At 38.1% G+C, this 144,179-nt stretch overlaps 1 protein-coding gene and 1 pseudogene across 4 annotated transcripts; both read left to right on the forward strand.

The window, feature by feature from the left end:
* The first annotated feature begins 30,979 nt into the window (after positions 1–30,979).
* LOC108718120 (1-phosphatidylinositol 4,5-bisphosphate phosphodiesterase eta-1) lies at positions 30,980–90,474 on the forward strand. 4 transcript variants are annotated; one of them, XM_041564921.1, is made up of 25 exons: positions 30,980–31,151; positions 35,213–35,359; positions 37,401–37,644; positions 43,658–43,787; positions 47,826–47,996; positions 50,401–50,494; positions 53,706–53,909; positions 54,868–54,988; positions 55,435–55,606; positions 57,166–57,273; positions 58,171–58,332; positions 64,060–64,125; positions 68,653–68,735; positions 72,078–72,158; positions 73,026–73,123; positions 77,973–78,152; positions 79,723–79,830; positions 81,759–81,883; positions 82,369–82,453; positions 84,069–84,215; positions 84,911–84,990; positions 86,436–86,495; positions 86,876–87,230; positions 88,875–88,902; positions 89,184–90,474. In XM_041564921.1, the coding sequence occupies exons 1-24, from the start codon at positions 31,070–31,072 to the stop codon at positions 88,883–88,885; spliced, it is 3,114 nt and encodes a 1,037-aa protein (XP_041420855.1). In that variant the 5' UTR covers positions 30,980–31,069; the 3' UTR covers positions 88,886–88,902; positions 89,184–90,474. The 4 variants fall into 4 exon arrangements, with proteins under 4 accessions (XP_041420855.1, XP_041420856.1, XP_041420854.1 ...); XM_041564922.1 differs by having other exon boundaries at positions 88,878–88,902; XM_041564920.1 differs by lacking the exon at positions 88,875–88,902.
* An 822-nt stretch (positions 90,475–91,296) lies between these two features.
* On the forward strand, positions 91,297–92,416 carry LOC108718122 (annotated as a pseudogene).
* Positions 92,417–144,179: the final 51,763 nt, after the last annotated feature.

Genomic DNA, 144,179 nt, shown 5'->3' on the forward strand with positions numbered 1-144,179 from the left:
TTACCCAGTTTTTATTTTTACACTGAATACCTTTAATGCACAAATGTTGTCTATGATTCAATGGGAAAATCATATCTCCCCAATAAGCATCTGGCCAATTTTCTGGCCAGGTATTGGTTGGGTAAACCCATTGAAGGGCCCCATACACAGGCAGAAAAGCTGCAGAATCAGGCTGAAGAGTCAGAATTGTTACCTTTAATCTACCCATGCATCCACATATTTTTGCGGTCTCCACATATGTTAATAAAACAGTTAAATCTGTTTGGTGGGGATGGAAGTAAAGTACATAGCAAATAATGCAGAAGCTCAATGCGGTTAAACAAGATAAATGCTCAGATGTGGATGGTAGAGGCATAAAATAGAACTTGTGTTTGGGTTCTTTCAACTTTCCCTGAATGAAGGAAAAATGAATAGTATAATTGTTTCCAGTTAAATGCATTGCTCTGCAAGAGACACTAAAGGGTATGAATATGGTGTAGTATTTAGATGTGCTGGCAAGTTTATACCCGTCTTTGTTTTAGCTACAAGCAGTCTCTGGATTAAAGGGGTTGTTCACCTTCCAAAACTTTTTTCATTTCAGTTGGTTTCAGATACTTTACCAGAATTTAAGACTTGTTTCATTACTTTCTATTTTCTATGTGTGATTGTTTTTATAATATTGAAGTGTAAAGTGTAATTTTTCACCGTCTAAAACATCTCTGGGGGGGGGGTCGCCGACCCTGTAAACTGTTTAGTTGATAGATTTCTTTCCTTTGTTCCTGCTGAGCAGAATCCCTGAGTTACATAAAGGGTAGCTGTTGGAATTGATACAATAGTTGCTAATACTCCAGAGAGTATCAAAAATGTATCAACTAAATGAAACAAAAATGTAACCGTTTAGAGTCTGCGACTGAATTTACTGAGCTGCCAGATTGAAACAGGGACATTAAACTTTTAACTAAGATTTTGGAAAAACGGTAAAGAAATAGTAAATGGAATGTAATTGAAAAAAGTATTTTTTCTGATGCACAATCTAAGAGCAATTGAACTGAAAAAAGTATTTGGAAGGTGAACAATCAAAGCAGGGGTCCCCAACATTTTTTAGACCGGTTGGGGTCGTGAGGGTCTGGGGAGGGGTCGGCGGGGGTAGGCAGGGGTCTGAGGGGGTCATGGCGGGGTCGGCAGCAAATTTGGGGTGTTCAATTCGGGGGTTCAATTCGGGGGTTCCGGCGTCCAATTTTTTTTGCGCACTGGGCTCGGCGGCCCAGTGCGGGAGTGTCTGTGGCTTTTGTGCTGCGGCCCGGCGGTTGGGGACCCCTGCTTTAAAGAACATGAGCAGTAACTCTAAATCAGTTAATTGTGACATTGTCTCCATGTATTTGCTAAATTGTGTCTAATTTAGGCTCACTCTTTTTGATTTCAAAACTTTACATTTTTAGGGCTATAAAAAATGCTGAGAGGCTACTATCATTTGCATGGTAGAGTGTTATTGTGGTGTGCTCTATTGATGGGATGGATTGAAGTCTCCCATTAAGAGTGAGACAAAGCACAACCAAGCGCACAGTGCAAGCTTATGTGATTCTGCAAAGATACTTTTCTTTAATTAATATGCTTCAATTCTCCTTATGGAGACACTGGGAGACAAGTAACTGAGGCCGACCCCTTATTTTCTTTACCTTTCACTGCTTGGTTTCATCAGAAACCATTTATCCCTGCTGTTTTCTCCTTCCTAATACAAATTAGTTTTCTTTTTTTGAGTTATGGCACTGACTCCTGCAGGTACATTGAGACAACAGCTGCTGCTGAATCCCAAATGAACAACATGTCTATCTTTTACAAGAGAGGAATTCAGAGTCTAACCACTAAAGATCATGGCTGAATCTCTTTTTTTTTGCATATGGGATTTCTCAGATCTCTCATTTGCAAGCTTAATTATTCCAATGAAATCCCTAATACGCTTATTGACGTCAGCACATGCTTTTAGAAAGTTATATATTTTGTAAAACAATCTTTTTTTTTTTAATTAACATCATTTGATTTTCTATATCTTTCTATATATTTCTTTGTGTCTCAACTTTTTATTGGCCTTGTTTTTATGCATGTGTGTGTATGTGTGTAGTTTCTGAATACTCTCTATCTATATACCAATATATAAATATATATACATATATATAACGTGGGACTCACCAAACAGAAACACAGCATGTCTGGGTGCAGGTAAAACATGTACAAAGCAACAAAAAATATTGCACTCAACAGGCTTAGTTAGATTAACTGATTTTATTACACAGAACAAAACATATGCATTTTATCTGTTTAATAAAAACAGTTACACTGACTCTCTCTCTCTCTGAAGATGTCTATGTGAAGCCAAGCTATCGGCAAGATGCCCCCACAAAGTCCCATTGTTGAAAAAAAGAAGTGCTGAAGAGCTTACAATTTGGGTCTAAGGGCCACAGACCATTTGTCACAATTTGGCGACCCCGAAAACACTGAATTCAAGTCATAGTACAGTCTGAAATCAGTCAAGTCGTGTCAAAAGCACAATATGGGGATGTTTCTCATACTATGGTGTTGGGCCTATTTATCACATACCAGGGATCATGGATCAGTTTCAATACATCAAAATACTTGAAGAGATCATGTTGCCTTATGCTGAAGAGGAAATGCTCTTGCGATGGATGTTTCAACAAGACAACAATTCCAAACACACCAGTAAAACATCTTGGTTCCAGACCAAAAAAGTTGACCTTATGGAGTGGCCAGCCCAAACTCCGGACCTTAATCCAATAGAAAACATCAAAAATGCTGTTTCTGAGGCAAAACCAAAAAATGTGGAATGTAATAGGTGTGCAGCAGTTCTCAGAAACTTGAATTGCCATTTCCCACCTTACCATGTCTGTTTTTAAATAAAAAAAGCAAGAAAGTGTACAACACATTAATGAATGAAACACCCCCTCAGTCACAGTACAGCCCCACACAAGGCTCAGCTATTCAGATAAAATTAACAAATGTGCCAGCTGCCATCATTCAGACACATAAAATTAGCTCCCCTTCTTGATTGCCCCATAAACCAGTGCCAGACGCCATTCTATTGCTCCCGTGTACTACTGACAGCAGCCATCGTATTGCCCCAATGTACCTGTACCAGCAGCCTTCATACTGCCCCCCTGTATGGTACCTGTGCCAGCAAGCCCCGCAGCCATCCATCATACAACCCCCCGTACCTGTGCCAGCAGCCATCCATCATACAACCCCCCGTACCTGTGCCAGCAGCCATCCATCATACAGCATCATACAGAAGCCCATGTGTACACAATAGAAGGAAAGAAATGCTGTGTTTCTTTTGACAGAGGACTCAGAGCAGCATTACTTTGAGGGTTTACTGGTATATTTAGGTGGACCTTTCTGATAAGACTAAAATAGTTTTAACCTTTCCTTCTCCTTTAAGAGTCAACTAAAGCATGTGTATTTGTGCCTGACCATAAGTGGCTTCCTTGTGGCTATCATGTTACCGGTTGCTACTTGGCCTCTAACCTACTTAGTTCCTGAGGGCAAAGATGCATTCAGAACCCTCTGCTTTCCACCTACTGAATGCAAATGTGAGGCACATTCCTTGAGTGCTACATTGTGGGGCAGATGTATCAAGGGTCGAATATCGATGGTTAATTAACCCTCGATATTCGACTGCCGAATTAAAATCCTTCGTCTTAGAATATCGAAGGATTTTGTGCAATTCGTTCGATCAAACGATCAAAGGAATAATCGAACGATTCGAAGGATTGTAATCCATCGATCGAAGGATTATCCTTCGATCAGAAAATTGTTGACAAGCCTATGGGGACCTTCCCCATAGGCTAACATTGGCCTCGGTAGGTTTTAGGTGGCGAACTAGGGGGTTGAAGAAATTTTTAAAGAGACAGTACTTCGATTATCGAATAGTCGAATATTCGAACGATTTTTAGTTGAAGTCGAAGGTCGTAGTCGAAGGTCGAATTAGCCAATTTGATGGTCGAAGTAGCCAAAAAACTATTTTTCCTCTATTCCTTCACTCAAACTTAGTGAATGGGCCCCTGTGTGTCTTGCTTCAGATGGGTTCCTCCACTTGCCAGCAGATGCTACCTGTAGTTGCATTTGATAAAAGGCACATTTAGTCACGTGACATCTGTTTGCTGTGTAAGTACACACAGTGCTGCCGAAGTTGGCAACCTTTCCTGCTGTGAACCTCTTTGAAACCAAAGAAAAATATCACTATTAGTAAAACACAGGCATTGACTGACAATCTGTGGGTTTTGCTGTAAGTTCCCATAGACAGTCACTATTTATTGGGCTGGTGGGGGGCTGCTTGGCATCTGTGTACTTGGAAATCCAGGGCCTATTTTGATTCCCAGTCCGGCCCTGGTAAAACATATTACTATGCAGCAAAATGATCTCAAAAGCTTTCACTGAAAAATTACTCATTTGTGCTCCTCCTGGCGTCTAGAATAGATTCACCGATATACAGTATGGATTTTTTACATTGTGGAACCTCTGGAAGGATCAGGATTTGTACTTGTAATTAATTGAATCTTTCTCTGTGTGTAATATTAAGCGTCATTCATCTTGGGATGACTTTCCTAGTGATGGAGAGTGTAGGGAGATAAACTGGTTGACAGGCCATCATCTTGTCTCAGCATCTCTATCCAATTTGCAACAAGAACAGGAAGGGCTTTACATTTTTTTATTATTAAATTTACCTGGGAAAACTGTACTCTCCACATGCAACATTTGAATTCAGCTAGAGGCTGCTAACAAATTAACATGAAGACATGAGAGCTGCTGTCAGTGAGCTGAAAGCCACCGTCAGTCACCGAACCAGGTCCCCCCCCACGTCTTGCTCCCCAGCTGTCAGCCTTCAGACAATAGTAATGTCATCCTACTGAACTGGCGTTCCCACATGGGGCTGGGAAGTGGGCAGTGGGCAGATTGTGAAGGAAGAGGTGGTCGTGTGCACTCATACACTTTATACATGTCCATGTCTCTTTAACTGGGGGAGAAGGGCAGATTGAAAACAATTTTCTAAATGAGTTATGCAATGTAGAAGTAAAAGCTGTGGACCAAATCCATAATGATAATGTGTGAGGCTCTCAAAGGCCTTTCGCTGTGTGAACCTGTCTGTAACGGTTCATGTTCTCATTTATGTGCAAATCTGGTGTCAGTTTGCACATTAATATGCAGAAAGCAGCTCTCAGGCCGTTTTGAATATGAAGAAAACAACATTGGTTCCTTCCATTCTGAATTCTTCTCTCTCTGTTAGGGATGTAGCGAACCGCCGATAATGTGTTCGCGAACGCCATTCGCGAACACCGGCAAAAAATGCGAACAGTTCGCGAACAGTTCGCGAACTTCGAACATCCGAAAATCGTTCGATTCGAACGATCGAAGGATTTTAATCGTTCGATCGAACGATTTTCGTTCGAATCGAACGATCGAAGCCATTCGATCGAATGATTTCATTCAATCCAATGGCTTCGATCGTTCGATTCGAACGAAAATCCTTCGATTTTAGCGATCGAATGGTCGAACGATTTTGACGCGAACGCCTATTGGCGAACGTCGCGCGACGTTCGCGAACTTGCGGCCGAAGCGAACAGCCGATGTTCGCGCGAACAAGTTCGCCGACATCCGCGACATCCCTACTCTCTGTTGACAACTTAATTTTGCCTTTATTTATTTAGTTTTGGTTATGAAGATCCAACAAATTGTGTAGTGCTGTACACAGTGCTGCTGAACTACAGGTGTCATTTAAATACACCGAGGCAGAAGGTAATGTAATTCTACCCTGCTCTCATTGCATAACTATAGTTTGTGGTTTTTGGCCAGTTTTATGCATTCCAGCTATCTTATATAGCTATCTGCAATGAAATAACCCTTGCAGAGTTAAGGACAATGTTTATTGAAGAATGAACAGGAAAGGTGTTGGCAGGCAAGCCTCAGTGACATCAATGTGGCTGATTGGACTGGGAACTATTGTAATGCTGCCCATCACCTATCTATTTAAAACTGAGAACAATAACAAGTATGTAAAACCCAACCTTGGGCCTGGGGGTCTGATGGGTATCTTTTTGTAGACTGGGAGAAACGGTTGCACATGCCCCATTCAGTCTTGCCCTTACTGTTGTAGCTCCCACCCTTCCCAACTATAGTCAGGTGATCCCACTGGTGTCTAATAAAAGGGCAGCCAAGTTTGTGAGTTTTACTTTGAAAGCAGCTAGTAAGTTGCAGGTAAAACCTAGTCCCTTTGTAAAATGTATACTGAAGTAATAAAATTCTTAATGAATCAGATGAAAAATAAGCGTAGGACTGGCCAGATATGGGATGACTTTGACGTAGTTGGCCAGCTTAAATATATTGCAATATATGGACAAACAATCCCTGTTTTGTTTAAAGGGTAAGGCATTTTTCAGTAGCAGTATGCACAAAATGTCTCTGTCTTAAATATATTGATAATGGGTTGAGTGCAGAGGACTCTTGTATTTGCTTACTGCCATATCCGGCATATGATAATCCAACAAAAATTGTATTCCATATTGAAGACAATTACAATAACAGCTGCAGGGTCTCAGGTTGAATATCTGTGTCATCTTACCTTTCAAACAAACACTTGCGTGAAAAGGTTTGTGGCATCATACCTTCTACCATTCGTAAAAGACTTATACTAAAGTTACATACAGTCAAATGGAGTTGGTATCGGTCCATAATTTCCTGGAACAGTCTTTGGTTTTTACTCTTTGTGCCTGATAATGTTTGTCCCTGCAGATGTCCTTTGTTATTACTGATCAGCTTTACACAAATAGTATCAATGATCTTATCATCCATTTCCTAATCATAGTTATCAAGGACTAGTTTAATGGAACTATAGTGAAGTAATAAGGATCATTAAGCAGATTCCAAATATGAAAGCTATTATGTCATTATGCCCCTTTTTGTGGTATCCTTGATTTCTTGTATAATTAAAGTGATACTGACAAAAGAAGTACTTTTAAAAATATAAATGTAGATTAAAATGTACCTATAGGTCATGCATATTGTTTTTTGCTGAAAGGTTTGTTTTTGTAAGTAATTGTTAGTTGAATTTCCTAAACCTGACTGTTTTGCCAACCTGACTTTCCCATCTCAGCCTGTCAGTTAAAGTTTCTAATGCTAATGGACTTCTGCTGCACAAATATGCCAGCCATTCATAGGCGATCACAGGGAGTCAGTCAGATAGGTTATGTAAAAGCATTGGGCAAATTCTTTACAGCAAAATTATAATAAGCATGCAAAGTAAATGTTTCAATATTATGGTAGATGTAAAAAAAAGGTAAAATTTCTGGTGTCAGTGTCTCTTCAAGCTGTGTTTTATTTCTGAGGCCTGAAGGAAATCAGATAATATTCTGACTGATAAGCTAGATATTGTAGAATAATATTGACTGATAAGCTAGATATTGTAGAAACTGTCAACCCCAGCAGTAAGATATAGCTTCTTAGGCACTCTAATTCAGAGAAATTAGACAGCAGAGAATTAAAATTAGAGTTCAATGTTGATAAATGCAAGATTGTACACTTCAGTATAAATTACATAAATTGTAGTGATACACTAAACATTAATTGTTGGGGATATCCTTTATTGATAAGGATTTGGGGATTTTTGTGGATAATAAGCTGTGTAACACTAGGCAGTGTCATTCAGTAACTATAAAAACAAAGTCCTCTCTTGCATTTGTAACCGTGTTTCAATATTAAAAAAATCAAAAACGTTATCTGAGATCCTCTACATACAATGCAAACAACAAATCTTGTATCTAAATAGTCCGATCAACTAATCTGGTTACTTTCCCTGCTTGTATGGTACTACATAAATTGACCTGAACTGAACCTTCTGCTTAATTTAGATACTGTCAGCACTTACTGCTCACTTTTATTTTTTTTACTAGTTCGGGGAATAGGACTTGTGCTGCACATACATTTTGAATATTGCTAAAAATCTAGGGTTTAATATGGTGTCATAAACACAATACAATTACTTAAAGGGGTTGTTCACCTTCCAAACACTTTTTTCAGTCTTTCAGTCCGGCAGCTCAGTGATCCAGGAGCATATTCTGAACTGTTAGAATTTGCTACATTTAGTTGATACATTTTTCAGCAGTATCTGTGGAATATTAGCAACTACTGTAACAATACAAAAATAACAAATGTATGAACTAAATGTTTCAATTTAGAACAGTTAGAAGAGTCGGCAACCCCTCCCAGACCTGCTATAACCTAATCCTATATAATAAAGTTGAAGTGTCTCTGCGTCCAGTCCCTGTGTCCGTGGGATTGCGCTACTGCGCATGTGCCCCACGGACCGTCTCTGGCTACATATGTTCTAACGCCCGTTAATTTAACGGGCTTAATGTCTAGTGTTATATATTACAATTAGGCAGGCTCAATACTAGCCTCCTCAACAGCGTAGTGGTCTCTCTCAATTGGTTCCTTTCCCGCCTCTGCCTTTATTTATTTTAAACTTCATTTGATAGACATACCTTATTTCATTTCATAAAAGTTACGTCTATACACAATAGAAAAAGAGGGATAACTAGGGTGGTATGGTGCAATCTGGATGCGTCATTCTTTTTCTTCTCCACTCATTTATGATTAACCACCTGACCCTGCGCACCACTCTGTGCTTCCCCTTCATGGAAGGTGCTCATAAACCCCATTTCTTCTGTATATCAATAACAGCTGTGGTGTGCTCATCCTTGATATTTCAGATTCCTGTGTTTGGGCAGGGAGCAGCTAGACTAGTAGTAGCTTATTAATGCTCATGTGTTATAAGTTCAAGGACTACAGAACTTTAGGCGTCCTACACAAAGTATGAAGCATGTCACGACTCTGGATTCATAATAAAACATATTTATTGCCTCTTTTGAATATGTAGGTCATGCAAGAACACTGCCCAGTTTCTTGCACACCAACTCAAACTAACTCATGTACTGCTACCCTGTGAAACCTGAGGGCTGGAACATTTATTTCTTCTACTTTTCATCTTCTCTGTCTACTCAATCTTCTACTGTCACTGTGATTGCTACAAAGTTCCTCACCCTCCTAGTACCTAAAGAAAATATATATAAGAGAGCAAGTACTGTGCCAAAGTCTTGCATCGCATACTAACATGAAAACAAAAATTTTATAGAAATATCATTGTACAGAAATATTAAACTTCCTGATAAACAAAAGAGAAAAAAATTTGATGCATTTCTAAAACAATCAAGTTACTCACTGGCCCTCTCTCAGGAATATGTCTCTCTATATACAGGTTTGTGTTGGAATCGGTTCTTTTATAAGATAGAGTGAAATACATCACCTATGCAAATGGAAGTTCAGAGCAGTGATGTGCTATTAAAATAAAGTGACTCTGATGCAAATCTGCATGTGGAGAGAGATTGCAGAGGGTGAAAAGTGGACCAGTTATTTCAAAATTGGTATTTTTTATTGATTTTGTTGAGAAAGTTTCTTTATATGAGAATATATACTTCAGTAAGTAGTAATAAGCAGCAACCATGACCAGTGTGACAATGTTCTGGTATAAAATTAAATTTGACAAATATGGGCAGTCTAGAAAATTATTTTTTATTTTCCTTGCACATGTTCAGTATAGTTTTTGCAAACCTGGAGACCCCACCACTAATGGAAGGAATATTAGTAATTTTATAGCTTGTACCCATGCACAGAAAATAGAATTCAAACTTCTGACTGAAAAAGTTCTAATTTTTCCATCAGAAAAATACTCCTCCTTAAAAATATCCTGTGCTTGATTACAATTAATTACAATTTATCATAATAACGGTCTAATGAAAAATGTTACGTTGTGACTTGTCAATTGTTCTTAGTTATGCAAACGTTTTTCCAGTTTACATCTTTTATTACATGTTCACCATAGACTTTAAGAGCAACTGGACTGCTGCTTCTTCAGTGAAAAAAAGGGCACAAAACTACAGAAAAAAAGGAGAAAGCATAAGAAAAAACTTCTTTATTAGCACAAGAGTTTTTCTCATAAATACAAACATTTGGTATAGCGTGACTTCAATTTGGTTGAAATGTTTGCATTGTTGTATTGCTTCGTAGTATCTTTCTGTGAAATAACCTTTGCAAAATATTTCAAACTGTTATGGAATAATGCTTAGAAAATAGATATCCTGTGCTATTGTTGCTTTTTTCTTTTTTTTTATAGACAAATGGCTTACAAATAGATGAAAAATGTGATTGCATTTCACCTTAGTAATAGGTACTGGTAATATAAGAAAGACTGCCCAGATAATCCCAATTTTATGCTTTATTTTTGCTTTTTAGCCTTATTGAGGGACAGTTAAGGGTTTTTTTTATTCTGATTTAGTATGGCAGGCCTTGGTTACCATGGTAACAACTCAAACCACTGCAATGACGAAAGAAGCAATTCAAACAACTTGGTGTCTTTGGTTTAAATTGGGCTGATCTGAATATGGCCTGACATGCATGTAAATTTCCCTCTCTGTCTGATCTGTAAGAAAATCCTCCTTTTCAGCTAAATAAAAAGAGAAACTGTATGCACAATAGAAGAGAAGGCTGTATGCACAATATCTATTAAATATGACCTTAGATAGCAACTGTCAGCACATAAAGCAACATTATGATAGATGCCGAACTGATCTATTATGGATTAGGTCACCAAAATATTTTATAATTAGGGGTGATTCTTTTAGGAGTGAATTTGTTTAATTGCAGAAAGGATCTATTAAACTGCAAAGAATGTTGTGCATCTCTCATACGTATACTGAGATCATCTTTGTGCTCTAGTGTATGGAGTAACATATACAGGCACTTGCTTTTATTGGTTGTAACTAATTGCTCAGTTACTACAGTGGCAGAGGTAAGTCAGTCCCAAGTATGGATCTGCCTCTTGTACCTGTCTCTAATGGGATAGTTGTGATACCAGTGCTAAGAGGGTGGGAAGTCTCACTGCAACAGGTTGTACCTCCAAGTATTACAGTGAATTATGTCCCCCATCTGATGGCACCAACACTGGCCATAGACTCACAACTGACATAAGTAGCTCTGCTCTTCTACAAAAGTAAGGGGCAAATTCATCAAGGGTCGAAATTCGAGGGGTGAAATCCCTCGAAATTCTACTGGGGAATAGAATCGAATAGGCATTCGGGCAAATTTACGCGCTGGCGAATAGTCGAATTGGCGAATATTCGCCAGGCGAATAGGTGCTCGATCGAATATTCGCTCGAAGGATTTTCATTCAATCGAATGCCTTTTTATTCGATCAAAAACTTGGAAAACAAGCCTATGGGACTTTCCTATAGGCTTTTAAAGCAATTCGGTAGGTTTTAGGTGGCGAAGTAGGCAGTCAAAGTATTTTTAAAAGAGACAGTACTTCGACTATCGAATGGGCGAATAGTCGCAGCGTTTTTGTGCTCGATCAAGTACTTCGACTATCGAATGGCGAATAGTCGCAGCGTTTTTGCGCTTGATCTATTCGAATCATTCTACTCAGGCGAATTTAAGCCAATTTGATAGTCGAGGAGCACAAAAATTCGAAGTTTTTTTACTTCGAATCCTTCACTCGAAGTTAGTGAATCGGCCCCTTAGTGTTACAGAGTAAAGCTTCAGTTATAATATTCAGGAGACCAAAGGAAAAGTTTGAGGCATTTAGGAGATTTTCTTGAAGTGTTTAATGACAAGAATTTGCCTTTCCTGCATGCCCCTACTGAAGTGTTAGATAGGGGAATAATTATTCATGAGCGAAGGATATATTCACCAGAAATCCATAAATGGTCAATATAATGTGCCTGTAGAGAAAGAGAAGTACATATTATTGTCTGTTTCTTCCCTCAGTACATAATGCATTTGAAAAGCAGCATTTGCTTTACTCCTGGTTGTTACTTTTTAGACAATGTGGCAAAAGTCTGATCTCCCCGGCAGTTTGTTAATAAGCTGCCTTGTCTTTCATTGTTTAACAGTCTGAGCTATAAAACAGGGACAGACAAGCACAACTTTCAATGCCAATACATATACAATTGACTGAAAAGCCATAAATAAATTGTAATAAATGTACTGTGCAACGTTGCTTAGAATTCTGTTTTCTTTTATTATGATTTTTGTTATTTTCAGGGTTGACATTCCCTTTAATTCATTTGAGGACTATTTATTTTGTGAAGGGGCATAGCTGTAGATTCAATACTGTAGTCTGTGGAAGGAGTATACAGTATTAACCCCTTTTTTGTCATCGCTGCACCCCAGTACATTCCAGGGGTTAATAAAATCTCCAATGAAGAAGGACCATTGTGTAGATAGGAAGTATGGCTAATCTCCCTCTGTAGAAGCACACTATTACCCTTTGCACTTGTACCCTACCACTTTTTTTTTGTTTTCTGACTGTTTCCTTTTTCCTAATAGAGTGCAAGCTCCTTGGGACAGGGACCACATTCCAATTGTGTATTGTTACTGTATAACTTTATATAACTATACCCCTGTCTGTAGGGCACCTTGTAAAGGACTACATACAATATTGGTGTTATATATATAAATAAATACATACATACAAATAAGAAAAGGGGGATACATACCCAATACCTGTACCAAAAACATCAGCTCCTCTTTTATAATAAGCTTGGGATTAACTGTTTTTATATAAATATTCAATGACGCATAGTGGCATTAATTATTTTAAATGGAACCTTATTTATCTGTACATCTATATATATGTATATATGTTGATTTTTACGTTTATTTTTATGACTGCTATCGGCATTATTAGGAGGTAATCCTAATAAATAACCATATGAAGCAGTGGCATGTGCTGTTGATGAAATAGTAAAATTTGTACTTTATAATGCATTTCTCAGATAAGTGGGTACTGTTGCATTTAAAAAGCAAATAAGTTCTGAAATACTATTTTCTAAAATAATAATTAGTCAGTTTACTGCCCCTTTAATCAGTGAGTTCAAAGCAAAGAAAAATGACAGAGTTTCCTCTTCTGCCATCTTTTCCTTTCCTTCTTCCATGAATTTTAATATAATTCAGAGTGCTCCGGCATTTTCCATGCATAATAATGCAATACACTTTATTCCGTAAAGAAATTATGGTACAAACATATGGATAAAGAAATAACCTTTGTGACACTACTTTTTCTTAAACGTGCTTATGCCATGTATTGCAGAATGTTCAGTGGGTCTTATTTCTACTGAATTGTACATAAAGCAAGGCTAAGCTGTGGACGGATAGATACATTGATCAGTAAATTGGCATGAACAGTTACACATTTGAAAACTAATCAGGTTATCTAAGAATTTTCATTTGAAAGAAATGATGTGTTGGTGTAATGTGTATGGTTTTGTAGTAGCCCAAGGGCGGTATTAAGTGTGATTTAAAACATATCTTATATGAGATATATACCAGGGAATGAAATAAAAGTCGCTAACGTAAAAACTATTCGCAATGTGAAACGTTATTCCTTTGCGCGAACAGATTTTGATTTGCGTGAATTTAATATAGCTTTTGTGAACATGGAAACTGTTTAGCAACTTCCATCAGCGGAAGACCGTTTGCGAATTTTATAGTTTGTGCCAATGCACAGTCAATGTAATAAAACTTCTTAATGAAAAAGTCGTTATGTTTGCTCCAAAAGATTACAACACCTTCAAGCACTTCTTAAGAGTGAGCAATTAAAATTCGCAATGCAATAACAGCTTAAGGAACAATATTACATTGCGAGATGTGGATTTTAGTCTTATTGGTGCAAATTGTTTTGCTCTTTGCGACTTTAATTACATTCCCCATATAATTTCTTATACTCATTTTCTTCTTTCATAGCAACCAATCGGCATTCACTAGTCACCCAATTAAAAGAAAATGTCTTGTAGGTTACTGCAACTGGGCAAACTTTGTGCACTGTACTACTTGGGGTAAAAACCCAAATCTGAGCTACTACTGAGAACAATTACACCTCAAGTCAGAAGTACAGAGCAAAGTTCATTAGTCGGGATAAAACTTGTCTGTGCTGTGGTGTATGCATGACTGTGTTGCATAACGTGCAGTTTCCCTCAAGTTTGCCTGGTTAATGGTAGGGGAAAGAGAAGGTTTAGCTGTAACTTGGTGATCTGAATGTCTGCAGACACCAGCAGAATTTGTTTAAATAAGGAAGGCAGCGTGCAACATGCAAAAAAATGGCCGGTTGAACCCAGATGACTGATTTGAACCCAAAATAATGAATTCTAGTATTCAAAATATTTGGTGTTTTTGCAAAGATAAAGTAATGAAACTACATCTCCCTCTGCTGGGCAGTTCTGCTGAGGGACTAATAGAAGGGATGAGAAGAGGAAAGTTCCTTTGAAGTTGACAAGGGGCCCAGCGGTAGTTTGTCAATGTTTCTGCAGGTTGGGGGTTTGTGTTTAGCACTTAATAACTTAAATCTAATTTATTTCATTATATTTAGAAAAAAAACAGAATGTAAATTTGCTCAGGTGCATTTCTAAGCAATTTGCAGTTTTTTTTTAGAAATTGCCATATAATGAATGGCCATTGAAACTGAATAGTGTACAGTTGTTCTGCTCAGGGGAGAGATCAGAAGTCTCCGATGCTCTTTTCCATCTCCTCCCTGGGTTATAAGAACTGACCAGCAGGTGGCGTTGTTGTTACATTCATTCATTATATTGACAGTTAATAAAAACGTAAATTGCTCTGAAACAGAAAAAATAAATAATGTATAAAAAATGTAATGCAATTTTATAAAGGTTTACATTTTTTTAAGGGTTACTTATGAGATTTGTGCATGCTGCATAGCTCCACATTTATAATATCCTTTTGGGAAATGTGCAGAATTTAGGGCTTACAAGTGCTAGGACAAGAGTAAAGAATAAATATCTCATGCATTCAATTTCCACACACTGATGCCAAAAAAACATGCACATTAATTGCTAACTTGCACCTGAATTAGTAAACAAAATGCCATTGTGGAGAAACTCTGACCTACCGCATATGGCACAACTAGCAGACTTTCACTGTTGGCCACTCCTGGGAATAAGGTATCTGGAGGACCTGCTCAGGGCCGCCATCAGGGGGGGACAGGGGGTACATGTGTCCCAGGCCTGGGCCTGAAGGGGGGCCCAGCAGTGCTGCACTTTCGAAAGAGCTGGGTCTCCCTTGACAGCGCCGAAGCCTGAGGCCATTTTCAAAGTCGTGAACAGCCGAAATGCGGAAGTTCAGAAAATCCCTGCCCACCAATGTATTATTTTAATATTCTATAGGCCCCTGCCACCAATGTTTTTTTGAAAAATATTCTTTGGGGTCCCAATTTTTTTTAACTTGTAAGAGGGGCCCTGGCGCCAATGTTTTTTTTTTTAATTTATAAGGGGTCACCAATTATTTTTTTTAACTTGTAGGTGGCCCTGACCACCAATTTTTTAAAAAAACTTTTAAGGGGGACCCTGGTACAGCGGCCATCAATAGCTTTTTATAACTTGTGTGTGTGGGGGGGTTACCTTTTTTAGCACTGATGTCTGTGTGGTCTTTTAACTGTTGTGTGGAGTGGGCGGGATCTGGGGTGGTGCTTGGGGGCTGAGGTGGGCGGGGCCACGGAAATTTTGTTGTACAGGGCCCCGTGATTTCTAATGGCAACCCTGGATCTGCTAGTTGAGGATTCGTTCCCCTCCCTGGAACAGCTAAAAATCAAACTTACCCGTGAAGACATACAATTTGAAACAGCTGACATGGGAGACCAGACTATGAAATCCAGACCCAGGGAAAATCCAATCACAACTATACAAGGAGGCGGCAGGGTTCCTCCATCGAATCTGGAAATGCCCTTGAGTAATAACATATTGGAAGGAGGTAACTCGATATAGTAATGAATATCTGTTTCTCCCTCGAGTCAGATCTCCCGAAATCTACTAGAGATTAATAGGAGTACTACTAGGAGTAATAGATGAATTAGTGCCCTACAAAAAACTAGAACACTACTTCTCTCTATAGTGTTCTATGCAAAAAAGCTGGTAATAATGAGATGGATGTGCCCCAATGCCCCTACACTACAACAATGGATGGACTTAATAAATGTTACCCTTCCCCTAATCAAGTTGACTTATAATGCTCGGGGAACCCCTGAAAAGTTTGAGAAAATATGGAATCCATGGCTGGATGTGGCCTTGCGTTTTTCCATGTGATATGACAGCCACTTAGGATATATAAACAACTGTCTTTACTCTAGGGGGCATATTTATCAAGGGTCGAATTTCGAATTTGAAAAACTTCGAAATTCGAATTCAAAAAGACCATCCAAAATTAAGTTGAAGCTTTTTTTGACCAAAAAGGTCAGTTTTTGATCGAATAGGTCCGTATTAGGCCGAATTCGAATAGTATGAATGGAAGTAATAGCGCATTCGATCGAATTCGATTCAAAGCTTTTCCCAAAAAAAACTTTGGAGTCCACCAAACGACTCCAAATAGGTTCTAGGAGGACCCTCATAGGCTAAAACTGCAATTTGGCACGTTTTAGATGGTGAATGGTCGACGTCGTATTTTTAAAGAGACAGTACATGATGAATTTCGATATTCAAATTTTCAGGGACTATTCCCTAGTCAAGTTACACTAGCTCGAAATTAGAATTTTTTTAATTCGAAAATTCACCTCAACCCATGATAAATCGGCCCCTAAGTGTCAAGTACAATTGTTATTTTATAATTTATTGGTCATTTTGTTTGTTTGTGTTTGAAAATGCAAAATAAAAACCTATTAAAATAAATTGCAAGCGAGTGCCAGCACATACTAGTTTGGGTCACCCACTATCATGTTGCATTTCTGGGGGGGGGGGGGGGCTATACTTTGTAGGGAGAAAGCAAGGCGTTTATCATTGTATTGCACTTACATTTGTAAGTTAGCCCTTTTAAATTTAATTTAAACTGCTCTTTGATTCCATAATACACACAGAGTAAAAAAACAATAACATCTGTAATGCTGGCTGCCCATTGTGTGTAACAGAGCACTGTAGTGGTCACTAATGATTAAAATCAGTTATTACAATAAAGAGAGCGTCAATGGCTCTGTTTGTGTTTCCTTGAACTGGAACAGTAATTAGAAATATAATCAAACTCTAGTGTGGAAATGGCTGATGATGGAAGCAATTGCATCTAGAGATTCATTTTGTGAAAGACAGAATTTTCTTCTCATTCTCAGCATTAATCATTAGATAGAAATATGGTCATTTCTCTATGTAAGAAGGATCGCCTTCCTGTTTTTGAGACTTGCCTTTAACTGGGATTATGCACATTTAATGCCTCAAGGATCTTAATCATGCCACTATGCATGCTTGTCTCATACCAAAAGTAGTCACAGCCAGTGCATTCCCGCAGCAGCAGCTGAAGCTAGCAGACGTTCCTGGATTCTGATGCATAGAATGCTTGCCACTTTGGGGAAAGTTCTGCTAGCTCCTGGGTTTTAAAACTGTACAACTCTGGAATGTGGATTCTTAGAGCATCTTCAAGAGAAGTTCCTGTCCCTGCTGGAGAATCATTTCATACAAATGTTTTGCTGAAAAATATGAGACAGGAAGGAGCTTGGATCCAGGGAGCAAGTGCTTTGTGTGTGCCAATAATGTATAACAGTGACACGTTTAATGGCAGACCTTGAAGTATACAAAAATTTAAGCCCAGAAAAAGGTAAGGGACCATCTTTTTAATTCTTTAATTAGAATAAAGTTTTATAGGAAGCCACTCTTGCCTACCTCTAAGGGATGAATCAATATATTTTGCATGTCCAACTGTTGTTGGTGCTGTTGAATCTTATGCTGTGCATTAGCGCACTAGGTTGGTTGGATACATAAAGTAAAACATTATTTTAGAACATACAGCGATGGGGTTAGCCTTGCATGCAATGGATATGTTTATCATAGTATGCTTTTTAAAAAAAAATCATTAATTCAAGGTTAACTATAAAATGATTCTCTAAATGTGGCTAGTGCAAGTATACTTATATAGCTTATAACCTATGCTTATAGGAACCTCCCAGTGAGAGGTTAATAATCAGTCTAGCGGCATACACAGAGCAGAACTAGGTGCAAAGAGCATTATTTATTTGTGAGGATTCCAGCAGAGGAATGGTGAGAGATATTATAAATAAGAGTGAAAAGCTGCCCATTGTGTTGAAACTAGCAGCTTTGTTGCTTCAGGATTGAGAGAGGCAGTGAAGCATTCAATTCCTAAATCCTCTGATTTCTCATGTGTTCTATTAGCAAATATACACCAGGATTATTACTTATGAAATATTAATGTGCTTTAGCAAATGATGGACACCTGATTACAATGTACTGCTATCCCTGTGGTGCCTGTTAATGGCTGGTGGTCTACCTCCCTACTTGCCCAGTAAGCAATAGTACCTGCTAATTGATCTGTTTCCTAGCATTCTTGCAATTGGTTCCTTTTATTTACATCCAGTCCCATTTGCATACAAAAGACTTCAGGAATTGTTTCGTAGTATCCAGTGCAAAAAGGCAAGGCTTTAGAAAAACATATATTTGTCTTAATTGCTAAGAATAATGAACCTGAAGAAACAAATTGATGGTTCCTCAGTTATTGCATTTATGATTAGGTTCCTCAGTAATTGCTGTAGTGACTGAATTTACTCTGCATTTGTTTTAGAGTAACTCATATTACATCAAGGCTAAGAGTAAGTTATGGAAAATGTAAAAATTATTGAAAATGTGAATAATTAAGAAAGAATAAAATACATTTAATATTGTTCCTTATGTAGTTACTTCAGTACAAATTTTAAGGGATCACTAACGAGGGTAAGGAACTATTGATGGGCGATTTTCTCCTGTTTCGCCGATAAATTCTCAAATTTCCCGGAAAAAAATGCAGAAAAATGCACGAAAAAATAGTGAAACCCGAAAATTGAAGCCCGTGTCAATTTGTATGCCATGTTTAAGTCAATGGGTGTCCGACTAGTGTTAACGCACAATGATTTTGACGAGTGACTTTTCGGACGCACGTTCAAAATTTTTTGACGCTGGCGAATTTTCGCTGGAGTTTCGCAAATTTATTTGCGGGTGGCAAAACACAGAAATTTGCGCCAGGCAAATTTATTCGCCCATCACTATAAGGGACTGTCTACCATAGACTCCATTTTATCCAAATAATCAAAATTTATAAAAATGATTTGCTTTTTCTCAGTGATAATAAAACAGTGTCATGTACATGATCCAAACTAAGATATAATTAATCGTTACTGGAAGCAGAACCAGCCTGTTGGGTTTAATGTTTACATGATTTTCTAGTAGACTTTTGGTATGAAAAATGACAGTTCAGTTATCTGGAAAGCCCCAGGTCCCGAGCATTCTGGATAACAGGTCCCATACCTGTATTTTTTAGTATCAGCATCAGAGATCTGAGCTAAACATTTTAACAAGGAGAAAAGCAAAACATGAGTGAAATATCATTCATGGTTCTCTACACATCTGTAAGATGAAAAACTTATGTCAGATGAGGGTTTAATTCCGCTGACATATTTCTGATTTCCATTCACTGTAATGAAAACTGCTTGTCACTTCTGGTGACCCAAAAGCACTCATGTATGTATTTTTGAGCTGACAGGGCCATTATACCCAATGGAGAGCAACATGGGGGGGGGGGGTTGCAGGCTGCTGGTGGAGAAAACATTATGTCTGAAAATAATGGGTTTGCAGATGCTGGACAAATAGTCATTTACGTATCCCTGAGGTGCGACAGCCCAGAGGATTACTGCACTCTACTCTACTGAGAGGGACATAATGGTGTACAGACCAGTCCCGTCATTATGACCTGCATGATGTGTCTGAACGATGCATAAGTTAGTGGACAGGTGGGGTGATACATAGGGGCAAATTTACTAATCGGCGAAAACACTTCACCAGGTGAAAATTCGCTTAGACAATGCTAATTTACTAAAATGTGAAGTTGCGTCCACTGCGCCGAACGCTTGCTAATTTTTGCTAGCGTTACTTCAGCAATACGAGCAAATCAAAGCAAAGATGCGATAGCGTTCAATTCTGCCTAGTGCAACTTCGCTCAGGCTAATTTGCATACGGTGGGAAATTATAAAGTTGAATATACATATATGTTGCAGCAAATACATTACATTACATAAGTCCAGGGAACCTTAATCAAGAAAATAGAGTTGTTATATTGCCCTACACATGAGCCCACTGTATAGTTTATGTTCCATATGTTAGAAAATGTATGGGGGAACCCGGTTACCCAAAAAAAATTTAATGACTTTTGCAGCCTATCACTCTGAAAAAAGGAAAAGATGCCAGTGTTTTTTGATTTTTTCCACTAAAAAATATGATGAACAGAAGATTGAGGAAGATCTATGCACTCCAGTGAACTTCGCCTGGTCTGAGCTGGCGAAGGCAAGTCTGGTGAAAGAGGTAACGTTCAGTAAAATCCAATTCTTAGTGCATTTGCGGAATAACGGCCATTCGCCAGAGCGAAAATTCACCTGTTGATAGAGTGCGAATCACTGCTAGCGTCTATCTCGTTCGCTAGCGAAGTGACGCCTTCGCCCGTTTGCGAAGTCCCTGTTAGTCACTTCACCCTTTAGTAAATCTGCCCCATACAGTGATGGCAACGGCAGTAATTGTTGCATTGTAGGGCGAGCGGCAGGTCTCTTTGCTCTCAAATTGATCACAGAGACCGCTTGTGTTGTTTTTTTTGGGGGGAGGCAGGGGTGCTTTTTTTTTTACTTATTCTATCAGGTAAATGACCTCTATAGCCTTTAAAATCATAATTAAATATTTGGACTTTATGGTGGTATTGGATGTTTAATACAAGAACATTATTTTATTACATTATATTATTATTATGTTGTAGTTATTACATAGGGCTACTTTGGCAGTGTATTGTAATAACCAATATAAATAGCTGCTGATGATGGAAAAAAAATTGATTGAATAGTCCCTCCGAAGAAAACAATTGAATGTCAGGAAGGCAATTAACATATTCAAATGGTTCAACGGACCTCTGCTATTGACTTGTAAATTAACTCACCAGGTTTTAGGTGGCGAATATTCAAATTACAACCGTTTCCATGATCGAGGTGTGATAAATCTCACATTCAAATTTACAAAATTCAAAAAGGGGGTTATTTATTAAGCTTCACATACCCGAAATCCAAAGTCTGATAGTATGAAAACTCAGAATCCGAAAACCTGGCATCTAAAAGCTCTCGAGGTCCTGTATAAGTCAACAGGGAAGGTCCCAGTGCCTGCGCTGATATCCATACCGATATCTGATGATTTTGGGGATTAGGAGCAAAAAACTCAGAAAACTACAAAAAAATCATAGTTTTTACGGAAAATTCCCAACAATTTTGAGTTTTCGGGGTAAGCTCCGAAGTTTTCGGAGTTTTGCCTGACCCTATTTTTTCGTGTATTTTTCTTCATAAATAAGGTCCATTTGGGAAACTGAAGTTGCTTGAAGTTTGATATTAGAAATACTGAGATAAATTCGGACTTGGATAAATTACCCCCTAAGTGTCTGCTGAGACAATGTCGCTGCTGCCCAAGGCTTGACCCCCTTGATGTTTATTTGCAAGATGTGCCATTTACCACCCATCTCTGCATGTGATCTAAGCGACCTATTTACTAACATTCAAAAAATAATAATTTTTGTCATGAATCTCTAAAAATGTTTTTTTATATTTCTTCCAAACTCTAAAAATCTTATTTTTAAAATCTTATTTTTAAAAACCACAAAAAACTCTAATACAAAAACTATGCAGGTAAAAGCTGTAAAGTTGAGCTGGTACTATTGGACATTTTTTTAATCAATTTGGGCATTTAGAGGTATTCTGATTTAATCTTTAGAGGTTTTTTGGGGTATTCATATATTTTTCGGATCTTTCAGCGTTTTTTTCGTTTGTGCTTTTTAAATTTGGATCTTTTCTTAAAGTCCGTGGTATTCATGGTTTTGGAGAAAGTGAGTTTATTTGTGGTTTCAAAAACCTTTAACACCACTAAAATGAGACTGTTGATAATAAGGCCTCCACAGGTCAATAGTTGGGATTCCATTCCATTATATAATTATCATAGATATCAGTATTTCTGTTCTGTTGCAGACTTAATGTCCTTTACTTTAGTGATGGCAGCAACAGCTTTAATGTGTTAAAAGAGCCTCTAACTAGATATTTGTGTCATGTTGATTAACTGATCTTCTCTGATCATTCCGAATAAATGGATTTGTTGCATTGCCCCGTTGTTGACTTGCAATAATAATGTTACTAGCAAGCAGCCATATGATTCTAAGCAACTTTCCAATATCATTTAAAAATGTTTGTGGCTTTAATGTTATTTGCAAATGTAGCTGTGAATTATAGCAGTATTCATTTATCCCTTTCTGGTTCTGACTTTCAAAACAATGTAGCAGAAATATTTTTCAGGTATGTCCAGTGGCTTCTGTTACATTGTTTCAGGAATACAGAATACAGTAAATACAGGGGGAACTTGAGAGGGGATGTACCACTCAAACACAGTGGGGGAAGAGATGACACTGTTTGACAGTGAGTGATGCATTGCCAAACTTTTCTAGGGGAGACAGTGGGAAAAACACCATATTTGACTGAGAAGCAGGAGACAATTGGAGAGGTGCTGAAAGTATATTTGACAGAGGGGAGCTGATATCATGAGAAGAGCTGACCCTCTAATTTCTTCAGCTGGGATGTTCATCATACCCAATATAAACACAAAATTTGTCTGGGCTTGCGTCTCTGTGGATTGGAAAACCATACATGGGTTGATAAATGCTGCTGTGTTTGGGGGTCAGCCAATGGAACTGCTCAGCTGATATATGGCCAAAAATTGTCTAACTATCCATTGGGCAAGTTTTATTTACCCTTCTGGATGAGGACAACATCAGTATTTTGATGCAGTCCTATCTCAGACAAACTGTAGTGGCGGAAATTAAGATGTGATATAATGCTCCTCAAGGTGGTGATATGGGGGAAAATTGGCTCTTTTGGCAGCCTTGACAATCAAGTGAATCTATACATGTATGGCCACCTTACGTGTATGTTGTCTCTGTTTGAGCATGGCAAGGAGGTTTTTTACCTTTCTAATGTTCTAAATATTTTTAAGCAGTAGAAATGTTTAATAAGTAACAGAAAACTCTCTTTCTGCTGTTTGTGAAAAGAAGTTCTATTTCTCAGGAAAATCAATACCTACAGAAAAGATCAGGTAGTGTTGTGTCAGTAATTCACATGCTAATTATAATGTCCTCTAAATCATTATGTTCAGCCATCGAATGTGAACATATAGTGGGAATTCCCATAAATTCCGCCACTCTCCATTCATTTCTATGGGATTTTAATAGGTGTATTTATCAAAGGGTGAACTTTCACTTCACCCATTGATAAATACGCCTTTCAAAATCCCATAGAAATGAATTGAGAGCTGCGGAATTTCACTCTAGTGGCGAAACTTCACTCTTTGATAAATTTACCCCTTTGTCTGAAGGGAAACCTTTGGGAAAAGTATGCAACATGGTGGCTTGGCATTCATTTTTTCCCAGCAGGGTCAGACTGGACTGGCGGGACACTGGGAAAAAACCTGGTGGGCCCTTGTGGGCCCCACCGGCTCAGATCCGCATTCAGACCCTTTGTCGCGCGATCACAGCATAAAACATTCTGTTTGTGCGCACACACACACCGCAATTGTGCACACACCTGTTGCCGCTGCAACAGAGGGGTTGGAGGGGGGCCCTGGGGCAGTAGCCCCAGTGGGTCTGAGCCCCCCCAGTCCGACCCTGTTTCCCAGCATTTTATTTCACTGGCACCCAGTGAATCAGGCTTTCTTGGCCTTTAACCGACCTCGAGGAGAAGGGATTTTTCTTAAAAAAGTGGGGTGGAGTAATCCATTTCTGTCTGGAAACTGTGCCTTTGATGGCAGGTCATTTCTTACTACAAAGCCAAAAGGGTTAGAAAAAGACTAATGCATTAATTCTGAGATGTGATAATAAATAATTGTGGTCAGCCATACTTTATACAATTGATGCTTAAGCTACACTGAAACCTCATGTTGGGCCATTAATAATTAAAACGATACATACGTCGGACAAACACCTTGTATTTGAATGAATTTTAGAGTTTTTCTATTATTTGTTTTATACCTGGAGTCCCGAGTACTGCTCAAGCAATCTGGCTCCTTTAATACACAGTTCATGTGAACTGTACAAATCAATTATTGCACTTCATTTTACTGGAATGTAGGTCAAGTATTTTAACAACTGCTTGAAATAATGTATATTTCAAAAAGGATGGCCTATAAATAACGCATTGCAGGACTGACTACTCTTTCATGTCTTATAAGCTTATATTGGATCAAATTTGTTTTTGTTATCCTCAATAGTTAAAATATTTTCCCATTGCTAAAAATGTCAGTCTGAGTCCATTTGCATTAAATTACCCAAAAGGATGTTCCTGCCAAATTTTAATCTGCAGAAAAGATGAATACTTGTGTGGAATGATTATTGTAGTGAATGATTATTCTGTACAGAAACACATGCCTTGCTATTTCAGCAGGGGGCATATTAGATCCATTAAATTCTAATAATTGGGGAAATTAGGCAGTGAAATTGCAATGTCTAATTAAATGGCACGATAAACAAATTATATCAATTATTAAGAATACGATATGTATCTCTCAACATATGATGATACTTTCATATTTTCTTCATCACGTTTGCTAAGAAAGGCCATGTAAGCTAGTTTAGCTTTTGTAAACATTTTGTGTAAAGACACTCTCCTGCACTGATGGGAATGAGAAAACACAAATAGCAGCAGGGAACAAAAATTAAGCTGCGCGAAAGTGTGAGGAATAAAGACTATAAAAATACAATACTGTATAAGGAGGATAAGGGAAGCCAGAAAGGAAACTCAAGAAATTGAAAGGGGTAAAGGGAAACTGTTGCTAATATAAAAAAAATTCTCTAAACTGTAGATAATGTGTAATAAAGCTGTTATAAGAAATATTTAAAAAACAAAAATTTCCTTCTGGTGTAACCCACAAACTCATATGATACTCTATATGCAGTACCCAGAAAGCCCTGCCACACTCTTTCTTTGTACATTGTATACTAACCAGACCCCTAAGATTAGTCTGGCAAAATGACCCCAAATCCTTTCAGTAGAACTTATACATCATGGGTTAGACCAGGCACTGGCGATTTCTTTCTGTGATCAGATCTCATTAGCAGTGCTATTCAGCTAGATGTCTGGGTGCCCTCCTGAAAAAAACTCTCAACCAGACCAAGGTCCATGAATATCCTGTAAATTATATTGTAAAATATAAGGCTATTATAAGTCACCAAGGAGTTCCATGACCATATAAAAGCACAAGGCCAAAGGCTGAGTGCTTTTGTATAGGTCATGGGACTCTGAGGTGACTTATAATATCCTTGAATTTTTCAAAAGGGGATACTTTATTTATTATAATAGACAAGTTTCTGTGAGTCATATTACAGAAATGACATCACTAAGCACAGATTATAACTGGTGACAACACTAAGCTTCATTTCTATGGATGTAATTTACAGGATATTAATTGCTCTTGTGTATTATGTCCTGATAGTATTAATATTTTTTTTAACTTGTGTAAAACTTTTATTCCTTAAATACATTAAATAAATTATATAGTAAATAAAGTACCCCCTATTGTAAAATATAAGGAGACTATAAGTCACCAGGAGTTAAATGACCATATAAAAGCACAAGGCCGAAGGCTGAATGCTTTTGCACAGGTCATGAGACTCCAAGGTGACTTCTGATGTCCTCATATTTTTTGACAGGAGGTACTTTATAATACACCAGTTTCTATGAGTCATAGGATAGAAATGACATCACTAACTGCAGTTTTTATCTAATGATATCACTAAGCACAGTTTATTAGGATATCATTTATGTATCATATCTTGATTATATTAATATATTAAGTTGTGTAAAACTTTTATGACTTAAATACCCTGAATTTTTCAAGAAATTTCTCCCTACTGTCATAGGTAAGTGCTATCGTTTGCATTGCCTATTCTCATCGTACGAATGGGTGAATTTATATGTGTCTGCGTTGTATTCTTCCATAGATCATGACAAAGGGATATCAGCTATTCGCTTTTGGTTGACACAGTGTGGTTTATATTCTGATTTACAAAATTAATTTTTGATTGAGGCCCTCTACTATCTTTTGAATACTAACTACTTTATGTTTAATGGGTCATATTACCTCCAGAAGATAGGGGCGGAAATGGGGGCACGTTTTGCACCCTCATATGCGAACCTTTTTATGGGACAGTGGGAGCGGAACTTTATTTACAGTGATTTGAATCCCCACCGTAAGAATATTATCAGCCATTATAGATATATCGATAACCTGATCCTTGTCTGGGAGGGTGATAACTCCTCAGTGGATAAGTTTGTGAGTTATTGCAATTCCACGGGTTGGGGTATCTCTTTTACCAGTGAAACGAACCCTTACGAAATCCCCTATTTGGATAACAAATTTACTTCCATAACAGGGGTTATTGACACTGATTTATATATTGCAAACCAATTACCCGTAATACACTACTGCATGCCAATAGTAGTCTTCCCAGACATGTCCTTCAGGGGATACCTTTTGTTCAGTTCTTAAGGCTTAAGAATTTGTACCACATGGGACTCTTTTAACTCCCAGGTCATGGTGTTGTGGGACCGTTTCTTGGAAAGGGGTTATGCCATGACTGACATCAAAAGAGCATATGACAGGGCTGTCGGTGCTAATCGATGTGATCTTTTGAAGGGTACACCCCATTCTGGCAGAAAGAATAAATATTGTAGTAGGTCAAACATGACGACCACACAGTGCTCAGGACCAGACTTAGAATTCCCCCGAATCATTACCACCTACTCCAGAGATACTACGTATCAACAGAAGGTGGTACGCAAGTACTGGAGCGTACTTAGACAGGTTCCTGTCTTGAAAACGATGTTGCCATCACAACCCGGTTTTGTCTATAAGAGGGGAAAGAGTATTGGTTCCTCTTTATCTCCGAGCTTGTTTGTGGAACAGAAGCCAGTAGGCTCTTCCAACTGGCTTAGTGTGAAGGGATGCTACAGATGTGGCAGGTCACAGTGTCATACCTGTGCACTAATGAGCCCTTCAAAAGTCTTCATATCTAGTACCAATTCCCACAGACATAAGATCAGGTTTTATGCCAATTGTGGTACCAAACATGTCATATATCGGATTGCTTGTGTTTGTGGTACCCAATATATTGGGAAAACCAACAGACCAGTCAGGAAACGGATATCAGAACATATAAGTGGTGCTTCTAGAGGGGACAAGAGTTCTGTAGTCACCAAACATTTAATTGAACAACATGCTGGCAAAACGTGTTTCTTTCCAAATTATAGACAGAGTAGTCCCAGGCATTAGGAAAGGTGATAAATCCCTTTTGAGAAAAGAAGCCTTTTGGATTTTTACTTTGGATACTGTGACACCTAGAGGCCTGGATAGAAAATGGGAACTTAATTGCTTTATTGATTAACTGTTTGATTAACTGTTTATATACATTTTTAATCAATTTTATCAATTTACCCTTCTCTCACTACAGCTTGCTTTGTTCCTTTACTTTATCCATTTATATTTTCATTTAATCCATATGACATTAGGTCTTAATATTCAGGTTTGGATTCTACTACGTGTTATAGTTTGAACTACTTAACCCTTGCAGGCAACTTATACATGTCTTAGGAATTGATGAATTATCCACATATTTACATTTGATACATTGTTAATTTACAATAATTCATAATAATTTATATATTGATTCTGCATCAATTTACTACATATTTACATATTTACATACATGTATTGTATTTATATATATTTATTACTTGATTGAGGTTATAGTGACTGATATTCTTTTAATTGATTGATGGATTTCACATGTTGCTTTAAAGTTTATATATGTATGTTGCCAGCAGGGGGCGCTTTGGCTTCTGATGAAGTGACCATTCCAGTCACGAAACGCGTCAAGCCATGCACTCCCCTGCTCCGTTATGTAATCAACTATTTTTGAAGAGATATATAAACTTTTTTTTTTAACCTACTAAATAAACGTTTTTTTTTTTAAACTGTACATCCTTGTGGAAATTACCCAGCAATCACATTGGCCATTCTTAGGGGCGCCCACAACTTCCTGCTATTGCCTATTCTCATGGCATTTACTGTTATCGATATTCTATAAACTTGCATATGTTTTACAATCCATAATCCTGTTATCTGTGTCTTTGCATCCCATTGTGTCACAGAAAATCATTATGAGATAACAACTAATTAAGCTTATGTCAACACACAACACCATCATGCAAACTGTTATATATGAAAATCACATAGCATTTAATGCCATCAAGTAGAAGGCTTCTGCATCGTTACTGATTTGATTTAAAATATATTTGGGCAGCAGATTAGCATGATTTTTTTTAATGTTTGCAGCTGTATTTGTGTCAGAATACTCTTTAGTGTTTAAGGCATCACTGGTTTTTTTATTCAGTTCCCAGAGTTTTTGACATACTTTTTTCGTAAGAAATAAAGTCATTTTATCTGACTGTGGGAGCTGGATTTTTGCGCACAATTTAAAAAAACGTCATACTGTGATAAAAGGGTTGGACTAGGAAATCTGAAACAAAAGCTCCTTTCCTAATTTTCTGCTTTAGTTTTCTCTGCCCTTTTCTTTATTTCTAGTCCTTTTTTATGTTATATTTTTAAAAACTTCTCTACTCTGTCTTTTTGTGGTCTTTCTGCATTTTTCTTACCTGCTTCTGCACTCTCCTCTTCACTCTACCTACCTGACGTTTCCAGCCTTGGGCTGGGATTCAGAATAAGCCCTGGCATTTGGACTAACTGAGACCCAAACAGCCCCACCAGCCCACTAAATAGTGACTGTCTATGGCATCTTATAGCAGACCCTCTGGCATTTGCCAGAATTTATGGTGCTGGCCTTTTTTTCCATTGCTCTCACTTCTCTTTGTTTCCCTTTCTGTTCCATTTACTAAACCAGTTTATTATGATTTGTTTGTTAGGGAACAAGCAATCAGATCATCTCTATTTGGCTCACCAGTCAACCTCACTAAAGAAGCAGATTTTATTTGCAAGTAGGAAATTACATGTAGTTTTTTACTGCATTTTGCTGTGCAGGTGATTAGTAGCTCCATGGACAGACAGCAAGATATTCAGAACCGATTGACACTGGTTTACTAATTTGAGGAGCAATCACTTAGCACCACTGGTTTTGTAACCAGTTAGTAGGTGGTTGCTGCTTGGAATACTAACTGGGCAGAGTTCAGTCTAATCACACGTGCCAAAAAACACCTGGAATTGCCCTAAAGTTGTTTAGATTGTCAGTAATTTCATTGTGTAATTCCAGCAAAGTTGATGAGTCCAAAAATCAAGTCCAAATTCATGACCCCATGTGGCATGTTTACAACAGGCCAACCTGAAACATCATGTGCAGCACTACATTCCATTTCTGGCAAGTGACAGGACATGTGCAAAGACTGGCTTTGGACACTGAGTGGTGTCAATTTGCTTAATGACTGCATACAGTTTGTGCAACCGCAAGATTCCTTCTGGTTTATGGTGCTGAATATTTGCATTATGGCTTTACTGTAACATAGGATGAATGGATAACATGGATTCCTATTCAGAGTTTCCTGTTAAATCATCATTGTTTAGTAGCTTGTTACTGAGTTTTAAATCTGATTTGTTTAATTATAATTAGAATAATTTATATGGAAAACGCCAACAAAATCAGCAGTGCTCACAGCAACAAAAAAAGAGCTCTGTATCCTCCTGAGTAATCCCAGTGATTTCAGCTATATAACAAAATGAAAACTGTGGTAGCAATATCACACAACACTTTTTTTTTCAATAAAAACATTGCACAAAAAGTCCTAACTAAAAGTACAGTGACTGAGTGACTTAGACCCTGTAATACAATGGAAAAAAAATATGGTTGCAGCTAGGGTTGCCACCTGGTCGGTATTTTACTGGCATGGCCGGTAAAAATGATGGTTGATCCCAATGTTATTAATAGGGATAAAATATAAATATATAGGAAGGCCGGTATTTTTTTCCGGAAAAGGTAGCAACCCTAGCTGCAGCTAATCATTATTGATAAGGTTAATAATCGAGGGACAGGTAAAATGCTGTAGAGACCAGTCTGCAAAAACCAAGTGCTTCCATCTGTAAACTCTTTTGTTTTTATTTGGTAAATTGTGCAAAGTTTGTGTCTGTCTTTGGGTGACTACTATCACCCCTATCCCTATCTTTGGTCTTCCTAGATTATATCCTGTTTAATTTGTATACAAGTTGCTTGTTACCGCAGTCTAGTTGTAGACTTTCCATTTATCAACCATATTGTCTACCACTTGTTATCCTTATTACCTCTTCTATTATTGTACAATTGCACCATTTTTTGCTAGATATAGAACTGTATGTTGTTTTGTATTTAGTGAGCTGCAAATGAATTTATTCATTTTACATGTGATATCATTTTGATCCATGAACACTGCCTGGATTAAATGTTATTTTAAATGAAAGTGAAAATGAATTTCCAGTTTTTCGTGGAATCAGTTGGCACCTTCACCCTCATGACAAGATATTAGCGATTGCCATGTTTTTCATGCCTGCAGAAGAGAGCCTGCTCCTTGGGCTGCAGGGAATATTTCCAAATGAATACTATGCTGGCTCTGTGCCTGCCCTGTAGGAAGGAGCCATCAGCGTTTTTTGTACTTGAGCTTTTGATTCCATGAGAAGTGGGTTACAATCATTACAGTCTCCTGATGGTTAGTGGATTAGAGTGCTTTTCCTATGTACGATGACCACACAGATTTTGTTCCAGCTTTTTTTCCTGCTTAATGTGTCCAGATGAGCTTTTTAGATTTATTCAGCAATTGGAAGCCGATCTTGTCAGGTGGAGTTACATCTCATCTGCCTTTAATATAGAAGCTCTCAAGCAACATCTGGACCTTTCCTAAGCTTCAATGGCTTTCCTCTTGGCCTCTGAGATGTACCATGTGGTAGGGAGTGTAGCTACTTCCCAAACATTCAGACTGGCACAAATGGGTTCGTATCTGATTTCAACTTTTATTCTTTGATTTCTTCATTAGAAGGCTGTAAACTTGGCATTTAGATTTAAACTCTTTGAAGTGACCATTTATACAGTGTTTTCTGTTTCTATCTGCATATTCCCTATAGATTGTGCCTCGTTTGTTTTTTAGATATTGCCCTTTAGAGCAGCAGGTAAAATAAAGTGTTTTATTTAGCAACTTGTCCCAAAAGTTTGCCTTTGCAGATGGTGGTCTAGCAAAGATTTTCATACATTAAGATTTGTTTTTAAGCATGCATGATAATTTTATTCTATCATGTTGTAACATTATGTTCATTAATTATCCATTTAAGTTATGAACTATATTATGCATTTATGATCTGCATAAAGGAATAGCACTGATCCAACTGACCATTCCAGCAGATAGAGTGTCAACGTAAGCAGTGGAGGTGAAATATTTGCTTACAACTGTAAAATTTATTGGGCATTTACATTGCATTACTTCATCAGTTCGTCATTTCATGTCTAAATCCTCAGTTGTTTAGTTTCTTGTCATTATTGTATTTATTTATATAGAAAAGTATACTCAATGCTTTTTAAGGTGTTAACACATATGAGGTACAGTTATAATAATTTAGATAGACAGTGAGAATAAACGCTTAATGGCTAGTGTTAATTGCTACACATTGGGAATGAGGACTCAAAGAGCTTACAATTTATGAAAATGCATTCTATATCATTATTAATTTTTAACCTTTATTCAAAACTCTTTCTTGATCTTTCAGCTCTTGGACCATATCTATGTCTTCCAATCTGCATGAGTCTATTTATATCTGTATAATTGCATCTATCTGGCTGTCTGACTATTTATCGGTTATTTTTCTGTTGGTAATGGCCTTTATAAAACCATATTTCTTAGTGCTTTCCAGGATAGCAGGTTAGAAAATTGGAGAAAACCAAGCAATCCACATTGTGAATACATTTATACACAGATTGCAGGAGTTATATGATGGTTCTCTACCAAATTTCTTCCAGCAATAGAAAATTTCTAGGAAATCTGGTGAATAACTGATTCCAAGGAAATTATTTGGTTGTAAAGCTTACATTATTTTCACTATTAAAAGTGAGACTTAAAGCATTTCACATTTAGTACTTGCTCAGTGGCATATAGTTAGTAACCAAAACTATACTTCTAAAAAGTCTGTGCATTACATTCCTCAGCACCTTTAGTGCTATAATTCATTAAGAGTTTCTGTTTTTTCCACTTTCAGTTCATTTGTATAATTGTCCGTTTGATTTCTAGTACCGCTAGTAGTTTATTTTTGTGAAATGCATCTACCATATTATAAAACACAAATGTCCAATTTGCAATCTGTTATTAAAGTGCAATACCCAACACTCATCTGAAGCCTTCTACAAACAGCCCAGGCACATATTGCCTGAAAAAGCTCTTTCAATCAATTCATAAATATAAATATATATCTAACTGTGATGCAGGTTTTGATGACGGCATACTCTAATAGCGGCATCAATCAAATGTATTTATGAAATTAGATAATCTGAGTTAATCTTGGTGCATCATGGCAAGTCAGTTAGCTCAAAACAGAATACTCTGTTGGTATTTAAATATTATTATATTTATGTATAGACAATGGTTCAGTTTATTTTTGTTTAGCAACAGCTATTTGTAAAGCCTCAACATTTTTGCAGTGTATACAATGTTATTGATCTTCTCAGACTGCTTTGTTTCTCCCTTCAAATAAGAAACAAAACAATCTTCTTCATTCTTTTTAATCCACATTTGGCAGTTTTCAATGTATATAAATCACACTGAGTTCTAAAGAAGCAAATCTAGAGGACAGAGGAAAAAGGACTAGTCGTTTTTTGATTCTCAGTTCACTGAAGAGCCAGATATGACTTGAAATACAGCAACACATTTGTCTGTAGTATAAATTGTTTTTAAATATTTTATTTGCTATTCCGGTGAAAACGAATGCATGATTAACAGTCCCCTGGAATTTAGTTAAAGCTCTGGTATTTAATAGAATTGCCTAAAGTGGGTTGGAAGTATAAGCTGCTGCTCTTCAATAATTGTTCTGCTGAGCTGCTTTTAGAAGGGTTTTCCTTTTTCTCGTGCCCAGGAATTGCGGATTATCCTTCAGTTACCCAGAGAGCGGCTGTATATATGGCTTTTGTAAGGGTTTATTTACTTCTGAACATATCAATGATATATTCAGGCTTAGGGTTTTTTTTACAGTATTAATATACTCATAACATTGCAGTATCAAACCTCCAAAACTGTAAATAAAATTGGTATAAATCAGATGAAATGTGCACAACAGTGCCTGTCCATTCTCAGCAACACTTAGGCAACAAAACAGGCATTTTGTTAAAGATACAGAAAGAGCATACATTCCATCAACAACATGTGGCCAAGACTTGGGTGTGCACTTATGTATTCAATTGCATGTGATTCAACATGGAGCATAGACTCCATTATAATCAGATAATCCAAATCTTTTAAAATGTCCTTTTTCTCTGTAATAATAAAACAGTGCCTTGTACTTGAACCCGACTAAGATATAATTAATCCTCCTGATTATAAGCAAAAATTGTTTATTGGGTTTATTTAATATTTACATGATTTTCTGGTAGACTTAAGGTATGAAGATCCAAATTATGGAAAGATCTGGAAAAACCCAGGTCCCAAGCATTCTGGATAACGGGTCCCATACCTATATTCTATCATTTTCATCTTCTGGTCTTTTTCACTAGATTTATATTTTGTCTAGACAGTCTAAAAGAGCTGCCCCAAGTGCTTATATAATTGAAACTCTTGTTTATAGTCACCCATGTTTCCACTTAGCAGACAGACCAGATTCATGATCTTTTCTTCTCATGGACCACTATTATTATAAAGAGATCTTTTATATCTGCACCCTTATCCAGTCTCTAATTCATTTCACTTGTTAGCTCACTATTATGCTCATTGTAAGGACCTCAAGTATGACCCAGTTCTAAAAGCACAGTTGACCATGTTTCTGAGCATTAGTCCCACCACAGATATTACTTAGCTTTTCCATACAGATAAAATGCAAGTAGTCACTTTGTATGATGTCAAGGATTATGCATTTGCAATCACTTAATCTCTTATCTTCTAACTACAACAATGTAGAATAGTTTATGATGATACAGATTAATGAGGGATTTGCCTTGCTCTGTAATTATAATTCCTGTGTCATTTTTAATCATCACTTTAGTTGACTTCAGCACTTGTCTGACTTGGAACGGGTTGGAAAACCCTGTTGCTGGCTCTATTACTCAACAGCTTATATTTATTTCTGTGATTTAGGGCCTAGGTTAAAACCCAATCGGCAACAGAATATCTAATTTTCTCATTTAGGGTCAAATTGAATTATACAACAAAGACTAGTGATGGGCGAATTTGCGCCATTTCGCTGAAAAATTTGTGAATTTCTCGCGAAATTCGCGAAACATCGGAAAATTTGTGAAACAGCGCCAGCATCTCGTTATAGACACCGGCCTCCCGCGAATTTTCAGCAGCGAATTTTCATGGGTGTTTTGTGACTTTATTTGCTGGCAGCAACCATGCAAATTCGCCACGAATTCGCGCCTGGAGAAAAAATTCGCCCATCACTAATAAAGAGTTATCTCCTTATTCAATTCCAGATGCAACAATAAGAAATTCTATCCCACTGAAAACTATTTTAACTCAAAAGTTTAAAGAATTAAAGTAAACTTTTAATATGTTATAGAACAGCCAACTTTTCAATTGGTTTTCATTATTTATTTTTTATAGTTTTTTTAATTATTAGTCCTCCTTTTTGACTGTTTCTAGAAAAAAAATTTCAGTGAGCAGAGCTATCCTAGGGGCAGCCAGATTGTAAATCCAGGCCTGGATTTAATTGCCCCAATGACTAGATGGCTGTAGTCAAGTTAATTGGTTATTGAAAACTGGAAATATTCAGGAACAAATACATGGGTATCATGGTAGATATGAATGAGGATGTGACTAGAGGTTGATAAGCTAAGATTGTTATTTCTTCTTGCTTTCCAGTTGAAAGATGTATGAGTGTAATGCAATCTGGGACACAGATGGTAAAACTAAAGAGTGGAACAAAGGCCTTGGTTCGCCTCTTTTACCTGGATGAACATCGCACATGTATCAGATGGAGACCTTCAAGAAAAAGCGAGAAAGCTAAAAGTAATTATTTTGGCTTAATGCTGGTTAATGTGAAATTGCAGCTTGTAAATGTATATTAGAGAAAATATATTAATGTTGCTAAATACATTTTTTTCCTGTTTATTTTTGTGTGGTGGGCAGACAGCAATGTAACTCTTTGTTATAGCATAGCATCACCGAGTAATACAAGATATTTTTGGTTCTTATTTGCAGTAGTACATTATAAAATGTTGGTTTGCAGATCCCATCAAACTCCCTACAGTTGTATCCTAAGTGGAGCACAAAACTTTTGCAAATTCTCTGCATTACTGTCCTCATATTTGTCTGAAACCACTTTCGCTAACTGCCTCAATGCCTATTTTGCCATGGTACCTTTGCTTAACAAGCAGGTATCCAGCTCTCCTAGTCTTTACTTCTTTACTCACAAACCCTTATTTCAGCCACCATAAGCCCCGGACCATTCTTTTCAGTACAGTATTGACCCTCCTTTTTCTACAGCTCCCAGTAGTTTGTACAGCATTCTAATACTTAATGAATTCTGATACCCTTATATGCCCATATTTAGGTGTTCTTTGCCTTTTTTTACATACGACTTTATAGGGGGTACTTTTCCAAAATTTCTGGCCTCCCATCCTGTATTTCATTTTTCATTAAGATCAATGTACAGTGCAGCATATTCCCATTTTGTCTCTCATTTATCTGATTTACAACACTATTAAATTAAATGTCCCCGGAGTATGTAATTATCTAAAAATAGGACATCTTTTCTTAAATAAAGAATGATAAGTCTGACATTGATGTTCCAACTGTGCTTTGTAATTACATAAAGTCAAATTTAACCAGCAAGTTGGCTTTCCTTTAATTTTTACATCTTCGTCTTTTCAGACAATGATACTAATAGTCATTAAAGGAGAAGGAAAGCTACAGAGGCAGTTTATTGCCAATAAATTAGCCACAACAATGCAAACTATAACACTATATTTATTCTGCAGAATGCTTTACCATACCAGAATAAATCGCTCTAGAAGCTCTCCCCTTTGTTTAGGATAGCAGCTGCCATATTAGCTTGGTGTGACATCACTTCCTGCCTGAATCTCTCCCTGCTCATTCATAGCTCTGGGCTCAGATTACAGTAGGGAGGGGAGGAGGGAGGGGGAAAAAGGAGGGGGAGAGGAGCAAACTGAGCATGCTCATGTCCTAGCCCTGGAGGTTTATGCTGACAGCAAGAAGTCTGATACAAAAGCTCATGTGTACACAATAGAAGAAAAGAAATGCTGTGTTTCTTTTGGCAGAGGACTCAGAGCAACATTACTTTGAGGGTTTACTGGTGTATTTATATAGACCTTTCTGATAAAGCTTACTTAGTTTTAGCCTTTCCTTCTCCTTTAAGTTTACAACTATCTAAATTTTATCAATATAGTTTAAAAAATGTTTTTAATATAAATAATCAAAGTTTATATTTCCAAATTAAAATAATTGTTGTGAAGTATTTATTTGAAGAAGTTCATCTGGAAATTTGACAAATGTATCACTTTGCAACTTTGGAATGATCTCAGTGCAAAATGTCACTGGTATATAACTATAGCGATTTAACTCCACTCCACATGTTAGGTGGGTAAATGGGGTTGGATCCTCTGGGAACTCTCTTCAGTGTCAATTATACTGTTCAATAAACAGGCCAATCCCTAGCATCCGTCCCATTGCCAGTATAGATGTCATTACCCCTTGAAGGTGGAAAGAGACATGCGGTTATAAAAACCCATAAACCTTTGATTTGTTAGGTCAATTATTATGAACTAGAATGACTTTATGACTGTACCTCTATTCTCTCCCCTTCCAAAACAACAACCGAAGATCACCACCAAATATTCCCAATACATGGGTATTGTTATTGTTGGTCTTTCTGAGCTGAGCCTATACAAAACTTGGAACTGTACATAAGTGACCAGGTATAATGCAGCTGTATGAAAGCAAAGAAACCCTCTCTAGCAATATTTTATGACTAATGCCTGTGCATGAGCACAGTTCTTTATTCCTTACTGTTCATTCGCTGTCCTTGCAGTTATAATTGATTCAATTTACAAAGTCACAGAAGGGCGACAGTCTGAAATATTCCACCGCCATGCGGAAGGAAACTTTGATCCCAGTTGCTGTTTAACTATATACCATGGCAACCACATGGGAACCCTGGATCTCATAACATCAAATCCTGAGGAGGCACGGACATGGATCACAGGGCTAAAATATCTGATGGCTGGAATTAGCGATGAAGATTCTCTTGTGAAAAGGCAAAGGACACATGATCAATATCCTTTAAAGTATACTAGTTTGTAGGTGATCCTTCTACTGGATACGGCTGCACCTTTTTGGCTAAGGTGTTATTGTGGAATTATATTGTTTCAGTGTTGTTATATGATATGCATATCTCTTCTTGGTAGCTGCTTGCTTATGGATCTTTAGGAATATATCACTTTGGTGTGTATACATTGTATAGTATAATATATATATCTTACATAACTGCCCATTGTCCTCACTTTTGTGAAAGCCATTTACCATAATTCCTCACTTTTCCTGGCATGCTTAGTTGCACCTGAGAAACATTTACAAGCAAAAGCCAGCCTTCTGAAACTCTGCAAATATTGAGCATGAGTGGCAGCATCATTAGCTGCATTGGGCCTTATACATAAGTCTAAAAAGAGCACTAAAGTAAACCAGGCCTTGTGTGCACTTGCTGAATATGCATAGCTATAGGAGCACAGAGTTTGAAAATGGGGAAACAGACATTATTTTGCAAATGAGCCCAAAAGTTCTGTATAAAATGTTAAAAGAGGAGTGTTATCACATTTTAAATAATGTGGGCTATGTCAGTTCTGTCCATGTTATATTAAAATAGTATTTATACAAAACTATGCACGGAGCTATTGGGCACGCAGGGATGTAATTGAAAGGGTACAGCATCAAGACTTCAGTTCAAGGTATATATAAGGTGCTTTAAATGGGTCTGACTGCATAAAGCAGGTTAGTTGCCATTTGATTGTCACAATGGACTTTATAGCTATACAGGGTGCAGTGTAAAAGTGAGACGTTATGCATTACTAAGCTGCCTATTATTACAATACCATTACAACACCTACTTTAATATGTGCTGCAGAGAAAATTCTTTCTCCCACCAGGGGCAATACATTTACCTTAGCTTTAGACTGTACACAGCTGGAATTTCATTATCACTTGATTATAATACACTATTATTTCTTGGTGACTATTTACCTAAATTATAAATTTTTATGTATGTATTCCTTGACTGAAACGGGATTCATTGGTAACTGTAATGTAAGCAAAGTATGTAGCTTTTAGTTTCGTCCCAGTTTTTGCATTGACAGATACGGTTTGTAGGGCCATAACTTTTTCATATGTTTAATACAAGATTTAAATTCTGTGTACATACAGGTTATAGTTGCCCTTAACCTGACATGATGTATCTGTTTAGGCATATGCTATAATGTTTTTTAAAGGATACGTTAAATTGTTGTTACTTAAGAGAATAGCAGAGACGTGCACTTTGGTATCAAGCTGTGATGGGAGTTTTGAATTGACCCTAAGCAGGCTAAAACAGTTCCAATGATGGGCTTATCAGACAGACAGATTTGGCAATTCATTGTGGAACACACCAGCTCAGTAGTAAGTATGCCGAACTGAATGCTTATAGTGACCTTGCAGGCTGTATCATTTTATGCAGTCACAGTTATGTACATGCAAGTTAATATGAACACAACACTGTGGAATTTGCTGTTAAAAAAGTACAGTTTCTGTTCCTATGAATGTGGATCAAATGGGGAATCATTTTCCAGGGCTTTCTAACCATACTCTGCTAGTTTATTAATGAATATGTATTAACACATATTATATCTCTGGATTCATTTCCTCCCTTATTTCCGTGTGTCTAAAATAAGCAGCTGGAAATCTGCTGCCTGAACTGAGCCTGTTGCATCTCCTGCTGGCATAAAAGTTGACAGGAGCCACCAAGGAATAGGCTGAGGGACAAAGGGCTGCAAGACGGCTGCTGTTGTGCAGATAAAGTGAAGTCCTGGGTCCACAGACACAGTCAGAGCTTGGGAGACTCACACATGCTTCATCAATCACTTTTCATACAAAAACTATACTGAAAGTATAGGATTGCAAGTACATTGATATATTTTATATGGGGGAGAATTCACAGGGACTGCCTGAAAGTGAGAGGTTTAGGCACAAAGGAGGGCAAATGCTACACTGTAAAGGTGAGAACTGCAGAAATTGAATTTGGATGAGGGCAGGTGTATCTGCAGTTAAGGCTGTGGTGATGAGTGCTGGAGTTATGGCATGGGTTTGAGTGCTGCAATGATGGCAAGATGGTGAGAGTTGCAATGATGACAGGAGGGTAAGTGCTGGAATGATGACATAAAGGTGAGTGCTGGAGTGATGGCAGGAGGGTTAGTACTGGAGTGATAACATAAGGACGTGTGCTTTAGTGGTGATAGGAGGGTTAGTGCTGGAGTGATGGCAGGAGAGTGAGTGCTAGAGTTATGGTAGGAGGGTGATGTTAGAGTAATGGTAGGAGGGTAAGTGCTAGAGTGATGGTAGGAGGGTGAGTGCTAGAGTGATGGCAGGAGGGTAAGTGCTAGAGTGATGGTAGTAGGGTGAGTGCTAGAGTGATGGTAGGAGGGTGAGTGCTAGAGTGATGGTAGGAGGGTGAGTGCTAGAGTGATGGTAGGAGGGTGATTGTTAGAGTGATGGTAGGAGGGTGAGTGCTAGCGTGATGGTAGGAGGGTGAGTGCTAGAGTGATGGTAGGAGGGTGATTGTTAGAGTGATGGTAGGAGGGTGAGTGCTAGAGTGATGATAGGAGGGTAAGTTCTAGAGTGATGGTAGCAGGGTGAGTGCTAGAGTGATGGTAGGAGGGTAAGTTCTAGAGTGATGGTAGGAGGGTGATTGTTAGAGTGATGGTAGGAGGGTGAGTGCTAGAGTGATGGTAGGAGGGTAAGTTATAGAGTGATGGTAGGGGGGTGAGTTCTAGAGTGATGGTAGGAGGGTTAGTGCTAGAGTGATGGTAGTAGGGTGAGTGCTAGAGTGATGGTAGTAGGGTGAGTGCTAGAGTGATGGTAGTAGGGTGAGTGCTAGAGTGATGGTAGTAGGGTGAGTGCTAGAGTGATGGTAGTAGGGTGAGTGCTAGAGTGATGGTAGTAGGGCGAGTGCTAGAGTGATGGTAGGAGGGTGAGTGCTAGAGCGATGGTAGGCAGGTGATTGTTAGAGTGATGGTAGGAGGGTGAGTGCTAGAGTGATTGTAGGAGATTGAGTGCTAGAGCTATGTTATGGCAAGAGTATAGAAGCTAGTAGATGGTGTTTTGAGCTAAAATGGCACATTACCAGAAGGGTGCTAGAGTGATGGTAGGAGGGTGAGTGCTAGAGTGATGGTAGGAGGGTAAGTTCTAGAGGGATGGTAGGAGGGTGATTGTTAGAGTGATGGTAGGAGGGTGAGTGCTAGAGTGATGATAGGAGGGTAAGTTCTAGAGTGATGTTAGGAGGGTGAGTGCTAGAGTGATGGTAGAAGGGCTAGAGTGATGGTAGGAGGGTAAGTTCTAGAGTGCTGGTAGGAGGGTGATTGTTAGAGTGATGGTAGGAGGGTAAGTGCTAGAGTGATGGTAGGAGGGTAAGTTATAGAGTGATGGTAGGAGGGTGAGTGCTAGAGTGATGGTAGAAGGGTTAGTTCTAGAGTGATGGTAGTAGGGTGAGTGCTAGAGTGATGGTAGTAGGGTGAGTGCTAGAGTGATGGTAGTAGGGTGAGTGCTAGAGTGATAGTAGGAGGGTGAGTGCTAGAGTGATGGTAGTAGGGTGAGTGCTAGAGTGATGGTAGGAGGGTGAGTGCTAGAGTGATGGTAGGCGGGTGATTGTTAGAGTGATGGTAGAAGGGTGAGTGCTAGAGTGATGGTAGGAGATTGAGTGCTTGAGCTATGTTATGGCAAGAGTATAGAAGCTAGTAGATGGTGTTTTGAGCTAAAATGGCACATTACCAGAAGGGTTTTTATTGTTTTTTCTCGTGCAAGTCTACCCTATCATCATAAAAATTTTCTCTTCTGAATTTTCTTTCCATTTTGGGGTTCCTGTGTAGGGAAACCTTTGATCAGGCTGAGCAGCGCTTAGTAAAGAGACAGTATCACTGGGTGAATTAATGCACTGTAGCTGTGATTTCTGCCTGCATATGAGAAACAATATTAGCATGTTTGTTTTGATTTGCATTCCAGGCATTTCTAAATTACCCAATGGATTTACCCATCATATTAATTCATTGTAGGGAACCCTGGTAATTAAACATTTATTGTCCTCTGTTTGAAACCTTAAAAAATGTACTGCAAAGTAGCAGAAAAGTAGCAATAATCTGGGATTCATGCTTTCTCCTAGTAAAATACATTTAGTTTTTTATTTTTGCAAGACTGTGTGCTCTTCAAAGATGTGCAAAACAGCAAATGTATGTGATGTAGTTTATTATAGTATTGGACCATAACTAAGTCATGCTTTATAGAAAGCTTTTAGACATGTTTTATAAATAGAGCACCAGACAAGCAATAGGATGCAACCAATTACCAGTTCTCTGGAAGAACTTGATGTTCTGTTGTTTACAGCATTGGAATACTGTATGAAGGCACCTTGAAAGAACTTAGCATTTTTTTTTTCAGTGGTGTGATGTATGGGATCCTTTATAGAGCTCCGGAAACCCTTTGTATTATGTTATTTGCAGTGTTTTGTTTTTGGGATGGGGATGCACAAATTTGGTCAAATGAAGAAGCTTTAGAAGCTTTATTTACCAGTATGTCTTTCCAGCTGACACCAGGTCACCCATTCTGATTAGAAGAAAAGAGGTTCCGCCTAAATATTTGGAAAGAGTTTTTTACAGTGAGAGCTGTGAAGATGTGGAATTCTCTCCCTGAATCAGTGGTACAGGCTGATACATTAGATAGCTTTAAGAAGGGGTTGGATGGCTTTTTAGCAAGTGAGGGAATACAGGGTTATGGGAAATAGCTCATAGTACAAGTTGATCCAGGGACTAGTCCGATTGCCATTTTGGAATCAGGAAGGAATTTTTTTGAGGCAAATCCGAGAGGCTTCAGATGGGTTTTTTTTGCCTTCCTCTGGATCAACTGGCAGTTAGGCAGGTTAAAAAAAGTTAAATGGTTGAACTTGATGGACGTGTGTCTTTTTTCAACCTAACTTACTATGTTACTATGGATGAACTAAATGTAAACCCTAATTTACATATGCAAATTATAATAAAGGAGGGGGAGTCTGCACTCGTATGCACTTAACAAGTAAATGTGTACCTATTATTTTCATTAAAATGTATTTTATTTGTATTGCTTATGGTTCCTAAACTATTTCTATATTCTATATTCCCTCCCTAAAGAAGCTTCCAGTTTACTAAGAGAAAATTAAGATCTGTAAATGAGCTCTTCCCTCCACTTTCACAAGGCTGTGTTTGCAGACATTATAAATCTCTGTAGAGTCCAGAAGGAGGCAGTGAATGTAAAACGCAATCATTCCTCATTTGCTCTGTTCCCTACAACAACATCAAGCAATGTATGGTATGAGCTTGAAACACAAAATAGTGAACACCTCTTCACCAAGTAGCCATTTCTGTGTGAGTAGAGCACTTTAAGGTCATCATGCTCTGTAGTGAGAGAAACACCTTCTTTATCTTATTAGCCGCTGCTTAGCTCTCCTTATTGATACAATTTACTATTGCCATCTTGGAAAATTACAAGCTGGAAAGGGAAAAGGAGCTTTTAGAAAAAAAAAGTCAAAATGGCATTACTATACCTCTAAGGAATCAGCAGGAACAACGATATTGAACCACTGCTGGCATATTTGGAGGCACAGACCTGTTGGGCAGGTACAGAATGCCAATATAGGGGCAACCAATCAGCAATTCAATTTCAACAGTCTCCTACAAGTTAGACAAAATATCTCATTGGTTGCTTTGGGCAACATGACCTGTGACGTTGTATTTTAACGTTTTAAACAACATGATAAATAGACCCCATAGCTTAACTTTTTAAAGCTTTTTTTTTCTCCTTTAAATGTGCATTTATAAGCAATGGAGATTTTCATAAAATGTTATTTTATGGATGATAATATCCATTTTAATACTAATGATATTAAACGCCTGTGCTATGTTACTATTCCTGCACTTTACTGCAAAGTTCTGCTGTTTGATGTTATATCAGTTATATCAGGCTAGACATATAAATCTGGTCCCGTGCTACATTACTTGTAGTTCCTTAACAGAACTGCACATGGGTGAAGCAGACATTTGAAGAAGCTGACAAAAATGGGGATGGCTTACTCAACATTGAGGAAATATACCAGTTGATGCACAAACTCAATGTCAACCTGCCACGGAGGAAAGTTCGTCAGATGTTCCAGGTAGGTTGACTGCCCTTTAAATTATTATACAGGTATTGGATCTGTTTGTGTGTCCATATACTCACCAGACCCAGGGTGGGTTGTAGCTTAGTATTGAATCTCAAATATAATGCAGACTCAGGGTTTATTGTAGTTCATTCTGTGGTCCCTGAAACAGGACTGTATGCCAGAATGAAAACTGGTAAAGGTCCCAAACTCAGGAATGTATATATTTAGAACCAAAAAATCGTGGTAAACAACTGGACACCAGTAGTAATAAGTGACCGTTCATTCGCCACAAAGCAAGCCAGTTCAGGAAGTGATAACACTAGAAAAGTAGCAACATATAAATTAAAACGTAACTTTTACTGTCTTTCACTGTTAAAAACACGCTCTCTGAAGTACACACCCACTAGCCAACCAAACCGTCTGCAGTGCTGGACAATGTTCTTAAAATTGACATATAGTTAAAAATATATTAAGCGCAAGGTGGATCGGTGGGGTCTCTAAGAGACATCACTGGTTGTTTTAAGAAAATTTTTTAACCCTCCCAGATACGAAGCCGATTGCATCGGCGAAACGCGTAGGGCGGGCATAGGTGGATGGTGGAGTGCTTAGCTCCCACGCAGTCCCGACGTAGATAGGCAGGTTTTGGCACGGGGGAGTCTGCTTGGAAGGGAGGGAGCAGGCGGTTGTGGTCTCCCTGTATCTGGGAGGGTTAAAAAAATTTTTCTTAAAACAACCAGTGATGTCTCTTAGAGACCCCACTGATCCACCTTGCGCTTAATATATATTATTAACTATATGTCAATTTTAAGGACATTGTCCAGCACTGCAGACGGATTGGTTGGCTAGTGGGTGTGTTCTTCAGAGCGCGTGTTTTTAACAATGAAAGACAGTAAAAGTTACGTTTTAATTTATATGTTGCTACTTTTCTAGTGTTATCACTTCCTGAACTGGCTTGCTTTGTGGCGAATGAACGGTCACTTATTACTACTGGTGTCCAGTTGTTTACCACGATTTTTTGGTTTTGAATTCACAGTTGTGTTACAAGCTTGCAGTGTAGTGGAACACATGTACTGAATTAAGCTCAACTATTCCTCTTTTATGTATATATTTAGCCATCAAGACTGGATAGAGACTTTAACCAACAAAAACAAAATACACCCAAAAATATTTTGATACTTTGCATGCACCTAACAATACACATTTTCCAACATACCACTTGGTATGGAACTACTTCGATACAACCCACTGGTTCACGAGGCAGAACAAGTGCTTTCAAATATGGATTCTTGTGGATGATCTTTAGTATATGCACCTCCCAGGAGTCACTATGCTAATAGAATGTTAACACAATACCAGTGATTGCCGTGAGCTGTAAACCCACAGCAAAGTCCTAATAACTGCCAATTGCATAGATATAAGCTTTATATTGTAATAAGCCAGTGGGACTGCTTTGGATACATTGGGCGAAGCGCCGAACGCTAGCGTTAATTTGCTAGCGTTGGGCATTTTCGCTACTGTGCAAATTCACTAACGAACGCTGGCGTAGTTTCGCTAGTGTTACTTCGCAACCTTACGCCAGGCGAATCTTCGCTAGCGACGAAACTACGCAAATTCACTAACTTGCGCAGTGTAGCGAACGCTACCTTTTACGCTAGACTTCCTTCGCCACCTCAGACCTGGCGAAGCGCAATAGAGTAGATAGGGATTGTTTAAAAAAAAGTCAAATTTTTTTCTATGTCCCAAAAAACGCTGGCGTGTTTTCTACATGATGGCTGATAGGCTGAAAAAGATCGAAAATTTTTTGGGGCTCCCCTTCCTCCCCCCTACTTTTCCTGACTCATGGCAACTTACCTAGACAGTGGGCACATGTGTAGGGCAAAATAAAATTTTTATTTGCAGATTTTAAGGTTTTCTAGGCATTTGTAGTGCAGATACGTGTTCCTCCATTGAAATTTGAATTTCGCGCCGTATGCAAATTAGCCTTCGCTAGCGCAACTTCGCTTTGTATAGCGAAACAACGCTAGCGCAACTCCGCAACCTTTCGCTACCCCTGTGCGCAACTTCGCATTTTAGTGAATTTGCGGAGTGCTGGCGAAAATTCGCCTGGCGAAGTGCGGCGAAGAGCGGCGAAGTTGCGCCTGGCGCAACTTCGATTCTTAGTGAATTTGCCCCATTGTTTACTTATAATGGTCACAAGATCTCAAGATTTTACTTTCTTACTTTACCCTCACCTTTGCTTTAATGGCTACAATTCAGGGGACTGGTGCAAAACATCTTGAAATGACACTATGTTCAGGGTATTTTGTGGATTATAAAGCACTTCAGTTTTTAGAACTCTAGATTCATACAAATTACAGTCACTATTTAGTAACTTTGCAAATCACAGTAATTGCAGAGTACAGAGTTTTTGTTTGGAATCTTCTTTTAACTGTGTCATACATTGCATCTCATAAGAAAAACAACATCATCTGTCATGCTGTTGCGAAATAATACATAATGTGCACAGTTCCTGCTCAGCAGGGTTTTGCTCTTCTGTCTGTCCTGCTCCAGGCTTGGTGATATAATGGCAGAGAAACATTAGGAATGTTGTTGCTGGGCAGAACACTGTTTCAATTAGTCACGTGGTGTAAATATTATTTAGATCAAGTATTAGATCCCTTAAGCTCAGTATGGCCCCAAAGAAACTGACAACAGCTATAGACAATACAGTAGCTGTAAGAAACAGATGGCACTGTGACATTTACATTAATGGGAGAGTGCTTTTAAAACAAGTAGACTGTAAATATGTAAAGATGTTTTACATGTTTGTTTCTGAAGAACAACATTACTTACCATATACTGTATATTATTCAGTAGAGAAAATGTATGTATCCATGCAGTATCATATGATGGAATGTAAGGCTGCTTTGCAATTGGCCTTAGCTTAAGACCTACATAAAAAGTAGTATATATGTACTAGAAAACCCTCTGTCAAATATTTGCAAAATTCTGAATAAATCCTCTTAGGCAGGTGCTTAAGGCAGAGAGAAAGATAACATTGGTATTACTGCCTAACAAGTCTATTAAATCTTATTAAATTATTTTACATTTGTGCAATCTATTGTATGATCTAACAGCTTTGTTTATTTGTTGCAGCAAGATAATCTAATGTCTGACATGGCCAAACCTGATGTAGTAGCTCTCTAGTAAATTTACAGTCAATGCAACTAAGGCATCAGGGTAAGCCTTGCTAGACAGTTTGCACCTCCAGGTATTTGATTAAGCAAGTCTCTATAAAGGGCTGGCCAAGTGATGTTGTGGCATATCTTAAAAATACCAAACTTTTAGAGCCTACTGCAAGGGGTCCTGTTACTACCTACTGCCCTTGATCAGGTTATAATTACATGGCAAATGAGAAAGGCTAAAGCAGTGGGACAATTCCACTGGGAGCTGGCATGGAGAGAGTGAAAGCCAATTAACGTAGTATTTTAAACTGAAGAGTATTTTCCGTTATTTTCTGATAATCCATAAGCTCAGTGATGTCTTAACTTTTACCATGTATTGTGGCACTTACCTTAATACATACCATACAGGCTGGACTGTCTTAAAATTATAATATCAATCAAAGGATTCTTATTTTGAGTGGGGCCCTTAAAATGCATTGGAGGACTGTAGTCAGTCTAAGGGTCTTGAGCTCAACTGATCTGATGGATCCTGGCCTGTTACAACCGGGTTCATGTGTTTGGGTCAAGATGGAAATAGTTTTTTTTAAAAGAAAAATGATATGGGCTAAAAAGAAGTAAATATAAGAATTGTTTAAAGAATCACATACAGTATATGTATTATATTAATTATTATTATATTAATTATATCTATTCCCACGGCATAGCAATGTTACATTTCTTTTGATCTGGTGGTAATGTAAGGTACTGTATGCACTTATGTATATCTTTATTATGTTATAGTGTTACATGTGCATGTACATGCAAACAAGCATTGTAGAACCTTTAAAAAAAAATATATGAAAGTGAGGGGTATTTTTATGTATTGACTGGAACAATTTCTCTGCAGGAAGCAGACACTGACGAGAACCAGGGGACTCTGACTTTTGAAGAGTTTTCAGTCTTTTACAAGATGATGTCCCTACGGAGGGATCTGTACCTGTTACTTTTAAACTACAGTGACAAAAAAGATCACTTAACAGTGGAAGAGCTGGCTCAGTTTCTCAAAGTGGAACAAAAGGTTTGAAATAAATTGTAAAAAGAAGGTTAAAGTGCATCTAACATTACCAAATGTCAAATTACTGCTTCTCTCATTGTCCCTGATGCTGGAGGTTATCAAAGGTTTCTGGGTTTTAGTGTTATGTGCAGCGAATGCAATATCGCAATGCTATACCATTAGTAACCCAATATATAATTCTTCTAAAATATTCTTCTTTGTAAACATTTAACACGTTTATAGATGCAAAGGTTGAAGTAAAGGTGTGGATTGAGAAATATTTCCATTTGCTTTTATGAGACAGTAAGAACTGTGTCTTTTTGGAAAAAAAGATAAAGAAAGAAGTTGAAGTGAAGTGATTGCTGTAGAGCAAATTGTTCTCAGGTTTGTGCAGTACTTGCTGTACCTGGTTATAAGAGCACTTAAGCAGAGCATTCTCTCTTCCTAGTACCATCAGAATAAAATCTATATAATGCCCTGTGTATTGATTCATCATCATGTGAACATAACATTCATTCTAGTTATCTGTCATTATGCCGTCTCACAACTAGTGAGTCTTACAAGTTCTTCCTAATGACAACTTCATCCATGTAATGTCCTGTACCAAATGTGATTGTTCCATATTAAAAACAAACCTTATCTGGAAAACTGAAAAATTTGGTTCAACAGAATTGTCAGATAACATATCCCCCACCTTTTCTTTTAAAGGGAATGTCAACCCAAAAAATAATTCTTTGCGTAATAAAAGAAAACACAATTCTTGAAAAACTTCACGCAGCACTAACTGTAAGTGTTTAATAAACGTGTATTGGAAAGTGGCTCAGACTTACGGTTGCTTTTATTAGCCAAACTTTTTATTTTGGTGGTTGACTTGCCCTTTGATTCCTTGGTCTTTTATAATAGTTCACTTTTTGTTTTGGAGATTTAGGAGATGTCACATGATATAATTTATTTCAGAAAACGAGGGGGGAGAAGAATTGAATCATATTTTGAGTCTCCCTGTGTCTTTTGTATTGATCTACAGAGATGGCCAAATGTATTGGATGTCAGGATGCACAGAATCCACTATTTTGGATACGGCCGAACCCCTGAATCCTTCATAAAAGATTCGGCGAGAACCGAATCCGAACCCTAATTTGTATATGCAAATCAGCTAGGGGGAGGGATAAAGAGAGGCACACGCTAAAAATGTTTTACTTCGTTGATTTGTTACAAAAAGTCACATGATTTGAAGGATTCCGGATTTGGTTCGGCCAGGCTCAAGGATTCAACCGAATACGAATCTTGCTGAAAAGGGCCAAATACCGTACAGAATCCTGGATTTGGTGCATCCCTAATTGGATGTGGGATGAATCTGTTTTCATAATGCAGATAGCATTGGGTAAATGGCAAATTCCTCCATAATGAATAGACCACTACTAGCCTTAATGTAAAACACATAACTTTTACATTTTTTGTTTGATTCCCCCATTATATCATTGTACAAATGCAGGTGCAGAAATTCTATAAAACATCAATGGGGGAATGTAATAAAAGTCAGTAAAGGAAAAAAAATTTGCAATGAAAAAAGTTATGCCTTTGTGCGAACAAATTTGCCTTTGTGCAAATTTAATATAGCTTCTGCGAACCCGGAAACTGTTTAGCGACCAATTCCGACAGTGGAAGAAAGTTTGCAAATTTTATAGTTTGCACCAGTGTGCAGTGAATGTAATGAATTCTCCTCCTCTCATCCAAAAGGGTGCAAGCACTTCTTAAAAGTGGGCAATGCGCAATAAAAATTTGCGATGTAATAACAGTTTAAGGAAGTATTACATTGCGAAATGCTAATTTCTTAATTTTCTTATTTGTGCAAATATTTTTTCTCTTTGCGACTTTTATTACATTCCCCCAAAAGAATCTTAATAGGGAATTTAGGGAACTTCTCTTTTAAATCCATCTGTTATTAAACTGGCATACTGCATATGGCATATGGAAGAGATTCTAACACATTCATCTTACATCTGCTGTACAGCGAAACTGTCTTGCTTTCTGCTCATCTCTAGAAAGAAAATCAAAATGAAGTTAGAGAAAAGCACATATCTTTCTATTTTTTGGTTTTGTTGGATGTTGTGTCTGTTGGATGATGTGATTCCTGTTTTTCAGTTGCATACGTGCTATACATCTGTTCCATCTTGAGGCTTCACATGCCACTGATATCAATATGTTTCTTGACATAAACACAGCATTGCAGATGAATGTTGGATCTTTTGGAGAAATTGAAGAATATGATATTTATAGTTGTTTTGCTGACAGTTTATTAATGGTTCACTGAATCTTGATCATGATCAAAGAGAATTTTACAATAGCCATGGGTCCAGAATTCCATTGAATAAACAGCGCACTATGGAAGGAAAGAACTTACAGCAGTCTTGTCATTTTTCTGTCGCAGATGATTAATGTGACAACAGAATACTGTATTGACATTATACAGAAGTTTGAGGTCTCAGAGGAAAACAAAGAACAATATTTTCTCGCAATAGATGGTAAGATATGTATGATTATTATTATTTATCACATAACCTTTTGTATAGGCTACTACTATACTTCTTCTGTACTACTGCTACTACTATACCCTTCTAGTAACTGGCCTTCTTAACTGCCATCTACAGTCTGTATTAAATACTGCTCCCAGAATTCTCCTCCTCTCATCCAAAAGGGTACAAGCCCCTCCTCTGCTGTAGCCCTTATCATGGCTTCGCATAAAACAAAGAATAACTTACAAGCTCTTCCTCTTATAGGAACAGTAACGCCAAAAAAAAAAATGAAAGTGTTTTACAGTAATGACAATATAAGGTACTGTTGCCCTTCACTGGTAAAACTGGTGTGTTTGCTATAAAAACACAGCTATAGTTTATATAAACAAGCTGCAGTGTAGCCATTCGGGCAGCCATTCAATCACAGGGTGCTCAGTACATAACAGATAAATTCTGAAAAATCCTATTGTATACTGCAGAGCTTATCTGTTATCTGCTGTGTATCCTGTGCCTTTTCTGCTTTTTCAGCTTTGAATGGCTGCCCCCATGGCTACACAGCAGCTTGTTTATATAAACTATAGTAGAGTTTCTGAAGCAAACACCTTACTTCAAAACACTTTAATTTATTGGTGTTACTTTTCATTTTACCTTTAAAGCCTAATACCTAACTACATCTCATCTCTTGTCTCTCTATATGTTCCTGGCCAAATCCTCCACTCCTCGCAGAGCAACCTCTTGGTTGCAACCCCACTGCTAATGCTGTTTCCTGCATCAAACCCTTCTTTCTTGTTGTTCCTTATATTTGGAATGCTTTTCCTGATTTTCTCTGGAGAGAATCATGTCTCAATCTCTTCAGAACTAAGTTAAAAGACTACCTCTTGGAGCAATTGCATAACACTTGAAATGGGAACTGGCACTATTATGACAGTGTCACCCACTGTAATCTACAGCATTTATATCCCTCGATTTGTGTCTGTAAGTTACCCTTCCGTTTAGATTGTAAACTCTACAGAGCAGGGACCTTCATCCTTTTGTCTCCTTGACACTAAGCACTTAATCTGTATTGCAACGCTACTTTATATTATGTGATTTGTATTTTTGACCTTTTTTTCTATCTTTGTATTTACTATTGAAGTAACCACCAGTTTTACTAATTTATTGTTCTGCTGTACAGTGCTTTGGCCTCAATGAGCGCTATACAAATAAAAATACACACATACATTTGGTGCATCTGTAATTTTGTACAAAGATTCATAGTGTTCCATTGTAAGTTGACCCAGTTGTACGGGAACCCATGCATGTGAGTCCCGCTTATTTATAAAATTATCTCTGTGGACGTTGATCAGTATCAGCCAAAGGATTATCATTAAAGGCAATGTGTATGTACTGGAGTGTTACAAAAACAGTGCAATGTAGCATTAAATGTTTAAATATTTGGAACAAATACATTCTTGTTATATGCTTCTAGTTTTTTTTACAATTCGTTGTGTGATATTTCCTGGGACTTTTTTCATTACTTAATGAATTAGAAATTAGTGCCTAATTCTCTTTGAATTCTACACTAATTGCTAAAGCCCTTAGGATGTTAAAACAAGGTCACAGATGGTGCAGTCATTTTGAAACTAACTTTATTTAACATTTTTGTATCTATCAGTGTAAATAAAAAAAATAGGTCATTCTGCTTTCTCTCATTGTAGGAGCAATAGAAAATTCATTTCTGTTTAGTTCCATTTTTTGTGTGGGATTATTTAAACCAGGGGTCCTCAACCTTTTTATTCCTTTGAGCCACATTCAAATGTAAAAAGAGTTGGGGAGCAACAAAAGCATGAAAAAAGTTCCTGGAGATGCCAAAGAAGAGCTGTGATTGGCTGAAACTTGCCTCCAAACCAGGAATTCAAAAATAAGCACCTGCCTTGAGGCCACTGGGAGGAACATCCAAGGGGTTGGTAAACAACATGTTGCTCATGAGCCACTGGTTGGGAACCACTGATTTAAACACTACTGAACTGGTTGTTGTTCCTTTTCATTTTCAACTCATTTTACAACTCAAATTTTTCATTAAAATAAAAACAATTCTTTAAATGTAAAAACCCACATAACAAGGCCTAGCAAGGTGTTCCACATCCATGTTATCCATATAGGGATCAAAACATTACACTTGCCACAAACCCATATCATTGCTAAATGCAGATTTAAAGTTGTCAACAAAAATAATAGTTCAAAGACTATTAACATTTCTCATATTATCTGCCAAGCAATGAAATTAAATCTTGAACAAGAAACAAAAGAACAATTGTTCATATCATTCAACGAGCTAGCAAACAAAATATTTCCAGAAATAATGTATGTAAGTAGCAGTTAAAAAAGTTATTTTGCTTAATTTAATCAGCACTATACCTAAATATTTGAGGTTCTAGAGGCAGATGACCAGTCCAAAGCCATACTCAAAGAACTCAAAGAAAAATTGCTAGACAGGGCTGCCCCTCTTCACACATTTAGGGGCCAATTCATTAACTACGAGTGAAGGAATAGAAGAAAAAATACTTTGAATTTCGAAGTGTTTTTTGGCTACTTCGACCTTCGACTACGACTACGACTTCAAAGGATTCTAACTAAAAATCGTTAGACTATTCCACCATTCTATAGTCGAAGTACTGTCTCTTTAAGAAAAAACTTCGACCCCCTAGTTCGCCACCTAAAAGCTACCGAACCCAATGTTAGCCTATGGGGAAGGTCCCCATAGGCTTGGCTAAATTTTTTTGGTCGAAGGATAATCCTTCGATCGCTGGATTAAAATCCTTCAAATCGTTCGATTCGAAAGATTTAATCGTTCGATCGAACGATTATTCCTTCGATCGTTCGATCGAAGTATTTGCGCAATATCCTTCAACTTCAAAATCTAAGGATTTTCATTCCCAGTCGAAAATAGAGGGTTAATTAACCCTCGATATTTGACCCTTGATGAATTTGCCCCTTAATGTAGCATGCAAACCCTTGTTTCAATAGGGTTTCAAAAGGATCTGTAAATGAAAAACATATTTTTTATTTGTGATTGAAACAATAGGCAAAATGTATGGCCCGTACAAGACCTATTCATTGCACTTAGGTTGAAGAAGGTGGTCGAAATATAGCTGATGTCTCATAAATACATTTTATTTTCATCCATACAGATATTATTTAAAATGTCATTAAGTAAATATCTGCCTTTTCTCATATAAAGGTTTTACTAGTTTCATGAGAAGTCCTGCAGGAGATATTTTTAACCCTCAGCACTGTGAGGTCTACCAAGACATGGACCAACCACTTTGTAACTACTACATTGCATCATCCCATAATACCTACTTAACTGGAGACCAACTTCTTTCTCAATCTAAAGTGGACATGTATGCTTGGGTATTGCAAGATGGCTGCCGATGCATAGAAGGTATGTGTTCTTGTGTCCAGGTTAGCTTTGCATAAATTCATGAGGTTGTTCTATATTCTCCACAACTAAAGTGCCCAAATTTTGTCTTCAGTGTTTGCGAAGCTAACTGGTAGCATGTTGCCCTCTGGGATTGGAAGCAGAGAAAAAGTAATTGTTGCTATATTGTGATAATCCTATATAATAAAGTTGAAGTGTCTCTGCGTCGAGTCCCTGTGTCCGTGGGATTGAGCTGCTGCGCATGTGCCCCACGGACCGTCTCTGGCGAATTTTCTACATATGTTCTAGCGCCCGTTAATTTAACGGGCTTAATGTCTAGTATAATAAATAAATGTTTTGGATATGTAGCAAAAACTGCTATTTAGTCAGTTATTTAATAATATTATTATAATGTTATAAAATGCCTATTAACAAATGCTAAGATATTAAGTCATTGTTCTACTGACATAAACAAATAGATAAATAAAGGTTTTGCTGCCAGAATGTCTAGAATTGGAATTAAAGACAGATGATCCCTAGGTGGTCCCCAGGTCAGAAGATCAAATTTAAAAATGCATATGAGGAATATTCCCCAGTTTAATTTAGGACTATGAATGGAAATAATTAAAACCTTTTTAATCTGTAATTTCACGCTCCCATTATACAGTTCATTGTGCCTCTCTGCATCTAAGTACAGTATTTGTATGCATAATCTTCCAATATGGATATGGATATTTCCTGCCATGCTTATTCTCATTGTCATTCTGTTTAAGATTTTAAGTCTGCCATGGCGACAAACTTCACTACTTTCTCTAAAATCACTTATATTAACAGGCCCTTTCCATTTGTAGCAGATTCTGTAAGAATAATGTGTAGCCTCTTTTTGCATAGGCCGCTGATAAAGATGTCGCCCTGGAGGTGTCTGCCTGGAGGAAATATAATTGAGAAAACAACAAATTATGTTTTTTCCTTTTGTTCATAGTTGACTGCTGGGATGGACCAGATGGGGAACCCCTGGTGCACCATGGCTATACCCTCACTTCCAAAGTTCCCTTTAAGGATGTTGTGGAAACCATCAACAAACATGCTTTTATGAAAAATGAGTAAGTTGGTTCTATTAGAATGGATTTCTGCAAACACCACACTGAACATTCGGATTTTAACACAAAGATAACGCATGGAGAATATAAATACTAGAGATATACAGATATAGGGTCTGTTATCTGAAACCTCATTATCCAAATTATGGAAAGACGTCTTCCATATGCAATTCATCCAAATTTTTACAAATTATTCCCTTTGTCTCTGTAATATACAGTACCTTGTACATGGTCCAAACTAAGATATGTCATCCGTATTGGCAGTAGAACCAGCCTATTGGGTTTATTTAATGTTTACATGATTTTATAGTAGACTAAAGGTATGAAGATACAAATTTTGGAAAGTTATCCATTATCTGGAAATCCCCAAGTCCCGAGCATTCTGGATAACAGGACCCATACTTGTAGTAAGTTACCACAATGTGTTAAATAAAGTAAATGTATTACAGATATCCTCTTATCCTTTCAATTGAAAACCACTGCAACATCCAACAGCAAAGAAAGATTGCTCAGTACATGAAAGATATATTTGGAGATAAACTTGATCTGTCTTTGGTCCCACTTGAAGAATCCACGCAACTTCCTAGTCCTCAAAATCTCAAAGGAAAGATATTAGTGAAGGTGAGTACATGACAAAAAATTATTCGTCTATTACAAAGAGAGCCTTGCACAGCACAAGAGAATTACCCATGTAATTAGGTTTAGACTGAAATTTTAGAAATAATGAATACCTTTCAGTGCTGCGATAATCTCTAAAGAGGTGGGATATAATTGTTATGAGCAAAGTAGGAGATTCTGTGCTCACATCTCACACATTCACACCCTCTGCCTACTTTCTTGCAAATGGTTGATGTGGGTTTTTGTCTGAAGTCCCTTTTGCACTGGAAAATGCTAAAATATGTATACTTTCCTGCACAACAGTAGCACCCAAATAATTTCCTTTAATGGAGAGGGGGAAAAAAAAAACAGATTTTGCTCCTATAATGAAGGATACATAAATCATATCTGACTTTTGAAGAAAAATTAATCATGATAATCTAAATAATTCTGTTTCTATGCTAGCAGGAAGGGTGCTAGCAGATCAATTAAATATAGATTAAAAATTCTAGGATGTCTTCACTAATATTTATTTTGTATTTGTACTATCTCGTTTCCCTTTTCGAAAAGTCTTAAAATATTTATTTTATATTCATAATTCTTTCAAACTGTTGGAACATTTAATATTGAAATATGTGATTAAAGTAAAAATGTGTGTATCTTGAGAAAAGAATCTAGCATTTTCATACACTGAACTGCCAGTTTGGTTTTATTAGCGTACATCTTTTCAGTATTATTAGCGTACATCTTTTGACCAAATACTTGTAAGTGGAAATTCATTCCCAAAAAGCATTCTTAATGCAGCTGTATTATTGCTTTAACCCACATATTTAACAGATATTGCCTGTATTGCACTAATAGATAGTGTCCAAGGAGCATTGCAGCATTTGCACGTGTACAGGGAATCCAATTTAAATTAATGAGATCTGTAACACTGTGGGGCAGATTTACATAGGGTCGAATATTGAGGGATAATTAACCCTCGATATTCGACTGCCGAATGTAAATCCTTCGACTTCGAATATCGAAGTCGAAGGATTTACCGCAAATAGTTCGATCGAATGATTAAATCCTTCGAATCGTTCGGTTTGAAGGATTTTAATCCATCGATCGAACCATTTTTCTTCGACTTAAAAATTGATAGAAAGCCTATGGTGACCTTCCCCATAGGCTAACATTGCACCTCGGTAGGTTTTAGGTGGCGAAGTAGGGGTTCGAAGTTTTTTTTAAAGAGATAGTACTTCGACTATCGAATGGTCGAATAGTCGAACGAATTTTAGTTCGAATCGAAGTCGAAGTCGTCGTCAAAGGTCGAAGTACCCAATTCAATGATCGAAGTAGCCAAAAAAATCATTCGAAATTCTACGTTTTTTTTATTCTATTCCTTCACTCGAACTAAGTAAATGGGCCCCTGTGTATACGATATAAGGCATATGTTCCAGGTTTGTATGCCTAGCACTTATCTGTTTTGGTAAATGAAAACCATTTTAAAAGTTAGCTTTCCAGAACAAAAAAAAAAGTGTAAGCATTATATAGATCACCATACACTTTTTTTTTTTACATTATATATAATTTTATTTTAGGGAAAAAAGTTGCCATATGACCTGGCAGATGATGCAGAGGAAGGAGACGTCTCAGATGAAGATAGTGCTGATGAAATTGAAGAAGAATGCAAACTAACACAATGTTTTGTAAGTAGAGATGTTATACAGTCAGGCATTAGAGCAATGGCTCTTAACCTTTCATTCTGGGAAGCCAAATTATTGTTTATAGAATGTCTAGGAAACCAGTGATGTGGTTAAACAAGCTTATATGAATACATTGTGTGTGTGTTTGTGTGTGTGTGTTTGTGTGTGTGTGTATATATATATATATATATATATATATATATATATATATATATATACTGTATCTATAAAAGTATTTACTTTGAAATCTGTTTGAAAAAATAGCAAAAAATAATCAGTCGATCTGAAATAATCAGTTTAGTCCCTCTTCACTCTTTCTCTTTCAGCAGTTTGCAGAGTTGATGTTTTTTTTTTCATTAGGCACGTAGCTCTAATAAAGCATTGGCCTACATGATGTATTATAATTAACGAATAAATGTAGTATTACATGTATAATATTATGTTGTAAATTCCATTTACCAGGAGTCCTATTGTATGGACAAGATACATTTTGTATAGGTCTTACTAGGTAAGAACTGTGCTGGATTAAAGCCACAAACAATGGGGCTGCTAAATTATTACAATACATCTGCTTCAATACCACCTTCAGTCAGCAGACATACAAGTGTACAAATGAGTGTCCTTTGCTAGCCTCCATAGGACAACTTGTGTAGTATATACAAATGGAAGACATCCAACTGTGACATTTACATATTTACAAGTTAGTGTTTCCTTTGAAGTGGTAAGACTTGTGTAATTATAATTGTCTTTTCTTGTAGTGGATCATAATGCCGCTGGTGGAATTTGTAGGAGACATCTCTAAATGTTAAAAGCCTATTCAGTGCATAGTACTTGGCACTGCTTGAGACGTTCTGGTGACTTTGCCTAGTTTTAATGGGGTTTTGTGTTACTTCTCCACAGAACAATGGCACAACAGAGCACCAGGTGGAATCTTTCATTCTGAAAAAACTGGAGTCTTTGCTGAAGGAATCACAGATCAGGGATAAGGAAGATCCAGATAGCTTTACTGTTAAAGCATTACTGAAGGCAACACACGAAGGCTTGAATGTTAATCTTAAACAGGTACTGACAAATTTCCAGACATCCTTATACCTGTAGTTGTTTTCATTAGGTACATGTCATTACCTTAATTTTCTGGGACAGAAGAGAGGTGGCAACAAAGAGCAATGTAAAGTTAGTTAATGAATGGAATCAGTAAGAATACAGTATTAGCATGCTGGGCACTGATAATGCTAGGGCCAATATTAATAAAAATAAATTACTTAAATAACCAGCTGTGACCAGATGTATTATATTATGCATTTTCCTGTACAGGGACATATACTTTTTGTATAGCGTAAATGCAGCCGTGCTGGTTACTGGCTATTTAATCCACATTGCAGACACAGGTGCCACTACAATGACAATTCCTTTTTTCCTACTGTTGTGTACCACTAGAGGGAGCTGCTGGTCAAAATGTTCTTTCGGTGCTTTGTATTCTCTCTGCTAGTTGATGTGTTTGTCTAGCTTCTTTTTCTCTTTTGCTCTCGATGGTTTTACATACTTCCTTCTTGAAATGCATGTACAAAGTTAGCCATGTTGGAGCTCTAATAAATCAGTTGTAAGCATAACCAGTGAGTCCTGCACAACTTTCACTGTGAACACAACACTTACTTTGTGACAACAGCTTAGAGAGGGCTCTTTCCTTTTTCACCACATCACAATTAGGGTAGCCACCTTTTTCAAATTTTTTTTCCGGGTGGTGGGTACACCAAAGGGGTGTGGTGTGACGTCAAAGTGGACGGGGTTGTGCCGCAAAGGGGCGGGCCACGGCACAGCCAGGACAAAAACTGAAGGACAAGCTAAGTTTACAGGGGATTGGGGGCGGCCAAGGGGTCTTTTAAGGGTATTACAAATTTACCGGCAGCTACATTGCCGGTAAATTTGTAATACCGGCCCCGGCCTTGGCAGGTGTTTTACCAGCTAGGCCAGTAAAATCCGGCCGGGTGGCAACCCTAATCACAATAATGCCCTCTCATGCACAAAATGAGGTCCATAACTATTGGTTTGTTGTGACTGAAATGGCCTGCACAGAGTCGTGGCAAATGTGAAACAAGCTCATTCACCCTATTATAAGTTATCAAGAGCCCATCTTCAACATCACCTGTGGTTTAGCATAGTGCAAAGGGTACAGGGACAAGCTTAAGTATTCCATGTGGTGGAAATCATAAAAACCCACCGCATTGGAATATATTTTATGTTTTTTTGATTTACTGCATTTCATTCACAGATCAGTGAGGCACTGCTGCTGGAACAGGAACACATTCCCTTTCTAATTATTTCCACAAATCTATCTTACACTCTCCACCTGCTTCACTATATTTTTTGTAAGCAAAGAGATCTTGAGTTGCTGTGCTCATCTGCTTTTGCTACACTGGATGATATCACACAGTGGGAGAATATTGTTTTTTTTAAAGCAAAAAGAGGAAAATCAAAGCTTTGATTATAATCATTGTTATGTATTTATAAAACAGGCTACTGTTTATATTCTATGCTCAGACACCATTCAACAATTCAATGTTGCTTAATCAGCTTCTTATTTATAGTGCAGTCTTCTGCATCTTTGTAGTCTTTTTCTTCATTCTGCTGCTGCTTCTATGAATATTTATGACTTCACTGTTTGATGTCAGTTTTTTTTTAAGTTTTATTTTTATGCATCTGTCAACAAAAACAAAAAACAATAATGACAGATAAACATACAGGGTAAACGTGTAACTGAAAAATAAAGGAAAGCCCTGGAGCTATAAACATAGTGGCTGTATGACAAGGGATCCGAATGACCAGCAGCCAGATTATACTGGTTTAGATTTAAAGATTGGCAGAATCAGATGTAGCTGTGATTGGGTGAGAATCAATGAGGGGAAAGGGATGTGATGTCAGGGGAAGAAGCATTTCACTTCCTTATCTTCTGAGTAGGTAGAAACTTTCCACCCACCTTCTCCCTTTTTGCATATTCTATGAAATGTCAGGAGTTTCTCTTCTTTATCTTATGATATTATCTATTAATAACCAAATGTGGATGTTATCCTGCATGCACTGTTATAATGTGGTTTTGGTACAGTTAAACAGTATTAACGTGAGAGACTACATGGTATTATTCATGTTAAATGAATGTCAAATGCTTGATCTAGGGAATGTTTGCGTCATTGTGATCAGGAAGGAATTTTCTTCTCTTGAGGCATAATTGGCAGTGGCTTCAGGCTGGGTTTTTTTGCCTTCCTCTGGATCAAAACAGTGGATATATGATAATGTTTTTCAAATTTTATTTGTCACAGCAGCAGTAGGACCTTGCCAGAGTACTGCACAGGTAAATTTAGAAGAGGGAGGAAGGAGGTTCTCTCCTGTGACTGCACAGTGGGTTGATCGCTACAAACACTACTAATGGGGTTGCCACCTGGCCGGTATTTTTCCGGCCTGGCCAGTGAAAATAATGGTTGATCCCAATGTTATTAATAGGGGAAAAAAGATAAATATATAGGAAGGCCGGTATTGTTTTCAGGAAAAGGTGGCAACCCTAGCTACTACTGCTTGTGCTAAGTGTATTTCCTATCATCGAGAGACTGCAGATTTAGGGACATCAGCAGGGCTGCTGAACTTCTCTAATGATGGAAGATGCAGCTCCTGCTGGTAACAGATTTTGACAAGGTCCTATTTATTTGATAAAATATGAATAAATGCTGTGGCCATTTTACCCCATTTCTGGCTTCTGGTGTTTCATTAAGGTGTATAACAATTGGGTTCAGTGGGATGGCTGAAAGCTAAGGGTCAATTGAGGAGTCCCCTTGTCAAGAGTAAAAAGGGAGGATGTAGAGGGAGAGTTTGCAGTCAGTCTTCATTTTTCACGTTATATTTGAGTTTTGTTTAAAGAGAGCTGGTGAATTAAATATAGAAATTGTCCATGCCTTTTGGATTTTAGATATTGATTAATCTGGTATAGGTTAGTGCAGATATCAAAGAATCTCTTCCACTTTGTTCAACCAATCTTTAATACAACTTATACAAGACCAGATAGGATTTCCTGCAAGAAGGAACCAATAGTTTGGCAGAATTTAATAAAGTAGGAAAAGCTTTATAAAGGTTTATGTATTATGAGTTTTTCAGTGCTATAAAACTGATTTTTTTTATGGGTAAAAAAATCCAACCCTTTTGTTTTTCATTTTGGGGCATGCCAGAATATTGGGTGCCCGCTTCAGAATACTGTTAGCAGTATTAAAAATATGGTTCTGTTTAGCTAGTGGGTAGCTGCCATTTCTTTTCTGATCAATTGGATTGGATCAATTGAAATTCACTAAAAATCACATACATGTATGAAATGTGTATAAGTGGATTGCTGTTCAATCCATAGCTTGATATCTGTTTTGAAATAATGATAACAATTAGCCAGGTCCAAGCCCCCTACTTATTTCTTACTCTATAAAACATAGTTTTTCTCCAAGTTGGTGTTCTTCCAAGATAAACTGCTTTACCATAGCCTATATGGAATTGAACAATTTTTTGGGGAATGCTGATCACCAGAGTTTGAAAGTTGTGTCGGAGTCTCGACATAATGCTCACCCTTACTTTATTTATCCTACCCATCTGAGAGATCCAGCCATGAAACCATCTTTTCATATCACTTCTATTGTAGTGTAATATGTTGCACAATTGATTTCTCCCCATCCCCCATTTTTGTTATTTCCCATGTAGTAACATTCAGATGGCTTGATAAAGACAGCACCTGTCTCTACATTGTATTTTTGGCTTTAAGATCCAGTGGAAAGTAGTTAAAATTTGAAGCTCTAAATAATTATATGCCTTTCTTACATATTTATGTTTAATTGGGGCATATTACATGGGACATATAGAGTGGATGACACATTAAGTGGGAGATATAGATACGGATCTTCAGGTTGGAGGGGAAAGGGGGGGGGGATTTTTCCCCACCAATGAGAAAGTTTAAGAAACAACATGGATAGAGTAATCACAGTTGAATTTTGTTGTGGAAACATTGCCCACCAACAAATGCCTTTTTTTCAGTTTTTGAATATACAGCAAAAAATATGGAATTATAAGGGAAACAAAAACTACAAAGGAAGGGAAGGGGTCAGGGAGATATTAAATATTTGAGAAAGGTTTCTAATTGTATTCCTAAGCAGAAGAATATCAGAGCAGCCTCTGACAACTTGACAACTTCTTCCTTGACTACTTGGTGGTCAGACTGATTGGAAAATGACCAGCAGGTGGCGCCGTTGTAACAAAATGTAATCATATTAACAGTTACATGTATCCTTTAATATCTTGGAATTAAAAAAAAATAAATAATGAATATACATTGCAAAAGTGTTCAAAATAGCACTCTCATCAATTTTACAATCACTTATTTTAAATGTTTACTTACCCTTTAAGTCCACTAAGTAAACATTATGTTTTGCCACCAATAAGGATTAATTATATCTTCGTTTAGATTAAGTGCAAGGTTCTGTTTTATCAATACAAAGAAAAGGGAAGTAAATTTTACAAATTTTACAATTTTACATTCATTTCATAAAATGGAGTCTATGGGAGATGGCCTTCCCATAATTCGGCACTCTCTGGTTAACGGGTTTCCAGATTACAAATACCATACCTGTATATATTGTTTCAATTGAAAGAGAAACCAACACATTTTTAATATGGACATAGTTTATAGCAAAAGTTAAATAATATATATAATATAGCATTTTTTAATCAATGCGTATTAAGGACATTTAGGGGGAATGTAATAAAAGTTGGTAACGGGAATAATATTTGAAAAGTGAAAAGTTATGCCTCTGTGCGAACAAATTTGCCTTTGTGCGAATTTAATTTAGCTTTTGCGACCCGGAAACTATTTAGCGACCACTTCCGACAATAGAAGCAGGTTTGCGAATTTTATAGTTAGCACCAGTGCGCAGTGAATGTAATAAAACTTCTTACTGAAAACGTTGTATGTTTGCTCCAAAAGATTACGAAACCTTCAAGCACTTCTTAAAAGTGAGCAATGCACAATTAAAATTTGCAATGTGCAGTTACAATTTGCAATGTAATAATAGTTTACAGAAGAGTATTACATTGCAAAATGAGACTTTTTATTCTTATTTGTGCTAAATGTTTTGCACTTTGCGACTTTTATTACATTCCCCCATTAGATTATTATTTACAGCTTAACATGCATTAGAGAAATCTCTTAGTAATTCAGTTTGATTGCCTCTATCAAAGATTTCCAGGTAGTTTCATATACAGCCAACCTGACAGTAGACTGAATTGTGTATTTCCCCTGTGCCAACAGTTATTAGCTATCACAATCCTTTTGTGATACAGACCAGAGAGGATCAATGGGGAGCTCAATAAATGTGCAGGCCACATATATAATTTATCATTGCCAAAACATTGAGGATGATTTAAAAACCCTACATGTTCCACAGTATACTTATTGGAAGCAAAACCAGCCTATTGGGTTTATTTAATGCTAACATGATTTTCTAGTAGACTCAGGTATTAAGATCTAAATTACAGAAAGATCAGTTATCCAGAAAGCTCCAGGTTCCCAAGCATTCTAGATAACAGGTCCGATACCTGTACAATAATTTCACATTCTATGGTATCTTTCCTAATTGCTATTGAAAGCAGTATCTCTCTGCATAAATATTCTTTTTGTAAATCGATATTGTGGTCTGTTGCATGCGATAGTGAGGTGTCCGGGTTAATGGATCACATATCACATTTGATTTTTCTTCTTGTTATATTCCACAGAATAATGACACAAAAGATCGTGGAAAGTCCAAAAGGTCTTCAATTGGAAATTTTGCCAAACACAAAGTAAGTCTACCGGACTAGATCTGTGCATGTATTTCTACTCTTCCCCAACACTTGTGCACTATTTTTTTCTAAGAAGCCTCATCATTCTAGTGCAAATTACACAGAAGGCTACGTTAGAAGGTTAAAATCAGGATGTATTTTAAACTAATTGCTTATTAATTTGGTTATACAGTTACAGTTGTCACATACTGCCTTTTTTTTGATTATTTATTTTTTGTGCCCCTGAGGAAGACCACTAGGTTGAAACGCGTTGGGCTCACTTATTGTTTCGTAATTTTTGTTAACCCCCTTTCTCCTTATGTAATAAATAGATTATTTTTTTTGGCTAACTGAGTGTGCAATCCTTTTTTGATTATTTATATGTTATTTTTGGAGACCCTCATGGGGAGCCTCCTATGGATTAGAACCTCGTATTATAATTTTAAGGGTGTGTGCCTTCTTCTTTGTTACTAAGTCACATACTTATAAACTGAACCCTGGTACATTCTGGCCATGCCCAACTGTACTCCGTAAGGCCTCAAACATGTCTCTTTATGCGTATGTCCCTCATTCAGCCCTCACTGGGGTATAGAAATGGGTGACGTGCATCAAGTATTACTGCATACCTGTTGATTGCTTGAAATGTGCCATGGCACTGACATCAACAGTGTTTTTGAATCACAAAATGTGGCCTTTGAAACTGCCTGTGTGCCATAATGCTAGTGGTCAAGCTACTACAGACCGACTATGACACTGATCCGAATCACTGAATATTGTTATGCTGTTAGAAATGCCTAAAGGGTTAATTCATCTTTAAGTTAACTGTTAGTATGTGATAGAATATCATAGTCAAAGCAAGTTATTCATTTTTATAGTATTATTATTTGCCTTTCTCTTCTACCTCTACAGGTTTCAAATGGGTGGGGGCTGATAGCCACAAAGCTATTGCTCTTTGAGGTTACATTTTATTGTTATTGTTACATTTTACTACTCCTCTTTCTGTTCTTTCTATTCATCTTCCAGTCTCTCATTCAGACCACTGCCTGGATACTAGGGTACATTGGACCCTAGCAACCAGATAGCATCTGAAATCACAAATTAGGGAGCTGCTGAAAATGCCTACTTATTTTAAAACAAAATGAGTACCAGTTGCAAATTGTCTCAGAATAACACTGTCATCTCATACTATTATACAACAATAAAAGTGAACTGCCTCTTTAAACAGCGTCCCATTTGTAAGTATGGCAGCCCTGATTATGGGATTACGTTATTTTGGTGTATATCACCCAAGGTAGCAACACTTGTTTTAAATGCTTTACCATGCAGACAGAATGGCTTTGTAAAAGAAACAGCACATATTTTGATTGGTATTAATACAATATTTTAACAAGGTTATGTAGCGATTTTAACTTTTACATTGTACATACATTTTAAGTCTATATGGACAATGTTGGCACGAAACTACGAGAAGCACTGGCTACTTGTATAGAAAATGCAAAGTTACAGTTACTCTGATGTTAAACATAATTCACACTCGAAGAGCATTTTTCCTTTTCATGCTTCAGTTCTTGTGCACTTTAGGATCACTGCATACGCAACCATCTACTCCTCTGGCAAACAATACTGTATAACCAATTTCTTAGGTTTTTACCGAGGTTATGCTTGCATACATATTAACAAATACATAGCAAATGTCATTTCCTATAATGATTATCATCAGTGGCGTAACTAGAAGTAACAGGGCCCCCCTGCAAAAGAAAAATTATGGGCCCCCCAACTTATCCTGGTCAATGCAACATAAAGGCCACAAAGCCCTGCTATAGCCACAAGCAAGACTCCTCCATCTGTAGTTTTCACACTTTCAAAAATAAAATCCCCTCAAAACGTTTGACCCCCCTGTCCCTGCAGCATCGTTCGTATTCCTTTCCCAGTTCCCACACATTTTAGGTCTACAGACAGTCACAGCCAGGCGGGCCTCTCCCTGCCTCACCTGTACTGTCTGACTCACAATGTGCGCACTGCGTCCACACGGCACACGCGATTACACAAGAGGAAGAGGGAGGGCCTGGCGAGACGCAGACGTCAGACGAGCAGAGAGAGGGCGGAAGTAACAAAATGACAAGCGGCGCAGGGAGGGCGGAAGGAAGACTGAACACTGAAGTATGGCGTATGCCTGGAGGAGGTAGGGCCCGGCCAGTGGCAGTGGGGAGGACTGGGGCGGAATATGTCATCATGTCACGTCTGAGTCTGACGGACGGATCGATGCGATGCTGGCCTGGCTGCATTCATCAGCCAAGAGCCAGGAGGACATCAATTTCGGCCGGGCCCCCTCTCCTCCCGGGCCCCCCCGCAGCTGTGGGGTCTGCTTCCTCCCTAGTTACGCCACTGATTATCATACTTGTTTTATATATCCCTTGTAATCTCTCTATGGTATTAAGGATTAGCAAAATAAATGTAAGATATGCGCACAAATAAAGAGATGCAAATGAAATATGCTGTTACATAGTTACATATAGTAAGTAAGGTTGAAAAAAGACACAAGTCCATCAAGTTCAACCTATTAAGTCTATATACAACCTGCCTAACTGCCAATTGATCCATAGGAAGGTAAACAAGCCTCTCCAATTTGCCTCAAAGGAGGAAAAAATCCTTCCTGACTCCAAAATGGCAATCGGACTAGTCCCTGAATCAACTTGTACTATGAGATATCTCCCATAATCCTGTATTCCCTCACTTGCTAAAAAGCCATCCAACCCCTTCTTAAAGCTATCTAATGTATCAGCCTGTACAACTGATTCAGGGAGAGAATTCCACATCTTCACCGCTCATAGTTACCATTTCACACTTTAAAGTGGACCTGTCACCTACACATAAAAATCTGCATAATGAAAGTCCTTTGCAAATTAAATATGAAACCCCAAAAAAAATTTTCATTAAAACATCCATACCTGTTATAAAGGCGTTTAAATATCTAAACTGTCAATCAAATATTACCTGCCCCTCCTCTATGCCCGTGGCATAGAGGAGGGGCAATCAATTACTTTCACTTTCCATTCAGCACTTCCTACATGTCACTGCTCTCCTCACATTCCCCCTTCCCTCCTCAAGCTCTATAATTGTGTAGGGCACTGCACATGGGCATTAGGTCCCCCATTCTGGTGCATACACAAGATTTTGGGGTGATACACAATTTCCCTTAATAACCGTGTCCACAAAATGGCTGCTGCCTGCTTGCTGTGATTGTATAATTCCAAGACAGAAGGAAGCAAAATTTAAATAATAAATACAGTGTAAGTAAAGTTTATTTTGCTCAACTAACATGATAGAAAAGAATTTGAAATTTTTTCTTAGGGTGACAGGTCCCCTTTAAGCTCCTCTTCTCCAGCGTGAACAACCCAACTTGGCCAGTCTTTCCTCATAGCTAAGATTTTCTATACCTTTTACCAGCTTAGTTGCAATCAAATTTGCCTGACATGACCTATCCTTCATAAAGTCATGCTGATTGCTGTATCCCTGAACTAGTTATAATGAAAACTATTTGTAATTGAGCAAAGAATTTAAAATTTTCTCTAAACCTTTTGTGTAGCTCCTGACCTGCAACCTCACATTTTTGAGATGTACGGATTGCATTTAGTAAAGGATCAGTTATCCTCATAAAGTATTTACACTGCACCATGGGTGGCATCATTATATACAACATTCTTTTTTCTTATATTGTTTGACTTGTCTACAGAAGACAGTTCTATGGTGGTGCTTATAGTTCCCCCAGTCGCAAAATTGATTTTTGATGTTTTAGACTATAAAAGTTATTGGCCATATTTTTCTGATAATTTGCCGTTAAGAAATTCTGCTGCTCTTATGTTTTCCTGGTTTTATCAGAATGAGTTTTCAAATGTAAGGCTGGATGACACTTAGAATTATAATCCATTGACTTCTACACACAGACACTGTAGCGTAGTGAAAAAGCATTAATTTGGGCTCTTCTTAATCTTATTTAATGTTTAAATGATTTTCTAGCAGACTTACTGTAAGGTATGGAGAACCAAACTATGGAAAGATCCGTTAACTGGAAAACCCAAGGTCCTGAGCATTCTGGATAACAGGTCCTATACCTGTATTTTTTTTTTCTCTTTGCCTAAAATCAGTGCACTGCTTTATAAATATAAAATATTTAAAGATAAAAGTGGCTCTTATACATTGATGCCTGTACACAGACAGGGGCAGTGCAGTGTATAGTAGATATACAATATTCTTTACACAGCTTATGAATAGGCCCTTACTCTATCCTTTAAAACATCTGGCACCATTTCTAGAAAGTATGTTTTTAATTTCAAATGATCTCCACTTTGGTTTGGGAGGGCTTTTAGGGGCAGGTCATGACATACTGTAGTAAGTTAGTAACACAGTAAGTTAGGTTGAAAAACGACATGTCCATCAAGTTCAACCCTGTTTAATTGCTATATTATTTACTTACTTTATTACTTACCTCATATTACTATGAATTGTAAGTTCTGATAAATCCATATGTTCTACTTGTCTGTCTTGCAGAGAGCTTCCAAACCAAAGTCTACATTTAGCAGCACTAGTGATGATGAAGATTCGTCGCCAAAAGAGACAGCACAGGCAAACAGGTCAATTCTCTGGCAGTGTATTCATGCCGTACTCTATAACTCTTTAAAGCATTAATTTGTTGTAATAAATTTGGTGTTGAATTCATTGAATTTAGTGTTGAAAAAAGTCTAAGCGGTTTAAAATCCATTTATTGTGCCATTTAGCAACTGGAAGAAAATAGAAGGGAAAACAAGCTGAATTAAATATATGCACTTGTGCTACATAAAAATAGGAGATAGAATAGGATAGAAGTGCTGTATAGATGATCACTAGTGATGGGCAAATCAGACCCGTTTCACTTTGCCGATACTTTGCCGAAATGCTTTGACGTCTATGGGCAACAGTTTTTTGATATGCGTCAAACTGCATTAGAGTTTATGGGCGTTATTTTTGCATGTTATTTTAGTAGCACGTACTGTAAATGACCCTTAGGGGCAGATTTATCAAGGGTCAAATTTCGAAGTAGAAAATACTTCGAAATTCGACCATCAAATTGAAAAACGATCGAAATCGAAGTATTTTTCAGCAAAATTGGCCAACCTGCGATCTAAGTGAAATCATTCGATTTAACGATTAAATCCTTCGAATCGAACAATTCGAAAGATTTCAGCAATCGATCAAAGGATTTTACTTCAACCTCTAAAGACTTAGAAAAATGTTGTAGAAGGTCCCCATAGGCTAACATAGGACTTCGACAGGTTTAATTTGGCAAAGTATTGAAGTCAAAGTTTTTTTAAAGAGACAGTACTTTGATTATCAAATGGTCAAATATTCAAACTATTATACTTTGAATCGAATTCGAAGTCGTAGTATCCTATTTGAATTTCGAATTTTCTTACTTCGACAATTCCCTCGAATTCACTTCGACCCTTGATAAATCTGCCCCTTACTGTATTATGTAGTATGCAGGGCAAATAATAGAAATAAAGGATAATCAATGCACAATCAGGTTCTTTGAGGGACAAAATGTTTTACTTACTATTTATTAGAAAGTAATAGATTGTAAATAATGCTTAGGTATAATTTATGCTTTTGCATGTATGCTGTGATGTAGAGTGCTTGGTAAAGTAAATTCGGTGAAAATGTTTTATCTTGAGCTCATCAAATAGTCATTTTATTGGAATTGCTTTCTTCAGATCATCTTGTTGCAGTGTAATTGGATTCTGAAAGCACCTGGCTGACATGGAGCAAATTAGACAGCTATATGTTAGTCATTGTCCCCATATGTCTATGTTTGTCCTGTTGCTTCTTTTGCTCAGCCACTGAGTGTTCCAGGGAAAGGCAACCTTGAGCTGTCAACATGTCTTAATATGAAACAGACCTCTGCAACTTGGCCTACAATCAGGCCCGGACTGGCAATCTGTGGGTTCTGGCAAATGCCAGAGGGGCTGCTATAAGGTGCAATAGAAAGTCAGTATTTAGTGGGCTGGTGGGGGGCTGTTTGGGCCTCTATGTGGGCTGATTGGGCCTCTGTGTACCTGAAATGCCAGGGCCTATTTTAATTCTCAGTCGGGACCTGCCTACAGTGTCGGACTGGCCCGGCGGGACACCAGGAAAAAAACCCGGTGGGCCCCCAACGGGCCAGGCCCCCTCCCCCGATGCTTGATTTTGGAAAAAAAGAAGGGATCTTCATTGATGTGCAGTGTGCGCATGCACGCCGATGGAGCGCCGTGTGCGCACGCACACATAGGCGGCACCGTGTGCACTTTCGCACTGTGGGGGCGCCACACAGGGCTTTGCAGCTGGGAGGCAGGGGGGGACCTGTAAGGGGGGCCCTGGACTGGAGTCCCGGTGGGCCCCCGGCCCCCCAGTCCGACCCTGCCTGCCTACAATATATTCGCTTTCATAACTGGTGCCCTGGTAAGCAAACACACTCAAACATACACCCACACTTACATATCACACATTTTCAAACAGCAATGTATAATTTTCACTCCCCATAACATACATCACCCACTCTACCACCTTACACTCTATAAATAGCTGCCAAACTACAATTTGACTCTCCCTGGAATACTCTTTTTCTACTCATATACATCAATAACAGTTTATTTGAGGTTGTATGTCCAACTTATGAAAGAGAGGGGCAGTAAAAGGATAAATCATTACCGAGGCAGCCATTATCATCCCACAAAGAATTCAAATTATTTTAAGCTATTCAAATGCACCTAGGACTGTAGCGAAGCAAACAACGAGCACCATGAGATATAGGTTTTGGATAACTCTGGAAATGTGTAGAAGGCTAGATTTGTTTTTTAAGGATTATAAATAATGCATGAATTACAATAAAAAAGGGGTTATACTGTATTTAGTCCCACTTCTTCAAGATTGATGCAGCTGAGTTATTCCTTCATTGTCCGGTGGGATTGTGCCATGAGATATAGCCAAATACAATAGTTTTCTCTCGCAGGAGGTACTGCATTTTCTCAGCACCAATCCAAGCATAGGTAAGGCAACGTCTGACCCATGTTCTCTCTTCACTGAATTTCTCTTTAGTTCATATTATTAGTAGGGATGCACCAAATCCAGGATTCGGTTCAGGGAATCGACCTTTTTTCAGCAGGATTCGGCCGAATCCTTCTGCCTGGCTGAACCGCATCTGAATCCTAATTTGCATATGCAAATTAGGGGCAGGGAGGGAAATCACGTTACTTTTTGTCACAAAAGAAGGAAGTAACATTTTTTTCACTTCCCACCCTTAATTTGCATATGCAAATTAGAATTAGGTTCAGCATTCGGCTGAATTTTTCGCGAAGGATTCGGGGGTTTGGTGCATTCCTAATTATTAGACTTTTCTTTTACTTTACAAGCATAACTGATTGAGTTTATTTTATATTTGAAATAAAATATCCCCACTTTCTGTTCTGCTAACATATTTAACTTATTAAGTTCTAGAATTCAAAACAGCATAGCTTAGATCTAATTTTCAAAAATGTATAGGCAATGTACAAAACCAATTAATATACTTATCCCATTTGTTTAGAAAAAAACTAAAGGGAAGGTGCTTATAAGGTCTCCACTGATAAAAACTCACCCCTTTTGCTCTGTCATTCAGCTGAAACGTATTTAATGTATTGTAGCTGCAGGGGTGCAGTTGATCTGATGACCTTTACAACTTCAGAACAGTTATTTTCTTTGAAGTCCTCATATTTCATATTACTCCCTTTCCTCTTTCCATCTGTTAATCACTTGCATTTGTTTTTACTTTCCACCAATCTGTGCTTGTTTTCTTCCTTTGCTACAATGTCGTTTGTGTTTGTTCCTATCTTTTTTTAATTTGCCTTATGCTAAACATCTGAGAAATATTGGAAATAAATAGGGTGGGGTGGGTGATTGAAGACATTGCTTCATAATTCTTGTAGGTGGAGCCAAGCTACATATGGCATCTTGCTTACTTGTGCTTGGATTGGTGGAGAGGAAGATGTTGAATATGCAAATTGCAGGTAAGCAAATGTGGCAGAATTTTATGTAAAGCCCCTGGACTAGTTCAGAAGGGTTACACAAAATATACAATTTTGTGTTTTGTTTTGAATGAAAGACTTTCATTGGATCTTTACAATGAAAAACCTACACTCTTAACTAAAGTCATTCATTTTTAAAAACAGTAATATTATCTATGACCAAACTGATATAACAAAACATATGTAATTCAAAATGAATATACCATGTCTAGAATTTCAATTGAAATGACTACAAACTTATTGACACGATTCTGTTCCATGAGAAAATGTTATTTTACTCTTTATCATGTTAAAACTTATGGACAAAATTACATTTGAGGAAAAACGTTTTTTTCCTAATTTTCCCCATAGATGATGAACAGTGCGATATGTTTCTCTCATTTAATTGCATCTGGCTCTATAGGAAAGCCCCCTGGAATTGAATTAGGAGATAAACTGATCTCATCAAATTGAAACTGACACCAAATCTGTTAAAAGGAAAGGCTGGGAAGTTTTTTAAAAAAGCACCAGCCTGGGAAGAAGCAAGTGATTGGATTCCCTTGTTGGTTCTACCTGTTGAATCCAGCTTTCCATGTCCTATGCTGAATATTTAGCCACACTCACCTTTATACCTTTGTTGCATGATAAGTGGCACTTTATTATTGATTACTCCAGCACATTCGGATTAAATACCATATTTATCTGCTTTGCTGGTCGGTCAGGAAAGTGTTGTTATATCAGAAAAAATATTGAACATCTTGGAATCCTTCCCCAGTTTGATCCTGTAATAAATCTGTCCCTTTGCAGCTAAGGATTTGTACTATAAAATAGTATTGCACATTTGCAAATAAAAAAAATATAACTTAACAGGTTGGGTCGTCGAAGGAAGACAATGAAGTTATGTCGAACTTTGTCCGACTTGGTCGTCTACACAAATTCTGTGGCTGCACAAGATATTGTAGATGATGGTAAGAAAGGATCTGTTAAAAGTATTTTGGACTTTAATTAAGATTATGTAAAATCCTTTTAAATTTCCTACAAAAACCTTACAAAAGACACAAGATGGAAAATTCTTTATTAAATGTTCATCTCTGTGTACAGTGCCATAGGGATTAACTAAACCAGTTAAGCAGTCCATAAATGCCCTTATTCACCATCTGAATGGAGACAATGAGGCATATTTACGAAAGTGTCAATTACATTGGTGTATTTTCACAACACCTACATAACAATACAAAGAAATCATAAATATGCTGTTGTCAGAGAAGTGTGGTGAATTTTTTCTTTTTTGTAAAAAGTCACCAGTGAATTTTTTCCATACAATTGAAGCAGGAAAATTCTTTATAGTATTAAGAAATGACGTATGAGTAATATTAGCGTGGATGAGGTGTGTAGATGATCAGATGCAAAATTGGCTGCTTTATCCTAATGGTAGTTCAGCAGCCTGAACCAAGAGACGTTTTTTTCTTGGCAAAAACTCGTTCTTTTGTTCTTGGGAAATTGCTGAAAATTCACTGGAAAAATTTCACCTTGTAAAAAGATGTGAAAGTTCAGTGCACAGTTCATTTTTCAAAATCTTTTTAGTGATCTGTAAATGTTGTGGCACATTTTCATTTTGGAGAAAACACTCCAAGGTATAACTTTCACACTTTATTAAATTTGCCGCAGACTGTCATATGTGAAAGTTTAATTGCCAGTGCAGCATGATGGGTAGTCAGGGCCGCCATTAGAAATCACAGGACCCCCGTACAACAACATTTTCAGGGGCCTCCTGGGCCCCGCCCACCTGATCCCCAAGCCCCACCCTAGTTAAAAGACCACACTGACATCAGCGCTAAAAAAGGTAACAAGTTAAAAAAAGCTATTGATGGTCAGGGCCCCCTTATAAGTTAAAAAAAACTGTGGTGCCAGGGCCCCCCATAAAAGTTTTTCTAGAAAATCGGTGGGCAGGGCCCCCCCTACAAGTTCAAAAAAATAATTGGGTGACCAGGGCCCCCTATAAGTTAAAAAAAAAAAACATTGGTGCCAGGGCCCCCCATAAATTTTTTTTAGAAAAACATTGGTGCCAGGGCCCCCCTTACAAGTAACCAAAAAATTGGGGCTCCAAAGTATATTTTATAAAAAAGCATTGGCTCCAGGGCCCCCTTACAGGTCAAAAAAAAATTGGGGCCCCAGCGAATATTCTTTAAAAAAACATTGGTGGCAGGGGCCTATAGAGTATGAAAATAATATATTGTATATTGGTGGCCGGGGGATAAAGAGCTGAGGACATGGCAATTGGCTGATCACCTATTTTGGAAATCCGGACAGGCACTTTTCACCCGGACAGCCCCTCCAAAAAGCAGGCTGTCCGGGTGAAATCCAGACAGATGTCAACCTTAGCTACAATATCCCCAAGTAGGCAAGTAGGGATTTGTGGCCCTGCTAAAGATGTACTACCAGTGTTTATCTACTTTATAAACACTTCTTTATCCATTATAAGCTGCAATAGCATTCATACCACACTATGGCCTTGTCTTACCCAGGACACCCTGGGGCCTTTGTAAAATGTTGCAGAAATGCCAAACAGTGTACATATGCACACACGCAGCGGGGGGGGGGGGCTGAGGCAGAGCCCTGGTGGGCTCAGGGCCCCCCAGTCCGACCCTGAATACAGGTAGGGGACCTACCAGAATGCTTGGGGCCTGGGGCTTTTGATAAACATTTGATAAATCCAATTTTGCTTCCAATAAGGACTTATATCTTAGTTGGGATCAAGTACATGTACTGTTTTTTTATTATTATTATTATTATTATTACAGAGAAAAAGGAAATGCTTTTTTAAAAATGTAATTATCGGATAAATTGTAGTCTATGGGAGATGGTCTTCCCATAATTCACAGTTTTCCGGATAATGGGTTTCTGGATAACGGATCTCATACCTGTACTGACAAAATTTATTTAAAAGAAAACTATAAATTGTTGTTGCCTGGAGCTTTTTTTGGAGTTTTCTTCTTATAAACCTTTGCTTTATAAATATGCAGTTAATTTGGCACTGTTTCTGAGGCAAACAATTATTATAGTATCTTTAGAAATTGTTCCCTCAGGGTAATTTACCTTTAACATTATAAAAGCTAAATCTGGCAACAAAACATTTATTTTTTTGCCAAGAGCTGAATGATTTAGTGTTTTCTGTGAACAAGGAAAACGCTCTATTGTTGAAGTCTAAGATCAGAGCATTTATCATGATTTCATGTTTTGCTGACATACATCCAAACAATGCTTTTCATCCTATTTTAGGAACAAAATCGTTTTTATATCATTGCAGCAGGGAACGTGTGGATGCACAAAAGGCATTTATTTGGGCTATTCTTTCCCATACAATAGCATTGCTAGTTAATGAAGTGCTGCCTTTTTCAAAATTTCTCATTCAGTGTGTACTTGTGGATGAACAGTCTGAAGCTGTAATTTTTATAATAACAAAATGAATCATTCACAAAAAGGGCAAAATTATTTCAAAATGTTGGTTTATACCAAACAGTTGGATCAGGGAGGAGATACAGTATATTATGTAGGCTAGCTTCCTGAGAATTCCATTAGACCTTATTAGAAAAGTCTTCACTACTAAGGTGAGCTGCCCAGTCGGGGGCACCCTCCCCGGGGCTTAAGGGCCGCTGCCCGGTCGAGGGCACCCTCCCCGGGGCTTAAGGGCCGCTGCCCAGTCGGGGGCACCCTCCCGGGGCTTAAGCCTTTGCCCGGTCGGGGGCACCCTCCCCGGGGCTTAAGTGCTTCTTCTTGACCTTAAATGCCATAATCTTCAAGTCATCTTAACTGTATACCAATTGTAGCTGCCTGGAACCCTTAAAGGAAAACTATACCACCAAAATGAATATTTAAGCACCATAAACTTTATATCATATTAGGGGGCACATTTATTATGGGTCGAATATCGAGGTTTAATTAACTCTCGATATTCGACCATCGTAGTTAAATCCTTCGACTTCGAATATCGAAGTATTAACTGCAATTCGTTCGATCGAACGATGGAAGGAAAAATTAAATCCTTAGAATCGAACGTTTCGAAGGATTTTAATCCATCGATCGAATGATTTTCCTCCAATCAGAAATTGCTAGGAAAGCCTATGGGGACCTTCCCCATAGGCTAACATTGGTGCTCGGTAGGTTTTAGGTGGCGAAGTAGGTGGTCGAAGTTTTTTTTAAAGAGACAGTACTTTGACTATGGAATGGTCGAATAGTCGAACGATTTTTAGTTCGGATCGTTTGATTCGAAGTCGAAGGTCAAAGTAACCAAAAAAATACTTCGAAATTCAAAGTATTTTTCATTCTAATCCTTCACTCGAGCTAAGTAAATGTGCCCCAAAGTGTCATATTAAAGAATCTTACCAAACTGGTTTATACATTTAAGTATACATTGCCCTTTTAAATCTTTTCCTTAAGCCCCCATTTTATGATATTCTCTGTGCTGCCTCAGAGATCACCTGACCAGAAATACTACAACGCTAACTGTTAGAGGAAGAAGTGTGGGAGCAAAAGACAGAACTTTTTCTGTTAATTGGCTCATGTGACCTAACGTGTATGGTCAGGTCCGCCATTACAAATCATGGGGCCCTGTACAACAAAATTTTCGGGAGCCCCAAAGCCCCACCCCAGATCCCACCCACACCACAGTTAAAAGACCACACAGACATCAGCGCTAAAAACGGTAAACCCTCCCACACACACAAGTTATAAAAAGCTATTGATGGCCAGGTCAGGTCTTTTTGCTGCTTCAGGACTTCAAAATTTGGCTCCTTTAGTGAATTCGGTCTTTTCTGCACTTCAGGACTTCAGCTTCGACTCGATTCCTGACTTTGGGTCTTTTCGACGTTTCAGGACTTCAACTTTGACTTACTTTCTGTCTTTTCGCCGCTTGGGGACTTCAACTTCGGCTCGTGCCTTTTCGTGGCTTTGGCCTTCGGCACTTTTGCTTTTTTTTGGGACTTTAGGAGAGGTGGCATGGCTTCTGCGCTATCAAGGGGGGCCCAGCTATTTAGAAAAGGGCTGCACAGCCAGGCCCCGGCCCGGTACACTTGTACCTCCTGTGCTCCCCTGATGGCGGCCCTGTGTATGGTTTGTTCGGTTGGTTTGGGTGCACCATGAATTGTAGGATCCCATGGGGCGGCTCTTATTTCTTAAAATGGCAATTTTCTATTAAGAGTTTTCCAATGGCACATACTTTTAAAAAAGTATATTATTATGAAAATGTTTTTTTTGTCATGAAGCAAGGTTTTACATATGAACTGTTTTATGCACAATATTGTATAGAGACCTACATTGTTTGGGGTGTATAGTTTTCCTTTAAAGAAAGTTTACTGTATACTGAATTTGGACACAAATGCTATTGTTAAAACTTTGACTCCGCAACCAGTTTCTAGTACATAACAGCCAAGAACTAAAATGAAATGTGAGCTAAAAATACCCTCTCCATGCAACATGTGAAGAAATCAGGGAGAATCAGTGGATCCCAATAAACAAACATAAAAGTAATTGGCAGCAATGCATGGGATAAAATGTACCAGACCAAAAATTTAAATTGATGAAAAACATAACTTGGATAGCAGCAGAATAAATGTATTAGAAAATGTACACTTTTTAAAACAAAACTCAGAACATGAAATATTTAAGAGTCACAAAAGCAGTCACTCGGCTTATTTCCTTTCCTTATTTCCTCACCTTAAAAAGTCTCATCAAGTATGACACTATGAAATATGTTCTCCTGTTCAGTTTTGATTCTGTCCAATGGCTTTTTAGTTAGTGTTTTTTAATTGTTTTTTTCAGGGACCACAGGAAACGTGTTATCCTTTAGTGAAACAAGAGCACACCATGTGGTTCAACACAAATCTGAACAGCTCATGTTGTACAATCAGAAACAATTAACTAGGATATATCCATCTGCATACAGGATAGACTCTAGTAATTTTAACCCAGTGACCTACTGGAATGCAGGAATTCAGCTCGGTGAGTATTTCATATTTTGTTATTTTGCTTTGTCTACAATTAGTATTCTCTGTAGTTCTCACACTCCCTGTGTATAAGCTACTGGCCTTGGTCTTCCTCTGTGCATAATAAGAGCAGGTATTGCTCCTATGTAGGGTAAACATAACAAATATGAAACAAAAGATGTTTTATATAGCAGCATACATTAGGCTGGAAAAAAACAGAAGTCCCAATTCAACCCTTGAGAGTGGACGCCAAATAAACCTACACCAGTAAATGTTGTAAATCTAGATTTACAAGGACCGACATTACTCCCTGTCCACAAATAGCAATCATGTTTGTCCTTGGATCAATTGCTAAGTAATGAGCAACGGCACTTTTTATTTCCCGATGAGGCAATTTACAAACAAAGAAAGTGAACAGAGCCACCTGGGTGCAGTGTTGTGCCACTTTATGCATACAGGGCTTCAAGCCCCCAGTTGCAGCTCATGTGCAGGTCAAGGGCATCCCCTAGGATTTAAGAAATAGTTACCAAGAAAAGAAGTTTATTATAACATTTTCAGATTTCAACAAAGCATTGTACTTTATATTTCAGGATAAAAGGGAATGTAGGTTGTCACTATTTAGCCAAAACCCAAAGCAGGCCCTATGTACAATAATTACTGAAGGGAGGGGTTCCCCCCCCCGAAACGTTGATATTTCTGGTGGCACAATAAAAGGGGTTAACTCCCCGATTGCATACAGTCATGTGACTTGTGCCTGCACTTTAGGATGGAATTACTTTCTGGCAGGCTGTTATTTCTCCTACTTAATGTAACTGAATCAGTCTCAGTGGGACTTGGCTTTTACTATTAAGTGCTGTTCTTAGATCTTCCAGGGAGTGTTAAGGTGGCCATACACGGGCCGATAAAAGCTGCCGACTGGCCGAGTCGGCAGCCTATTGGCCCGTGTATGGGCCCCCCCCCGACGGGCTTCCCTGATCTCAAACGGACGGGACTAAAAATTCCGTCGGATCGCGGCCGAATCTGTTCGTTGATGCGGCCCCGCGATCCGACCTCCCGCTACCAATCATTAGGATCCGATCGTTGGGCCCTAGGTGGGCATATCGGGGACAGATCCGCTCGTTTGGCGACATCGCCAAACGAGTGGATCTCTCCGTGTATGGCCACCTTTAGGGAGCTGCTATCTTATTGCCTTCTCATTGTTCTGTTGTTAGGCTGCTGGGGGGGGGGTGATATCACTCCAACTTACAGTACAGCAGTAAAGAGTGATTGAAGTTTATCAGAGCACATGTCACATGACTGGAGGCAGTTGGGAAAGTGACAATTTGTCTAGCCCCATGTCAGATTTCAAAATTGAATATAACAAAATCTGTTTGCTCTTTTGAAAAATGAATTTTAGTGCAGCATTTTACTGGGGCAGCACTATTAACTGATGCGTTTTGAAAAAAACATGTTTTCCCATGACAGTCTCCCTTTAAGTTACATCAAGATAATATTTTAATTTTAATGTCCCCGGGGACAGCACAGACTTAATTGTATTAAATAAACAAATGAAATGTCAATTTACTTATCACATTTTATATTTGCAGTCGCATTAAACTATCAAACAGAAGGACGCATGATGGAATTAAATCGAGCTAAATTCAAGGTGAATGGTGGCTGTGGATATGTCCTTAAGCCCCAGCAGATGTGCAAAGGTATTGCTCTCATTTTAATTGCATGCTGTGATATTGCTGTAGAACAATATATAGAGAATGCATGAAATAATACACTTAGTGCAACTGTATCATCTTTGTTAGGTTTATGACAATTAATTTTTTTCAATATCATGTGCCACTATAATTATTCCTTTGGGGGTTTTTAAAAGAAAGGGAAATGTTTAGTTTAACAGATATAGGTATGGGACATGTTATCCAGAATGCTCGGGACCTGGGGCTTTCTGGATAACTGATCTTTCCATACAGTAATTTGGAACTAAATACCTGAGTCTACTAGAAAATCATGTAAACATTAAATAAACCCAGTGGGCTGGTTCTGTTTTCAATAAGGATTTATTATATCTTTGTTGGGATCAAGTACAAGGTACTGTTTTATTAATACAGAGAAAAAGGAAATCATTAAAAAAAATTGGATTATGTGGATAAAATGGAGTCTATTGGAGGCTGTACATGTATTACCTGATTTTGGGATTAACTATATAATCTATCTATAACTAATAATCAATAGAAACCCCTTGTTTAGTTAACATGGGCAGGGATGAAAATCTCATGGCACTTAACAGTGATACAAAGGTACTAGGTGTAAGGGATATTCCTATAAAGAGTTATTATGAAACAAATCTAAATTCTTGCCTTTGTGATTTACTTTGTTTTGTGTGTATACAGGTATGGGACCTGTTATCCAAAATGCTCAGGACTTGGGGTTTTCTGGATAAGGGACCATTCAGTAATTTGGATTTCAGTACCTTTGCTCTACTAAAAAATAATTAAAACATTAGATAAACTCAAATAGAATTGTTTTGCCTGCAATAAGGAACAGCAAGTAAAAGTACTGAGAAAAAGAAAATCAATTAAAAAAATGTAATTGTGTGGTTAAAATGGATCTATGAGAGATGGCCTTCCTGTAATTTTGAGCTTTCTGAATAAGGGTTGCCAGATAACGGATCTTAGAATATTGAGCTCTATGCAAATAATCGCAGTGCTACAACTTTTTGGAATCGCAGTGCTTATCTCAACCTTCTCAAGTGTTCAAACAACACATACTTACACACCAGGCATTGGCCACTTTGCATATTCAAGTCTGTGATGTTGTCATACACTGGAGATGGAGTTATGTACACGTAATGTGATTAGCAAGTATGATTGAATGGGACCTACTCAGTTTCTCTGTATAGGTATGGTGCATGTAGTAACGTAAGCATACATTATCTTGCTGCAATGTTCAGAGCCACGTGGGCAAAAATTCACTGGGGATTTAGTTGCACTTTAAATACCTTGGACATTGCTCAGTCACATAGGAGGGTGACTATAGGATAGCTAGTGTAGTGTTTTCACGATTCTACAACTAGCACAAGCCCAGATAAATGACTAACACCTTGTACACTCCAACAATAAGATGGATTCCCATTTATACAAATATAACTTAATATATTTCATCACTGCTTGAAAATTTTTCAATCAATAACATGGTAGCCTTAAATTCACTAGTAACAGTTCCACCCAATTTACCAGAGCAAACTATACCAGTGTCTTGAACCTACTGTGAGTGCAAGTTGGAAGGAGCTTAGATACAGTAATAATCTCTAAGGAGTAGGGACATCCTCTCTACTGTACTCTTAGCACATGGCACTTAATCTCTGTATATTTATACTATTATATACTATACACCAGGGTTCCCAAACCTTTTTCACCCATGAGCCACATTCAACTGTAAAAAAAAGAGTTGGAGAGTCAGTACATTTTTGGCAACCCAAAATTGCTTCTGGCTCTGACTCCACGGCTCTGACCGTAACCATACAATACAATATTGCAATCTGAGCTTATCTTTAATAATGAAAAAACTTGATTTACTTTTCCTTTTCATCTGAATTCAGTTGTCTGATTACAGTGTTCCTTTTGAATTTTAGGGGCATTTAACCAATTTTCTGCTGATCCCCTTCCTGCCAGCCCAAAAAAGCAACTTATTTTGAAGATTATTAGTGGACAGCAACTTCCCAAACCACCAGATTCGATGCTTGGGGATAGAGGAGAGGTAAATCTAAGTTTTTCACATAGAGTGTGTTTATTGCAAAAATATTCATTGGCTACATGCTGAAAATAACTTTGTCCAGCCTGCTGTTGCCATTTTGTACGGTTAGCGTTGTTGGTGAGCCATGGTTTCTCCAGTACCTGCATGCTTTGGACTGTTCATAAAGTGGTTCAGCATAGAAGCTATAGGCAATGTAATGGAATACACTAATTTTGCACCAGGTCTGTTGTTTGCTTTCAAAGAGGTGATCACTAAATTATTCTTGCTGATTGGCTGATGTTATGTGCTAGACCTGGCGCAAACTTCATGACTTTTATTACATATACCTATGTGACAAAAGACAGGTATTTATTTGAGATGAACTCTATTTTATAACACGGTCATATTAAATATGTAGTGGGGGCTGTATAATAAACATTGCTCTACTGCTGCACTGTCAGTGTTGCATACAGATATCTACATTCATACTTACATATGTTTTTGAACAGATCATTGATCCTTTTGTAGAAGTGGAAATTATTGGACTGCCTGTGGACTGCTGTAAGGAACAGACTCGAGTGGTCGATGACAACGGTGAGCTTTTCCCTTTGTAATGATCCCGTCCTATTTTGACTATAAACCAGTCTCAACATAAGGATTGAGACAAAAAGGGCTGGTGTGTGTGAGCTAATGTAAACTGACCCAACCCAGTATTCCATAGAAACTCATTTCATTATTCCATCTACAGCAGAATGATCACAGCTAATTTCTGAGCTAAGCAATGGCAGCAGTTTAAATGGCAGAGAAACTACAATACACCTGAGAAAAACAACCCATTACTTAAAAGTGTGTGTAAATTGTGTAATGCCCTGTTAGATTAATGATATTTTTCTTGCGAGCTGCTTCTGTTACATTACAACATGCAACTTGCCAAAATGTATTTAATGAATACGGGAATTCCTGATAACTGAAATTGACAAGACCAATTTTAGGGCAAGGCAGATGTCCTTTCTGTTGGCCTCTAGAATCACTGGGCCTATAACAATAGCAACTTGGGATTCTGTACTAGGTGTTCACAATGTATACTGACACTATTAATACACAATAGTGGAGATCGGGACTACTTTGCTTACTGACTTTTTCTAGGAAGCAATGCTTCTACCCCCTAGCACCCATGAGGTCCCTTTCAGCAACTGGAACTTTTCTGTGTTGACTACACCACCAAGGCTCTCCATTTATTTCCTTCATCTTCACTAAGGGGAGGATCCAAAATACATATATAAATGTCATTAAAACAGGCTCATCTGCAGTCTGAACCACCTGTTACTATAACCTACTTCTACAAGATCATCCAAAGAGAGGATGCCCGAAGCTCACCCACTGTTGATTAACTTAATGCAACCCTTCTCTAGGAAAACTCACTCAAAATGATTCCACTTATTTTTAGAACTCTCTATCGCTATTGTACTTCATCATGTTTTATCCTTTGATATCCTCCAGTTAGCTTCTTATTTGCCAGATGAGCTTAAAAGCAAATTACTAACTGCCGGCTTTTTGAGTTGAAAACATTAGACACAGCAGAGTGCCTCCCTACTAATTAAAAGTAACAAGGTAATATATGTAATTCGAAGCTGAGGTGCAATAGTTTAGTTTAGAGCTCTGATGATTAATATCTTTTCAACAGTCCTATAGCCATGTATACTATTTCAATATTGTTTTTAGAAAATTAAATCCATTAAAGTAAATTGTATAACAGAAAAAATCAGTTCAGTAATAAAATGTTGCTTCACATAATATATTATGAATCCCTAATGGACTACAAGCCCCTCTTTTTCTCTGGAGCTTTTTTATAATGAGCAATATATTGCACAGAAACAACATTTAATTTATTTATTGCATATATAAATATATTGGCTTTAAAACATTTTTTGCAGTTAATTTAAACAGGCAAAATATATTATAATCAGTTTTCTCTTAGTGACAGCATGTACGTAACATAGCAATTGCCTATATGTTATGCATGGAGCTCTTATTTGGTAGCAGCCAGTGCCATAAATATTATGCTTCAATTAAACATAAAATGGTCATAATTGTAAGATCATTCAGACATTTATTAACCAAAATATACAAATGCATTTTAAACTCTATTCCTTTATGTTTGACATGTATAATAAACATTATATATTGTCTGATTCTTTTTTTTTTTAAGGTTTCAATCCTGTATGGGAGGAAACCCTTACCTTTACAGTTCATTTGCCAGAAATAGCATTGGTAAGGTTTTTAGTTTGGGACCATGATCCAATTGGGCGTGATTTTGTTGGACAGAGGACTGTGGCCTTTAACAGTCTTATGCCTGGTGAGCACCTTTTCTCCTTAAAGGAAAACTATACCCCCAAAATGAATACTTAAGCAACAGATAGTTTATATCAAATTGAATGACATATTAAAGAATCTTACCAAACTGGAATATATATTTACATAAATATTGCCCTTTTACATCTCTTGCCTTAAGCCACCATTTCGTGACTCTATCTGTGCTGCCTCAGAGATCACCTGACCAGAAATACTACAACACTAACTGTAACAGGAAGAAGTGAGGAAGCAAAAGGCAGAACTCTGTCTGTTAATTGGCTCATGTGACCTTACATGTGGTTTGTATGTGTGCACAGTGAATCTTACGATCTCAGGGGGCGGCCCTTATTTTTTAAAATGGCAATTTTCTATTTATGATTACCCAATGGCACATACTACTAGAAAAGTATATTATTATGATAATGGTTCATTTACATGAAGCAGGGTTTTACACATGAGCTGTTTTACTCAGTATCTTTTAATAGAGACCTACATTGTTTGGGGGGTATAGTTTTCCTTTAATTAAAATTATTCTATCTTTATGTCATTTGCTTCTAGTTATATATTACAAATCAAATAGTTAGCGCCAGATACTGTCTACTGATTGAAGGAAAAAAGCTGTTTTTTGTATTTCCTAAAAAAACACTGAACAAGTTCAAATGCTGTACTTCGGTGATGTTCATGTTTTGTTTCTATTAGGATATCGACATGTTTATCTGGATGGTCTAACAGAAGCCTCCATATTTGTTCATGTCACAATTAATGAGATCTATGGAAAGGTAAGAACATTTCTGCTTTAAGCAAATCGACAAGAACATTCAAGCGACGCCCTGGCAAAAAAATGCCCCAAAGTATGAGACTTCAATGTGAGTTTAGGGGGGTTATTTATCAAGGTCCGAATTTATCTCAGGATTTCTAATATGCAACTTCGAGCAACTCCGAATTCCCGAATGGACCTTATTTATGAAGAAAAAAGCCAGAAAAATAGGGTCAGGCAAAACTCTGAAAACTTCTGAGCTTTCGCTGAAAACCCCGAATTGTTCGGAGTTTTCTGCAAAAACTGAGGTTTTTTTCAGCGTTTTCTGAGTTTTTTTGCTCCAAATCCCCGAAATAATCAGACATCATACAGACATCAGCTCAGACACTGGGACCTTTCACATTGACTTATACAGGACCTTGAGAGCTTAGATGCCAGGGTTTTGGATTCTGAGTTTTTATACCATCTGACTTTAATAAATATTGAATAATTCGTAGTTTTGTTTTTTTTTTTTTTTTGCTCCGATAACAATTTTCGGATATTCAGAGCGTGAAAAATAACCCCCTAGATGTCTGAGAGATTGTTACACTCTAAAATGACTATTGACAATAATGTATTTATGCTTAAGATTTGCTTCGACGTGCTTATGGTGTAGATATGTATGGGGTGCTGGGATTTTGAGTTCCAACTGAATATACACAATGTCAAAAGTAAGAGCTAATGGCTGGATTTGCACTCACATTGAAATTTAAAGTACAATGAAATTAATATTCATGGAGGAGGTGGCAGTTTTTTAGGTTGGTTTAAGGAGGTAAGAGGAGTCAATGCAGAATAGTAACAGTGCAAGTTGGTGTATACACAGTATAGTAGTAAAGTAAGCATACCACAACTTGCAATGTTACTGCGCTGTGTGAGTAAATGGTCCTGGACAGCCAGGGATTCCATATATCTAAAAATGTACCGGCTTCCAAGAGGCAAGTCACCATCTTCAGTGATTTCCCAGGAATCATTTGTGGCTGTCCAGGACCATATTCAAGTACTGTATAGTTACATTGCAATTCCAATCTTGTGCCGTATAGCGACACAGGAAATTTAACTTTACCTTATATTATATATATACCTTATATATATATTTATATACAGTATGAAGTCTTTTTTGGTAATAAAGATATGACGGTGGCATATTAGTCTTTTTCATCCAACAGAAAATATACAAATCTTCCCTCTGGGATAGCTGCTCAGCACTGCATGTTTGACAGGGTGTGGAAGGGCATTTCATATGCAGAAGTTTTATGTTTACTTGCAATTTATCAGCTTTTGTGATATTTTAATATGGCTGTTTAAGATGCGATCCAGCATTCCATAACTACTGTACATAAGTAATGCCTGGTACATTCAATAACAGAATTCCTTTCTTTCCAATGTGTATACTTAATAACAAACAATGTATGTTTCTTCCTATTTCAGTGGAGTCCCTTAATCCTTAACCCCAGTTACACAATACTGCACTTTCTAGGAGCCACAAAGGTAGATGTGACTGCTGCCCTCACCAAACAACATATCACTCCACTTCATCCCCATTCACACACTAAATAGCTAATCACTGCATGGGTGAATTCACCATGTATGAGTCGAGCTTTCAGCTAACTGTCAGACGCCCTGTAATTAATTCAGTGTCACTGCTAATTAGAAAATGTAAGCAATTAGTGTCATAGTGGCTGTGGCGTTGTGAAGTGGAGCTTTTCATACACTGCATGGATCTGTCAAACTAAGCTGATATTTATTGTATTTAGCTTGGACACCTCAGCCATTTCATTCTCCATGCATTATTCATAACTTCCACACCAACTGAATTAAATTGTAAATGTCTAACTTGGGCTTCTGTTTTATTATTTCTTTCTTTTCAGAACAGACAGTTTATTGGCCTGAAAGGGTTTTTCAATAAAACTTCTAAGCACGGCTCCGTTGAGAGCAATGGTCATGTTCGCAAGAAATCAATTAGGGACCGTATCTTACGACGCAGTGCGAGCGCTCCAGCAAAAGGCAGGAAGAAAACGAAGACGGTGTTTCAAGAGTCAACCGAGAGTAAAGAAATTATCTGTGAAACATCTGGTGCTAAAGAGAGAGATTTTGTGAGAAAGAGAACCTCAATGAGTTTGCAAGTACGGCCTGTTTCAATGCCAGTGGATAAGTTACTACTTGGTGCTCTTCAACCTTCAACATCAGCAACTTCTAAGCAGACTAAAAGTGACATAGGTTCAGGTAAAATACCATCGAATTTTGTCTGAAAGCTATAAACTAGTTGCAACTAATATGTTTTGGGGTTTTAGTCTATACATGTGGAATTTTAATATTTATATAATGTTAAAAAAAAAATCAGCATAGGAAATTCAGTTAAATGTTTTCTTAGAGCCTAAATCAGCCTGTGATTAGGTGCCATTTGAGCATGAAATGTGTAAGGCTCTGCCAGAGAGCAATAAACACACTTTGCTGTGATTGATCATTTGGTCTAAGCTGAATGTTCTAGTTGTTTGTTTACAGAGTGGTGGCCTTTAGAAGAAAGAGCACTAAGATGTACAAATATTCAGAACTGTTTGTTTAGCCAAATGTGGGAATCTGTGGAATAACTAGCGTTCCCCGGGCCCCCTGCAAAAATATCTTCAGAGGGGCCCGGTGCACTCTGATCCCCATACTCCCGCCCACTTCTCTTCCCGCCCACTCACTGCTTGTCTCCGCTCTCTCCCGCATGTAAGAGAGAGGCTGGGGAGGAGGGCTTTTTTTTATTAGCTATAGAGGAAGCAGACCCCACAGTCTGGGCCCCCCTGTGACTGATGGGTCTGCTTTCTCTATAGTTATGCCACTGGTGGGAATATAGTGTATTCTTGCTAAAAACATAGACTTCATTGTATTAGAAAAAAATATATTGTTTAAGGCATTACACAAATATCTGCAATTATTTCTCAATATGATACTCTTGATTGTAAGCTAAACAGCTAATTGGAAGAGATATGAATATTGGGGCACCTTTGGTTTTATATAACCGGTAACACAACAACATAGTAACACAATTGTTACAAAGTGTAATGTCCAGTTAGTTTCTCTTTCTTCACCAGCTTAATTAGCACACTGTTGCTGATAACAGCATGTCTGCCGAATCAGCAGAAAATAAATGGGTAGCTAATGGGGCATCTTTGGAGACACAGATCTTTAATGCTTAAGGGCTGTGGTTGCCTTAGGTTGGTACAGAAGCCCAAAGTATAATGTACAACATTTCAAGCTACTTCTTTAGTTAAGCTTAGTTTAGCTCTCCTTTAAGGTCAAGACTAAGCAATGTCAGTAAATATAAATGATGTTCATTTTTTTTAATAATGCATTCCTCTGCCTCTAACTGCATGTATATTTTTATATTAAGTGAATTATTAATAGTGCCATAACTATATAGAGAATTGCAAAGAGTCCACATGCATGAAGGAAGATAGTACAAGACTGGTATTACAGAATAACTTAGAGGAGTATAATAATTGAATATGGCAATGGACATTTCTGTCTCAAACAGCTTACAATGTAATGTAATTTTATGGTTTGACTGCATGTTGATAGTATACAAAAAGTGAATCTACCATAGTTGGCCAATCTATATTGGTGGACCAGCAGTTCACCCTGTAACAGGCAGTCAGGGGATGGGGATCAAAAGGAAAAGGTGTACTTCTTCAAAATAAAAAAAAACATTCTGGAGAATACTTAATACACAAATAAATATTAAGAAATAAAGTATCACTTTAATTTGTACTACTATGATTATAATTATACACAGTACATTGTTTTGATGAATGTTTTTTAAATTGACATATTTGTAGTAATTTGTAGTTATTTTGTTTTAACAGAGATCTTTTGTTATTTTTGTAGTAGAAATCTGACTAGGAAACATCTCTAGGTAAAATAATATATTCAGTATGGTATCTCATTACCATCACATACAATGAATATTACATCACGTAGTGGATATAATAGACATTCACATGGAATGCCACGTCAAACAGCTTCTTGCTTGTGGGATCATGTTTCCATTTCACAGAAGCACTTCATTATACATTGAAGTATACCATGCGAACATCCCTTCACCTCTGAATCCAAATTTACATTCTTCATTTGTCTCTGTGTTCAGAAACATTTGCAAAGCTTTTACTAAAGTGTCCTTTTCCTGTAACCACTCAGGTTCAGCAGAAGAGCTTTAAGCTAAGAACCAGGAGAAGCCAGAGATGACTGGATCTACCCATTCATAAAAATAATCTCACTATTCAGAATTCTTCCCATCTGAAAACCGACAAGACTGAAAACCCAGTAAATGAACCTGTACATAAAAAATGGAGGAGTTTACATTTAGAAAAGCAAAATTAAGATGATATTTGAGAGTTAAATTAGACATTTACCAGTGAATACAATGAGGATAATGACAATTTAAAGCCAAAAGTCTCAATGTTTGAAGAAGCTGATGAGAAAGAAACTACTGTTTTATTAGACCAAAGTGAGTGTCTCTCAGTAAACGCCAAGAATCATGCAGAAGCTAAATCATTTTCTGTGACCGATTTATCAAGCACTACATGTACAGACACAAATCATTTGCATTCTACTGCAGCTTTATTAGAAAGTGATATTTCTCATATTATAAGTGAAGTTCCTTCAGTCTTTGAGAGTGAACTTGGAAGCTCAGTGTCTGCGTTAAGAAGGCACTTTGAGATCACTGAAGACAAAACTAATTTGACCTGTGTCTCAAGTTTGCAAGGCTCAAACAGCCAAAGTCATTTTTGTGACAAATCTGACATGTTAATATCTGACCTTTTGAATGGAAAAAAACATACTTTAGGTTTAAAGCACATAGGACAAGATTCCACTTCAGACACTAGTATATTCTCCAGCCCTGAAACAATGGAATATTCTATATACACAATTATTCATGAAGAACATCTACCTCCTGATGCCAATTACAAATTAATGGATGAAAACAGTGGTATATCTAATCTAAAAAATAATACAGCAAACAGCTGGCAGGAAAGTTCTGAGAACCTGCAGTTCAGAGCTCAAATGAAATATAATGCAAACAGCAATACTTTAAGACATTCTGAAAACCCTAATGTGTGTCCAAAGATCAAACCAAAGTAGGCCACACTTTTCATTTAATACATCTTTGGGCAGAACAGATGAGAATGCCAAACAGATGTCTTCTCATAACTCCTTCCCATACAACCTTAATATAGATATTCATTCTACAAGAGTAGCAGATAAGCATTTCTTCCATACCGGTGTTAATAGGCATTCAACTCAAGCCTGTCCAAACACTCAACTCCCTCAACAAGGATCTAGTCAAATTGATCAAAACAGGCATATTTTTAAGTTAAAAACCAAGATCAGATGCACCACGAGACATGCAACATATTACATAGTTAAATAGTTAATTGGGTTGAAAAAAGACAAAGTCCATCAAGTTCAACCCCTCCAAATGAAAACCCAGCATCCATACACACAACCCTCCCTACTTTTAATTAAATTATATATATCCATACCTATACTAACTATAGAGCTTAGTATCACAATAGCCTTTGATATTATGTCTGTCCAAGAAATCATCCAAGTCATTCTTAAAGGCATTAACTGAATCAGCCATCACAACATCACCCGGCAGTGCATTCCACAACCTCACTGTCCTGACTGTGAAGAACCCCCTACGTTGCTTCAAATGAAAGTTCTTTTCTTCTAGTCTAAAGGGGAGGCCTCTGGTATGGTGATCCATTTTATCGGTAAAAAGGTCCCCTGCTATTTGTCTATAATGTCCTCTAATGTACTTGTAAAGTGTAATCATGTCCCCTCGCAAGCGCCTTTTTTCCAGAGAAAATATCCCCAACCTTGACAGTCTACCCTCATAATTTAAGTCTTCCATCCCACTAACCAGTTTAGTTGCACTTAGTCTCTGCACTCTCTCCAGCTCATTTATATCCCTCTTAAGGACTGGAGTCCAAAACTGCACTGCATACTCCAGATGAGGCCTTACCAGGGACCTATAAAGAGGCATAATTATGTTTTCATCCCTTGAGTTAATGCCCTTTTTTATGCAAGACAGAACTTTATTTGCCACAGAATGACACTGCCCAGAATTAGATTGCTTAACCAGGAAACATGCACAGCTTGCCCAATACAAACTTGAATGAGAAAAACTCTGGCACTCGAGGCAAGTGAAATGCAGGGTTTCCCCTTGCTTTTTATTTCTTGTGCAGACGTCTGCACAAGAAATAAGAAATAAAAAGCAAGGGGAAACCCTGCTTTTCACTTGCCTCGAGTGCCAGAGTTTTTCTCATTCTACTATATATTGGGGGTTGCCGTACTCTCTACCCTGTGCACCAGGCGTTCTCTGTGAAGATATTAGAGTGTGATCTGCTTCACCTTGTTCCTGTTAACCAATACAAACTTGGCCAAGCCTTCAAACTACCACATTCATTCGTTACAAGGTATGAAACAGCCAAGTCCATGTAAGTCGAAAAGTCTTGGAGATCTGACATCAGACGATATATCTTGTAATTTCGAAAGCAAGTACAAACGAATCAACAGAGGTTTTCTTTCATCCAGTGTTTGTCAGGAGAATACATCCTTAGCACATAGCAGACCTCAGTCTACAGATGCATTAACTGAACAGTTACGTAAACTTATGTCTTTTGACCAAGACGATAGAATGGGACAATCCTAAACCACTCAAAAGAAGGCTATCATCAAGAAGTCAAAGTAGGGTCAGAAACATTGCTAACCGTGCCAAAGAAAGACAGGAGGACAATAAGATAAAGCAAATCACTCCAAACTCGAGTGAAGTAGTCTTCAGAAACAAACTTTTCACAGCTTCTCAGCCTATAAACAGACTCTCCACTGGTTCTGGTAGCTTGTACAAAAACGTTAATAATGAAAACCTGGAAGGAAGAGGTATTCCAGAAGGTGCATGCACTTCTTATACACAAGGCTGTAGTGATCACATTGACACTAATGGTTTTACATGTCAAAACGAGTCAAGCAATACTGATGAACCAGAAATGTATTTCCTACTAAAACTGTAATCTGTACAAAGTCTGCACTTCAGTGTTTGATACAAAATGTCTAATTTCACAGAAAAATTTCATAGAAAGTGTTTTTTCCAACCGTTCAAATTATATAGATAGACACGTGAGTTTGTTTTTTTCATTTGTTTAGTCTTCCATTAGTTTAAGCTGTAAATACTTTTCCTAGATATATATATATATATATATGTATTATTTTTATTTTAATTATGAGTTTTACTGGGGAATTACGTGCATGCATTTATTCTGGGGATCAAAGCATCTAAATTGTTACATGCATGTACATTTTAAGGAAACATTTCTGTAAATTTGAAAATATCTAAGGATACAATTGCAATAAAACATGTTTCCTTATTTCGTTTTCATTTATCTGGCAAAATTTATGGAGCTGGGTCATACAAGAAGAGAAGCTATTGAATGTTTTGTTGTATTATCCATGCCTAAAGGAACAAGTACTTTAAGAAAATAGCACATAGTGTAGGTAGCAGATCATACTGTATAGTAGTGTGATACATTATCTGGGATATTCTCACCCAATAAGACACTGATGGGACTCTTTACTAAGCATTCAGTATTTTGCATGGTGATAGGGAACCAAAGAGAATGCTAAATGTACTAACCATGAAATGTTATAGGAGCTGAGTTAGCAGTAGAAGGGGGATTTATCCCTTGTTCTTTCATGAAGGAAAACACACATTTTAGGTGTTATCACTCCTTTACATCCAGGCCCATCATCACAACAGTGAAATGTAGACAATGCTAAGGGGCCGATTCACTAAGGGTTGAATATCGAGGGTTAATTAACCCTCAATATTCGACTAGGAATTAAAATCCTTCGAATTCGAATATGAAGTCAAAGGATTTAGCGCAGATAGTTCGATCGAACGATCGAAGGATAATTCCTTTGATCGAACGATAAAATCCTTCGAATCGAACGATAAAATCCTTCGAATCGAACGATAAAATCCTTCGAATCGAACGATTCGAAGGATTTTAATCCAACGATCGAACGAATATCCTTCGATCAAAAAAAGTTAGCCAAGCCTATGGGGACCTTCCCCATAGGCTAACATTGACTTCGGTAGCTTTTAGATGGCGAACTAGGGGGTCGAAGTTTTTTTTTAAAGAGATAATACTTCGACTATCGAATGGTCGAATAGTCGAACGATTTTTACTATGAATCCTTCGATTCAAAGTCGTAGTCGAAGGTCGAAGTAGCCCATTCGATGGTCGAAGTAGCCAAAAAAAACTTCGAAATTCGAAGTTTTTTACCTTCCAATCCTTTACTCGAAGTTAGTGAATCGGCCCCTAAGTGTTGAAGGTAAGTTAGGCTAGAAGCATACGTACTGGACCCACCCTCTTGTACTTTACGAGTTTGATCCTAACTGTAAAACCCAACTTCTGAACTTTTGTATTGTAACATGTTTCTAAATTATATTATTTTGGATTGCATCCTTTTTTTTCAGCAGCTGGGAACGCTCCTCAAGTAGGTAGCAAAAACAAGTTCATTACTCAAGACGTGCTAAATCCCATTTGGTTCCTCTCATATTAGGCAGAAAGTCAGTCTTAGAAAAACTGCTTTGTAGATCACTACCCCTCCTCCGAAAATCTAAAACACAATACTTAGAAAACACAAAATAAATACCTATAGCACCTAGGGCATTTTGAATGGGGGAGTAGGGTTAGGAAACACATTATCACTGCTGTAGTTCTCATTAAGAACAGCATAGGAGGACAAGAAAATTCAGTCACTAAGTTTATTCCACTGGCTGGTGCTCCTCTGTAAACAAAAAACAAATGTACCGACCCCAGGAATTCATAAAGCAGCAATGCAATTAAATCCACTTAGAAATATGCTTGGCACTCCCAGTGCATTGACCATTCCTTGTACTTTAAAATATTGTTTGGGTGTAAGCACTTCTCTTTAATTTGGGAATGTTAAAAATGCACAGTTTACCATTACCACAGAACACATATGCATTTCTATCACAAATCACTTTTACAAAGTAATGTGTGTGTTTGGCCTTAATATCAATAAGATGCTTTCAGAGCAGTATTCTGCTTAAAGCCCTTAAGATATACATAAGCAGTTCTTATTAATTTATGATGCTGATATATCCAAAAGTGTGGTTTCTGCCCAAACTGAGCAATATTCTTGCAGGTTATTCCATCTGTATAACTGTATAGTCAGTATAATCTGGGTTAAAAATTACTGTTATGCTGAATACACACAACATTGAGCTTGCAGACACACTTCTTTGCTAACAGTTTAAAATCCTGCAGTTATGTTAACAATGGGTTTCAGTAGAGCCTGTGCCTAAACAGTCTAAGGGGCAGATTTATCAAGGGTCGAAGTGAATTCAAGGGAATTTTCGAATTAAAAAAATTCGAAATTCGAAGTAATTTTTGGATATTTCGACCATCGAATAGGATACTACGACTTCGAATTTACTTTGACTTCGATTCTAAGTAAAAATCGTTTGAATATTCGACCATTCGATAATAGAAGTACTGTCTTTTTAAAGAAACTTTGACTTCAATACTTCGCCAAATTAAACCTGCTGAAGTGCTATGTTAGTCTATGGGGACCTTCTACAGCATTATTCTAAGTTTTTGAAGTAAAAATCGCTCGATCATACGATAAAATTGTTCGAATTGATTTAAAAGAAAAACTAAGATATAATTAATCCTTATTGGAGGCAAATCCAGTCTATTGGGTTTATATAATGTTTAAATGATTTTCTTTTAGACTTAAAGGAGAACTAAACCCTAAAAAATAATATGGTTAAAAATGCTATATTTTATATACTGAGCTTATTGCACCAGCCTAAAGTTTCAGCTTGTCAATAGCAGCAATGATCCAGGACTTCAAACTTGTCACAGGGGGTCACCATCTTGGAAAGTGTCTGTGACACTCACATGCTAAGTGGGCTCTTGAGAAGCTAAGCTTAGGGGTCGTCACAAATTATCAAACAGAAAATGGGGGTTGTCTGTAATATAAGCTGATGCAACAGGGCTGATTATTAAATTCTGATGCTAATTGCACTGGTTTCTGTGCTGCCATGTAGTAATTATCTGTAATAATTACTAATCAGCCTTATATTGTGACATTTATATTCTATGTGTACTGTATATTGTGAGTAGGTCCTTAAGCTCAGTAAGTCACAGCAGCACAGAGCATGTGCACTGAATCAGCAGAAAAGAAGATGGGGAGCTACTGGGGCATCTTTGGAGACACAGATCTTCCCTGCTAAAGGGTTGTGGTTGCCTTAAACTGGTACAGAAGCCCAAAATATAATATGCAACATTTCTACCCTACTTCTTTAGCTAAACTATAGTCCTCTTGAAAATCTACATAACAGAAAGATCCATTATCCAGAAACCCCAAGGTCTAGTGCATTCTGGACAACAGGTCCCGTACCTGTATTCCTCTCACATTAGTTACTTTTTGGAATTCCTTGGAAGGTTCAGACATGGCTAGTGATGGGCGAATTTATTCGCCAGGCGCGAATTCGCGGCGAATTTGCGCGATTCGCGGCAGGCGAATAAATTCGCGAAACGCCCGCGAAAATTCGCCGAAAAAATTCGCCGGCGGCAAAAAAAATTTTTTCCGAAAAACGGACGCCGGCGTCAAAAACGGGCGCCGGCGTCGAAAAAACGGACGCCGGCGTCAAAAACGAGACGCCGGCGCCGTTTCGCGAATTTTTTGCCGTTTCGCGAATTTCGCACGAAATTCTCGAATTTTTCGGCGAAGCGAAACGGCGCAAATTCGCCCATCACTATGGCTAAATATCTATTTTAATCTATTTGATCAAATTGGTTTACGATAGAGCTATAGGATTAGAAATGTTAAAATTCCTAAAAAAAAGTGTAGAATGGCCGTTTGACCTTTTTGCTACTCAATAAAATGAAGGTGAAAAACAAATATTTTACTAGATGATAGAGTTAGCAAGGTCCCTTGACTGTGTATTTGTAACATCAAATCCTTTGTTAGAAATGCATTGGATATTTTTAGCTGTAAGTCTCTCAGTGGATTATATATTGTTTTACCTATGTTTTTCTGGTTTGCATTAACTGGTTCCAAAACTGTCCCCCAATTCTAATACTGTCATTATCCATAACTTTTGTACATTGAGCTTGCCTGATAGCTATTGTGCAGTGATTTTAATTTACATTTAAAATTAAATTTTCCATTTTCCCTTCAAGAGGCAGAAAAGAGAATGAAAATGACTAGGATGAGTATTGCAAATACAGTCAAATATATCTTATATCCAATTTAGTAGCACTAGAATCTTGCATTCACTTATGTTATTTTAAAATCAGCTTTAGAGAAGACTTCGTCCTCACATGCATCATAAACCGCCAACATCCCCCCAAATGATGTGGATATATTATTGCACTTGCAATGTAATGTGTAATGTAATCCATTCAACGTTAAATTTCCCGCCGTATGCAAATCAGCCTGCACATTTTTGCCGCTTAGTAAATTTACCCACTTATCTGGAAAAACCCAGGCCCTGAGCATTCTGGGTAACAGGTCCCATTTCTGTATTTATCTGGACTGTTCAACTGGATTGTTACCATTAAAGGAATTGTTCAGTGTAAAAATAAAAACAGTAAATATGCTGTACAAAATAAAAAATGTTTCTAATATAGTTAGTTATCCAAAAATGTAATATATAAAGTCTGGAGTGACTGGATGTCTAACAGAACACTACTTCCTGCTTTTCAGCTCTATTGGTTTCCACTTATTGGTTACCAGGCAGTAACCAATCAGAGACTTGAGGGGGGGCCACATGGGTTATTACTGTTGCCTTTGAATCTGACGTGCATGCCAAGGATCAATTGCAAACTTTCTGAACAGTTATATCCCATGTCCCCCCCCCCCCCATAGTCACTGACTAACTCAGAGTTAGAGAACAGGAATTAGTGTTCTAGCTATTATGTTACACATCCAGTCACTCCAGCCTTTATACATTACATTTTTGCCTAACTAACTATATTAGAAACATTTTTTATTTTGCATAGCTGATCTATTTACCTATTTATTTATTTTTATACGGAACTGCTCCTTTAAGCACCACCGATCTATTTACCTATTTATTTATTTTTATAAGGAACTGCTCCTTTAGGCTAGGGGCACACGGCGCGATTTCGCCGCGATTCTGCGCTGGGCGAGTTGTGGCTGCGTTTTTTAAGCCGAAATAGCTTTGCTAACTTTGGCGCTGGCGTCAATGCAAATTGCGGCGAAATCGCTGCGCTAATTCACACGCGGCGATTCTTTTTCTACTGTCGCCCGGAAACGCCCAGCGAGGCAACTTCGGACGACAATAGAAAACGAATCGCCGCGTGTGAATTAGCGCAGCGATTTCGCCGCGATTTGCATTGACGCCAGCGCCAAAGTTAGCAAAGCTATTTCGGCTTAAAAAACGCAGCGACAACTCGCTTAGCGCAGAATCGCGGCGAAATCGCGCCGTGTGCCCCTACCCTTAAGCACCACCGATCTATTTACCTATTTATTTATTTTTATACGGAACTGCTCCTTTAAGCACCACCGACACCCATTATATTTACTGTTAGTTTGTACAGAAGGGCAATTGTGAACCTGCTATTAGCAATAAAATTACACTCAATTATTTATCAGTTATTTAATTAATTATTCATTTGTACGGCTTCATCTCTACACATCCCTTGTAGGGGGGGGGGGGGTGTGTGTGTGTGTGTGTGCGTGTGTGTGCGCCACACAGACACATGGGAAACACCAATGTTATTAGAAGCTTCTGCATCATGTTGCCCCTTTATTCATCTATTAAAGTGTGCTCATTTATATTCATGTGCAGATACATCTAATGGAACTAACACAGAAACTTTAGTTGCACAAGAGCTGCAACTTCCAGGCTATATGTCCAAATATGGGATTTTAATGTTATATTCAGTTATTTTTTTTGACCTTGGTGTCTGCTCAGGGTTTTGCCACTGACTTGTTCTAAAACAACAAGGCAATAGTCTAAGAATCTTTTGTAAAAGTTTGGGTCTCTGTTTTTGCTTTCTATAATCTTTCAAAGCAATGCTGATGTATGCGAGCAAATAATATAAATTCAGCTCTAGTAGCTGTGAAGGAATTAAAGCTGCTCCAGTTTCTGTCCCGCAGTCACATCAATGCACGCTCATTACTTGAAATGCAGCTGGAAACTAGGACTCTGTCATGCTGGAGACTATTTATAAAATTACAATTTAGTTGGATAATGTGTTTAAGAAACTGCTGGTAGATTTTAAATGAATATTTATTATATTGGCAGTAGCTTTACTTCCTAAGCACAAACATGGAATCATAATGTAGCAAAGTCAGACGACGCAGATACTGTACCTAATTACCCCCCGTTTTTAAAGGTTTCTAAAGAACTAATTACCATATCCATTTTACAAAATTTGCCAGGTTATGAAAGTTTGAACACATTTTAATCTTCATATGTTCAAACACGAATTTCCTGGAGTCCAGCAGGGAGTAGGCAAAAAAACAGCAGCATCCTACATAGAAACCAGGGCCAGAGCCATAAGGACATGTTCTGCCTTCCCACACACTTCCCCTCCCCTGTGTCTCTATCTCCCGGTTGTTTGCTTCCAATACCCCGGACCGAACCCATTGGTTCGCCTCTAGCCCTCCACCCTCCCTGTTTGCCTCCTCTCCCCGCCCTCCTGAGGCTCCCTCCCCTCACAAGAGAGACGCCCCGAGGCTGCACCGATGTGCCACACGCCCACCCTCCCTCCTCCTGACTTGGCGTGATGTCACTTCCGGGTTCTCGTAGGCGCATCGTGACCCGGAAGTGGCAGCAAGTAACAGTCATCTTCAGGATTTGGGCCCCCCCGCATTGCTGGGTCTGCACTTAGTTACGCCATTGGCACAATGGACTCGCAATGGTGTGCTTATAATTTTTAGATGTTGTAAAAATATACCTGGCACATAAAGGCAAACTTTGGTGGAACTAGACGAGGAAACAATTCACAAATATAAGAGTCCTCTGGGTTGAGTGTAGAGGACTCTTTTATTTGTCTACAGTGTCGGACTGGCCCGGCGGGAAACCGGGAAAAAACCCGGTGGGCCCCGACCCTCGTGGGCCCCCGCCGGGCCAGAACCCGTCTCTAAATATTTGCAATCACGGGAAAAAAAAATTTTTTCCGGCGACGCTGTTGCGCATGCGCGCCGAACGGCGCTGTTGCGCATGCGCCGAGCGGCGGTGTTGCTGGGCAGACACATTTTTGTAGGGCTGCGGGGGCCGGAGGGGGGCCCCTGGACAGCAGTCCCGGTGGGCCCCGGGCCCCCCAGTCCGACCCTGTTTGTCTATATGTATTTTGTGGTCACAGCGTCATTGCACCCCCGCCTAATGGTTTTAAAATTTAGTGGTGAGCACAACTTTCCTTTGTTTGTTAGAGGAAACAATTCACCCTTTGCATTTGGATGCAAATTATTATTGATATAATATTATTATATCAAATATACCCTAATAGCTGATGTGCCAAGATCTACTATATCATCATGAGACATACTGTATATTGGTTGTCAGAAATCGAACTAAACTAAATAAACTCTGATCAGTAACGGCATAGAATGCACCTATTAATATAAACAATATAATAACCTTTATCTTCAGTCTAAGCAACTGGATCACCTTTTCATTGGCACCTGATTGTTCTCCTTGATACAGCCAGGAATTCTTCCCTGGAGTGAGCCTTCCCACAGAGCAAACAAAAAAAAAGAAAGAAAAACAGTAACATCACATTCAGTTAAAGGTCTTTCTATTTTAAGAGAAGAGAGAAATGTGCAAATAAGTTGACTGTCAAAGCCTTCCTTTCTTTTTGTTAAAGGGCAGCATATTTGATTCCTGAGCAATTTGCTGATATTTTCCCATTTCAGATCACTCATAGTCTCATTCTTTCACATGTAAAAACTTAGACTGGAAACAGTGAAAGAGATTGCAATATAATTTTTACTCAGTGGGCAGGCAAGACGTTGTTTGACTGCCAGGCAAATTACCTTTCAAATCATTTTATTTCCAAGGCATATATTCTGGCAGTTAGCTGCCAACTGGCTGCTGTAGATGGGTTTATGAAAGAAAATATTGTTTTTAATTTCTCTTATGGCTGTACCGAATAAAATAGACTCCAAATAAATTCACCCTTTTTTCAACGCCAATATTTAGGCAATGTTAAAGCATCGGGCAAATACTTTATGGCAAAATTAGCATGGAAGGCCAATATTAAGATAGATGTAAAAAAAGGTATCCTTCCTGGTGTCAGTATCTTTTTAACTGATTTCAAACTGGTTTTTCAGGTGTATCTAGGAGAACAATAAGAACAGCTTCACAAATTCCACCTTACAGTATATACAACCAGGCTTTCCTCCACTTACCCTGCTTCTTGCCCTCCAAGGGGGACAGTCTCACAGTCTGGGAACCTCTGCACTAGGGGATTCTTCTCATTATTATTATTCTCTTATCATAACATCAACTCACACATGCTGATATTTTCGTACCAAATGTGTATTGTCTTAACTTTTGATTTTTATTATTGGCTTCAGTGTGCCAATAGCCTTTGCTTAACTTGGAACTAAAAGAATTAGAAATGTGGATATGTAAGATGTATGTCCTCTACTGCCGGTACTTGACGCTACTAAGAGTGCCTGGGATGCCATGCTGCACCTAACCAACAAAACAGGGTCCATTTCCTCAGACATGCCACTATGGGGCAATAGTACTCTCCTGCATTTTTCTACATTCATAGAGGCAGGGTTATGGGCTAAGCTGGGTGTAAAATGTGTAAAACAACTGTACACTAATAATACTCTGCCTACTCTTCCACTTCTACAACAGGCTATCTCTCGCCCCAACTTGTCTGAGTTTCGGCACATACAGATATCACATTTGTGCTCTACCCAATTCCCCACACCACCCCTGATACAGAGTCCAGACATAGAGAACCTGATATCTCAACCTACCAAGACCAAACTCCTATCAAAAACATACAAATTGCTACTTACCAGGAAATATGACCCTCAACCCAGGGTAAACTATAAGTGAGAAATTAGTGGGATCCAACAAATGAATGGGAAGAAGTTATTGACTCTTTGTACAAACCTCTTGTAAGCACTAGGAATAAACTTATATGGTTAAAATTATCCACCAGACATATCTTACCCCACAAAAATGGGTATGGGTAAGTGGGAATTAACAAACTGCCCGAGATGTAGTGTGCAGTTAGCTGATTTTATATATTTGATGTGGAGCTGCCCTACAGTGCAGAGGTTCTGGCAACAGGTCACTCAATTTATGGGCGCAGAACTAGCCTTACCGCAGGTACTCAACCATGCCACATGTTTGCTGTGATTAGTGGATTCCATGGTACCCAGAGTAAGAACTAGACGCTTAATGAAACTGCTTTTGTTCTACGGGAAAAAAAACTATAGCATTACACTGGATGGGACCATCACCACCAACCTTGCGAAAATGGATTGCCCTTGTTAACTCCCAGTTGGAACTTTACAAACTCACTTATATGGCAAGAGGTTGTCCGGGAAAATTCGAAGACTTATGGTCTCCGTGGACAGAATCATCTGCGACTCATATATGATTGACTTTCACACCTCCAGCTTTCTCATTGCTGTCTATTATTTCTTTTTCCTTCCTCTCTACCTCTATACACTTTTATTTTTTGTTGAAAATCAATAAAAAGCAAAAAAAAAAAAAAAAGAATTAGAAATGACAAATCACACCTACAGTACATGTATTAATTAATATTATTTCACATGACGCATTTACAGTCTAGGCTTGAATTACATTTCCAGCTTGTTCTGACCCAACCCATTAAACAGTTCTTGAGAAAACCCAGAAGGGTTTATGTAGCAGGATGTCAGAGCAGTGAGGTGTTTCGGCCAGACAAGAAAGCAAACTGTGAAATGTGTAATGTTAAAATGTTATTCTGGAGGTTTAACAGAGAATGTAGTGAGAATATCATTTTCAAAAGAAGAAACATAGTTGATAAGGGGAAACAAAAGAGAAGGCTATTAAGTACAGATTCATTAGTATGAAGTACAGGAATGTGACATTTTATCCAGTATGCTTGGGATCCATCTTAAATTGATACTGACGCTAAAAAATTATTATTCAAAATATAAATGTACATCAAAAGTTACCTATTGGTCATGTTGATCGTTTTTCACTCATAAGGCTGCTTTTGTAAGTAATTGTTACTTAAAGTTCCTAAACCTGACTGTTTTCCCAATCTGACTGTCCCTTCTTAACCTGTCAGTTATAGTTTCTAATGCTAACGGACTACTGAAGCTCAAATATGGCAGCCCCCTCATAGAGGAACATTGGGGATCAGATGGGTAATGTAAAAGCATCTGTAAATACTTTTATGGCAAAATTATAGATAGCATGTGAAGTCAATATTATTATGATGTAAATTTCTGGTGTCAGTATCTCTTTAAGGTATTTTATACATTAAGTCTACTAAAGCTTCATTTGAACATTTATTAAACCCAATAGGATTGTTTTGCCTTGAATATGTATAAATTATATGTTAGTTAGGATGAAGTACAAGAAAGGAAATACTTTGAAAAACATTTGGAATACTTTGGAATACATTTGGAATTATTTGATTTAAAATGGAGTCTATGGGAGATTACCTTCTTTCGAGCGTTCTGGATAATGGGTTTCCAGATAATGAATGCAATACCTGTACAACTGGTTTATATAAATAAAAGTTTAAATAAGACAGCATTTGCTGTTGTCAGGAGTGCTCAGCTACCTTATCAAAATGGCCGTGCCCATGGCCGCAATGTCACACTGGTGTGCTGTGTGACATCATCATTCCTCACTTTGACATGAAACATCAAAATAAATAGATGCTGATGACCCAGCTTCTATGCCCTAATATAGGTCTAATTATATCATTTCCTGTGTGCATTCTAAATCATTTGTTTCCTGAACTTGATATTCATTTCTGACTATTCTAACCTTTACCTGAATTCAACTAAGAAACTTGCTTAACCCTTTGTATACCTTGTTTGAACTCTTTTTGCCTGTCTGAACTCCATGTTGGTCTAGACTTCAACCCTGGTAAGAGCTGTTGGGCATTGACAATTGTCAAAAAGACAAATGGCAACTCCTATGTAATGAACCGTGGTTTATACCTTAAAGGAATAATGGTCAATCCTTTTTAACCACCTAATATCCTGTTGTTCTCTGGCCCATTTAAATTCTTGTGGATGGGTCCTCTAATCCTATGGTTACATTCTAGTCCACATTTTGTTATAATATATTTGTAAAGTGCTGCATAACTTATTTAATGTTATAGAAATATATTATGATATTACCTACTAAAGTATAGGGCTGTACTGCTAATGGCCTGTGGGCAGAAGGGCAGGGCTGGATTTACATAGTGGGCATCCGTAGGCCCACTGCCGTTCATTGCCCCTGTCCCCTCCTTTTTATTCGTGCAAATTTTCATCATTTGGACTGGAGCCATGGGGATTGCGCATAGGAAATTTAAAAAATGATTGTATCTCCAGAGCATCCCCAGTGTTTTTGAACCAATGTGGGTATGGTTGGGCAGCATGCTGCCCCCCCCCTAAAATCCTGCTGCCCTAGGCCTGGGCCTAGATGTCCTTTCCACAAATCTGGGCCTGCAGAAGGGTATTAATATAACCTCATGTCTGCCTGAAGGCCCACAGACTTATTTTTAGTATATTATTTTTTTATATATAATCCTGCCCATGGATGTGTCATTGATGGCATTACTTGAAAAAGTTGCAGAGCACTAATCCAGAAGAACATGTGGAAAAGGAGGCCTGACTTATAATGTGAAGTCAGGCATTGTTGCCATCCCTTAGACACAAAGGCAATCATGCAAGATACGAGGCAGGATATTGTTAGCACTGAAGACAGAATGAACCAAGAAAAGGAAAAAAAAATACCCTGCTGCATAGAGAACATGTTAGAAGTTGGTATGACAAAATCCTCACAGATATTTATAAGGATGTTGTTTTACTGATTTGATCAAGGGGGAACGCAAATGCACTATTGCTCCTATTTATTTATTTATTTTATTTCAGTATATGTACTGAAAGTGTAATACTATTAAATATTCTGTTTCCCCTGCCTGGCTTGCATGTCAAGTAAGAATAATGCAGTACTACTCTCTTATTGACAAAGAGCATATATGGCATGGCATGAAATTGTTCACATGCTAGAAATCAGTAGAAAAAGCAGCTAAGAAATCTGTGTTCCTTTGTTGGAGACAAATAAGACATATGCTTCAGCCCAGAAAGTACACCTCTAGTTATATTCAGTATAATTCCTTTAGGGGAATTAGCAGCTCTACAACTCTGGCAGGGCCTTCTAATTTAATCTAGCTTGATTGTCACATATGTAGTGGTATTATTAGCCACAGAAGACAATATGTTTATTAGTAACATGTTTGGAGCTGTATTGTCAGACTACATGCTTTCATGTGACCATCTTATATCTTATATCTAGTCTAGACCTATAATTTGCAGCACCTATAGATACTGGGTGGACTACAGATTGGTCCAACCATATCTTAATTCCTTGCATATTGTAGTACAACCCTAAACAGCCAACTGTATTCAGTCTCTTCTATAAGCAGGAGAACCTCTGGCATTATGGGTTTTATTTGTACTCTTTTAGGGCCCTGGAACCGTTTGCTGTAATACAAACATGGAATCTGTTCGCTTCTGAGATCTACCTAGCAAATAACAAGTTGCAGACGAGGGAGAGAGGTGAAATTGTATTCAGAGTCAAGTAACAGGTCAGGGCAGGCAGCAATATCATAAAAAAGTAGAGCCAATGGTCAATAACCAGAGAAATAAAATAGAATAATGGACTTGAACAAAAATGGAAAACCACTAGATAGCTTAGCAAGGCAGCAACAGAGCAGAGGAAATGATGCTACAGTATCAAAATGTAGCACAGAAAATAGTGTGCACTGTGCAAGATCCCAGACAGAAAAGCACACTGCTGCACATTAATGTGAGTGCAGTTTTCTGAAATGATATGAGAGTGCCGGGAGATTCAAGCATGACCATGCCAAAACATCAAGGAGTGTGCCTGGAGACCAGAACATTTGCAGGTACTGGAATGTGCCAGTATTCTATGATTTAAAAGTGAAATACTGCATATATAGTCTGATTTGTAAAGAACGAAAAGAATGGTAATTAATATGTCCAGACCAAACAACCCACAGTTACCACTACCATGTGAACTCATTCAAGACACTTCTCTAATTGTTGTTTTGTAGTAGGGAGCAGAACATCAAAGAATCAGGCATGTACTAACTACACATCAGATAATTTTAAAGAATGATAAGTTCCTTAGAGAAATATTGACAGATACTGTACATCAGTAATCACTTTTAGAAGAGATGGAAACCTACATGCTAGGTTCATAGCCATTATGTGAAACTACATGGCTGTCAACAGCTGTTAAAGGGGACCTGTCAACCAGACATAAAAACTTGTGTAATAAAAGTCATTTTCAAATTAAACACAAAATCCAATTTTTTTAATTAAAACATTCATACTTGTTTAAATGTTTATGTCAATCATATATTGTCTGCCCCTCCTCTATGACCCAGGCATAGATGCAGGGCAGTCATTTACTTTCACTTTCCATTCTGCACTCCCTAGATGTCACTGCACTGCTCATGTTTCCCCTCCTTCCTCATCGTCTATAATTGTATAGCCAATGCATAGGAATGTGCATCAGGTCCCCCATTCTGGAACAGGATTTTGGCATTATGCAATGTTGAAGTAAAAAAAGAGTTAAATTATTTATATAGTGTAAGTGCAGTTTATTTTGCTTGACTAACATTATTCAATACGATTTCCAATAATTTCTTAGGCAGGTCCCCTATAAGGGCCGTTATCATTTGGGTGATTGCTCCACAGTGCAGTATGCTTTAGTTTTTAAGAACACGTGCCCTTGACCATAGATTCTATTATTATGGTCCTAGTATTGGGTGATTTTACGAGTAAAATTAAAAGTTATGTTTTACTTTTAACGCTCCTACGGTGCAATAATGGGGGGGGGGGAGTGTCATGAACTGGTCCACTTGCCAGGGTTTTATTATCATTATTTTCCTTCTTTACATACAGCAGGGCAGGAGGGGGCATTTTTTGGCACGCACACCTGGAGTATGCTGACGCACAGTTTTGTGCAGGGATGGGCCTGCCGGGGGATAGGTACGCCACTGCATGTGTTGTTTCAGTGTTGCTTGGACTTGCTGGACTATCAACTTAACAGTATGAGCAGCAATCTTGTTTATATAATTTATCATTTGATCTGGAATAACACAAGAGTCCCACAGTAGTGGGAATAAATACAGAGAATATTTTATTATATCTATATATCTATATATATATATATATATATATATATATATATATATATATATATATATATATATATATATATATATATATATATATATATATATATATATTTATATCTATATATATTGTTTGCACTGTAAAAATGGGCTAACTAGGGCTCATTATAGAGATGATAACCTGCAGACGTCATATGTTTGGGTTTATTTGATGTTAAGAAAGATACTTCAGTACTCCTACTTTGTCATGGTAATGAGTGTTTGACCACTCTAACAGAGAAAAAGCTGTTCGAGTCAAGATTAAGTAAATGGCAGTGTGAGCAAAATGAAAAAGCCAAACCTATCTTAAAAGAAATACCAATATATGTAAGGTCCTGGATTTTGTGCTGTCCAAGCTGAAGAGCTGCTGCAGAATAAAACTCTGCAGGTATGACAGGATGCGTTTAGTGATGTCAAATTTATTTCCTTAGTAAATCTCAGCTTATTTCTTCCAAGGAATTCATTACTATTCTCCATACACAACCTAGAGAAAATAATTAGTACTGTCAACAGCAATAAAAGGAGTAGGCAAAAATGGTTTTGCTGACTGAGAATTCACATAATAATTGCTGGGATTTTATATTGTTGTCATTGCAGATACTAGAATGAATGATATCTGCAATAGAGAACTGAGATACTCACTGAATTGTGCTGTATCTTAGGGAACTCTGGGCTGCAAATTTTTTTGACTCACATTACATTTCCCATCATTCTCATATAGGCTTGGTATTACTTTTAATGATCTCCTTCCATTTAAAGTGGAGTTAAAATGTCCCAATGCACAATATGAACTGGGGGCCTGAAAAATTCATGTATAGCAGGAAATGCTGGTGTGCAAGTGCTAGGGGGTACAAGTACGTGCCCATTAGTGTTCACAAAGCAAGTACTTTTTCTCCTTGAAAAAGCTGTGTTCTGCTTCTCACAAGAATTTAAAATTGGGCACATGGAGCATAATGCAGCATCAGAAGGTACAGTAAAGTTATGTTCTTATTGTATGTATATATATATGAGAAAGGTCCCTGAGTGGACCGAAACGTCACGTCGGCTTTACATGTGATTTTCTAATACACTTGAATTATTCACGAAACATCTCGGTGTTGCTGGTCATTTGTCTTCGTATATATATATATATATATATATATATATATATATATATATATATATATATATAGCTGAGCTGTCACTGCCATCTATAGTATTGCCTAACGGGCATTATATTTATACTGTTATAAAGCCTTTTCCTTTGTTATTGGTGTACTGCCCTTACGGCACTCTACTGTGTGTCAGCAAAACAATAGATAGAATCTTCAATAAACAGAAAAATGTGATCTTGTAATATTTACTGGAGGATTCTAAGGGGCAAATTCACTAAGATGCGAAGCACCGAACGCTAGCGTTAATTCGCTAGCGTTTGGCATTTTCGCTACTGCGCAAATTCACTAACGAACGCTGGCGTAGTTTCGCTAGTGTTACTTCGCAACCTTACGCCAGGCGAAGTTTCGCTAGCGACGAAACTACGCAAATTCACTAACTTGCGCAGTGTACTGAACGCTACCTTTTACGCTAGACTACCTTCGCCACCTCAGACCTGGCGAAGCGCAATAGAGTAGATAGGGATTGTTTGAAAAAAAAGATTTTTTTCTAAGTCCCAAAAAAACGCTGGCATGTTTTCTACATGATGGCTGATAGGCTGAAAAAGATTGAAATTTTTTTGGGGCTCCCCTTCCTCCCCCCTACATTTCCTGACTCATGGCAACTTACCTAGACAGTGGGCACATGTGTAGGGCAAAATAACATTTTTATTTGCTGATTTGAAGGTTTTCTAGGCATTTGTAGTGCAGATACGTGTTCCTCCATTGAAATTTGAATTTTGCGCGTATGCAAATTAGCCTTCGCTAGCGTAACTTCGCTTTATATTGCGAATCAACGCTAGCGCAACTTCGCAACCTTACGCTACCCCTGTGCGCAACTTCGGATTTTAGTGAATTTGCGGAGCCCTGGCGAAACTACGCCTGGCGAAGTGCGGCGAAGTTGCGCCTGGCGCAACTTCGCATCTTAGTGAATTTGCCTCTAACATTCTTTGTTTTTTTAACTGAAATACAATACAGATAACAGCAAATCAATATACACATACGAAGAACAGACGTAAACACGCTTCTACATACTGTATAAGCAACTCTACAACTTCCTGTGATTTAGGTCACTTCATGATTACATTTTTAATACCTGTTTTTATAGCGGCCTCAGTGAGAGTAGCCACTTGATGCATACATCTAGTGATGGGCGAATTTGTCCTGTTTCGCTGGAAATTTGCGAATTTCCTGCGAAATTTAAAAATTTTAATTTAAAAGCATTAAGTTGATTCCTCACACATCGACCATGGATGGGGTTGCCACCCGGCCGGTAATTTACCGGCCTAGCCGTTAATATACCTGCCAAGGCCGGGGCCGGTATTACAAATTTACCGGCAATGTAGCTGCCGGTAAATTTGTAATAAGATTAAAAAGAGTCCTCGGCCTGCCCCCAATCACCTGGAACTTGGCTTTTCTTTTAGCGTCCGTGGCGCGGCCCCACCTCTTTTGACGTCACTGTCCGCCCCTTTTGAGGTCCCGGTCTGCCCGTTTGTGTCGTCGCTCCCCACCGGCCGGTAATGAATTTTTAAAAATGTGGCAACCCTAACCATGGAAACAGGTCTAATTTGAATATTCGCCACCTAAAACCTGCCAAATTTATGTAAAAAATGAATGGGAGAAGTCCATTGACCCATTTGAAGATGTTAATAGCCTTCCTGACATTCAAGCTTGTTTTGGAGAAAAACTTTATTCATTTAAATTAGATTCTAATTTGATTATGATTGAGTTTTCTGGTCAGTAACATATGTTTGAATTTTAGATGATCAAGTTTCTTCTTAAAAAAGATAACATTCGAGTTTTGAGTACATTAGAATTTATTAGAGTAAAAATAAATTCACATAAATTTGAAATTCGACCGTTGCTAAATCTACGCCTAGAACTCTCTCCTGTCATTTCTTTTCCCCAGCCGTGAAGTTGTGGTCATTGGGAGTATCAGATGGCACTTCTGGAGAGATCTTAATACTTGAGTTGCTGGGTCAGGATTTTTAAGCTTCACAGAGCACAGTTCTGTTACTACCAAAATCTCTAGAAACTCCAAGGCAGACAGTGGATTTGGCTTGCCACCTTTTACTGGTCCTTGATCTGGGCATGGGGCAGACCGGTGACGTCATGGGGAGGGTCAGTGATGTAATGGGGCAGGCCAGTGACTTAATGGGGTGGAGCAATGATATGGCAATCAACGATTGGCTGATCACCATGTCAATCGAGGGGGGTCCTTATTAGGAAAACCAGGCAGGCTATCTTGACCCGGGCAGCCTTTGTGAAAACTGGACTGTCCGGGTGAAAACCGGACGAGTGGCAACCTTACAGTGGATTGTGTCCAAAAAACTAAACTTTTCCCAGTTTGGTTCAGCCTATAGTTACAGGCTTCCAGAAAGACACAAATGCTAAATTTGACTCTAAATTTGCACATGACAAATGTGCAAATAATCTTCCAGCTCTTGGGCCTTTGACTATATTTTTAAGATATGTTTAAAATACATCACTTCACAGATACAAATGTAAGCATGGATTTGATATAATTTGCATACTAAATATCAGTGAAATATCAAGAAAAATAAGGTCATTTATAAGAAAACTTGTTGTCAGGTAGGTTGTTAAATGCCAGGGCAGGGATTAAATATCTGAAGGGAAAAAATAAGAACGGAAAACCTGTCAGCTGTCAGTTTTAACAATTTGATAAGTTAATAAATAACATTAATACAGGTCATGCACACAATTTCTAAAATATACCTACAAACAAATTCAGGTTTATTCATCTGAAAGTGGCCCACTGGAAGCATTAACTTATCTCTAAAACCTGCTATTTCAGCAGGTTAACTTTTTTAATGTAATTGTAACCCCATCTAGGCTAGGCTAGATCTTGTCTGGCTCGCAAACAGGCAGAGCACCGGATATATTTGACCCTCTCTCCACAGGATGGGCCCTTGCTTCATGAATGGGGGAAATAAAGGTATTGTTCAACTACACCTCACTTGTGCTGCGTGACTAAATAAAAGAATCTGACACCAGAAGGTTCTTAAAAAAATAGAATAGTAGAACTCAGGGTTTTATACTCACAATCCTTTAAGATTTATCACATACTGTACATGTCAGGTAACATCACAGCATTTCAAAGCCAGCACTTGACATCCCTGTGGAGATAGAATACCACATTGGATAGATGCACCCTCCGGATCTCTGTGTTCTGTGACCTGGATCCCACATGTTGGATCAGGGAAATCACTAAACCTACTGTAAATCCTTGTTAGGCTGTGATCCCTACACTACAGGTTAGTCATGCCTGAGGGGAAAGCTACCCCCTTGCTATCCCTCCTAGTTGGAGCCAGGTTGTAGTGCACTTGCTCAATGGTTCTATTTGCCTTACTTTCCTAGAAAGTGCTGTTCAAATTACAACAACAATTTCCTGAGTACACCTCATTCATAGAGTCCCTGTCCCAACTTCACCAAGGGCCTCACCACCCTTCAGGACTTCCCTTTACTGGGGCCTAAGCACCAGGCTCCCAATGCATCTACTCCATGCAGGAGTGGCAGGGGAAAGAGGAAGCTCCACCCTCTGCCCAGCACTATACTGAAATGCCAATGAAACACTGTACACATAATGCTAATAAGCAAAAGTAGATACACAGGCTTTTGCCAAGCAACCAGACAACAAAGGGGTGCAGGCATTTAAAGCCATAGGAGAGTGTTAACCCTTTAGGTCCCTACATACAATATTTTTACTTCATCTGTTATTGGGGCATTAGGTTATTGCCATCCTGAATTGTTATCTCACTGCAGACTTTAGACCTTGCTGCCTATTCTCACTCCCTCTAGGAACTTAGCTTAATAAAGCTGTATCTGCTAAATGAATACATATTGCGTGTATGCATATGAGCTTAAAGGAGATCTAAACCCCCTTTGTAATAAAATCCCCTACCCCCCATAGTCCGGTTTCCCGGTTTGCTACAACTACGCATGCACCGAAAGTGACGAAAAATAACGAAGCACCAGAAGAAGACCCGACGATTACAAAAGCAGCTAAACATGCCCCCCATGATCTCTGCTGCTCTGACTTTGCAACAAGGGGTAATTACAAGTTTAGGGGTATTTACTTGTGTTAACTCCTGTGCGGGGGGGGCCATGGAGGGTAGGGGTTTTTATTAGAAAGGGGGTTTAGTTCTGCTTTAAGCTCCTTCCATTAAAGGCATTCATTCAAAATTATACCTCTCTGTTAAAAACGTATTCAAAATAATCTGAACTGATGAAAGGAGATTTAGATATGCATTTAAGAATTTGAAATTTTTTTATATTACTTTGTACATTCTTCACGAGAATTTTTCCCATGTGTAGCCTTTTGTACAGTAGGAAGAGTCAGGAAAAGGAACCTGGCTTGTTGATGAGTGATAATTAAATTGACTAACCATTTAAAAAATATGTGTGAAATATCACATTTTAGACATGATGTCCCTACACTAGGTCTGCCTGCCAGGTCTGTGAATGAACTCTTGCTGCATGGGGTTGTCACCAGTCAGCATAGCTTACTGTGCAGAAAATTATGTGTTTGTGGCAAAGCCTCTCAGGAAAGCTGCTATGGTCTCTCCTTGGAATCAGAAAAGCATTAAAGAAGAATAATGGGAAAAAAGAACAATTTGTGTATAATATTCTAGTCTTCTCAAACATTTACCTATTTTCTTTTTTTTCTTGGTAAATATAGCATTAGTATTTATTATTTGCATTTGTAGCACATAAACTATGTGCAATCTCAGAATTCTGTACAATTTTCAGCAATGAACAAATATTTTTTAGGGTAAATATTGCAAATTTATCCTGTACTTCTTGAATGGAACAACAAAAACTCTGCATTTATGGGGCACATCTTCTGTAGGGATCCTCTATACTAGTAGTCTGCTCCCAAGCAATATGGTGGTTAGATTATGTGCTTGGTTCAGGAGCAGGGATGCCAGAGGTTTTATAATAAGGCACTTTGTGTGTGGATGAGTGCAAAGGTTCAGAAGAAGGTAAACCCCTCGAAAAAAAGAAACAGTGGAAAGAGGGTATTCTTTTCAATTACCTTGCTTTGGTTCTGCACAGAGTCTGAGATGGAGAAAATATGGATTCCTTTTTTGGGCTAGCTGTAAAGGTATATGCTAACCATAAAATACAGCTTCTCAACAAAACAATGATGAGTGATAAGAAGGGTTAGTTCCCTAGTGAATGGCAGACACTGGCAACCAAGAGCGAGACTTTTAAGAACTAATAGTTACATACGTAATTTAAGTTGAAAAAAAACCACACAGGACACACAACATCAGGCTCAGCATATGTTTGTCTAAATGAAGCCTGCCAAACTGCTAGTTGGCTCTACATGTGGAGAACCCAGGATATACAAGATGCATATGCCACTCATTCTCTGTCTATATCTGTTGGGGTTCACCAAGGCTCCATCTTTGGAACCCTTGCATGCCACGCCATGCATCTCCCAGCACACTCATATTCTTCAGGTTTCCAGTACCATCTCTATACAGATGACCCCTGAATTAATCTATTTAACCTCTCCTGATCTTTCCTCATATGTCACATATGAACTGCCTCTCTGCTATATAATCTTGGATATCTTCTCCATTCCTTAAACAGGACATGTCTGCCCACTCCTGTCTGTCAATAACAGTAATCTATCATTAATTCTGGTGCATAGCACGTTTGTTGTTGTTGATTTATGGTTGATTTTGCACAGTACTTCCAATCCCTTAAAAAATCTTGATGATGCCAACATAATGTGAAGCTCCCTTACATGCAAAAATGGGAAGTACTACAAAACAATGGGTGATAAGCAGTCTGACAGCTAATAAAGGTAGTACCTGTGCCTCAATCCAAGAAACTTCTATAAAAATATTACATAGAACATACTTAGTACATAAAATATATCCCACCTGCGATCAACACTGTTTTAGAGGATGTCTAGAAAAAGGAACAATGAAGCACATCTGGTGGTCATACAAAATAGCATCAACGTTTTGGGACTCACATTAAGTACTCTATACCAATTTTCCCAAAGACCAATTTACATTGCTACTAGGGAAAAATGCAGCACACAAATTGAGCCAATATATACTAATGGCAGCCAGACTTATCATTGCCAGCCACTGGAAAAAAACTTTGCTATTTTTAACAACCCTGAAATCCAAAATACTCCATATTGCAGCCAATGAAAAACTTACACATCTCCTCAAAGAAGATATGCAAGCCTACGACAAAATCTGGCTACCCTGGCTGGCTCATGAAAATGATCCACAATTATTTTTAGCACTACACATATGAGGCAAACCCGGATGGAAGGAAAACTTCGGCCTCTTTACAAATCCCCAGGCAGAGAGGGGTAAAAAACTCAAATTGGCCCCACACATCTGTAAACAAAGGACAAATCCCAATCACCAACAGATAAACTTTTTGAAACACTAGACTTATAGCCAAAATGCTTGTGTTTTTCTGTTATTGTTATTTTAATGAACCTTTATTTCACCCCCTTCTCCCACCCCAAATTGTTTCTTTTCCTTCCCTCCATTCTTTTTCTTATAATTTATATACTGAGGTGTATGATGTTACATACGATAAATTCTCAATAAAAATTTCAGTTTATAGAAAAAAAAACTTGATGATAACATATCAAAATATTATAACAATACTGCTTTTTTGCAAGACTAAAACAGTCCTTTCATTTATCACCACCACTTATAATATCATCTCCTTTATAAATTGAAGCCAAAATCTTATCTACCCCACTTGCCTCTGATGTAAAAGCCTACTCTGGCTACTTATACATTAACTTTACTCTAACCTATAGTGAAAATAGCTATTAGTGAAATTAGTGAAATTGTTATGGAGTCGTAATAATTTACAAATCCAGCAAAAGGAGCAATGCATAACATATAACATAACATACACCTGCCAATGGATCATCACCGTTTATTTATATATCACCAGCAAGTTATGCAGGGCTTCACATTATAATAAACAAGCGTCTCACAATAATGTAACAAACAAGGCGATATAGAAGAATATTATGATCAAAAGGCCCTGCTCACAAATTTTTGTGTTGGCAGCATGGAGTGCATTTGCATATGTACAATTGCTAATGTGTGTTCCAAGCAGATGCAAATATGAAGAAAAGGAATTATATTTGTACAGGATAATGTATATATGAAACTTAACTGACAATGATTCCTTTTTAAATACAGCTTTACCTTTCAAGAATTCTAAATGAAATAATGAAGAAATCCCAGTGTGCAGGGTTTATGTTTGTCTCGCTTTGATCCTTTTTCAAAGTTCAGAATCTGATCATGAGATAAGTAATTTACTGTGAGGAAACCACTGAATGTTTAGAATATTTTATCAAAGGCTACCAAATTTCTTCATACAATAAGCTGAAAATAGAGAGTTTTGTATAGGAATGGCAAAAGAAAGATATAAACGCTTTACAATGCCTCATAGCAATGGGATCTTTGCTGGGATTAATATCCACATCACGTTAGCAATAAGATATTGAGTTCACGCAATGCAGGATATTATGAATCTTCAGATAAGAGCAAATATTAATTTGCCATGTGTTACTGCCTACAAAATACAATACTTTCTCTGACTACCTGCATAAAATCTTCTCGTCTCTTCATAATGAGCAATGAAATGCTATTATAATCAAATGTTTCTGTCAAACAAATGAAAATCTGCGATGCATCATGCATCTTGGGACCAAAGAAGCAAGAAGCATATTTATTTAAAATTACAGCTGTGATAAATTGAAATTTTGGATAAAAGGAAAAATCTTATCATTTTGCATCTGACCGTGGTTTAAAAAGAAGCAAAAGTGATTTCAGAATTATGTTTTATTTTTTATAGTTTTTTTGTGAAAATGTCAAACTGTTCATTGGAAGATATATGCAAAGAAATTGCAATTTTTTAAAAATAATGGCTGTCCCTTAGGTATACCTGAAGCAGAAGTAGAAGAAGAAAATTGCTCCGTGGTTCTCGCTGGAAGAACCCCAGGCTGGTGCAGTTTTCTGCTGGTAGGAGGACTGGCGTTGGGGGTGCTTTACCCCCAAGTTAAAAAGACTTTTCTTCTCCTTTAACACCTAACTTTGGCATTGGACAGAGAGCAGAGAGATCTACGCTGAGCTGATTGCAAATTAGAACAATACTCCAGTCTATGGAAAGATTGTGAGGCCTCCAGTCTAATGTAACAGACACAACTACAGTGGATACTGAGTGTCACTTTGACTTGCTAGATTTTCATGCTGCAACATTAAGTAATACTGACCATTCCTATGGATTTTCATGGGCATGTGTCAGGGTTTTGAAGTATCATATTCAATAATTCAATAATTTTAAGCCAGAAAATTCCCCTGCAAAGGGATATTGTAAAAATTAATTTATGTGAATCATGGTGATGAACAGCTTTAAATCACTGGTATTTAAAATAATTTAAGTGCTCCTAATATACCTTCTCAAACTGTGATGTTCTTCTATGAAACAGTCTTCATACCATACTATATGTTCTCAGAAGGGATTTACATTGGCAAAAACATGGAGCTGCTCCCATTAACTCAGGTAGAGTTTGGCATAAGAGGGGCAAAATATGCCTCCATAGTGGAACCACTTCTCTGGAGGTATGGGGGAAAATAGTTATGCCTGAGACTGCGGCACCTATGACTTTACATATTAATCAAATAACATGTAATTGTCGGATACAGAGGGTGGACCTTTTTTCGTTTTGGATGTATTTTGATCCATGCATTTTTTGTGTGCAGATATACGAATTTAATAGGGATCTGTCTCCTTAAGAAATAATTCCAAATCCTATTTTATGATGTTAGTCAAGCGCAATAAACTTTACTTACACTATAAAAGTTATTTAAAACTTGGGTTTTCATAGTCTTGGAACTTACAATCACCACAAGCAGACAGGTGCCATTTTGTAGACATTGTTATAAAAGGGATAATTTTTTTTCAAAATGAATCAGTTAATAGTGCTGCTCCAGCAGAATTTTGAACAAGTGGCAGATGGTCCCTTTAACAACTGGAACATGTTTTTTACCTTTAGTTTTCTCATTAGTTTCGGGCTGTTTGTGCTGCTTTTCGTCCAATAATCTGCTTTAAAAAAAAGTTTTCGGAGCGAGAATTCCAAAAAAGTTTTTTTGCATCATTTTTTTTCAAGAAAATTATTGGTAAGTTAAAGGGATTCAGGGTTGGGAGTTTGGCTTTTTATTTCAAACAGAGTGCACGCCATGTGTATTTCTCAGGCTGCCTTCAAAGTGCTTCAAGAGATTAGTCACATAATTCAATTTATCCCACCCTCCTCAACTACCCACTTGAATTACCTTGAAATGCTGCAGTATTTAGCTATCCTGTCATTATACTTGGAACTTATTCTCTGAGCAGCATTCACCCTGAGTAACAGGTGGAATCCAAATGGATGTGCTATAACCTAACCTTAAATTAACTATAGTATCAAATCACTCTTGCTCTTAGCCTTTAGGAACACAACACTCCCCAAGAGCATAGGTTACAGCTAAACAGTACTTCCTGAGCTAGCTGGTGACTTTATACATGTATAAATGCAATAGCAATATATTATAAAGTTCTGTCAGTCTACAATACAACACAACATTAGGTCGACTAAAGACACACACAAGAAGGACTGAGTTTTTTTATACTGTATTATAAAGCTCAAAGCATGTTTTAATGCCATCTGAGAAAACTGATGCATTTTACCACTGCTTCTATCTCAATCCTATTGCAGAACAATGAGACAGCTGGCTTGAGACTACCCCCTTTGGCATCCGTTTGACAGCAGGAATACTCAGTTTGATACTGCCTAAACTGATTGAGTAGGTGGAAGAAGTGCTGGAAGACCCAGCGGCAGTGTAACTTGTTTTGTTTCACATGAATTCACTGCAGACTAGAATTTAAAATTCACTTTGAGTTACAGTGCAGCACACATTTGCTCTCTGGAAGCCAATCCCACACATTCCATGGGGATGTTAACCCTTTTATTTCTTTGCCTGGGAAATGATTTTTCTCTATAAACTGTTTGTAAGACCTGGACATCCAATTTTTACAGTTCTCAGTCACTAGCTCTTTGGATATTAAATATTACACAAAAGATCACACTGCCCACTCACAAGTCAACAAAAAATGATCTTGTAGATATATTGGAAGGCTGACATTAAAATGGTAATGCTGCCCCTGGCCATTGATAGAAGTAGACACATCAGAAATATAAATTGCTTTATGTGTGTTTCGACAGAGAGGGATTAGGGAGCAACTGGCACAATGGGCCTTAAAACCTATCATGGAAACAAAGGACAACCTAAGGAAAAGGCACTATCTTTCCCTAATGAGGGATGCTCAGAGACCAACATTCCTTACATTAATACCCTTAGGACTCTTGCGGGCAACGTCCTCTTGCTGGCAACATCAGATATTAATTCAATACGACTACGTGAATTCATCAAAATGTGAAAATTTGTTTCGGAAATTGAACACTGGTTTATATTCGCTAGCGAAAATTTGTCAGCGTGAAAGTTTCTTAGCAAATTTTCTCTAGCGTTACTTTTTTCCTAGCGAAACTTAGTTAACATACTTATGCTTATGTCAGTTTAAATATGGCAGCTACATACAGGTCATACTGTATATATGTCTTTATTAGTGAGGTGAAATTGCTTGGACTTGTTACTTATTATTATAAATCTCCATGGAAGTAAAATGAATACAAAAGAGATCCTCTATTGTTCTTAAAATGAGCGTACCCTAAAACAATGTGGCATGAGCTAATGGTTAAGAAAGTATAAATAACATATATTTAATAGTTACCACTTTTAAAAATAATCCCACATTAAAAAATTTTTTTCAAAAAATGGCAGCATTTTTAGATACGATAATGTTGAGGATGTAGCTTCATCTTAATAATTCGCCAGGCAAAAGTAGACCTTGGTGAAAAGGGTAAAGTATTGGAAAGTTAACACTTTGATAAAATTGCGAATTAATGATTGTTCAGCTGAAGCGAAAATTCGCTTGGTGAAACGGTGTGAAAGTTCTATAGTGCTGAGGTTTTTTGCTAGTGAATTCTCCTCTTCATCAATTAGTAAATAGGCAAAGTCGTGGCAAATTGTCTTTTTGGCGAATTTTCAATAAACATCTACATTTTGCCCTTTAGTAAATGTGCCCCTTGGAATCATCAACCCCACTGCATCTGTGCAACCTGGAGCATCCCAGACTATTTGTGGCTTGGCTACACATGGGCTATCCAATGTTACTTTCCTGTATAATTTGTGGAAGAAAAATGTGGCTTAGATTTGGATTGAGCCATTTCCTCCAGTCACTTGGGTATATTATGCCATAGGGAAACTGCTATAACTACTTTAAATTCATAGTTGGATTTATCTTCCAAAAACAGTTTGTACATCTTTTGTTTTCAGGAATCTACAGTGTAAAATCAGATTACACAATGTGTTTCTTGCATATCATAAAGGAGTTCAAAAGAGAAGAGCTTTATACAGTACAATATAAAGGAAGTAGAGTGGCTGAAAGAGATAAGGGATTCTCTTGCCCTGTCTATCATGCCCTAAAACCAACAGCTTGACCTAAAAACCATGCAACCAGAAATAAATGCTTCAAATAGCCTTGTAGTGTGACTTTGCTTAAATGTGCATGAGTGGCTTTTTATAAACAACAGTTTTGTTCCAGCTGTCAAAAGTGATGTTCTAAAACCTTTTATTATTTCACGTCAAAGCACTGTAACTTTCTCTCTTACTAATTCCATTGGCTGCTCACCTTAGCCTTGGGTTATAGAGGAATCTCTTCAGTTTAATAAACCCATAAGATTGCCCTTCAGTATCAGTGAAATTTTCTTTTCGGGAGTATGACCTACAGGGCAATGCTTTTAAAGTGGATGTACTTGCTATCTGTATGCTGGAAGGGTTTTTCAATACCAGTGCTTTGATTTCATGTTCTGTGTATGATGTCATTAAAACGTTGGAATGCCCTAATAGTTTATATTGTGTGCCAAAAACAATTCAGTAGGCATGAAATTCTAATCTGCAGAGAGAAGGAGGAATACCAACTATTCTGATGTTAGTAGTGATTATAATTAAAATCATATTAACCACCATGAAAATCATCTTAACGGTTTAACCTTGAGGTGGTGCATGCATTGTATTTTTGTTATCTCAGTCTGATTGCTCTTCCTTTAACATATGAAAGGCTTTTAAAAAATGAGGTGCTCGTCATACTGAGACATTCTTTGGCTCTACTGATTTAGTTATACAATACAGTACATTAAAATAGAATGATGCCATTTAGCTGTGTAGAGCCTGCTTAAAGGGATACTGTCATGGGAAAAAAAAAAATTCTAAATGAATCAGTTAATAGTGCTGTTCCAGCAGAATTCTGCACTGAAATCCATTTCTCAAAAGAGCAAACAGATTTATTTATATTTAATTTTAAAATCTGACATGGGGCTAGACATTTTGTCAATTTCCCAGCTGCCCCAAGTCATGTGACGTGTGCCTGCACTTCAGGAGAGAAATGCTTTCTGGCAGGCTGCTGTTTTTCCTTCTCAATGTAACTGAATGTGTCTCAGTGGGACATGGGTTTTTACTATTGAGTGTTGTTCTTAGATCTACCAGGCAGCTGTTATCTTGTGTTAGGGAGCTGTTATCTGGTTACCTTCCCATTGCTCTTTTGTTTGGCTGCTGGGGGGAAAAAGGGAGGGGGGTGATATCACTCTAACTTGAAGTACAGCAGTAAAGAGTGATTGAAGTTTATCAGAGCACAAGTCACATGACTTGGGGCAGCTGGGAAATTGACAATATGTCTAGCCCCATGTCAGATTTCAAAACTGAATATAAAAAAATCTGTTTGCTCTTTTGAGAAATGGATTTCAGTGCAGAGTTTTGCTGGAGCAGCACTATTAACTTATTCATTTTGAAAAAAAATTTTTTTCCTCATGACAGTATCCCTTTAATAGGAACACAGTTAGTAGATACAATGAGTAAAACAGCGTTATTGGGCCCCATTGTTTTTATTGGACTGTCCAACTTATAGTTCAATAGCTGTTGTACACTACTGCTCCCAGCACCCTCTCAACTGTCAGTCAGTGATTAGATATGTAGTACACATTATCCAGAATGCTCGGGACCTGGGGTTTTCTGGATTACAGATCTTTCCGTAAATTTGGATCTTTATACTTTGTATACTAAAAAAATCATAAACAACCCCATAAAGCTGGTTTTGCCTCCAATAAGGATTACTTATATCTGAGTTGGGATCAAGTACAAGCTACTGTTTTATTATTACAGAGAAAAAGGTAATAATTTTTAAAAATTTGGATAATATCTATAAAACGGAGCCTATTCTGTAATTCGAAACTTTCTGGATAACGGGTTTCCGGATAAGGATCCCCTACCTGTATAAGAACAACTGAAGTGTAGCTTGTGAGGGAATGCTGATATAAAGTATTGTTGCTGCCATGTCACCCTTCTGTATCCTTATTCCCTTTTCAGAATCTATTGTCACATCTACTATTAGAGGCTTTTATTCCTGCTGCTGCAGGCAGCAGACATTGCTTCAGACATTGCTAAGGAATCCAGCCCTTTGTTGGACCTCTACATGTAAAGTAAAATAGTTATGAAAAAGCCTTTAGAACATATATTTCACATTGGTAATAATTTACCAGTCAAAGTGTAAGGCAGATTTTCGGATATGAATATCATTTTGGTACGTGAGGCATAGAGAGACAGAGTAATTTATTTGTTGTCACAAGGGCTTTCCTGCGCCATGTTCTGTTTTTTTAGTCAAATTAATAATTTTCTACTCTATTATTTTGTGCACTGAAATCCATAGAAATGTATTTGGTATCCCAGACATGGAGATGAGCTTTTGAACTGAGCTTCCAATAAACTGATTGATTCTAGTTAATCTCAGAAATAAAGAAAAAATAATAATTAGAAAATATATTTTCCATCATGACATATGTTTAAATTTAGCAGTGACGTCCTGTTTGGAGAAAGGCAAAGTTTTTTTTTTTTACCACGATTAAAGTTTTTCGGGCTAAAATTCGTGAACTCAAATTATAACTTCAAATCATGTATTTATAAGCTGAAAAATACTCAAAACACTCAAATGTAAAACTTCAGCATCTTAAAGATTGCAAAGTTGTGTAGAAGTCAGTGGAAGTTGAACACATTTTAAACTATTTATTCAATTCAAGTGTTTAATGAGCTTGAGAACTTTTTTGAGATGCCTGAGCTTTTTTCAATTATTTTATTTATTTGGATTCTATATATATATATATATATATATATATATATATATATATATATATATATATATATATATATATATATATATATATATATATATATATATATATATAGTCCTCCATGAAGCCAGCACTCTCGATAAAATAGTTTCAAATGCCTGGGTGCAGTATCAACAATTACAATCTCTACATACACGAATAAGATCCGCACTCGCAGGACTTATGAAAATTATAGAAAATTAATTGCGAAAGTCTAACGTTTCGGCCTCCTCCGAGGCCTTTTTCAAAGTAACAAATACATACACACAAATGCTTTAAATACCCAGATTGGCGGGAAAAAGATTTTTTGGCCAATTAAAGATGACGTATCCACCTCATCATTAAAGCACGACAAATATACATATCCCAGATAACAAAATAATTATCACAAATCACTACACAAACATAAATTATAATATAACAAAAACTCACTTTCTAATACAATGTTAAAAACGTTTTAAAACCAAATATTAAGTAACATTATATCACTACCCCCATTTGTTATTAAAGTTGTTACCATAGTTATGACTTGTTACAAAAATATCAAAGTTTGAATAAGGGTGGAAGGTCTGCTCAGGGGCTCACTCTACACACATATAGATATATATTCGTATAACTATTCTAATATCTGAAACTAGATAACATCACAGTGATTCCATATAAAGTGTTCAGGTAACAGCCGTATTAACAAGCACAGTGAATATACGCCTGAATATCAGGTCATATTGATATAGATCATTGGGTTAGAGTGAATGCATGCCCTCTTGTTTGTCGCGGACCCCCTAGCGAACATTAATGGGTATATCAATAAAGGGTACATTAATAATGGGTATATCGATGAGAAGCACACTTACCAGGTCCTAGCAATAAATTAGTAATGGGGAGAGAAACATTGGGATATTATGATACTAAACGGTAGAGAGAGGGTTAATACGGCTGTTACCTGAACACTTTATATGGAATCACTGTGATGTTATCTAGTTTCAGATATTAGAATAGTTATACGAATATATATCTATATGTGTGTAGAGTGAGCCCCTGAGCAGACCTTCCACCCTTATTCAAACTTTGATATTTTTGTAACAAGTCATAACTATGGTAACAACTTTAATAACAAATGGGGTAGTGATATAATGTTACTTAATATTTGGTTTTAAAACGTTTTTAACATTGTATTAGAAAGTGAGTTTTTGTTATATTATAATTTATGTTTGTGTAGTGATTTGTGATAATTATTTTGTTATCTGGGATATGTATATTTGTCGTGCTTTAATGATGAGGTGGATACGTCATCTTTAATTGGCCAAAAAATCTTTTTCCCGCCAATCTGGGTATTTAAAGCATTTGTGTGTATGTATTTGTTACTTTGAAAAAGGCCTCGGAGGAGGCCGAAACGTTAGACTTTCGCAATTAATTTTCTATAATTTTCATAAGTCCTGCGAGTGCGGATCTTATTCGTGTATGTATATATATATATATATATATATATATATATCAAAAAACAGACCGCACTCCAAGGGCTTTTAAGTGAAAAAAAATTGTATTTTATTCTATTCAATTTTTTTTCACTTAAAAGCCCTTGGAGTGCGGTCTGTTTTTTGATATTTAGAATTACTGTTTTGACCAGCACCTAGGCAATGTGTTAGACTGTTGTGAGTGCACCAGGTTGAACATATTTTATATATATATATATATATATATATATATATATATATATATATATATAGAGAGAGAGAGAGAGATTTTTGAATAAATAAGATTGTAAGTTTATTCAAAAGTAGAAATGTGATTTGTGAAATGTATTGATGTGGATGATAAACAATATATTTATATTACTCATATTATAGGAGTCTTTTCAACAGCTTATATTATGGGAGTCTTTTACCAGTGCAGGATCTTAAAAAAGGCCACTAAATTGCTGCCCATGGAGGCCCATACACAACTCCCTTGCATCAAGCCTTTCCCTACATCCATTTTCTGCACTTTACACCTGTTTTCTTGCCCCTTTTTTGTAAATGAGCCCTTGGGGCCGAAGGAGCTAAATTGCACAAGTGCAGTTGCCATTGCAGTTACAAAGCGATTCGTTTTGAACAGTCTACTGAAAAATGAAAGCAAAGACAATTAGTATATGCACTTTTTGTACCAATATTTGCAAATAAAGGATAATAATAATAATTCAACTTTACTAAAAAAATAGACCAGTTCATAATTATGTGAAACCAAATAATACCAGGCAGCACACACTGAAAATGACTTATGAAGACAGTAAGGGGCATATTTATCAAGGGTTGAATTTCGAATTTGAAAAACTTCGAAATTGAATTCAAAAAGACCAACCAAAATTAAGTCAAAGATTTTTTTTGGCCAAATAGGTCAGTTTTTGATCGAATAGGTCCGAATTCGGCCAAATTCGAATCGTACGAACCGAAGTAATAAAACATTTGATCAAATTCGAATCAAAGTTTTTCCCCCAAAAAACTAACATTTTTCAAAGTTCACCAATTGACTTCAAATAGGTTCTAGGAGGTCCCCCATAGGCTAAAACAACAATTCAGCAGGTTTTAGATGGCGAATAGTTGAAGTCGAATTTTTAGAGACAGCACAAGATAAATTTCGATATTCAAATTTTAAAATTATTTTCAAATTCGATTTTGGAGTATTCCCTAGTCGAGGTAAACAAAAATAGCTCGAAATTCCTCGACCTGTGAAAAATCTGCCTCTAAGTATTTGTTGGAGAGTATAAAAAAAAAAAAAAAATGTATACATATATATATATATATATATATATATATATATATATATATATATATATATATATATATATATATATATATATATATATATATATATATATATATATACTGTACCTTGAAGGGGTGGTTCACCTTTAAGTTAACTTTTAGTATGTTATATAATGGCCAATTATAAGAAACTTTTCAATTGGTTGTTGTTATTTATCTTTTATAGTTTTTGAATTATTTCCCTTCTTCTTCTGACTTTCCAACTTTCAAATGGGGCTCACTGACCCCATCTAAAAACAAATGCTCTGTAAGGCTACACATATATTGTTATTACTACTTTTTATTACTGATCCTTCTATTCAGTCCCACTCCTATTCATATTCCAGTCTCATATTCAAATCAGTGCATGGTTGCTAGCAACCAGATTGCTGAAATTGCAAACTGGAGAGCTGCTGAATAAAAAGCTAAAAAACTCAAAAACAACAAATAATAAAAAAGTGAAAATCAATTGCAAATTGTCTCAGAATATCACTCTCTACATCATACTAAAAGTTACTTTAAAGGTGAACATCCCCTTTAACACTTGTGCAATATATTTTAAAGAGGAAAACAACATTGTGTTGTTGTCTCAAGTTAAAACATTGGGTCTGTCATATCCAGTGGATGGCATGTTTAATGGCTTTTACATTTTAAACACCACTGATTGCACCTCTCCCATAGATGGCACTCTCCCATATCCGATCCGTAGATTGGACTCTTTCATGTTATTAATGGATATTATACAGTGTGGTCTTTAAATCACAACTAATTTGAAACTAAATATCTCCCATGAAAATGTGATAGCACCCCCTTCAAATTTGTTTCTTATTTTTATAGATGGATAAAGGTATACTTGTATAGATAGAGGTATTCTTGTTTAAAACGTTGTAATATTCCATTTTTCTAGAGACCAGTAAATCAAGTATGGAAAGATTTGTAACACAAGCATGGTATCTGTAGACAGACATTTATTATGAAACACAAGGAAAGTAATATGATATTCTGCAGTTGCCTGGGGACCTTGATATAGAAGAAGTATGTGGGGAGAATAATGTATTTCACACAATACTGGTTGCTGTTCAGATCTCAGAAATAAGATAATTAGAATGTTAGCTTTTCCATCATTACTATTGTTTAAATTCAGAACAAATTTAGCATTGACATCCAGCTGATTAGATACAGAGGAAGACAGACACCCCAATGTATGTGTAACAGAAAAAAGCAGACCCTGTAGCTGGTAGGAGACCTAGACATGTTGAGGTTCGATTAAAACCATGTCTGGGCATCACAGAGCAAAGAAGGCCACCAAAAATAGCTGAAATGGAAATCAGATATATTTTAATATCAGGGTGGCCAAAAATCTTTGAAGAATGAGGAAAACATCAGACTTCTTACAAGCAAAAAATCTGGACAAAGCATTGAGAGGAAACAAGTTGGTGGTACACTGCTTACTAGATTATTACCCTGGTCTGGTGTGTTTTCTATTAAAGAGGAGAGCTCATCTGAGGCTAGAGAAATCTGTGTGGGGGAAGTGCCTAACAAATTTCTTTACTTTACTCGATGGAAAATGTTTCTTGATCATGAAGGAATTAAGAGTTTGGATGATATTGGTGATGACACCAAGGTTAGTTTTAGTTTATAAAAGGCAGAAAAGCATTAGCCCCAAACATAATAATAGCAGTGGTGAGGGGCACAATTGGACTCGGCCAAGTCCCAAGAACAGAGAGAAGTGGAAAAGTTTCATAAGGCAGGTCAACTATATGGTCTTAGCATAGAAATAAAAAAGTAGCATACTTGGGCATAGGAGTCTTGCACTTTGCATCTGCATTTTGCAATTGGTTTTTCCAGGGTACCCTTTGCATTTTTAACATAGTTTCTCTAACTTCCACCAGTTGAATCACATGTAAATGGCAGTGTTGATACAACAACCATTTCATTGATAACTTCTGTAGTTCAGCCACAGCAAGATATTGCTGGAAAATTCACATTTCGTTTCTAGTACCAATTAATGTAATTTTGGGAACTCTCCTGTGCAAATAGAGACTTACATTTTCCAAAACGAGTTCCCCTATAATTTTGCTGTGTGATCAGAAAATGTTATTCTTACAGCTAGAAATTGAAGGTATGAACCAAATCAGGATCTAGTGGTTAAATCTGCTGAAAATAATGTAGTTCTAAGTTGCCATCTGCTGGTTAAAATAAGTACAGGCCTGTTTGTCATGGTGAAAGGCCAAAACAGTTTCATGCGCCGAAAAAAATGAAGAAAAAGCTGGTGTTTGGTTTTAATAGCATATAATTTCATTATGACTCTTAAAATGATATTGCGCACCAAAGGAGCAGTTCACTGTTTGGTTTAAACCTTGTGCTGTATTTCAAAGGTGCAAAGAGATGCACCTGATAATCTATATTTCAAGGAGGATCAACAATGAGAGGCATGTGGGGGCTAATAGTTGTATAGAATACATACACTGAGCATTATTAGCTATGCACTAGTTCTAAGTACAACTCCTATGGACTCTGAAAACAATGATATATACATATTCATTGAAAAGAATTCAACAACTACAAAACCAAAAGCTGCTGCCTATAAACAAATAACAAGCTAGCTGAATGTGTTTTTCCAGGAAAAAGTTCCTTTTAAAATACAGACAATGTCAGTGTCAGTACATGGCAAAAGGGCTCATTTACAAGTGCAAGTGTTGTGTTCAAGGTGCAAATTTGGGCACAAATTTTGGTCAGTGCTCTAAATTGATGCAAATTGAACTCTGTTACTGAAAGCCTATACAGTAAGTATGGTGCTTCAATCAAAGTGACAAGTCAGATGGAAACGCAGGCGTCAAGATTGTAATTGGACTGGGCGTCAATCCGACAAAAAACGCTTGTGAAGTTCTACCCTTAATCTATGGCACCAATTCATGCAACTGCAGTGGAAATTTCACAACCACAACTGCACCTGACCTTAAACGAAAACCAAAAATATGTCTACTGGGGAATAACAAGTGGTAGATTTGGCCACAAAGGTAACAGCAATTTTCTTCACTCACTTCCCCCCAAGAATAAAAGTTTTGGAAACCAGAATATAATGCTCAGAAAAAGAAGCTGTATTCAGCTCTGCACTGCAGTGCACAAACCTCAAAATGACTGCACGTTGGCATTTGGTTGTGTGTTTGTACTATACTATGAATTGAATCAGGAACATCACCTGCTAATTTGCTACAACATATCTGGTATGTATATAATAGACTATCACTGCTTCCGTGAACAGATTATTTTATCAATGGGGGAGCAAATTATTAACAATAATTTACAGTATGAGCACATTGCCACTAGACACATATGTATGTTCTACATTGGAGCAGTTTATTTAGAAGTGAATGTGCCAGTTGTACACTCATTACCCATAAAGATGCTGCCGCAAAGGAGAGGATGAAAAGATATGCTGATCAGGGTGGGCATCACAGACAAATGATAACAGTAAAGGTGAATGAATAGCTTCTTGCCAAGAGTGAGACCTGGCAGCAAGTTATCCTCACTATATCATCCTGAACCCTATCAAGTTGCCCAAGTCAAGGGTACCATGGTCACTGCATAGCGCAATGTCCAAAGAGGATTTGAGGGGCACACACCTGGTTAATTTTCTCAACTGTTTGGGTGCACCTCACGCAGTGTCCTTCCCCACTGGAATACAGGAATCAGAGACGAAATGGGCAGCACTCCAAGATAAAGTTAAAAAATTGCCTTTATTCACCAACAGCAGGGCAGCATAGAAACGTTTCGAGCCTCGCACGGCTCTTTTTCAAGCTAGCAAAACATTAAACACATTGCATAGCGCAATGTCCAACAAGTAAATAGAAATATATCCCACTTCAAGAAACTTCAAGGCCACATTGTTGGAACAGACCAAGAGGCTTATGATGATGATGATAAAGAAATGAACACCAGTTCAACTCCAAGACAACACACCTGAGGATATGTCTTCTGGAGTACCTACAACAACTCAAGCACCAACAGTTCATGAGGATTCACAGCCTGGAATATCTCAGCGCTATCCACAGAGAGAAATTTGAAGATTGGCAGGTCACCTCAAAGACTTTGTTTTTCAGTAAAGCTCTTGATACTGACTGTTCAAAAAAAAAGTCTGCCATGTGCACTTGTATCCAGTTTGTTGCAGTTCATTTTGTTGTTTCGTAAGGTGGGGAGGGATTTAACACTGTTTTGTCCATTCCTGGCAGAATGTTAAATGTTCATTTTAATATGCATTAGCAGTAATAAGAAAGGTTATGGTTACAGGAAAGGGAAGTGAAGGGGAGAAGCAGACAGTGTGGAGAGAGCAGCCAGAAATAAAGCTGACTTCTACCCTTCAGTCTGGCATCTCTGTGTGCATTCTTCCAGTTCCACAACGACCCTGCAGAAATAAGAATTTTTCCTTCCAGGCTGGCTTCAACTAAGATAGCAATGTCTGCAATTACTCCAGACTTCGATGTTTGCAAATTCACGATCTACTTTTGAATTTTTACCCTATTTAATCTCTGTAAAGTTTTGGAAGAGGGCTTTCCTGCTTTTTCTCACATGCCACTTCTAAAAACCCTATGTATTGCCTTATCTTGTCCCTAAAAAAGACTGTAACTTATTACAACATTGTATATCTGCATAACTACAGAGCAAGCAGACCCTGTGGCTGTGGGGAGGGAATGGTCCAGGTCTGCTTCTTCTGTGGTAGGCAGTGGGTGACCTGCAGTGCATACAAAATGCATTATGGGTGACCCATGATTTTGCCTGGGGGTTTGTGGGCCAAGGGAAAAGATTTTGCAGGGGGGGCTGGGCCCTCATAGTCATACCACTGTAAATGCTGCTTAAATTTCACACATATTCCAATAAACAATTTCTGCCTTCTCAAACAATTCTTAAACCTATTTCAGAAGAATCCATTATACACCCTTTACAGTCAGAGGTTTATGGACGGCTTTCCTGTAGAAAGCAGGAAAAGTCACACAGTTGCTATTAACAAATACACACTTTATTAGCGTGCAGGAAGGCAGGTTACAGACTGGGGCAATGGTTGTCAGCTCAAGGACATTAGTTACATAATGCACAATACTTCTGCATATTCTCTCTGTATCTGTATTATTCACACTCACACAGCTTTCCCCTTCTGAAGCCTCTATGACCACTGTCATGTAGGGGATGCACAGGCAGAGTGCCACTAGCCATACAATGGATCTGCTCTCACTGTTAACCCCACCCCCCATTTCTCACGTACTGTGCACATCACTTAAGAGGCTCTACCCCAATCTACTCATATTCCTCTACTATCTACTAATTAGCCCCGAAAAAGTCAGTTTCCCAAATGATCTGACCATTTCAGTCTTGGTCTTGCCTTAAAGGAACAGTAACATCAAAAAAGTGTTTTAAAGTAATGGAAATATAATGCAATGTTGCCCTGCACTGGTAAAACTGCTGTGTTTGCTTCAGAAACAATACTATTGTTTATATAAATAAGCTGCTGTGTAGCAATTGGTGCAGCCACTACAACACTTTTCATATTTTCATTACTTTAAAAAACGTTAATATTCCTTTAAGATGTTTCTAGGGGAAGTGCACATCTCCTGCACTTACTTATATAGGCTGTTGCAGGGGAATTCCCCTTACAGGCCAACAGGGCCGGAACTAGGGGTAGGCAGAGTAGGCAGCTGCCTAGGGCTAATCATTGAGGGGTGCACTTTAAAAAGCATTTTTTTTGTTTGTTTTTTAAAGTGATTATTTATATATTTATTCCTATTGTCATCGTGGCCGCCGGGCAGAACTTCCTGCCTTGCCCTCACCTTGCCCTCATCTTCTCCCTCTCTCTTGCTGGCAAATTAATGCAGCAGCAGCTTAAGAGCCATCTGGTGGCGCAGCGCTTCTTGTGCTGTGTACGCATGTCAATGATGCCACTGACGCCAGTGCAGCAGAGAGTAGTTGGCCTGGTGCATTCGTGTGGCTCAGGTTCAGCGCTCGCAGCGACATTCCACATAGTTTGGACTCCAGGCGCTGCCACTGAAAATTGGATTCTGTGTACTGTGAAGGTTCCTGCTGCTGGCACAGGTAAAGATTGGGGCCAGGGACAGTATGATGGATGCTGGGCTTGTGTGCCGGATACAGGGGGCAGTATGGATGGCTGCTGCCACAGGTACAAGTGGACAATATGATGGATGGCTGTTGGGACAGGTACAGGGGGGACAGTATGATGGATGGCTGTTGGCACAGGTACAGGGGGGGCAGTATGGGTGGCTGCTGGCACAGGTAATGCTCTATGGAGGGGGGTGCTAATTGAAGCTCTTGCCTAGGGTGCCAAACTACCTTGGCCGGCCCTGAGTGAATATATTGACTTACCTGAAACCCCGGGGTGTTACCAGTTAGCACCAGGGAGTGATCCACAACCGTCTTCTTTTGTCTCCAAATTTCCCAGGGCAAACGCATGCGCAATTGAACAAAATAGCCGACTTTTTAGTTAAAGTTCGACTTTCGAAGACAGAGGAAGATGGAAGAAGATGGCTCAGTGGTGCTGAGAGGGGTTTCAGGTAAGTCAATACAATCACTTGGGGGTGCCTAACGTTTGGCAACCCCAAGTGCACCAAGCCTTTCCTTCTCCTTTAAAATGACTTGGAAGGCTTGACTAGCAACAGTTGTTATAAAGCACAATTAGATGCAATACTGCAATATATTTCTGCATGATATTCCTTCCATGGCTAACTGAACTTTTCAAACTTCACAACAACATATTCATAATCAAAATATATATATTTACTTCACTCTTAGCGAGATACATTTGCTCACATTATGGCTTCCTCTGTATGAAAACTATTGCACATTGCACTAGGGACAATATTCAGCAGTTGCTTCTAAATATTTTATAGTCGGCACCATCTTTCCATTCATTTCATCTGATTTTCCTTCCATACCCCTGTCAACAGTAACCAAAAGTACATTATGCCACCTGTCTCTCCTTATGAAACTAATCAAGAGTGGGTAGCTTGCAGGGAAATTAAGGTTGCTTAGTAGAAAAATATGTGGGTCTCATTGGATCTTGGACATTTTTTAAATCATAAATCGCAAAAATATTGGTTATAAAGCACAACAAACCTGCTTCTAAAAGAAAATGACTCCTGATAATTAATGTGCCTCAAAAGTAAAAATTGGATATAAAATAAATGCTTTTTTAACAACACAGAAACAAACAACAGTAAATTTGGTTTTGATGATAGTTTGATGATATTGTCCTACATAGTAAATGAGCAGAGAAAATCATCTGATGTTTTTCTGTACAGTTCTAAGTAGAGCAAATCACTAGAAGTTACTTTTTTCATAAAATACATTTTCTGACTGTAGCCATTCATTCAAAATGAACAGTATGTAGCGCTGTTTAAAAATTTTTTAAAACTTAAAAAAAATAAGAAAATAACTAGAAGAAAAGTAATTAGAGGTTTGATTTAGAATTTGGCTGAACCAAATCTGAATTCTAAAAAAAAAAAATCAGAAGCGACCATTTTTTACTCCCGAAAAAATGTTTTTAATATGCAAAGGGTTTCTGGTTTGTCAAATCCTGTGTGAAAGATTCAGAATTTTCCTGAATCCCCCCAAAAAAAGAGGATGTGGCCCATCTCTAATAATAAGTTGCAAAAGGGCTTAACAATTTTTTTGAGAATAAACATTTACTATAGAATTCATTTTGGTGCAACTGCATGAAATTCCTGCAATAATGACTGTGCACAGCTTAATAGTTAATGAGGTCCCAATTCACAGAAATAGCACCATCTAGCAACTCTACAATTGACACTTAATTTAACTAAATGGTTAAAGGTTTTGTGCTCTTTTGTTAAAATACAACAGTGGTTGTAGCACCCCATACCCCCCCTTTAAACTAGTGGTGATCCTATGCTTTTAAAATTGGGCGTTTGTTTGGGGAATATCTCTCCTTTAAAAGCCTGATTGCTGGCTGGGGAGGATTTAGCTCTCAGTGAAAAAACAGCGTTCAATGGACATTGATTACAGGTAATGCTAGAATGCACATAAAAAATAAAACAAGTTAGGGACCGCCATTCGGGGTTTACCTTGACGTGGTTTGGTGGCTTATCAATTTTATGATCATAACTTTGTAACAAAATAACCTCTGTTTTGGGTACATATGCAATAGCATTTATTATACTTATATATATACTTTAAAGCCTTTAGAGTGCTCCCACAACCCCCCTGTTTTGACATATTATATATATATATATATATATATATATATATATATATATATATATATATATATATATATATATATATATATATATATATATATATATATATATATATATATATATATATTAAGTAGAAGTCCAATGAATCCAGTAGAGTTCTACATTGGGAGTATAAATAGGAAGCCTGAGATTTCAGACATCAGACCTTTCTATCTTCTTATCTTAAGCATGTCTCCTTCAGTACAGTTCTCACTGACTTATTAGGTGTATATTTTTGTGTCTTTGTTGTAGGAGAGACGATCACATGAGAAATAGAACAAACAGACTGGCTATCAAAAGAACAATGCTGGTGCCTGTAATTTTGTAATGCATCCTAATTTCTAGATGATTACATGATGCTGTTAAAGTAAAGATGTATTTAGTACAAAAAAAATCATAATTTAAATTTGCTATAATTTGCTATAGAGAGATGCTGCTCTTATTGGCTAGATCACATTCAAAAATTTTGAATGTGATCCCTTAACAAGCCTTCAAATAATTTGCCCACCACAGATGTCAAACTTGCAGGCCTATAATTGCCAGGCTGAGATCGTAATCCCTTTTTAAATTTTGGAATGACATTAGCTTTTCTCCAATCCATAGGCACCATACCAGATGAAAGTGAATCTGAGAAAATCAGAAATAGGGGCTGGTCTAAAACTGAACTAAGCTGTCTTAGAACCTGGGGTGTATGCTATCAGGCCCTGGAGCCTTGTTTACATAAATTTTTATTAAAGCTTTATGGATCTTATCCTGAGTAAGCCACTGACTAGATTGAGAAATGTATTTTGTTAATGTTGGGGTCAGGGTATGTTGGGGGCAGACAGGCAGGTACTCTATTAGCATTCCCAGCAGTCTCACCTTTTTTCAGGTTTATCAAAACTTTTTAATGTGTTAAACGGAGCGCTCTAAGGCTGAACACAGCATTTTCAGTTTATTGTAAACCTTGAAATCAATGTTGTTTGATTGACTGTGTTTATGAGAGTCTATATGGTACCACAAGATGGCACTGTGTCTCCGTTCTTCACACGCACAACACTGGAAATATTCTGGCTTGACAACCAATTAACAATACAGTTCTGCATAACTGGTTATAATATTCACCTGGTTAATGGTCACAACTCAGTAATTAAAATTTTTAATAATGACCCCAGTCTTTTTTAAAGTTAATATTTGGATATAACTTTTGATCAGTAAAGATCTAGATTATTGCAAAATCTTTTGTAACCTTTTTCAGATCTATAGAAATCAAATACTGTTTGAAAAAAAAAAATTATTTCACTGGCATTTAGCTTTAATGGGGTGCCTGATGAAATAAAATGCAGTTCTAAACTACTTTCTAGCCTGCTGACCGGTTGTAGTTGACTGAAAATTAATCTAGTGAGTAAAGGTGCTTCTTGTAATGTTGCTCTGCTTAGTAAATGAAGTCAGCGGGTCTCATTTATCAACACTGGGCAAATTTGCCCTTGGGCAGTTACCTATAGCAACCAATCAGTGATTAGCTTTTTAAAGCCAGCTGTAAGTAGAACAATGAATGCAGCAATTTGATTGGTTTCCATGGGTTAATGCCCATGGGCAAATTTGCCCAGTGTTGATAAATGACCCCCAGTGAGCAGAGCTAACTATGGCAGTTGGCCCCAATCAACAGCAAGTTGCATTGTGGTTTTGGGGGGGGGGTTGATGCCACTTTTTTTTAGTTTGTAGAAAAGAATATCATGCAAAACACCTTTACCTGCTCTGTGCCATTGCCCATAAGCACATGTTTTGACGCAACTCTTTGCCTCTGGTCTTTACTAATGATCAGTAATGTATTTTCCTGGGTAAGACATATTGTACATATGTAGCACTTGCTTTTTCTTTCTCTAAAGGAGCAATTTATTATGTAAATGACAATATGTTTCTATACATTTATATAACAGAAGAGATTTTTCAGTGTCAGGATATTTGAATTGATATTCTGTGATTACAAATCAGCAGGGGATACAATTCAGCATCCACCTGTTTTTATGTGAAATCTGTTTGCTACATTGCATTGCTTTTCTAACAATGTTTTTTCCCAGAAGTCCCAAGTGCGAATATTTTTATTTTATGTGAAAGAAATATTGTTAAGTAAAAAAGTACGCAGTGTATAATTATGGTATAGTCACTTCATTGGAGTATTAAGTTGATGGAAATTACACAGTGACATATCTCTACAGTAACTGTGTTATATATGAAACAAGTCAATACTGAAGTTGCAATATGCTGATCTGCTTGTCCCTGACTTTATTTCTTGCTTTGCCATACACCACAAAAACAAACAAACTTGTCACTGTAAAACACCATACACATTCATTGCTTATTTGCTATTACATATACTAACATAAGGCAATTTTCTAGGAATATTGCCAACTTTGGTGCATGAGGTGCAAGGGAACCCTGGATTTAAAGGAACAGTTCATTGTAAAAATAAAAACTGGGTAAATAGATAGGCTGCACAAAATAAAAAATGTTTGTAATATAGTTAGTCAGGCAAAAATGTAATGTATAAAGGCTGGAGTGACTGGATCTCTAACATAAAAGCCAGAACACTACTTCCTGCTTTGCAGCTCTCTAACTCTGAGTTAGTCAGCGACTATAAGGGGGTCACATGGTACATTACTGTTCAGTGAGTTTGCAATTGATCCTCAGCATTCATCTCAGATTCAAAAGCAAACAGTTATGACCCATGTCACCCTCTTTAAGACTCTGATTGGTTACTGCCTGGTAAAAAATCAGTGGAAACCAAGAGAGCTGCAAAGCAGGAAGTAGTGTTCTTGCTATTATAGAACAACAACAACGAACTATAAGTGCAGTGTGGGTACCACAATTCGATATGTTGGTGTATATGTGGGGGCAGATGGGCTGGGGTGTCCTCCAACAATTAAACATATATACACACAAAGATTGGGACTATAAATCCCCACCCATGTGACCCCCAACACTCAATTATATATAAATACTTCAAATGTATAAAAGGCAATATTTATTAGTCAACACTATGCCATAATCTCCAAATAAAAACAGTTAAAACCAAACTAAGCAGCGCTGCATGTACAAAGGGATCCCTTGTAAGTGTTATAGATATAACCCAGCATGGGTAATAATTAAATATTGTGGTGAAAAAGTGGCGTATCTGGAGCCACCTATAGCGAAAGTTCCAAATTATCCGTTGCTGGTATACGGTTAATTATAACCGAATTATGAATAATGGAATATCCCAGGTATCAAAGTGCCAGAGTCAATAAGTATCAATAAAGCACCCCTTTAGGGTAGGTTTCCTCTTGATAATAACCCCGTTCCATGTTCAAGGGTGAGGAGGGATTATAAACGCCTGCCGTGCGGCCAAAACCCTGTGGGTGGGTACAAAATAAATGGGATGACCAAAAGGACGCCTTCGTGGGGTGTCCTACAAGTATGGATGTATTCCAGGGCAGACCCGCTCAACCAAGATAAAGTATATTACCGACCATGCGGAAGTCCGTGAATGACTGTGAGTCCTTAGAAAGACGTGTGACAGCGTCTTCGTTCCGGTTCCGTGATGAGCAGTGTACGGCAGTCCTGGCACTTGTGGACCTGTATAGGGGGATCCCCACTTGTATAGCGCGCGCTGCACCTCAACAGCCGTTTCGCCACAAGCGTGGCTTTGTCAAGAGGTCGAAGAGCCGGAAGTGATGTGCATTTTAAAAGGAAGGTCATGTGACCATGAAGTTTCAGATGCCCCAGACGCTGTTCCGGATTCATTGTATCTAATGGGCAATAAAGTTGCATACGCCCAGCAATTGGGATTCCGCAACTTATGTTGCCAATTGTTATCTTTGAACAGTTTCTCTGTACAATGTTGTAAATTCCACATATATGGGAATCAATGCTGGGTTATCAGTGTAACATGATACTAATGAATAGGGATGTAGCGAACGTCGGAAAAAAAGTTCGCGAACATATTCGCGAACTTGCGTCAAAAATGCGAACGGTTCGCGAACGTCGCGAACCCCATAGACTTCAATGGGAAGGCGAATTTTAAAAGCTAGAAAAGACATTTCTGGCCAGAAAAATGATTTTAAAGTTGTTTAAAGGGTGCAACGACCTGGACAGTGCCATGCCAGAGGGGGATCAAGGGCAAAAATGTTTCTAAAAAATCCATTGTTGACACAGCGCTGCGTTTTGTGCTGTAAAGGGCAGAAATCACACTACATTTCTAAACCTGTGTAATAAAATGCTTTAAAACGTCCGGCGTCTACATGCCAATCAAGTCGTGTAAAAGTTACAGCCTGTTCACACGCAAAGACGAAACGCGGTGCTTACTGCAACGCAAAAAGACGCAAAGAGCTTTAATGAATGATACCGTCAAGTGAGCAAATAATAGTTTTTAATTACTAGTTGCTTGTCACCTCCAGGATGTTCGTCCTGTTGGTGGCAATATTTCTGTAGTGGTGTGTTTAGCAGTCACCGTGCTTGTGCGCACGTGCACGGTCAGGCAGAGGTAATTCAATGTACAGTGAAGTGAACCAAAAAACACTGATTCTGCAGTGTGGGCCCAGTTTTGGTCTACTTTATTGATCACCTGCGGTGACCATAAAAGATGCGATTTTGCCACTGTTGCAGAACCCTGAAAAATTAGGCATGTGTACTTTCCTGAAAAATTATGTTTTTTTGTCGCAGCCACTGAACCAGAAGTCCAGAAACAATATGCCATATAAATGCTGAAAATATTAATTTTTTTTTGTCGCAGCCACTGCAGCACAGAGGCCAGAAAAAATATGCCATATAAATGCAAACAATATTAATTTTTTTTTGTTGCAGCCACTGCAGCACAGAGGCCAGAAAAAATATGCCATATAAATGCAAACAATATTAATTTTTTTTGGTCGCAGCCACTGCAGCACAGAGGCCAGGAAAAATATGCCATATAAATGCTAACAATATAAATTTTTTTTGTCGCAGACACTGAAGCACAGAGGCCAGAAAAAATATGCCATATAAATGCTGAAAATATTCAATTTTTTTGGTCGCAGCCACTGAAGCACAGAGGCCATAAAAAAATATGCCATATAAATGCTGAAAATATTCTGTTTTTTTTTTGTCGCAGCCACTGAAGCACAGAGGCCAGAAAAAATATGCCATATAAATGCTGAAAATATTCATTTTTTTGTCACAGCCACTGAAGCACAGAGGCCAGAAAAAATATGCCATATAAATGCTGAAAATATTCATTTTTTTGTCACAGCCACTGAAGCACAGAGGCCATAAAAAATATGCCATATAAATGCAGAAAATATTCTGTTTTTTTTGGTCGCAGCCACTGAAGCACAGAGGCCAGAAAAAATATGCCATATAAATGCTGAAAATATTCATTTTTTTGTCACAGCCACTGAAGCACAGAGGCCATAAAAAATATGCCATATAAATGCTGAAAATATTCTGTTTTTTTTGGTCGCAGCCACTGAAGCACAGAGGCCAGAAAAAATATGCCATATAAATGCAGAAAATATTCTGTTTTTTTTGGTCGCAGCCACTGAAGCACAGAGGCCAGAAAAAATATGCCATATAAATGCTGAAAATATTCATTTTTTTGTCACAGCCACTGAAGCACAGAGGCCAGAAAAAATATGCCATATAAATGCAGAAAATATTCTGTTTTTTTTGGTCGCAGCCACTGAAGCACAGAGGCCATAAAAAATATGCCATATAAATGCTGAAAATATTCATTTTTTTGTCACAGCCACTGAAGCACAGAGGCCATAAAAATATGCCATATAAATGCTGAAAATATTCTGTTTTTTTTGGTCGCAGCCACTTAAGCACAGAGGCCAGAAAAAATATGCCATATAAATGCTGAAAATATTCATTTTTTTGTCACAGCCACTGAAGCACAGAGGCCAGAAAAAATATGCCATATAAATGCAGAAAATATTCTGTTTTTTTTGGTCGCAGCCACTGAAGCACAGAGGCCATAAAAAATATGCCATATAAATGCTGAAAATATTCAATTTTTTTGTCACAGCCACTGAAGCACAGAGGCCAGAAAAACTCAGGATTTACCTGGATTCAAATTAAACCAGTAGGGTTTGCACCCTAGTTTGTAACGGTGGTGGAGGGAGGAGGACGCTCAAGGACAGCTGTATGTGGAGTCATGAGGCGTGCAGAGAAGGACAGCTGCATGGGGAGTCAGAATCAGAAACTCAGCACAAGTCTTCCGGCGTGCAGTAACCCTCCGAGATCCACCCCTCATTCATTTTAATAAAGGTCAGGTAATCCACACTTTTGTGACCTAGGCGAGTTCTCTTCTCAGTTACAATCCCTCCTGCTGCACTGAAGGTCCTTTCTGAGAGGACACTTGAGGCGGGGCAAGACAAGAGGTTCATGGCAAATTGTGACAGCTCTGGCCACAGATCAAGCCTGCGCACCCAGTAGTCCAGGGGTTCATCGCTCCTCAGAGTGTCGATATCTGCAGTTAATGCCAGGTAGTCCGCTACCTGCCGGTCGAGGCGTTCTTTGAGGGTGGATCCCGAACGGTTCTGCCGCTGCCTTGGACTGAAAAACATTTGCATGTCTGACGTTACAGAGTGGCCAAAGTGCTTTGTCCTTGCAGGTGCGCTCGTGGCAGGATTACTGGCACCTCTGCCCCTGGAATGTTGATGAGTTCCTGAAGTGACATCACCCTTAAAAGCATTGTACAACATGTTTTGCAGGCTGGTTTCTAAATGCAGCATCCTTTCAGACTTGTGGTATGTTGGTAACATTTCTGCCACTTTATGCTTGTACCGAGGGTCTAGTAGAGTCGCGACCCAGTACAGGTCCTTCTCCTTAAGCCTCTTGATACGGGGGTCCTTCAATAGGCATGACAGCATGAAAGACCCCATTCTCACAAGGTTGGATGCAGAGGTATCCATCTCCGCTTCCTCGTTATCAAGGACTGCATCATCCACGGTCTCCTCCCCCCAGCCACGTACAAGACCAGGGGTCCCCAAAAGGTCACCACTAGCCCCCTGGGAAGCCTGCTCCTGTTGGTCCTCCTCCTCCACAAAGCCACCTTCCTCCTCTGACTCCACTTCTGACACCTCTCCCTGCGTTGCAGCAGGTGCCTGGGTTCGTTCTGGTGATTCCGACCAGAAATCGTGCGCTTCCTGCTCCTCGTCACGCTGGTCTACAGCCTCATCTGTCACTCGTCGCACGGCACGCTCCAGGAAGAAAGCGAAGGGTATTAGGTCGCTGATGGTGCCTTCGGTGCGACTGACCATATTTGTAACCTCTTCAAAAGGGCGCATGAGCCTGCAGGCATCGCGCATAAGCACCCAGTAACGGGGTAAAAAAATCCCCAGCTCTGCAGATCCAGTCCTACCACCCAGTTCAAACAGGTATTCGTTGACGGCTCTTTGTTGTTGCAGCAGACGTTCCAACATGAGGAGCGTTGAATTCCAGCGAGTCTGGCTGTCAGAAATCAAACGCCTGACTGGCATTTTGTACCGCTGCTGAATGTCAGCAAGGCGTGCCATGTCTGTGTAGGACCGTCTGAAATGGGCCGACACCTTCCTGGACTGCCTGAGAACGTCCTGGAATCCTGGGTACTTTGAGACAAAACGTTGTACTATTAAATTCAGAACATGTGCCATGCAGGGCACATGTGTTAAATTGCCCAGTCTCAGTGCTGCCAACAGATTGCTTCCATTGTCACACACCACTTTTCCGATCTTCAGTTGGTGTGGGGTCAGCCACCGATCGGCCTGTGACTGCAGAGATGACAGGAGTACAGATCCGGTATGGTTTTTGCTTTCCAGGCACGTCATCCCCAAGACAGCATGACAACGGCGTACCTGGCACGTCGAATAGCCTAGGGGGAGCTGGGGGTGCACAGGTGTGGAGGAGGAGGACCCAGCAGCAGAGGACGAAGAAGAGGAAGAAGACGAGGTAAAGAGCGAAGGAGGAGTAGAGGTGGTGGCAGAACCGCGTGCAATCCGTGGCGGTGACACCAACTCCACTGTCGTTGTTGAGCTACACATTCCCTGCTTCCCAGCCATTACCAAGTTCACCCAGTGGGCAGTGTAGGTGACATACCTGCCCTGACCATGCTTGGAGGACCATGCGTCAGTAGTCATATGGACCTTTGGCCCAACACTAAGTGACAGAGATGCGGTGACTTGGCTCTGCACATGGTGGTACAGGTGTGGTATTCCCTTTTTTGAAAAAAAAATTGCGGCTGGGTACCTTCCACTGCGGTGTCCCAATTGCTACAAATTTGCGGAAGGCCTCAGAGTCCACCAGCTGGTATGGTAAAAGCTGGCGGGCTAAGAGTACGGACAAGCCAGCTGTCAGACGCCGGGCAAGGGGGTGACTAGCAGACATTGGCTTCTTACGCTCAAACATGGCCCTCACAGAAACTTGGCTGGGGGCAGATGACTGGGAATGGGAACTGGTGGTCAAGGTGGAAGGCGGAGTGGAGGGTGGTTCAGACGGGTGAAGGACAGCAGAGGTAGAGCAGTAAGATGCTGGACCAGAAGGAGGGTGGCTTTTAGTTTGCCTGTTGCCTTTGAGGTGTTGCTCCCAAAGTGCTTTGTGCTTGCCGTTCATGTGCCTTCGCATAGAAGTTGTACCTATGTGGCTGTTGGGCTTCCCAAGACTCAGTTTCTGACTGCACTCATTGCAAATGACAACGCTTTTGTCAGAGGCACACACATTAAAAAAATCCCACACTGCTGACCTTTTTGAGGCTGGCAATCTGGCGGTAACAGTAGAAGTCGGCGGCGTTGGCGGCAATGGCGGGTGCGTTGGCCGGCTGACCACAGGTGCCGATACATGTTGTTGCCCTACTGTTCCCTGCGAGCTGTCCTCCCTGCTTCTTCTAAGTCTTATTCTCCTCCTGCCTCTCTGACTCTCCGTCTCTCCATCTGAACTATCCTCCTCTTCCTCTCTTCTACTGGGCACCCATAAAACATCAATCTCCTCATCCTCATTCTCCTCAGATGCATCAATTTCTTCTAACAGCTCACAGAAGGAAGCAGCAGCGGGGACCTCCTCGTCATCACTCATTATGTCCATCTCTGTTGTGTTCTCTGCCAGAATTAAATCTGGTGTAACGTCCTCATCTCCTTCATCTTCTTCTGCCAATAATGGTTGCGCATCACTCAGTTCAAGAAACTCATGTGAAAATAACTCCTCTGACTCCAGTGAAGAAGGGGCGCCGGTGGTGGAGGAAGTGTTACGTGGGGTGCCCATAGCAGTGGAGGATGAGGATGTTGTGGTAAAGTTAGAAACGGTAGAGGATGGGGTGTGCTGTGTAAGCCAGTCAACTACCTCTTCAGCATTTTGGGAGTTCAGGGTCATTGCCTTTTTAAAACTGGGCAATTTCCTAGGGCCACAGGATAGCATAGCAGCACGGCCCCTTGTGCCTCTGCGTGGCGGCCTGCCTTTGCCTGGCATTATTTTTAAAACAACAACAACAACAACTCAGGTGGTGTTTCTAGAGACGGTATTATTATTGATATTTAGACAGAATGTGAACAAGCTCACACAGCTAGATGGGAGTTGTTTGAAAATGAAGAAGAAGAACACACTGGGCAAACAAGGCCTACAAGGTCAACGTATACACTACTACAGCAGTGGATACGGAATATATTATTGCTGCCTGAAAAACGTCACTCGGGTGGTGTTGCTAGAGACGGTATTATTATTGATATTTAGACAGAATGTGAACAAGCTCACACAGCTAGATGGTTGTTGTTTGAAAATGAAGAAGAAGAACACACTGGGCAAACAAGGCCTACAAGGTCAACGTATACACTACTACAGCAGTGGATACGGAATATATTATTGCTGCCTGAAAAACGTCACTCGGGTGGTGTTTCTAGAGACGGTATTATTATTGATATTTAGACAGAATGTGAACAAGCTCACACAGCTAGATGGTTGTTGTTTGAAAATGAAGAACACACTGAGCAAATAATGCCTACAAGGTTAACGTATACACTACTACAGCAGTGGATACGGAATATATTATTGCTGCCTGAAAAACGTCACTCGGGTGGTGTTTCTAGAGACGGTATTATTATTGATATTTAGACAGAATGTGAAAAAGCTCACACAGCTAGATGGTTGTTGTTTGAAAATGAAGAAGAAGAACACACTGGGCAAACAAGGCCTACAAGGTCAACGTATACACTACTACAGCAGTGGATACGGAATATATTATTGCTGCCTGAAAAACGTCACTCGGGTGGTGTTTCTAGAGACGGTATTATTATTGATATTTAGACAGAATGTGAACAAGCTCACACAGCTAGATGGTTGTTGTTTGAAAATGAAGAACACACTGAGCAAATAATGCCTACAAGGTTAACGTATACACTACTACAGCAGTGGATACGGAATATATTATTGCTGCCTGAAAAACGTCACTCGGGTGGTGTTTCTAGAGACGGTATTATTATTGATATTTAGACAGAATGTGAAAAAGCTCACACAGCTAAGTGGCAGTGGTTTGAAAATGAAGAAGAAGAACACACTGGGCAAACAAGGCCTACAAGGTCAACGTATACACTACTACAGCAGTGGATACGGAATATATTATTGCTGCCTGAAAAACGTCACTCGGGTGGTGTTGCTAGAGACGGTATTATTATTGATATTTAGACAGAATGTGAACAAGCTCACACAGCTAGATGGTTGTTGTTTGAATATGAAGAACACACTGAGTAAATAATGCCTACAAGGTTAACGTATACACTACTACAGCAGTGGATACGGAATATATTATTGCTGCCTGAAAAACGTCACTCGGGTGGTGTTTCTAGAGACGGTATTATTATTGATATTTAGACAGAATGTGAACAAGCTCACACAGCTAGATGGTTGTTGTTTGAAAATGAAGAAGAAGAACACACTGGGCAAACAAGGCCTACAAGGTCAACGTATACACTACTACAGCAGTGGATACGGAATATATTATTGCTGCCTGAAAAACGTCACTCGGGTGGTGTTGCTAGAGACGGTATTATTATTGATATTTAGACAGAATGTGAACAAGCTCACACAGCTAGATGGTTGTTGTGTGAAAATGAAGAAGAAGAACACACTGGGCAAACAAGGCCTACAAGGTCAACGTATACACTACTACAGCAGTGGATACGGAATATATTATTGCTGCCTGAA

This window comes from Xenopus laevis, chromosome 5S (genome assembly GCF_017654675.1).
Source record: "Xenopus laevis strain J_2021 chromosome 5S, Xenopus_laevis_v10.1, whole genome shotgun sequence".
NCBI lineage: Eukaryota > Metazoa > Chordata > Amphibia > Anura > Pipidae > Xenopus > Xenopus laevis.

Bases quoted from the DNA above. Each gene is read 5' to 3' on its own strand.
- LOC108718120 (XM_041564920.1), top strand. From the start codon at position 31,070: ATGGCTTTCCTCTTGGCCTCTGAGATGTACCATGTGGTAGGGAGTGTA. The intron at 68,736-72,077 runs GTCAATTCTCTG...TAATTCTTGTAG, and splicing joins GAGACAGCACAGGCAAACAG to GTGGAGCCAAGCTACATATG. The intron at 73,124-77,972 runs GTAAGAAAGGAT...TGTTTTTTTCAG, and splicing joins ACAAGATATTGTAGATGATG to GGACCACAGGAAACGTGTTA.